The 144,179-nt window shown below is 44.3% G+C and overlaps 4 protein-coding genes and 1 pseudogene across 9 annotated transcripts; 1 reads left to right on the top strand and 4 right to left on the bottom strand.

Moving 5' to 3' along the window:
* Positions 1-3,785: 3,785 nt before the first annotated feature.
* On the bottom strand, positions 3,786-3,959 carry LOC137604500 (U2 spliceosomal RNA; annotated as a pseudogene).
* A 56,252-nt stretch (positions 3,960-60,211) lies between these two features.
* Positions 60,212-70,988, bottom strand: cdc42ep3 (CDC42 effector protein (Rho GTPase binding) 3). Of its 4 annotated transcripts, XM_068327879.1 has the most exons (3): positions 70,736-70,988; positions 66,852-67,959; positions 60,212-61,932 (listed from the first exon to the last, which is right to left on the bottom strand). In XM_068327879.1, exon 3 carries the CDS (start codon positions 61,709-61,711, stop codon positions 60,653-60,655), a length of 1,059 nt encoding a protein of 352 aa, XP_068183980.1. In that variant the 5' UTR covers positions 61,712-61,932; positions 66,852-67,959; positions 70,736-70,988; the 3' UTR covers positions 60,212-60,652. The 4 variants fall into 4 exon arrangements, with proteins under 4 accessions (XP_068183980.1, XP_068183981.1, XP_068183984.1 ...); XM_068327880.1 differs by lacking the exon at positions 66,852-67,959; XM_068327883.1 differs by lacking the exons at positions 66,852-67,959; positions 70,736-70,988 and adding an exon at positions 63,522-64,087.
* Positions 70,989-80,201: 9,213 nt separating this feature from the next.
* LOC137603919 (regulator of microtubule dynamics protein 2) lies at positions 80,202-114,187 on the top strand. Of its 3 annotated transcripts, none has more exons than XM_068327784.1 (11): positions 80,202-80,306; positions 81,265-81,716; positions 93,611-93,788; positions 93,877-93,979; positions 98,518-98,578; positions 109,753-109,828; positions 110,182-110,259; positions 111,935-112,033; positions 112,200-112,253; positions 112,729-112,809; positions 113,050-114,187. In XM_068327784.1, exons 2-11 carry the CDS (start codon positions 81,274-81,276, stop codon positions 113,113-113,115), a joined length of 1,239 nt encoding a protein of 412 aa, XP_068183885.1. In that variant the 5' UTR covers positions 80,202-80,306; positions 81,265-81,273; the 3' UTR covers positions 113,116-114,187. The 3 variants fall into 3 exon arrangements, with proteins under 3 accessions (XP_068183885.1, XP_068183886.1, XP_068183883.1); XM_068327785.1 differs by having other exon boundaries at positions 80,212-80,312; XM_068327782.1 differs by having other exon boundaries at positions 80,212-80,342.
* On the bottom strand, positions 103,234-106,806 carry LOC137603918 (piggyBac transposable element-derived protein 4-like). The gene is made up of 2 exons (XM_068327781.1): positions 105,358-106,806; positions 103,234-104,989 (listed from the first exon to the last, which is right to left on the bottom strand). Exon 2 carries the CDS (start codon positions 104,847-104,849, stop codon positions 103,371-103,373), a length of 1,479 nt encoding a protein of 492 aa, XP_068183882.1. The 5' UTR covers positions 104,850-104,989; positions 105,358-106,806; the 3' UTR covers positions 103,234-103,370.
* Positions 114,188-124,749: 10,562 nt separating the features above from the next.
* Positions 124,750-128,845, bottom strand: cyp1b1 (cytochrome P450, family 1, subfamily B, polypeptide 1). The gene is made up of 2 exons (XM_068328192.1): positions 127,625-128,845; positions 124,750-126,347 (listed from the first exon to the last, which is right to left on the bottom strand). Exons 1-2 carry the CDS (start codon positions 128,617-128,619, stop codon positions 125,720-125,722), a joined length of 1,623 nt encoding a protein of 540 aa, XP_068184293.1. The 5' UTR covers positions 128,620-128,845; the 3' UTR covers positions 124,750-125,719.
* Between the last annotated feature and the right edge of the window lie 15,334 nt (positions 128,846-144,179).

Here is a 144,179-nt window from a genome sequence, read left to right as displayed (position 1 = left end):
CCGCCAAAACCAAATTTCTCTAAAATTCTGACAAGAAAATCATGAGAAACCCTGTCAAAGGCCTTTTCTTGGTCTAACCCCAGCAAAATCAGAGGAACATTACATTCCTCAGCATAAGTCAGTACATCCCTATGCAGGCTCAGATTCCACTGAATGTGTCGTCCCGGTACTGCACACGTTTGCTCCTGCGCTATAATTTAGGATAAAACCTTGGTTAAACGGTTTGACACGATCTTACCAAAAATCTTGTAGTCCGTGCACAATAAAGTTATAGGTCTGTAATTTGTTATGTTTCTGGGGTCACACTTTTTATAAATAAGGGAAACCACCCCCTCTCGCATTGTTTTCTCCATAATTCCCGACGAACACATGCAATTCAATATGTCTAGTAGCTGAGGCCCAATGACATCCCAGAAAGCCACATAAAACTCTGTGGTGAGACCATCCGTACCTGGGACCCTACCCCTTTGCAACGAAAAGAGGACCCCCCGAATCTCAACTAGGGTCATATCTGTTTCCAACTCCACCCTTAAGTCCTCTGGAACAAATCTATCAATGTTACCCAAAAGATTTGTACCCTCGTGATAATCAACACTTTCTGACATAAAAAAGCGAGAGAAGTGTCAAGTGGCTACATCAACCAGCTCGCTTTGGTTATCAGTCTCTATCTGCCCATCAAAAAGGGAAAGAATGCTCCTCCTCTTCACCCTTAATTGTGTTTTCTTAAAAAAATAGGCAGAGCACTTTTCATCCCTCTCCCACTTCTCCCTAAGGCACCTAAATTTGTATGCCTTGGCCCTGTTGTGAAAAAAAACCTTGTGTTTATTTTGCCAGAATTTCAGTTGCTCTTCATCGATGTCCAGTCCGTCATTTTTCTTCATCATTTCCCCAATCAATTTTTGTAAACGACACATACTCACGTCTTTTTGTAGTCCTTGTATAAACCTGGATGAAGTGCCCAATACGTTTTTTGGTGTGTCCCCACCGCTCATACAGATTCCCATAGAGGATTTTCATTTCGATTAAATTATTTTTAAAAATTCTAAAGGAATTTCTAAAACAAAGGTTGGACAGTATTTGGTTGTTCAGTTTCCAATACCCCTTACCATATTGAATACAATTTGGGTCAAAAGTAACCCGAAGCATGTTATGGTCTGTGTAAAAAACCGGTGAAATTTTAACTCCCTTAACCAAAAAACCTTCAGGACAAAAGATGTAATCAAGTCTACTTTTGACCCGTCTACTATTAAACCAAGTATAGCCAGGGTTATTAGGGTACACACGTTTAAAAAGAATCAATTAAATCATATGTCGCTGCCCAGCTCTTCAAATTAAATACTGACGTATCTCCGTCACTGGAGCAGTTCAAACCCCCCCCCACACCAAAACGTGCCTATTCGTCATGAAGACCGTGTCTAACAAAGGAAAAAGCTCCTTTCTCTTTTGGAGTGGTGTTTGCATAAATATTTACCATCCTGAGATGAAGACCCTTCCAGTTTATGTCCGTCACCAATACACGTCTTTGGACCACAGAAATCTCCCCACAATGGAAACATCTTTTGTTCCACATAGAGTTCCCACACCTGAGGAGTGGACCCCCCCAAAATTCCACCTTGACTCCCCCTTAATCCACTCCCGAGCGAAGTACATGGCATTGTCTTCATCTTTCAGGTGCACCTCCTGTATGAGGCACAGGGTGAAACTCAGGGAGCTTAAATGAGAAAAAACCATCGCTCTTTTGTTGACATTCCTTAAGCCTGTAACATTCAGAGTTGTAATGGTTAATGTCATTGTTCAAACGAGGGGAAACTCAAGAAATATATTTTTTTCCGTTAAACCAAAAAAGGAAATGTAACACAGTCAGGTATACACCTCTTCACCCTGCTCCTCCAAACTAAAAGGGAAACCAAACAAAAGCGCACCTTCTTCTCCGGCCAGAGGGTCTCCAAATGGGGCAGGAGAGCAATCACCGGTGACACCACTTGGGGACAACTTACTTCCCGCTGATCCATCGGCAGCACCCTGAGATGATATCTCTACATGGCCGATATCATTTTTCTGAGGTGTCTCGGAGCACATTGGAACGCTGACTCCACCAGCACTCACCTCGACATGATCTCTTTCCACCTGGATCGTGGTATCCTGCTCCTGCACCACCTCCCCGCCACGCACGGGTATCACCTGTTTGTTTACTTTTCGTGTAGAAGAGGAGGTGGAGGCCTCCGCTGGTGAAGACACTTCGGTCCATCTCCTCTTCCCCTTACTCCTCCTAGTTCCCACCTTGACCCAATCCGCATTGGCAGTGACGTCCCCGGAGCTTTCTGATACCCGCCTCTGTTTTTCCCCAGTGTCCCCACCTCCCACAGGAAGTGAGGCCACATCAGGAGAAGCAGCCACACCTGCTTCGTTCCCTATGTCCTTCATTAGTTCAGCAATCACGTCGTTAATGGGTTTCAGTGATGACACCTGCGGGACACCTGTAGCTCGTCCTCCGGCCACGGTCGCATATGTGGACACCACCGACGAACAGTTTTTATACAAATGGCTCTCGGACCCACACAGATCACATCTCTTCGGACGCTCGCAACTTCCCATGGTGTGACCCAGCCTACCAAAGTTCCTGCAGCGCACCTGTGTGCAATTTGCTGCAAGATGTCCATACGTGGCACACTTCCAACAGTAAAGAGGTTGCCCTCCATAGAACAAATATCCGTTTGTGCCAATCATTAACGTCACCGGGAGGTGACGAAAGCCATCATGTCTATCAAAGTCAGTCTTCAAACGAACACGGAACTGACGTTCCCCCGTCCAAAAGCCGAGTGAGTCCTTTACGTCCAGCATACGTGACAAAACTTCCACCTACCTGGACAGGAAACGGTGTACCGCGTCCGCAGTGACCCAGGGATTGTAGACGTGGACTGTGACCACTCTCTCACCGGTGCGGCAGAGACTTTGCACTTGAAAGTCTGTCAGTCGGCCATCTTTCATCCGAGCAGCCATCCCCTTGACTTCTTCCATCTTAATCAAACTGAAAAATGTCACATAAAAATACTTCTGAGGTGCTCCTCTGCAGACACAAAATGTCCTCCGCCTTCAAACCCATTGCATCAAACAAAATTCCTTAACCAAAATCTCTCCGGTCCACAAACTCTTCCGTACCATTCCAAATAAAACAGTATTTTTCAGCACAGTCTGGACGTGCTGTGTCGTGTTAGATGCCATCCTGAGATCGACCATCAAAACCACCCCTCCTCAGCTTATTGAAACCATGCTAAAAGGCAGAGAAGCGATACTGCAATATTGTCAGATACAGGTGACCCACGTGCAGCCCTGACCTTTACTTTGATGGTCCACAGAATCGAGTAACAACCCAGAATGCGTCTGGGTTAAGGTATTCTGTGGCTCCGGGTTGGCGGCCAGTGACTAACATTTGCTCTATCACCTGTGTCAGTCTGTCTGTCTGACTGACAGACCATTCAGCATATCCCATGGGCAACGGTTGCTGGTCGGCAAAAGGTGGACGTTACAACCAGAGCCTTCCTATCAGCCTGAGAGCAGCTGTTATACAACACCAGCATATCATTGGCGACGATATAATGCTCTTTACAGATTACATTCAAATGACTTGAATTAATAACAATTAAGGTTCAAAAAAATGCAAGAGTAACATTTCTGCTACAATGCCAACTAGCTTACCAAGTACACAAGGAAACATTTTTCAAAGAGTCAACAGAACATCGCAGGATCAGATGCTTGTGACCACACCGCATTATTTTGGAACAATAGGGAGATGCACCGTTCCTGGAGCTACTGGAATACCAGGTCGATGCGTGGAGAGGACAGATCACGCTCCTGTTCCATCTCCCTGTTCCAAAAATCAATTTAATATATAGTCCCCGGGTAGGGGACATATCAGATATTAAACTGATAAGAACAGACTTTGTTTTGAAAACATTTATTGACACTTGGTTCATTTGTCACATTTCAGTTTTCAATTCCTTTGTCATCCACATCTTTCAGAGGCATATAAATTTAGCTGTATAACACAATAGATATCACTTATAAAGGAATACAGATAAAAACGTTTCAAAAAGTTGTTTGAAAGATTAAAAATGTGCAAAAATAAAAAAGTGTCAACTGTCCATAAAAGTCATAAAAATAACATTAAAAACTCCAACCAAAGTCCCGTTTGTACAGGAGCGCAGTGAGCCCCTACCAAGGGTAACTCATCCCGCTCTTCCAAACAGTAGGTCTCTCGGGGGTCCTGTCCAGGCACTCGGCAGAGATCCCCGCCCTGGTGCTCCTTCCCGCCTGCCTCTCCCGGAGAGCCAGGCCGCTGCTGCTGTGTCCTTCTCAGCATTGTGGGTCCGGCTCCTCCCTCCGAATGAGCACAGAGGCGATTCTTCTTTGTGGCTGCGTCCTGGGGTGGTCTCGGCTGCCCTGATGGTTGCTGCAGCCATTTGGATCACAGCCACGGGGGGGATCTGCATGTGCTTTCTTACCAGCAAATTTTTGGAGGTCCAGATGGCGTTTTTTAGGGCGTTGATTGCCAGCCACTGCTTGGCAAAATCCTTTGGGGGGTATAGGCCTTCTGCTTACCCCATAGAGCACCAGTTGTGCTGTGAGGACCTCCTTTGCTGGCAAGTACGGGAATTGCGAGGAGCCGGCCATTTCCCACAGGTCCACAGCAGCACTGCACTCCCAGAGCAGGTGCCTCACCGACTCCGGCGTGCCACAACCAGGTCGGGGGCAGGTCGACAGCGCCGACATTCCCCGGGAGTGCATGACGGACCTGACTGGGAGGATCTCATGTGCCACCATCCAAGATAGATCCCGGAGTCTGTTTGGGAGAGCGGAATGGTTCACGTTGCGCCAAACCGTGGAAGGCTCGCCGAGTGCACTGGACTCACTGGTTCCCGCTCCTGTACAACCCATAAGAGAGAACGATGGTTGGTTAAAACCTCCAATCCTTCCTGCTCTTGCAAAAATGCTTAAAAAATTCTGAATAAAAGCATAGGCCGGTGGCAGGTTAAAAGACACTGGGAATTTAAGACTAATCGTTAACATTTTGATCCGTCTGAGGTAGGACCCCATCCAAAAACGTGACATAGCTGCCGTTTTTGGGTTTCTGGATGGGGTTGTCACTATTTTGATGTGTGTGGATGTGTACATTGTCATTAACAGGAGGAAAAGGACTGGAGCTCCTTTGCCTCCTTTCTTTTGGCCTCTTCATCACGTCTCTTCTCAGGCTCTCCCACTTGGAACCCCATAAGTTAAAAATGGCTCGTTCCAGGTCTAAAGTAATTCTCCTGGGAGGGGTAAAAACAGAACTGATTAATAAAAACAAAGGTAAAATCACTGCTTTAATGATTAAAACCTTCCCCTCCATCGTCAGTTCCCTCAGTCCCCAGTACCCTAGCCTTTGTCCAACTTTCCCTAAGATGTCTGGCCAATTCATTCTCCCTCCCCCTTCCTTGTCAAATCTAAACCCCAGAATTTTTTGGTCAGTCTGGGTCCCAGTCAGGGGCAGTCCTGTCATTTCTGTCGCTGTCCATGGTCCATAAAATTGGGCTTGGGTCTTGTTCCGGTTTAGTTTGGACCCAGAGGCCCGTCCAAACCAAATCATTTGTGGGAAGTGCAAAGAAATTGGGCAGGAAATGCAATCTCTGGGGCTTCCACTCACCTCTTCAGAGACTGCCCACTTTCATTTGCCAACAAAGGCCAAAAAGACACAGGAAAATGAAGCCAATGAAACAGAAAATGGCTGCCCAGGTGTAGCAACTGTGCCAAAAATCATGGTTGGAGGACAACAGCCCAGTGAGGCGGGAAAAGGGGAAGGGCCTGAGCTCCGCCCTGCAGAAGCAACTGAAGAAGCAGGTGGGCGGAGCCAGGATTTGGGTGCAACTGGACTCGATTCCCCTGATGAGGACTCCACAGGGAGTCATCACAGTGGGGGAAGACGAGTCCAGCGACAACCCCCTCCCCGATACCAAGCAATAAGGACTGCATCAGAACTGAACAGAGTCTGACTCACAGTTCACCTGTGGAGCCGGACAAAGCCCCCCACCCCCCACTTCACCCAATCAGTGCTCTTTTTTAAACATAGCACTTCAATCAACTCCGTTAGAGAGACGTGCAAATATTGGCTTCCGGAGGTCAGAATCTCAGGAATCACCTCCAGACTATGGAGATAGTGAAATGAGATTCTTTCACATCACCAGAAATGAACCTGTGTTAAATGTAATCCTTTAAATATTTGTCTCTTAAAACATTGTACCTGTTGATTTTAAAACATACTCATGACTCTCACCTTTTCAACCATCAATGTGAGAAGTGTGAAGTCGCGAGTTAGGGCCCAGAGTGTTTTATCGTTTCTTAACACTTTTAAGTCAGATGTGTTTTTACTTCAAGAATGTGGCTAACCATTTGTAACCGGGTGGAAACACGAAACCTAACTGTTGCTAAAATATGTGGGAAAAAAATGTTAAAATACGATAAACATGTTAAACTTATGCTTTCATTTAGAACACTTTTTATTTTAATGCATACATTTATCATTCAATCAAAACAACCTTTCTCATTTTAATCTTTTTTCATTTATAATTTCATTTTATCCCAGAGGTCTTTTGCTTCAGTAGGTCGTCCTGTGAAGAAAAACTTTTAAAAGTGATTCCATTGGTTACTTTCACTTGGTTACTTGGCTAGGGCAACGTATGTCCCGCCCCCTTCACGCAAGGAACGCGGTAATAGTGTGTGAAAACGAAACAACACAGCAGCAAGACGGTAACAGACACGGAGAATTTATGTGATAAAACTTTAAAAAATAGTCTTTATGTTGGTGTGAGAGACTGCGAGCAGATACAAGTTTGTGAATCACTGAAGCGACCCTGGGAACATCAAGTGTTTGATTTATTACTTTTTTGTTCCGGCTGGGTTTTTTTTATACCCTGAGATTCTGGACCCTGGATTTGGAATGATTCTCTCCCTGACGAGGAGATGGCGAGCTACCCGAGTGAGCATCTGGACTAAGGAGGGACCTTCCCATTCTTCATGTGCTGTCCTGCTAGAGTGGTAGGGCTGAGGAAAGGGACTTCCTAGGACAGTTGAACTGAACTATTTTTGGGAAAAATATGTCATTTCATTAAGGGTGCACCCAGTAAAAAACCGGAGACAATTTCAAACAACAACTCAAGTGACTGCTAGCAGTGGTTATAAATTGTTTATTTCTTAAAAGTGTTAATACAGTGTTGCTGAAACTGACCCGTGTGTTCTCTTTTAACTCATTGTGTGTCCAACCTTTTTCCAACTTAGCCCTACGAACCTAGTGTGTACTTTACCCTTTAAAGAGGGTTACACATTCTTTAAAAAGTACACAGTGGGAGGAGACCTGGCCACAGAGGTCACTCTGGACCAGATCCAACCAAAACAAGAATGACGGAGTGGCCATTTTAATAAAAAACCCTCAGGTTCTGGTGAAGGGCAGCACTGTGGTGAAAGATGGTAGGGCACTTTTAGCACAGCTGACTTTTATGGGGCACGATTTTAACCTTTTAAATATATATGGTTTTTAACGATAAAAACGGGTATGACCTTTTCGAAGACCTGCAGTCCTACATGCTAGGTAGGGCACCATTAGTTGTAGGGGGTGGTTTTAACCGTTTTAAATAAAGACGACAGGGGAAGATTTTAAACTAGATAAAACATCGGTTTTATTACAGGGCTTATGCAGAGATTTTAGACTTACTGACTGTTTTAAAGCCATGCATCCCAGAGAGGAGGGCTTCACCTGGTTCAGTGGTGACGGCACCAAAGCCTCTCGAATAGATTGTTTTTACACAAAGTTGGGTACCGACCAATGCTAGATTAACCCCCGTCTTTTTCTCAGATCACCTCATGCTGTCCTGCACACTGTCACTTCCTTCAGGTGTGACGGTAGGGAGAGGTCTGTGGAAACTCAACTGCTCCCTTTAAGAAGATAGGGAGTTAGTTAGTCAGTTCCGGGAGCAGTACAAAGAGTGGTAGACCCTCCAAGACTTCTACACTACACGTGCGCACTGGTGGCTGGGCAGATTTTGCACGGTTAAGGGACAGGCTACTAAGGTTAGAGATGAGGACGGTATCTGGAATTGTGCCTGGAGGGTCCCCATTCAACAATGGCAGGACCCTCTGGGCTTCCAGGGCCTGAAATCTCTGCCCTCTATGATAGTCCTGGGAAATAACCGGGGCTACATACACTACCAGGGCTAGCCCAAGCTGTGTCACAAGTGTGGCAAGCATGGGCACCTGGCTGAAGCGTGTGACCAAGTCATTTGTGGCAAGTGCAGAGAAATTGGTCATTCTTTTGAAGAATGCACCAATGGCAGGAAGTGCAATCTCTGTGGAGCAAACACCCATCTCTTCAGAGATTGCCCACACTCCTTTGCCAACAAATTAAAAGCGAAGAAACCACAGGAAAAAGAAGCCAATCAAGCAGAAAATGGCTGCCCAGGTGCAGCAAATCTTCTAATTGAAGAGGCGGGGCTGGGAGTTCCAAACCTCCCGCCAACAACCATGGTTGGAGGAGAACAGCCCGGTGAGGCGGGAAAAGGGGAGGGTCCTGAGCTCCGCCCTGCAGAAGGAGCTGAAGAAGCAGGTGGGCGGAGCCAGGACTTGGGTGCAGCTGGACTTGATTCCCCTGATGAAGACTCCACAGGGAGTCTCATTACAGTGGGGGGAGACGAGTCCAGCAACAACCCCCTCCCCGACACCCAGCCCAGTAACAAGAGGACTGCGTCTGAACTGTCCAGCTCGGAGGCTGAAGAAGCCTCAGAGAAGAGGGGGAGAGCTGAGTCTGACTCTCAGAGCCCTCCTGTGGAGCAGTACAAAGCCTCCCCCCCCAGTTCACCCAATCAGTGCTCTTTTCTAAATATAGCACTACAATCAACTTTGTTAGAGAGACGTGCAAATATTGGCTTCCGGAGGTCAGAATCTCAGGAATCACCTCCAGACTGTGTGGAGATAGTGAAAAGAGATTCTTTCACATCACGAGAAGGTACCCTGTGTTAAATGTAGTCTTTTAATTATTTATAGTCTTTTAAACTGTCGTACCTGGTTTTAAAACATACTCATGACTCTCACCTTTTCAACCATCAATGTGAGAAGTGTGAAGTCAAGAGTTAGAGCCCAGAGTGTTTTATCATTTCTTAACACTTTTAAGTCAGATGTGTTTTTACTCCAAGAATGTGGCCTACCTTTTTAAAAAAATACACACAGTGGGAGGAGACCTGGCCACAAACGTCCATCTGGAGTGGATCCAATCAAAACCGGAATGATGGAGTGGCCATTTTAATTAAAAACCCTCAGGTTCTGGTGAAGGGCAGCACCGTGGTGAAAGAGGGTAGGGCACTTTTAGCACACCTGACTTTTATGGGGCACGATGAACCTTTTAAATGTATATGGTTTTAATGACAAAAATGACAGGTATGACCTTTTAGAAGACCTGCAGTCCCACATGCTAGGTAGGGCACCATTAGTTGTAGGAGGTGATTTTAACCGTTTTAAACAAAGACAGGAAGAGGACAGGGGAAGATTTTAAGCTAGATAAAACATCGGTTTTATTACAGGGCTTATGCAGGGATTTTAGACTCACTGACTGCTTTAAAGCCATGCATCCCAGAGAGGAGGGCTTCACCTGGTTCAGTGGTGACGGCACCAAAGCCTCTCGCATAGATTATGTTTTTATACGGAATTGGGCGCCGACCGATGCTAGATTAACCCCTGTCTTTTTCTCAGATCACCTCATGCTGTCCTGCACACTGTCACTTCCTTCAGGAGTGACGGTAGGGAGAGGTCTGTGGAAACTTAACTGCTCCCTTTTAGAAGATAGGGAGTTAGTCAGTTCCGGAAGCAGTACAAAGAGTGGCAGACCCTCCAAGACTTTTACACTACACGTGCGCACTGGTGGGAAATGGTGAAGGAGAGGACCCAGACTTTCTTTAGGCAGGCAGGTAAGAAAAAGAAAGATAGGGAAAACAGACGCATGATGGGACTGCAAAAGAGACTACAGCGCTACTTTCTTTTAATACTGCAAGGAATGGATTTTAATAATGAAGTTAAAAGTGTCAAAGGAGAAATGTCGTTACTAGCTGAAACAAAAAGTAAAGGGGTTATTTTACGAAGCAGGGAAAAGGAAACAGAAGGAGAAAAGTGCACACGTTATTTTTTTAGAAAGATTTTAAATAAAGGGGGGACTATTTTAAAACTAAAAAATGACAACGGACGCACTTCACAAACAACAGAGGAGTTAAAAGATGACATAGAATGTTTTTACTCTGAATTGTATAAAGAGAAACCTGTTTTTAAGGACACCCTAAAAGAAGTTTTAAATTCCATTGAATGTCAGGTGACCGAAAATGTGTTTTTATCCCCAAATTTTAGTGTCAAGGAACTCGACAAGTGTTTAAAAACTTTTAACAGAGGGAAGTCCCCAGGACAGGATGGACTTCCCTTTGAGTTTTATTTGACCTTTTGGGACATTTTAGCACCTGACTTACTGACTTTTTATGGAATTTGAGAAGCTAGACCGACTGCCAGACAGTTTTAGGATAGGGATAGTGACTCTACTCTACAAGAGTAAAGACAAGACTGACTTGAAAAACTGGAGACCTATCACGCTTTTAAATTTTGACTGCAAACTTTTTAGTAAAATTTTAGCGAATCGCCTGACTATGGTTTTAGAGGACTTGATTCACCCGGATCAAGCCTGTGCCATCCCGGGGAGGAAGATCACCGACAGCCTCGTACTGATCAGAGACACCATTTGTCTGGCGAGAGACGAAAACACTCGGCTAATAGTCCTAAATTTAGACTTTGAAAAGGCCTTTGATCGAGTCTCGCACCAGTACCTGTTCCAGGTACTGCAAAAAATGGGGCTTCCAGAGAGGTTCATAGCTTGGGTGGGATTGCTGTATAGAGGGATCATCAGCAAAATCCTGGTTAACGGGCATCTGACAAAAGCAGTAGGAATCAACTGCGGTGTCCGTCAGGGTTGCCCGTTATCTCCTCTCCTGTACGCGATTTGCATCAAGCCGCTGGCACAGATCTTGAGAAGGGACCAACGAATCCACGGGGTCTTTGTACCAGGGTCCGGGGGACTGACGAACAAATGCGTTTTGTACATGGACGACATAAACATTTTATGCACTGACCTTTTATCAGTCAACCGGACCCTGGACTTGACACTGGTTTGGACGGGCCTCTCGGTCCAAACTAAACCGGGACAAGACCCAAGCCCAATTTTATGGACCATGGACAGCGACGGAAATCACAGGACTGCCCCTGACTGTGACCCAGACTGACCAAAAAATTATGGGGGTTAGATTTGACAAGGAAGGGGGAGGGAGAATGAATTCGCCAGACATCTTAGGGAAAGTTAGGCAAAGGCTAGGGTACTGGGGACTGAGGGAACCGACAATGGAGGGGAAGGTTTTAATCAGTGATTTTACCTTTGCTTTTATTGATCAGTTCTGTTTTTATCCCTCCCAGGAGAATTATTTTAGCCCTGGAACGAGCCATTTTTAACTTTCTATGGGGTTCCAAATGGGAGCGCCTGAGGAGAGAAGTTCTGAGGCTGCCAAAAGAGAAAGGAGGCAAAGGCATCCCAGACCTCTTCGTCTTTATAATGTCACTGTACACATCTAACTCAGAATGGTGACAACCCCATCCAGAAACCCAAAAATGGCAGCCATGTCACGTTTCTGGATGGGGTCCTACCTCAGACGGATCAAAATTTTAACATGCATTAGTCTTAAATTCCCAGTGTCTTTTAACCTGCCACCGACCTATGCTTTTATTATTATTTTTTAAAGCATTTTAGCCTGGAGCAGGAGGACATACAGGTTTTAACCAACTATCGTTCTCTCTTATGTGTTGTACAGGAGCGGGAACCAGTGAGTCCAGTGCGCGGGCTTGCACTCGGCGAGCCCTCCACGGTTTGGCGCAATGTGAACCACCCCGCTCTCCCAAACAGACTCCGGGACCTGTCATGGATGGTGGCACACGAGATCCTCCCAGTCAGTTCCGTCATGCACTCCCGGGGAATGTCGACGCTGTCGACCTGCCCCTGACCTGGCTGTGGCGCGCCGGAGTCTGTGAGGCACCTGCTCTGGGAGTGCAGTGCTGCTGTGGACCTGTGGGAAATGGCCGGCTCCTCAAAATTCCCGTACTTGTCAGCAAAGAAGGTCCTCACAGCACAACTGGTGCTCTACGGGGCCAGCCAAAGGCCCGTGTCCAAAAAAGACTGGATGAAACAGTGGCTGGCCATCAACACCCTGAAGGACGCCTTGTGGACCTCCAGAAATTTGCTGGTAGGGAAGCACAAGCAGATCCCCCCTGTGGCTGTGATCCAAATGGCTGCCGTAACACTCAGTGCAGCCGAGGCCAGAGACCGCCCAAGGACGCAGCCACAAAGAATAATCGCCTCTGTGCCCATTCGGAGGGAGGAGCCGGACCCACAAAGCTGAAAAGGACACAGCAGCAGCGGCCTGGCTCTCCGGGAAAGGCAGGTGGGAAGGAGCACCAGGGCGGGGATCTCTGCCAAGTGCCTGGACAGGCCCCCCCGAGAGACCTACTGTTTGGAAGAGCGGGATGAGTTACCCTTGGTAGGGACTCACTGCGCTCCTGTACAAACGGGACTTTGGTTGGAGTTTTTTAATGTTATTTCTATGACTTTTCTGGACAATTGACACTTTATTTTTTTTGCACATTTTTAATCTTCAACTTTTTGAAATGTTTTTACCCATGACTATTTTTATCTGTATTCCTATATAACTGATATTTATTGTCTTGTAGAGATAAACTTGTATGCCCCCAAAAGTTGTGGATGACAAAGTAATTGAAAACAAATGTGACGAAATATGTGTCAATAAACGTTTTCAAATCAAAAAATATGTTCATCAGTTTGATATGATGTCATAACTCAGCCTTTTGGCCAAGACTGCGGTCGCTCCCGGTTGGCAGGACTTTTTCTTACCCATTGAATTAGTTCCTGGCTATTTGGGAGTAAACTGTCTTGTTCTTTGATATTGTTTGATATAAAACTACTGTGTTTGCACTTTTTTGCATTTGCACTTTACGTCCACTTACTTCGAAGGTAAGTTGTTCTTTTATTCTAATTTATTGTTTAAGGTTTTAAAAGTAACTTATTGGCATTTAGGGTTTTTTTTGTGCCTCTAAGCCATGTCGGCTGCACGGGCCGGCATGAGGAGGCACCACAGTGTGCGTTTTAAATTCAAAGAGAAGGATGGCAAGCTAATGGGGATGTCCAGGTTGGACTTCTCACGCAAGCTTATCCAAAAGACTAGGCTTTAGACCCGAGGATTTGAATTGTATTTTAGGACTGCCTTTTAACAAAGGATTTGACGTTAGTTTTCGCACGGCCCCTCTTAAATGAATTTTGGACACACTTATTGAACGCCAAGACCCAGTTTTCTGTTTTTGAAGTTGAGAAACTGACTGACGATGCGGCTAAAATGGTCATTGTCAGAATGTTCAATGAGACCGTCAATGCAGAGGACATTCGTTTATGGCTGGGTAGATACTGCACGGTTAAGGGACAGGCTACCAAGGTCAGAGATGAGGGTGGCATTTGGAATTGTGCCTGGAGGGTCCCCATCCAACAATGGCAGGACCCTCTGGGCTTCCAGGGCCTGAAATCTCTGCCCTCTGATAGTCCTGGGAACTAACCGGGGCTACATCCATTACCAGGGCCACCCCAAGCTGTGCCACAAGCGTGGTAAGCATGGGCACCTGGCTGAAGCGTGTGACCAAATTATTTGTGGGAAGTGTTGAGAAATTGGTCATTCTTTTGAAGAATGTACCAATCAATGGCAGGAAGAGCAATCTCTGGAGCTTCTACACATTTCAGAGATTGCCCTCTTTCTTTTGCCAACAATTTGAAAGTACAAAAAAGACAAGGTGAAGCTAATGTGCTGATTGAAGAGGCGGGGCGGGGAGATTCAAACTTCCCACCAAAAACAATTGTTGGAGGAGGACAACCCGGTAAGGCGGGAAAAGGGGAGGGTCCTGAGGTCCGCCCTGCAGAGGGAGCAGAGGAAGCAGGTGGGCGGAGCCAGGAATCTGGTGCAGCTGAACTCGATTCCCCTGATGGACTCCACAGGGAGTCTCATCACAGTGGGGGAAGACGAGTCCAGCGACAACCCCCTCCCCGACACCCAGCCCAGCAATAAGAGGACTGCATCAGAACTGTCCAGCTCTGAGGCTGAAGAAGCCTCAGAGAAGAGGGGGAGAGCTGAGTCTGACTCTCAGAGCCCTCCTGTGGAGCGGTACAAAGCCCCCCCCCCCCCGGTTCACCCAATCAGTGCTCTTTCATAAACATAGCACTACAATCAACTCCGTTAGAGAGACGAGCGAATCTCAGGACTCACCTCCAGATTGTGTGGAGATAGTAAAGTGAGATTTTCACATCACCAGAAATGAACCCGTGTTGAATGTAGTCTTTTAAAACGTTGTACCTGTCCATTTTAAAACATACTCACGACACTCACCTTCTCTACGATCAATGAGAGAAGTGTGAAGTCGCGAGTTAGAGCCCGGAGTGTTTTATCGTTTCCTATGCCGCTGAGATGGGCTCCAGCTCCCCGTGACCCACTACAGCGGATAAAACGGCGGAAAATGAATGAATTAACACTTTTATGTCAGATGTGTTTTTAATACAAGAATATCACCTACCGTTTTTTTGAATGTACACACACTGGCCAAAAACGTCCATATGGAGTGGATCAAACGAAAACAAAAATGATGGAGTGGCCATTTTAATTAAAAAACCCCAGATCCTGGTGAAGGGCAGCACTGTGGTGAAAGATGGTAGGGCACTTTTAGCATACCTGACTTTTATGGGACATGATTTTAACCTTTTAGATATATATGGTTTTAACAATAAAAACGACAGGTATGACTTTTTAGAAGACCTGCAGTCCCACATGCTAGGTAGGGCACCATTAGTTGTAGGGGGTGATTTTAACTGTTTCAAGCAAAGAAGATAGACAGGGGAAGACTTTAAACGAGACAAAACATCGGTTTTACTTCAGGGCTTATGTAGGGATTTTAGGCTGACTGTTTTAAAGCCATGCATCCCAGAGAGGAGGGCTTCACCTGGGTCAGTGGTGACGGCACCAAAGCCTCTCGAATAGATTGTTTTTACACGAAGTTGGGTGCTGACCGACGCTAGATTAACCCCTGTCTTCTTCTCAGATCACCTCATGCTGTCCTGCAAAGTGTCACTTCCTTCAGGAGTGACAGTAGGGAGAGGTCTGTGGAAACTCAACTGCTCCCTTTTAGAAGATAGGGAGTTAGTTCAGGGAGCAGTACAAAGTAGGGTTGGGCGGATTGATCCAAATATCAGTATTAGATACTAAGCAAGCACTTGGATCGGATCGATAGCATTGTCCTGAGATCTATATTTCGCTCCACCAATTTCCTTAAAGCGCCGCTTCTCTGTGCGAATAGAGCGCCCCCTGCTACTCTGAGGCCCCGTCCACACGATGCCGGAACTTTTTGAAATGCAATTTTGTTGCATTTACGCCTTCCTTCCACACGACAACGCAGATATCCGGAATGATAACGCAACTTTTTGAAAACAATGGCCTAGGTGGATTTTTTTTTAAACCCAGGGTCTGTGTTGTCGTGTGGACGGTGTATCCGCAACTTTTTAAAAACGCTGACTTCTTGCCTGCGACAAAAACCTTTGTGACGTCATATTTATGAGACAACAAAACCACGGACGATTCCTATTGGATAAGATTTGACTCAATACTGCCACCACATGGTTTGGCATGCTTATAGCAGTCTTCGAAAACACACTGCTGCGTTTACATGTGGACGGACATTTTTTTGAAAACGCTGTCGTGCGGACGCGAATCGTATGACGAGTTTTTTTAAAAAATTCAGGGCCTTTGTTTCTGCCTGAGTGACTCAGACACACCTTTAGCCCCTCCCCCTACCTGCCTGCCAGGCAGAGGGCGACGGGAGAGAGAGAGAGAGCGGCCGGAACCTAAAACAATGGAAGAGCCAAACAAGAAGTGGAGCGCAGTGTGGACTTTTTACAACAACACAAAAGGGCAGTGCCAAGTGTGGTTTGTGTCATAAAGTGGTCCGCTACTGTGGAAAATGAATGAGCTAACATTTCCCTGTCTGAGCACGATTGCAAAGAAACAGATGGGACTAATGGCAACATCAGTACCTGCAGAAAGGATTCTCAAAAGCAGGACAGTTAGTGACTCAGAAGTTCACATGTTTCCCTTTTATTGCACATGTTACTGTTCCTGAACAAAAACCTCTAGAGTATTTTCCACACTATAAGGTGCACCTAAAAGCCTATAATTTTCTCATAATCCTGTAGTGCGCCTTATAATCTGATGTGCCTTGTATATGGCTTAATATTACTATTGGTTAAAAACAAAAAGAAAAAGAGCCAGCAGTCTGTCCGGCAGTCATGCCGCACCAGAAGGCACCCTCAGAACGCACTACGCCCCCTAACAACAGTAGTCAAGGGGCGTCGCTGAAGTGCCACTCACTGAGCTGACGGCAGAGCAGCCTGAGCCTGGGGAGAGCCCCGGTGACCGGCTACGACAGTTTTTCAACCACTGTGCCGCGGCACACTACTGTGCCGCACGATATTGTCAGGTGTGCCGTGGAAAATGATCCAATTTGTGTGCCTGTGCGGTCCAGCGCCGGGCAGAGTCACCATGTAGTACTCCTCCATACCATTAGGTGGCAGCAGCAGCGGGTAGCCAATTACCTTGTGCTTGGAGACAAGCAAATTAGTGAAGCATGGATGCAGTGATAGGTGGACAGCAGGACGACAGTGAAAGTGATGGATAAGTTTTTGAAGAGGAAAAATTCTGACTCTGACTCTCATTCTGACAAATGAGGGGTCCGATTACACAAAGCTGCTTGCAAGTGATGAGTGATGTGCAAGGCTGGCGTACCTGGAAGATATTTTTCATCATCTGAATGAACTGAACACACGAATGCAAGGCCGAAATGAAAACCTGCTTACAAGTACAGATAAAACCAATGGATTCCATCAAAGGTGCACCTCTGGCAGCAACATGTGGGAAGTGGCAATCTTGAAATGTTCCCACTCACCAATAAATGGCAAGATGTTAACGCTGCTCCACTGTGTAAGACAATTGTTAAACATTTGAAAACTCTTGAGGAGAAGATGTCATTTTCTCTTCAGCCTCCACCGAGTGCCTTGACTGGGTTAGGGACCCGTTCAGCTCAGCATCAGCTGTTGGAAAGGACATGACTTTACAGGAGCAGGAGGAACCAACGGAACTCAAACAAGATCGTGGTTCCAAGCCAAGCTTTGCTGGTCTACCTTTGGACAGTTTTTGGTTGGCAGCTGCCAAGGAGTTCCCCATGCAGGCCAACAAAGCGATTCTGACATTGCTCCCATTTTCCATGACATACCTGTGAGGTGAGCTTTTCAAGCCTGACTGCTATAAAAACTAAAAACAGACAGAGCTGTGGAGGAAAAGCTTTGTGTGTGTCTTTCATCGATTCCAGTCAGGATATCAGCCCAGGTTTCACACCGAGTATAAATATGAAAGATTATAAAATACTTTTTTTCTTTGTGTTTCAAGACATTATAGTATAAGTTTTTCACATTTTCAGCTGGTGGTGTGCCGCAGGATTTTTCAATGAAAGAAATGTACCTTGGCTCAAAAAACGTTGAAAAACACTGGGCTACGATCCTGTAGCAAAACAGGAACTTTCAACATTTCTGTTAATACTGACTGATCTCAGCATTTCACAACTACTGTGGCGTCAGAAATAACCCACTTTAAACTGAACTGGTCTAAAAACCCCATTGTGCTGTCATCTGGAATCTAGTGACGGTCCATTCTATCGGTCTGTGGAAACACACGGAGAAACTGGCATAAAGGTGAATAAAGACCCTCAAAGCTAAACTTCCAGCCTTTTCTGAAATTCCAAGAGCAGTCACTGCTAGACAAAGGTGTCAGGTGTGCTGCATTGATTTACAAATGTAGTTGATAGCTCTGGGGGAGCGGAGGGGCGCATTCAGGCTTGTGTATTCTGTCTGCAGCGACGTGCGGTGAGATTCACGGCGGTGAGACACCGACGTTAACGTCAGTTCTAGGAGTAAAACAGCGTCACGTTTGACAGTAAATTATCAGCCTGACATTAAAAACTAGTTAAAAATTGTTGAGGACACACAGCAGCAAATAGCTGCACCTCACCTCCGACTGGACTACCGATTGATCGAAACAATATTTAATCAATAAACGAAGACGAACGTCGGAGCTTAAATATCTACTTCGAACTTGCTCCAACTTCAACACAGCAGAGAACAACCATCTCTGCAGTCTGAAGAAATGAAAGATCTGATACAGAGAACCGCTGATCAAGATAATCTGGAATCGAAAACTGACCATTTTGTGGATTATACCGTCTGACCCAAATGGAATTATTGACCCGGATAACAATTTCTACAAGGACACGATGAGAAAGAATGGATATCACACCCAGGATCAATACAACAAAAAGTTTAAACCTGATGGTCAGCTTTCACTGATTCACTTCAACAGTAGAGTCTATACACATATTTAGGACGCAGTCAGGATTACCTAAACCAGTTTAATAATCCATTTAAAATCATCACTGTGAGAAACTTGGATGAATGAAAACAAAGGCATGGATTTCTATTCGGAGGGATACAACATGACTTGTGTGAACAGGAGGAACAAAGGAGGGGGGGTTGACCTGTTTATCGAGAAAAACATCAAGTTTGAGACTGTAAAATATGTCGATAACTGTTGATAACAATGGAATGTGTAACTGGAAGTGTTTGTGGAAAAAGGTAAAAATACTGTTGTAAGTTGTGTCTACAGAACACCTGATTCTAAAATAGAATTTACTGAATGTGTGGGAAATTTACTCTAAAATCAATCAAACATGTTTTTATGCGGTGATACCAACATTGATCTGTTAAACCCCAACAAAAACACACAAACTGAAAGCTTCACTAATACCATGTACACATTTAGTTTACAGCCTTTAATTACTAAACCAAGTAGAATCCCTACTCATAGTGCCACTTTGATAATATTTTCACCACTGTTATGCTTAATGAGACTGAGCGGTCTGCTGATCAATGACAGAAGTGATCACCTCCCAATATTGACCAACTATGACTGGAAACAAACCGTGTGTCGAGAACAGGTCCAAACATTGTACAAGAGTCAAGACTGAAGAATGAATGCATTAAGAAACGATCTGTTAGCTCTGAACTGGTCTGATGTTTACGCTGCTGAGGATGTTAACACTGCATGTGACTATATCACTGATAGAATAGAAGAATTGTACAATTTCCTTTGTCCAGTGAAGAAAATGAAAAATAAAATAAAAAGTTAAGAAACCATGGATGATGTCATCATTGATCAATGCCTGCCGGATTATATAAAAAGTTTATCAAGCAAAGAATAGAAAAAGCAGAAGCTAAATACAAAAAAAATATAGAAATTAAATGTTATGATATGAACCTGTAAGAAATAATTTTATAGTAATCTGCTTGCAGAATATAAGAACTACACCAGAAAATTATGGGACATAATCAATAATGCTATAAAACAAAGTATTTTAATATTAAAAATACAAAATTAGAGGATATGGATGAAGTAGCTAATAAATGTCATGAATTCTTTGTGTTGGTCCTGAGCTGGCAGAAACATTCCTGTCTCACACCGGGATTATTTAGACGACACTGGAGGAACCAGAAGTCAATGTTTGTGGTGCCAGTGAAGGACAGAGATGAGACAACAACTTCTACTGATGTGAATGGATTTGATATGAAGCTAATCAAGGACACACTGGAGGGAATTCCTTCAACCACTTACACACACATGTAATCTGTCATCTCAAACATTTTCCTGACAAAATGAAGATTGCTGAAGTGGTTATGATGTATAAAAATTGGGAATGCTTGTGAATTTACAAACTACAGACCTGTTTCAATACTACCACAGTTATCAATAATCCTAGAGAAGCTGTTCAATAACAGACTGGATAAATTCATGACAGAACACAATCTCCTTGACTGTAGTCAGTACGGCTTCAGGAAGGATCATTCCACTGCGTTAGCGCTGACAGAAATAATAGAACTCATCACTGATGCCATAAATCAAAAGATGTACTCCTTAGGAATCTTTATTGACCTCAAAAAAGCATTTGACACAATTGATCATAAAATATTAATTGAAAAATTGGAACGATTGGGATTTAGGGGTACAGTACTAAATTGGATAAAGAGTTATTTACATGAGAGGTCTCAATACGTCACTCTGGGGGGAGGACATCAACAACATTAGACATTGTGTGTGGGGTGCCACAGGGGTCAGTGTTGGGTCCAACATTATTTATACTTTAATGATTCATGTGAGGTTTCAAAGGTACTCAAAATGATACTCTTTGCGGATGATACAACCATCCTTTGCAAAGGAAATAATAAATAAATTAGCCCAGTCAATGAGGAATTAGCCAAGATGTAATTATGGTTTGATGTAAACAAATTATCCTTGAACCCAACAAAAACTAAATATATGTTATTTGGGAAGAAAAGCTGAAAAGACAAAATATAAGGTGAATGAAGTAGATATTGAACGGGTTAATGAATTTAAAATGCTAGGAGTGATTATTGATGAGATGCTAAATTGGAAACCTCATTTAAGACAACTGCAAATTAAGTTCTCCGGAAGTGTATCCATACTCTGGAGAACTCAACTATTAAATCAGGTGGTGGTCCATGTAATCTATTCCACACTAATCCTGCTCTATCTGAACTACTACGGGGAAACGCACATAAAAGTGGTTTACAACCTTTAATCCTGACCCAGAAAAGAGCCTTGATAATTGTTCACAATGAACATTATAGAGCTCACACAAACCAATTATTAAATCTAAACTACTGAAAATACATGACATCAGCTATAAAACTGTACAACTTGTGTATAAAGCAGCCAATAACAATTTACCTCGAAACATACAATCACAAATACAGATTAATGAATCCAATTACCAGCTAAGAAAACACATTTTTACAGAAGAAATCAAGAACACTAAAAATATTTTCACTATCGTTCACTGGTGTCAAACTCTGGAACAAACTGGATAATGAAATTAGGAGTATGGGGACTCTATCTGCCTTTAAAAAAGCTTTTAAAAACATGATTTTACAAGGTTATATTTGTGACGTGAATGATGGTTAAAGGACTGCACTGTTAGGGCTGATCAAACCTCATGTTGTCATGCCTGTGTTGCTGAGTAAATTTGACGATGTGCTGCAATGAGAGATGATTTAGGGGACGGGAACCTCACCAGCTAATGGCTTCTACCCACCAACCCTTTTTTCTTTGGGATGTTGATGTTCCAACACTGATGAAAGTGAAGTCTGTTGTAATGACATGTCTGGAAAGAAAAAACAAAGGTTTCACCGTTTCTCCTGAACTTTTCTGGAGTGGAGGACAAGGTTCTGACACTTCAAGCCGACATTCAGCTGAAGGTCAGAGCTCATGTCCTCCGAGTTCCAGAATGGTCCAAGTACCCCAACATCAGAAAATGTGCTACCTTCTTGACTGCATTATTTGGCTCCACTTATTAATGCGACTCAGCCTTTTCCCCACATGAAGATTGTTAAGTCCAAGTACCGCTCCACCATGACTGATGAGCATCTGGAAGTCCGTTTGATGCTGCTATCAGCAGCTACTGTCTGGACTATACATCCCTGGCTGATTCCATTCAGTGGAAGTCATCAGAGTAAGATAATGACAAAATCATGTACAGAGTTGTATTGTGCAAAATAGGTTGATGCAGTAACGCAACGTACACCAGCATATACTGTACATATAAAAATAATTCAATATATTTGTAAATGATGTGTTTTGCATTTTTAGTAGGTGGTAGATCATTTTGACTCTGTCATAAGTAGCTCTCAGGCTGAAAAAGTGCGTGCACCCCTGGTCTAAAAGTGCGTGCACCCCTGGTCTAAAAGTGCGTGCACCCCTGGTCTAAAAGTGCGTGCACCCCTGGTCTAAAAGTGCGTGCACCCCTGGTCTAAAAGTGCGTGCACCCCTGGTCTAAAAGTGCGTGCACCCCTGGTCTAAAAGTGCGTGCACCCCTGGTCTAAAAGTGCGTGCACCCCTGGTCTAAAAGTGCGTGCACCCCTGGTCTAAAAGTGCGTGCACCCCTGGTCTAAAAGTGCGTGCACCCCTGGTCTAAAAGTGCGTGCACCCCTGGTCTACAGAACCCAGTAACAACCCAGAAGCCATCCAGGAGACGTGAACGACGTTAAACACAGGACAGCAAAAAGGTGACACAATCGCTACTTTGCAAAAGTTGGACGTTACAAACGGTGTGGTTCAACTCTGTTCAACGCTTCCATGCTAAACCAGTGGCAATTTAGATTGGAACTAAAAGTGGGACATTAAGTTTCTCATGCTTTAAACGACTCGTACAAATGTGTTCACTACTTAGTGATCAGCACTTGATTCATTTCCAAATTGATCACATGACACCCCAGAACAGCCAGCCCTCTGAATATCTGGAGCATCTGTCCCTCAAACTGTCCACACGACACAGGCTCTAAAACCCGAGTGTGTGAATGATGCCTACACTGTAAAAAGTACGGTACACATTCGCTTTGAAAGGACAGCCAAAAACCCAACGAACCGCCTCATTACTTCACAGGTGTGTTCAAACATGAGCAAAAAGATCTCAATGGAAAATTCAGCACATTCACATAATTCACACTTAAACGTCACTGAGAAGAAAGCTTTCTGGAAATTGGGGGGGGGCACGTCCACAACATGTCTGGAATGTCAGACAGCAGTGAGTTTAGTCAATTCTTTAGAGTCTTGTTTTTCTTTAAAGTTACGTTCTTTAACAATGTTTCACATATGACCTTTGGGCAGCAGTGTCTCAGCGGTAGAGCACTCGTCTTGAAGACAGGATCGGCCAGCCATCGGGGGTTCGAATCCCGCTCCCGCCAGAACATCCCGGAGCGTGAGCTGACGGTGGGAGGTGTCGGCTCACCTCCCAACCACTGCCGAGGCGCCCTTGAGCAAGGCGCCATCCCTCCTACAAGATGTTCATTGGGTGCGCGACCCATCACTCCACCTCCCTTGTACCTCTGTACTTACTAATTGCATGCCTACAGGCCCCTAGTATGTGCTGTGTTCAGGGACCTGTAACCCATGTGTGAGTGTAAAAAGAATTTCCCCAAGAGGGATAAATATAGATAATTATTATTTTTATTATTATATATCTATTATTTTATTTTTAATTATTATTACCATGTCATGTAGAGGAGCAAACAAACCTTCAGAGGACGGGGGGGGGGCACTTATTTTTGAGATACATTTCTGTAGAGAAAAAAGACATTTTTGAAAAATGTGTCCCTACATTGTTTTTAAAAGAACAGAACAATTCACTGACAACAAGTACTTTGGTGCTGGGGAGTCCACTAGCATGTGTTCTAAGAATCACAGTCATCTTTAACAAGACGTACTTTGTCAGCTTTCAAAACCGAAACACGGACCAACTAAAAATCACTAAATGCAAAACAAGTTGTGTTTGTTTAGCTGGTCAGCTTCAGCTCAGAGTGAAACCAAAGAAAGTTTCAAATTCATTACATTTGAACATTGAAGCAGAGTAGTCCATTTATATTTATACAAGTTTAAATCTCTTCGACATTAAACCTAAATCAGAAGTATGCACACAATGTTCAATATAACAGTGTAGTGGTTCTGACTGCATTGTGTTCAGTTTGGTTTCAGAAATCAGGACACATTATGGGCAGACTCTAGTGCTTCCTTTGAACAACTCGTTCAGGTTCTCCACCAGGCTCGTCAAAAACAATGAAGCAGCGTAAACTCACCGAATTCATGTCCACCGACCCAATACCTGAACCACAAACCCTCCAGCCGGTTTGAGTCTGAACCAGTTCTGTGATGGTGGGGGTCAGTTCCTCCTGATATTTAACAGGGCTCGTTAGTGAACACGACACACCTGGACCAGAGCAGCACACCTGGACCAGAGCAGCACACCTGGGCCAGTAACGAGGCTATGAAGCTCCTGCCGAGTAGGGGAGGGGGCGTGTCCGTGAAGAGCGAATGAGGCTTGCTTCATTTAGCGGAGGGGCTGACAATGATGACATCAGAAGCCTTTCTGCCAATCAGGCTCCACCCACAATGTGATTGTTTGGTAGAGAGGTTTGAGAGAGAGAGAGTTTGGAGACATTCTGGAGTTTTGGATAGAGTTAAAGAGTATGTGTGTGTGTGTGTGTGTGTGTGTGTGTGTGTGTGTGTGTGTGTGTGTGTGTGTGTGTGTGTGTGTGTGTGTGTGTAACTATATATATAGTACTGTATATCTAGTACTATATAGTATATAAAATGTGACCCCCCTGCTCTGCTGGATGGTATAATGGCTCAGGAGTGGAGGTGGATGATGTAATGTTTTTATTCCTGTGTGAAACAAACACAAACACACACACACACACACACACACACACACACACACACACACACACACACACACACACACACACAGGTGCTGGAGACACAATGAGACTCCACATGTCAGCTTCTTTCTGCTCTAGAGTTCAGTGATCGTTTACTCTCTGCTGCCACCCTGTGGCGGTTTGAATTTATAGCAAACATCCTGGAACAAATAATGATTTAAGAACAATGAACTAAAGTTGTGAGACATTAACATTAAAGGGGCACTGAAACATCGTTCCTGTGTGTAAAAACAATGGACACCAACAGCCACGTTTTGGCGGAGTTACTTTTGGACAAAGAAATGAATGTAACAATCTACTACACACATCACAGCACTACACCATCACACACACACGTCACAACCAATGGAAAACACTGAAACAATACTTTAAGACATTGGGTCCGTTTCACAAAGCCGGTTTAGTGGAAAACCAGGGTAAATTAATCCTGAAATCAGGGAAAACCAGGGTTTTCGGTTTCACAGAGGGAGGTAACTTAACCCAGAGTTAGAGCAGTAACCCTGGCCTATTTCACATAGCGAGGTAAAGTGAACCTCTGGGTTTGTTACTGCAGTAACAGACTCTCTGAACATAACCTAAGGCCTGTACCATAAAGCTGGATTACTGCTTGGCGAGATAACTTCTGGCTTAACCCTGGCTTTTCGGTACCATAAAGGTGGCTGACTTTCTGTCGGGCTATGTTGTCGCGGTAACCTATGCTGAACACCTAACCTGCTCTGGAGTAGGATAAGTTCAGGATAAGAGCTCAGCAGGTATAACAGCCCCACCTACTGACCAATCAGAGGTCAGCAGGTATAACAGCCCCACCTACTGACCAATCAGAGCTCAGCAGGTATAACAGCCCCACCTACTGACCAATCAGTTCTCTTGAAAACGGGCCGTCCGTTCCCTGAGAACCCGGTGGATCTCGGGTCACAGCTTGTGTGCAGAGCGCTCAGGCAGAGAGAATATTTAGGGATGGCTGTAATCCGGTGGGATTGGCTGAACAATGACTGTAGAAAGGTAGAGGTTTTGGGGAGAGGGGTTACATTACATCTGTCAGCTGCTGGAGCCTCACATCAGGAATGGAACGCACCCCAACCACGCGCTGACAGCCCCACACAGTGTGCATTGACCTGAGGGTCTTTGCCACAGTTCATATATTTCTGAGTGATGTTGGTCATTATTATGATGTCCTGAAATCCCTCGTTGGACGGGTTACAAGCAACACACAGATAGAATGTCATTAATCAATGATTTGTTTCAGTAAATCATGGATTGATTGATTGATCGGTACTTTTATGTATTCTGTTGGCGATGCTGAAAACCTGTGAAGAACACAGTACGTAGAGCTGTTCATAAAGTCACGGGGCTACGATCACATGTCATAACCAAACATGTGGTTCACACACACATTTATGAACACACACATGTTACTGTAGTCAGATACACAAGTGCAGTCATAGTGGGGCAGTAATATTATAATGGCACTAACTTCCTCATTGACGCAGTCGGCCATGTTTTCCCAGAGATCCTTGCTCCGTTTGGCAGCTGCAACTGTGTTGCTTTTTGCCTGGATTATTGATTTGTATTGATCGTATTTATTAATTATTATTGTTTGCTCCTCCGTTGTGAAATATGCGTCTCGGGCCGGTTTGTTGCATGTTTGTGATTGGTCGCATGCAGCAAACTCCGCCCTTTTTATGTGAGCGCGCACAGATCTAGAGTGGACAAGCCTGGATTGAATTAGTGAGTTGATAGCCGGCTTTATGGGACCGAAAATCCGGAGGGCGGATGTCTGGGTAAGTGAAGCCAGATAAGGAAGAGGAAGCCCGGCTAGGTTAATCCAGCTTTATGGTACAGGCATCTGGTCGGGAGCAGGTTTTATTCCACAAACCCAGGGTTTCTTTTGACTCCGCCCCCTTTCACCGCCGCTCGCGCGGCTTCATTTCCTGGTTCTGTCAGACAGAGAGTTTTACCGACGTAAGGTTTAATAAATAATTCTTTATTTTAGAGGTATTTTAGAGGCAAACATAGCATGTTCGTTTGACATGGAGCCCCTTGATGGAGTTTCCGCATTAATTCACAGAGAATTAAATGTTTTTTATCGCGTTCAGATGTCCAGTCATACCCAGACAGTTCTCTTTATGATCGGTACCAATCATACTAATCGGTACACACACACACACCTGATCCATCGTCACATCTGCAGCAGCGCAGCGTGTAGTGCTCCGTTCAGTTTTTCATTTTTTATTAGTAAATGGTAATTTTCCTATATAATGTGGGAGATGCTCAGTGCGCCTCACCTTCAAACTTTCACCCCAGTTGTTCTATTTCCCTGGAGAGAAAACCGTCAGAATCATCAAGGAGGAGTTCCACAGGACTGCAGGTGAATGATGTAGAAATCTGATCAATTAATTTGAAAGTCTGTTCTCTTAATGATTATTGTGCTGCAACCCCAGACATTAATTTCTTTCGGATGTCCCAATGTAATTTGTTGCCATAGATGGTACCCACATTCCCATCAAGGCTCCCTCACATAATGAAGGTGATGATGTGAAGAGGATGTCCATTCACAGCAAATATATGCAGGTACAAGTACATTGACTACTGTTTCTATACGTTAAAGACTGCATCATAAATCTGGATCATCATCTGGATTTCCGGCGGGCACCTCCCTCTCCACAGCCGGTGATCATCAAAGGCAGTGAGGTGGGGGTGGTAGGAAACTATCAGTACCTGGGACTGCAGCTAGACAGCAGACTGGACTGGTCACTCTACTCGGACTGTGTGTACAAGAAGGGGCAGAGCAGGATGTACTTCCTGAGGAGGCTGGCCTCCTTCAACATCTGTCCTAAGCTCCTTTTCATGTTCTATCAGTCCGTAGTCTCCAGTGTGCTGTCATACGCCATTGTGTGCTGGGGTGGGGGGGCCAGGAAAAGAGATATGGACCGTCTGAACAGACTCATCCGCAGAGCGGGCTCAGTGGTCGGGCTGAGCCTGGACTCTGTGGAGACAGTTCTGGAGAGCAGGACCATGTCTAAAATTAAGGCTATCATGAACAACACCCCCCCCCCCTACACACCACCTTCTCCCAGCAGAGGAGCACCTTCAGCGACAGACTGCTGTCACACAGCGCCTCCACAGAGAGGCTGAGGTCCTCCTTCGTGCCCCGTGCCATCAGGGGGTACAATGACTCTCTCAGGAGGAGCGGGGGGGAGGTGGCGAGGTCAGCACGGGGTTGAAAATGGATTTAATTTAATTTAAATTTAATTTTATAGTGTTTATATATATATATATATATATATATATATATATATGTACATCCATCCATCCATTCTCTTCCGCTTATCCGGGGTCGGGTCGCGGGGGCAGCAGCTTAAGCAGGGAAGCCCAGACTTCCCTCCCCCTAGCCACTTCATCCAGCTCCTCCGGGAGAATCCCAAGGCGTTCCCAGGCCAGCCGGGAGACATAGTCTCTCCAGCGTGTTTTATATTTTAATTCAATTTTATACTGTTTAGATTTTATTTTATACTGTTTATATTTTAATACTGTAATATTTTTACATTTTATACTGTTTATATTTTAGTTATAGTTTAGTATATAAGTCCTGTTAGTGCTGCATGTGCCTGTCTGTTAGTGTAATGTATGTCTTGTGGTATGTCCTGTGATGTCAGTGTTTCTTTTTCTCCTGGTGTTTATCCAGTATTATTTGTTATGTAATGCCTGAGCAGTGGATATATGCAATTTCCTCCGAGATTATTAAAGTATCTATCTAAATAAACTAACATCTGTCCAGATCCCATGTGATGCTGCAAACTACATTTTCCACCTTTATTTATATAGCGCCTAAACACTTCAGCAGACATTTCAAAGAGCTTTAACAGACACCCAACAGAACCCTCCAGAGCAAGCATAACCAGCAGCGGCGGGGAGGAACTCCCCTCAGTACTGATGTGGAGACGGAGCGGTCCTGATCGGTTCCTGACTCACAGGTGTATGATGAGTCTCACCTGAGCAACAGACTAATGCAGTAACTAAAGATTATCACAATAATTCACTTGTCTCCATCGTTTAATCCACTCTAATGAATCTACTTTCCATCACAGGAGAGTCAGATGGTTGTTTTCTGGGGGACAGGGGTTACCATGCCAACCGAGGCTGCTGACCCCTTACCCTTGCTAACCCAGGCCTCCAACAGAACTTCAAATGGGTTCACTGCAGGACGAGAGCCCGGGTGGAGATGACCATAGTTCTGCTGAAAGGCCGTTTCCAGTGTCCATGACACCTCAGGATGATTCCTGAGAGGACCTGTGATGCAGTCCTGTTCTTCATAGTAGTATTGCCACTATCAGAGGAGAACAGCACCCTACCCCACAAACTGAACACCCCGATGATGACCCCGTCCACCTGCCAGCTATCCAGGGTGGTAGAGCAGTGACTCCATCTGCCAGAATCATTTCAGAGTCTGTGTAACTCACCATCACCACAGCGGGCAATAAAAACATACAATATACATTTCATTTGGTCATCTTTATTACTTACAAATACCAAGTTATTTCTTAGATCATTTTAGTGGTGAACATTCTAATATTCAACATGATTCACTTGTGAACAACACCCACCTCTAACTTTGTATTTGTATGTTCAAATCTGCCCTCCTAATCTGGAGGTCCAAAGAAACCATTTTTATCTGTTGTCTGTATTTCATAGAAAGCGAATTCGATAAACTTCTGTAACAAACAGCTGGAAATACATGAGGAGGACATCAAAACATACAGTTGCATATGAATGCCACAGAAAGAACCGCTGGTGTTCACTGAGCGTCTATCTGTACATTGGATGTGATGGACTGTCCTGCTTGATCTGTTAAAAAAAGATGAGAACGTGTTGATCCTTCAGTGGAGGCTAAATGTCACTCTGTATCGCACCAGAATGTTAAGGAATAGGAACAATCGGTAACAGAAAATATTTGACCGCCTTTCTTTTCTTCAATTTCCTGGTAATTTCTTTTTCTTTTTATCAATTATGTATAATTTGACTAAAGGACACAGAGAATAAAACATGGAATGCCAATAGATGAGAGCACATGTATGTGTGTGACAGGAGCATTCTGTTGACGATAAAACAACTGAAAAGCCAAACGTCCACTAATTATTTACTGTACAATGTCATTATGTTATAATGAGGAAGAGGAGGATCCCTAACGAGATGATGCAGAAGTCTGACCTGTGTGAACGATGTTTTTAAACTTCGTTCTCAGCTGTTGACATGTGCGCTTCTCCTCCGCTGGATTGCATCTAATAAAATAATTTAATAAACTATTATTCAAGCTGTTTACCTCCGTAATTGTACCGTGAGTCCAACGGACTACGTTTAGACGTACGCATCGACTTGAGCAGCAGTTTCAAGTCATCTCTCTCTTCTTTACAGCTGCAACGCTGTTCCTCTTTTCATAACATGTCCTCAAAGTCTTCATACACGTAGATTACAATCTGTACTTCAACTGCGTAAAGTCACGCGGAGCGCGTCTCGTCCGTCGTCATGGTGACTCGTCGAATCTGGGCTCCATTGATGATGGCTTTTTAAAGTGGTGTCGCGCCTGTTAAACTGTGGGTCAACTTACCCTGGGTTACAAAAACTAACCCCAAGAAGCGCTTTTGAAACCGAAAACCCTGGGTTTCCAAGTTCAGGGTAAAGCAACCCAGAACCCCAGGTTGTACTCGGGGGTCGTTAGCCCTGCTTCGTGACGTGGGGCTGTTCAAAAAGCAGGTTTAGTGGACAACCAGGGTGAGTTAACACTGAAATCAGGGAAAACCAGGACTTTCATTTTCACAAAGGGAGGTAAGTTAACCCAGAGTTAGAGCAGTAACCCTGACCTGTTTCATGACGCGAGGTGAACTGAACCTCTGGGTTTGTTACCGCAGTAACAGACTCTCTGATTATAACCTGGTCAGTAGCAGGTTTTATTCCACAATCCCAGGGTTTCCTCTGACTCCGCCCCTTTCACTGCCGCTCGTGCGGCTTCATTTCCTGGTTCTGTCAGACGGAGAGTCTGACCGAAGTAAGGTTTAATAAATAACTCCGTATTTCAGAGGTGAACATAGCATGTCCGTTTGACGAGGAACCCCTTGATGGAGTTTCCGCATTAATTCACAGAGATTTAATTTTTTTTTGTATCGCGTTCATATGTCCTGTCATATCCTGTCGGACAGTTCTCTTTATGATCGGTCAGTACCGATCATACTGATCGGTACCGATCCATCTTCACATCTGCAGCAGTGCTGTGTGTAGGTAGTGGTCTGGTCAGTTCTTTATTTTTTATATGCAAACGGTACTTTTTCTATACAATTCGAGAGATGCTCAGTGCAGCTCGCCTTGAAACTTGTTCTCCAGTTTTTCTATTTCCCTGGAGATAAACCCATCAGAATCATCAAGGAGGAGTTCCACAGGATTGCAGTTGAATAATGTAGAAATCTCATAAATGAATTTCAAATGATATTCTGTTAATGACATTGTGCTACAACCTCAGAATTGGATGATTAACTTTAATTTCCTTTAGGATTTCCCAATGTAATTGGCTGCACAGATGGTACCCACATTCCCATTTAGGTACATGTAGACTGAACATTGTTTCAACACGTTCAAGACTGCATCATAGACAAACAAACATCTGTCCAGATCATGTGATGCTGCAACTACATTTCTGACGTGGAGGTCTGGGTCTGTTCCTGACTCTTGGATATACTGTATGTTCTTACCCTAGCAGCAGACTGTAATGTGGTCAGTAATCTACAGATTTGCACAATAATTCACTTGTCTTCATTGTGTAATCCACTCTAATGAATACACTATACATTACAGGAGAGAGCCTACGACACCCCAGGATGATTCCTGCTATCCAGGACGGCAGAGCAGTGACTCCATCTGCCAGAATCATTTCAGAGTCACCATCACCACCATCATAGCGGGCAAAAAATCATGCAATACGCATTTCCTGTGGTAATTTTTATTTCTGACAAATACAAAGTTGGTTTTTGTATCGTTACAATACTTTACATTCTAATAGTTAACATGATTCACCTGTGACCATCACCCACCTCTAACTTGTGCTCCAGCATTTCTATTTCCAGATCTGTCCTCCTAATATGGAGGTCCTAGTAAAGCATTTTTTTTTCAGTATTTCTGTAGAAAGTGAATCTATAAACCTTTTTAGCAGATAGATGGGAATACAGTACATGAGGAGGACAATAAAACATAGTTACATATGAATTCCACAGAATGAACCGCTGGTGGTATCTGTATCCCACTAGAATGTGAAGCAATGGGAAGAGAACAATCAGTAACATAAAATATTATCCCACCTTTGTTTTCTTCAATTTCTTTTTAATTTCTTTCTTCTTTTTATTTAATCATTATTAACTCCTGTGTGTATCATGTGACTAAAACAGACAGAAAATAAAACCTGGAATACCTTAAAGCGGTTATAAGCAGTACAATGTCACAGCCACTGATGTAAGAACTCAGGCAGTTTTGGCTATGACTATGAAATGAGCTAATGTCAGGTCTTGAATTCAGTTCTTAGATAATATCGGTGTACGCAATGGTGTGAATATCCTTCTCAACTGTTTTTGTAACGTTCATATGCCGATTGACTGTTTTATTTAGGCAACAATAAAAGTTTTAATGTATTTCATTATTTAACAGAACCTGATATAGATGAGAGCGCATTTATGTGCGTGAAAAGAGCGTTATGTTGGGGATAAAACAACTGAACAGTCAAACGTCCACTTAATATTTACTGTACAATATCAAACATAATGAGGATGAGAGGATCCCTAATGAGATGATGAAGTCTGACCTGTGTGAACGATGTTTTTATACTTTATTCTCAGCTGCTGACGTGCCCTTCTCCCCCCACTGGATCACACCTAAATAAAATGAATTAATAAACTATTCTTGAAGCCGTTTACTTCCGTATTTTTACCGTGACTTTAACGGACTGAGAACTTACGCATCGACTTGAGCAGCAATTCACTCCCACGACATGTCGCTCTTCTTTGCAGCTGAACGCTGTTCTGTTTCTTCTGGAAATGTCCTCAAAGTCTTTCTATTCATAAATTAAAATCTCTACTTCCACTTCCGTAAAGCGTTGCGGTGCGCATCTCGTCTGTCATCATGGTGAATCAATGGGCTCCATTGATGATGGCTTTTTTTCAAGTTTTCTTTTCTGTTAAACTGCAGGTCAATTTACTCTGGGTTAGAAAAACTAACCCTGAACCGCGTTTGTGAAACCGAAATCCCTGGTTTTTCCAAGTTGTGAAATAGGCCCAAAGTCGCTTACATTGGATCCATTATTCATTCACTCCTCATTCATACTTGGTGATGGTAAACTATGTGTGTAGCCACAGCTGCCCTGAGGCAGACTGACAGAGGCGTGGCTGCCAATCTTCTGCCCCCCCCCCCCCCCCCCCGGACTGGGACTGTGGGGGGATGTCCTGCAGCTCCATCAGCCAGCTTTACGCACACCTGCTGGCTTACGCCGGGTCGCTGCTGCTCCAGGTGCTGTGCGTTAAAGACAATCAACCAATCAGAGACTCAGGCTGGAGCAGCAAGAGGCTTGAATTGTTAAGCGTCCTGAAGCGAAGCTTCCAGAATTGCGTGGAGGAGAAAACCTATTAGGCCATGTGAGCCCCATTATACTAGTGTTACCTCTACTTACGAAATTAATTGGTTCCAGAAGAAATTAAGTAGAAAATTACATAAGTAGAGACACGTTTTCCATGCAAATGCCCTAATCCGTTCCAAGCCCCCAAAATTCAGACAAATAATGCATCAAAACATGTAACAAATACATGTTACAATTAGATTATTACACAATAAATGAGAGTTGTGTATAATGTAAAAAACAAAGAATAGAGTAAAGAATAATAATGATGGTCATTTTCCTTTTAACTGCTGTCCTCATTGTTATTTGCCCTCTTTGGTTCATGCCCTCTTGCCCCCCCCTGAACAACAGAGTGAATTCCAGTCCTCCTTCTGAACTTCTCCAACCACCCACGCGACGCCTTAAACTCCTTAAACTTCCTTTTGTTTTAATAACGTGGTGATTGTAGATGCATTACGGCCATATTCTTTGGTGAGATCAACCAAACGCATCCCTTTTTGAGGCTTTTCTATCATCTCTTGCTTTGTTTATACGGACAAAAAACTCTTTTCTTCATCTTTTCTTTTCCTCTTTTCTCCGTGACTTTCTTGGGGTCCATAGTGAATCTTCTTCTTTTCCTTTCGGCTTTTCCCTTCAGGGGTCGCCACAGCGAATCAATTTCCTCCATCTAGCCCTGTCCTTTGAATCCTCTTCTCTCACACCAACTACCTTCATGTCTTCCCTCATTACATCCATAAACCTCCTCTTTGGTCTTCCTCTAGGCCTCCTGCCTGGCAGTTCAAAACTCAGCATCCTTCTACCAATATATTCACTATCTCTCCTCTGGACATGTCCAAACCATCTCAGTCTGGCCTCTCTGACTTTATCTCCAAAACCTCTAACATGTGCTGTCCCTCTGATGTACTCATTCCTGATCCTATCCATCCTGGTCACTCCCAGAGAGAACCTCAGCATCTTCATCTCTGCTACCTCTAGCTCTGTCTCCTGTCTTTTCTTCAGTGACACTGTCTCTAGACCAAACAACATCGCTGGTCTCACCACAGTTTTGTACACCTTTCCCTTCATTTTAGCTGAAACTCTTCTATCACACATCACACCTGACACTTTCCTCCACCCGTTCCATCCTGCCTGGACACGCTTCTTCACCTCTTTTCCACACTCTCCATTGCTCTGGACTGTTGAGCCTAAGTACTTAAAATCCTCCACCTTCTTGATCTCTTCTCCCTGTAGCCTCACTCTTCCACTTGGGTCCCTCTCATTCACACACATGTACTCTGTCTGACTGCGGCTAACCTTCATTCCTCTCCTTTCCAGGACAAACCTCCACCTCTCTAGCTTCTCCTCCACCTGTTCCCTGCTCTCACTACAGATCACAATGTCATCTGCAAACATCATAGTCCATGGAGATTCCTGTCTAACCTCGTCTGTCAGCCTGTCCATCACCATAGCAACAAGAAGGGGCTCAGAGCTGATCCCTGATGCAGTCCCACCTCCACCTTGAACTCCTCTGTCACACCTACACACACCTCACCACTGTCTTACAGTCCTCATGCATGTCCTGCACCGCTCTAACATACTTCTCTGCCACTCCAGACTTCCTCATACAATACCACAGTTCCTCTCTGGGCACCCTGTCATCAGCTTTCTCCAGATCTACAAAAACACAACGCAGCTCCCTCTGGCCTTCTCTGTACTTCTCTATCAACATCCTCAAAGCAAATACTGCATCTGTAGTACTCTGTTTTGGCATGAAACCATACTGCTGCTCACAAATGTTCACTTCTGCCCTTAGTCTAGCTTCCACTACTCTCTCCCATAACTTCATTGTATGGCTCATCAGCTTTATTCCTCTGTAGTTGCCACAACTCTGCACATCTCCCTTGTTCTTAAAAATGGGCACCAGCACACTTCTCCTCCATTCCTCAGGCATCTTCTCACTATCTAAGATCCTGTTGAACAACCCAGTCAGAAACTCTACCGCCACCTCTCCTAGACACTTCCATACCTCTACAGGTATATCATCAGGACCGACTGCCTTTCCACTCTTCATCCTCTTCAATGCCCTCCTCACTTCATCCTGACTAATCTTTGCTACATCCTGGTCCACAACAGTCATCTCTTCTAGTCTTTGTTCCCTCTCATTTTCCACGTTCATCAACTCTTCAAAGTACTCTTTCCATCTTCCCATCACACTACTGGCACCTGTCAATAGACTTCCATCCCTATCCTTAATCACCCTAACCTGCTGCACGTCCTTCCCATCTCTATCTCTCTGTCTTGCCAACCGGTATAGATCAGTCTCTCCCTCCTTACTGTCCAACCTAGCATACAAGTCATCATAAGCTTCTTGTTTGGCCTTTGCTACCTCTATCTTCACTTTACGCTGCATCTCCCTGTACTCCTGTCTACTCTCCTCAGTCCTCTCAGTGTCCCACTTCCTCTTGGCTAACCTCTTTCTCTGTATACACTCCTGTACCTCCTCATTCCACCACCAAGTCTCCTTATCTACTTTCCTTCCAGATGACACACCAAGTACTCTCCTACCTGTCTCCCTGATCACATTAGCTGTAGTTGTCCAGTCATCTGGAAGCACCTCCTGACCACCCAGAGCCTGTCTTAACTCCTTCCTAAAAGTCATGCAACACTCTTCCTTTTTCAGCTTCCACCATTTCGTCTTCTGCTCTGCCTTTGCCCTCTTCATCTTCCTCACCACCAGAGTCATCCTACACACCACCATCCTATGCTGTTTGGCTACACTCTCACCTACCACTACTTTGCAGTCACTGATCTCTTTCAGGTTACACCGTCTACACAAGATGTAGTCTACCTGTGTGCTCCTACCGCCACTCTTATAGGTCACTCTATGTTCCTGCCTCTTCTGGAAGAAAGTATTCACTACAGCCATTTCCATCCTTTTTGCAAAGTCAACTACCATCTGTCCTTCTGCGTTCCTCTCCTGGATACCAAACCTGCCCATCACCTCCTCATCACCTCTGTTTCCTGCACCAACATGTCCATTGAAGTCTGCTCCAATGACAACTCTCTCACTTCTAGGCATGCTCTGCATCACTTCATCAAGGTCCGACCAGAATTTCTCCTTCTCCTCCAGCTCACATCCTACCTGTGGAGCATACCCGCTAACAACATTGATCATCACACCTTCTATTTCTAGCTTCAGACTCATCACTCTATCTGACACTCTTTTTACCTCCAGGACATTCCTAACAAACTCCTCCTTCAAGATAACTCCTACTCCATTTCTCTTCCCATCTACACCATGATAGAACAACTTGAACCCTGCTCCTAAACTTCTAGCCTTGCTACCTTTCCACCTGGTCTCCTGTACACACAGTATGTCTACCTTCCTCCTCTGCATCATGTCAACCAACTCTCTACCTTTTCCTGTCATAGTTCCAACATTCAACGTCCCTACTCTCAGTCCTATACTCTTGGTGTTCCTCTTCTCTTTCTTCTTGCGAACGCACTTTCCTCCTCTCCTTCTTCGACCAACAGTAATCCAATTTCCACCGGCGCCCTGTAGGTCAACAGCGCCGATGGCGGTCGTTGTTAACCCGGGCCTCGACCGATCCAGTATGGAAGTCATAGGTTTGATTCGCATCTTTGATTTGGCAAAAGTTTTACGCCGGATGCCCTTCCTGACGCAACCCTCTGTATTTATCCGGGCTTGGGACCGGCACCATAGTGGTCCATAGTGAATACGTACTGAAAAAGTTATTATATTTGCGCAAAACTATCAGAACACCTCATGGGTCGAGGGCCGAATGCCGACACACTCCATAAGCACCTTTCTAGCTCCACACAGAGGTGGAGTGGCATCCCTCTTAGCCAATGGGATGCCAGGAAGATACGTAATAGGTAATAGCCAATAGCAGAGCAGCTATGAGAATGTTGTTCAGGAACCTGTGGGAGATTCGATTATCAGCCGATACTGTGTTTTTATTTGAGTATCAGCCGATACTGTGTTTTTATTTGAGTATCAGCCGATACTGTGTTTTTATTCGAGTATCAGACGATACTGTTTTTACATTGCGTAAATCAAAATTTCTTTCGTAAATAGAGGTAATATTGTCCTGCTGAGAAATTTTGTAAGTAGAAAATTTTCGTAAGTAGAGACATTCGTAAGTATAGGTATCACTGTAATTGCCTCCTCAAATGTAGAGCCACACCACAACTTTATTATAAACTGAGTTTACATAAATATGAAGTGATGGGTGGGTGGTAAGTCGAGTTTGAGTGACTCTCCTGGGTTTCCAGCTTTACTGGATCTACGGTATATTGTTTGTTTTGATCTGTTCCAGTTTGTTATTTTTTGGGACAATTTGTGTTGTGTGCCATAACATGGCTTCTTTTGTTTATGAGTTCTATTTACTGCAACGTTGGCTCATCCTCACAGCAATATTTTACACACAGAGAACAGACAGGTTTTTATAATTCCTTGGCGATAAAATGACCACTGCGGTTGAAATAAAATTAGCCAGTTGGAACCTGAAGGAGCTTAATCATGTCATTAAAAATAAGAAAATTTTGCAATATCTGAAGACATCTAAAGCTGATATAGCCTTTGTCCAAGAGATACATTTAAATACAAATGAATCTCTAAAACTCAAATGCTCATGGGTGAGACAGGTGTTCTCCAGCCCAGGAACTGGAAATAGAGGAGGGGTTTCAATTCTAAACTGATCCTGATGGTTGCTACAGTATGTGATCCCATGGACAGCTACTGGATACACCAGTCACGCTCTGCAACATATATGCGGCCAGTTTGGACAAGCCAGACCTCTTTCATAATTTGTCCCAAACATAAATCTGGACAAAGACAAAAAAATAAAGGCAGTTAACAAATATCACCGTTCTTGCAGAGGACAAGAACAGTGAGTCATTTCTCATTTTCTTCTCTTTTCTTTAATATAATTGAAGGGTTCCCATTGAATAACCTCCAGCATATAGTCTAGTCCAGTGGACCCCAACCCCTGGGGCGCAGACTGGTCCGTGGGTCATTTGGTACCAGGCCGCACAAAAAGAAAAATAATTTCCATTACTTCCGTTTTATTTATTTCAGAGTCTGAAAGACCCCCTCCTTGAGTCTTCACCTTATCGTGGTGGAGGGGTTTGTGTGTCCCAATGATCCTGGGAGCTAAGTTGTCTGGGGTTTTGTGCCCCTGGTAGGGTCACCCATGGCAAACAGGTCCTAGGTGAGGGACCGGACAAAGGATAGCTCATAGACCCCTAATGATGAATAAAAACAATGGACCACGTTTTCCCTTGTCCGGACGCAGGTCACCGGGGCCCCCCTCTGGAGCCAGACCTGGAGGTGGGGCTCGAAGGCGAACGCCTGGTGGCCGGGCCTGCACCCATGGGGCCCAGTCGGGCGCAGCCTGAAAGGACAATGTGGGTCCCCCTTCCCATGGGCTCACCACCTGTGGGAGGGGCCATAGGGGTCGGGTGCATTGTGAGCTGGGCGATGGCCGAAGGCGGTGGCCGAAGGCGGGGACCTTGGCGATCCGATCCCCGGCTACAGAAGCTGGCTCTTGGGACGTGGAATGTAACCTCTCTGGCAGGGAAGGAGCCTGAGCTGGTGTGTGAGGTCGAGAAGTTCCGACTAGATATAGTCGGGCTCACCTCCACACACAGTTTGGGCTGTGGTACCAGTCCTCTCCAGAGGGGTTGGACTCTCTTCCACTCTGGACTTGCCCATTGTGAGAGACGCCGAGCAGGTGTGGGTATACTTATAGCCCCCCGGCTTGGTGCCTGTACATTGGGGTTCACCCAGGTGGACGAGAGTGTAGCCTCCCTCCGCCTTTGGGTGGGGGGATGGGTCCTGATGGTTGTTTGTGCTTATGCACCAAACAGCAGTTCAGAGTACCCACCCTTTGTGGAGTCCTTGGAAGGGGTGCTGGAGAGCGCTCCCACTGGGGACTCCATCGTTCTGCTGGGGGACTTCAACGCTCACGTGGGCAATGACAGTGAGACCTGGAAGGGCGTGATTGGGAGGAACGCCCCCCCCCCCCCCGATCAGAATTCGAGTGGTGTTCAGTTATTGGACTTCTGTGCTCGTCACAAACTGTCCATAACGAACACCATGTTCAGACATAAGGGTGTCCATATGTGCACTTGGCACCAGGACATCCTAGGCCGCAGTTCGATGATCGACTTTGTGGTCGTGTCATCGGACTTGCGCCCGCATGTCTTGGACACTTGGGTGAAGAGAGGGGCGGAGCTGTCAACTGATCATCACCTGGTGGTGTGTTGGCTCCGATGGTGGGGGAATATACCGGTCTGACCTGGCAGACCCAAACGTATTGTGAGGGTCTGCTGGGAACGCCTGGCGGAATCCCCTGTCAGAAGGAGTTTCAACTCCCACATCCGGCAGAACTTCACCCATGTTCCAGGGGAGGCGGGGGACATTGAGGCTGAGTGGACCATGTTCTGCACCTCCATTGTCGAGGCGGCCGACCGCAGCTGTGGCCGTAAGGTGGTCAGTGCCTGTCTTGGCGGCAACCCCAGAATCCGTTGGTGGACATCAGCGGTAAGGGATGCCGTCAAGCTGAAGGAGGAGTCCTATCGGGCCTTTTTGGTCTGTGGGACTCCTGAAGCAGCTGATGGGTACCGGCTGGCCAAGCGGAATGCAGCTCTGGTGGTTGCTGAGGCAAAAACTCAGGCGTGGGAGGAGTTGGGTGAGGCCTTGGAGAACGACTTCCAGACGGCTTCGAGGAAATTCTGGTCCACCATCAGACGTCTGAGGAGGGGGAAGCAGTGCAGCATCAATACTGTGTATAGGGGGGATGGGGCGCTGCTGACTTCAACTCGGGACGTTGTGACTCGGTGGGGAGAATACTGTGGTGGAAAGTTTTGAATACAATAAAAATAATACAAATAAAACAATAAAATCATATAATAAAATAATATCATTTCTTGACCCAAAAATCTAGAGTGTGTGTGTCAAATCTTCAGCACTTGGGAGAAACGGCCCCAGGAAGTCTCGAGGTCATGAAAGATTCTGCAAGGATCTAATCTGTTTTTAGAAGTGTTTGCGTAAATGTCAGTATCTTTTAATAATTTTGTCTGCACTAAATGTCCGTGTGACTGATTAGGTTATGTCATCAGCCATGTGAAACTGTCGACTAGATGTCTCTGCTAACTTCTTGAGGTCATGATGTACCTACTGAAAATGGGGGAAAGGTTAGTGGAGAGCAGAGGGAACGAAGTTAAACAACTGATTCGCACCTCCCATAGTTACGCCTTTAGAGTATAAAAAGATATGTGATCCATTTCCTAGTTGGTATTTCAAGTTTTCCTGTACCCAGAATATTCTGCAACAACAACACCTCAAATGGACCATTCATCGTCTCCAGAGCTCTCATCATGCTTAGATAAGTATTTGTTGAAATTGTCTGTTTGTTGAACCTGTCTGTCTGTCAATGTCATCGATGATGTTATCGGACTCATACTCAACATACTGATGATATTTTACATGATTTGAATTGGCAAATAAATATCTTGTTTTTTACACACTGTCTCCTGTCCTTAAGAGAAACGAAACCCCCAGCACAATACTTCGAAGACCTCCTCAATTCCACCGACACGCCTTCCCATGAGGAAGCAGAGTCTGGGTTCTCTGAGACGGGCTCTCCTATCTCTGGGGTTGAGGTCACTGAGGTGATTAAAAAGCTCCTCAGTGGCAGGGCCCCAGGGGTGGATGAGATCCACCCAGAGTTCCTAAAGGCTCTTGATGTTGTGGGGCTGTCCTGATTGACAGGCCTCTACAACATCGCGTGGACATCGGGGACAGTGCCTCTGGATTGGCAGACTGGGGTGGTGTTCCCACTTTTAAGAAGGGGGACAGGAGGGTGTGTTCCAACTATAGGGGGATCACACTCCTCAGCCTCCCTGGCAAGGTCTATTCAGGGGTTCTGGAGAGGAGGGTCCGTCGGGAAGTCGAATCTCGGATTCAGGAGGAGCAGTGTGGTTTTCGTCCTGGCCGTGGAACAGTGGACCAGCTCTACACCCTCCGCAGGGTCCTTGAGGGGGCATGGGAGTTTGCCCAACCAGTCTACATGTGTTTTGTGGACTTGGAGAAGGCGTTCGACCGTGTTCCTCGGGGGGTTCTGTGGGGGGTGCTTTCGGGAGTATGGGGTACCGAACCCCTTGATAAGGGCTGTTTGGTCCCTCTACAACCAATGTCAAAGTTTGGTCCGCATTGCCGGCAGTAAATTGGATTTGTTTCCAGTAAGGGTTGGACTCTGCCAAGGCTGCCCTTTGTCACCGATTCTGTGACATAGGGGAAGGCCTAGAAATTTATGGACAGAATTTCTAGGCGCAGCCAGGGCGTTGAGGGTTTCCGGTTTGGTGGCCTCAGTATTGCGTCTCTGCTTTTTGCAGATGAGGTGGTACTGTTGGCTTCATCAAGCCATGATCTCCAACTCTCAATGGAACGGTTCGCAGCCGAGTGTGAAGCGGTTGGGATGAGAATCAGCACCTCCAAATCTGAGACCATGGTCCTCAGTCGGAAAAGGGTGGAGTGCCCTATCCGGGTTGGGGATGAGATCCTGTGTGGAGGAGTTCAAGTATCTCGGGGTCTCATTCACGAGTGAGGGTATGATGGAACGGGAGATCGACAGGCGGATCGGTGCAGCGTCTGCAGTGATGCGGACTCGGTATAGTCCATCGTGGTGAAGAAGGAGCTGAGCCAAAAAGCAAAGCTGTCCAGTTACCTGTCGATATACGTTCCTGCCCTCACCTATGGTCACGAGCTGTGGGTCGTGACCCAAAGAACGAGATCCCGTATACAAGCGGCTGAAATGAGTTTCCTCCGCAGGGTGTCCGGGCTCTCCCTTAGAGATGGGGTGAAAAGTTCGGTCATCCGGGAGGGACTCAGAGTTGAGCCGCTGCTCCTTCGCATCAAGAGGAGCCAGATGAGGTGGCTCGGGCATCTGGTCAGGATGCCTCCTGGAGGTGTTCCGGGCACGTCCTTCCGGGAGGAGGCCCCGGGGACGACCCAGGACACGCTGTAGAGACTATGTCTCCCGGCTGGCCTGGGAACGCCTTGGGATTCTCCCGGAGGAGCTGGACGAAGTGGCTAGGGAGAGGGAAGTCTGGGCTGCCCTGCTTAAGATGCTGCCCCGTGATCCGACCCCGGATAAGAGGAGGAAGATGGATGGATGGATGGATGAATGGAGTCTGAAAGATGTTTTATTTTGAAAAGTGACGTCTGTGTGGAATGACACACAGACGTATGTGTCTGTCCCACTTGGCAGGTCTCGGTCATGTGATAGGTTACCAGCCGTTTCCCCTAAATTAAGTGCCCACAACTGCACCAGTGCTCTGGATTAAATTCAAGTCAAGGCAGATTATCCTGAGATAATCTGCTTTGCCATTTGTTTCCTGGACTTCTCTTTGACTCTGTCTGTCTCTCTCTTTCCCTTGCCCTATCTCTGTCCCCTGTTTATTTCTTTTTCCACCCAACCGGTCAAGGCAGATGACCACCCTCCAGAGTCTGGGTCATGGCCGGAGTTTCTTCCTCAATGAGGGTGTTTTTTCCCCTCTGCTGTCTCTTATGTTTGCTCTGGGGGGGTTCTTTTCAGTTTCTCTCTCTCTTAAAGTGCTTTGAAATGTCTGCTGGTGTGATTAAGTGCTATATACATAAATGTTGATTGATTACAATATACTTTTGTGGCTAGTTTTTTTTCTGTTTGTGCTTTGGTTCATGAAAAAAGACCATTGTGTCTAAGAATTCTATCGATTTTGGATGGATTTTGTGTTTTACTGTTTTTTTTTTCAGGTGGTGGGAATTAAAGATGTGAATAAACTGTAAAAACATTGCCTCTGAGTAGTCCCACAACCCAAAAATGTCATCCAGGTTAGGGTTAGGGGTTATAGTTAGGAGTTTGGGTTAGGGTAGGGTTATGGTTAGTGTAAGGTTAGGGGGTTAGGGGTTCAGGGTAGGGATAAGGGTTACATGGTTAGGTTAGCGTTAGTGTTAAGGGATAGGGTTAAGATTATATAATTTGTGGTTCCGGCCGGAAGCAGGATCCACACGTGCCGTCCCCTTGCCCAGGTCATGACTCTCCTCCCAACTCTCCTTCACACACCCCCACCCACCTATCTGTACCACCATAGTGGATTGCTTTGCACCCATTCCATTTGGCCAACGTTTCGAGGTCAAATGAAAACGTTGGCCAAATGGAAGAAGGAAGTGTTGTAGCTTTAGGTGGCTGCTCGTTGAATACATTTTTTTGTGGTAAATGGACTATTGATATAAGTTTTGTTTGTTTATACATACAGTCCTGACTGTGCCTGACTGTTTTTGCCGGGTGTTTAGCTGTGGACTTTTTGTTTTTCTCGGTCGGTGCTGCAAGCTAGCGCACCTGAGCTAGGGAACGCCCTGACAAACAGACTGGAGTATCCTCTGCCACTGGATGCTTTAGTTCACAAACAACCGGAATGCCCCAAACAAGGACAAGCCCAACACCAGAGGAGTTTGAGGAGATAAAACTCTCTCTCAATACTCTGTGCGGCGATGTGACTGCGGTCAGAACGCAGCAGGAGCAGCTTCTGGGGCTGCTGGAGGAGGTGAAACTACTACGCCTCCAGAACGCGGAGAAGGAGAAGCGCATTGTGGATCTGGAGCGGCGAGTGGACGAGCTGGAGCAATACTCCCCCATCAATGATGTGGTCTTCACCGGCATCAACATCAGCCCCCGCTCATATACGTGTGCGGTGGACACGGACAGCGGGGAGCCCAGCGAGCAGGAGACACCATCAGTGGAGCAACAGGTGGCCTCCTATCTCCAGAGCAGGGGGATTGACCGGGGGCACATCGAGGCGTGTCACCCACTACCAGGGAAGAACGAGAGACCACCAGAACTCATCATAAGGTTTCCTAATCGGAAAAAGAAAATGGCACTACTGAAACAGGGGTGCAAAGCTAAAAGGAACAAATGTATTCATAAACGAGCACATGACAAAGAAAAAGGCTGACATCGCCAGGATCGACAACTGAGAAAACAAGGCAAGATTCAACAAACCTGGGTAACAAACGTAAGATCTTCATCCAACTAAATGGGTCACCGGAGGCAGCAGAAGTATTGGTGGTGAAGAACATAGAAGACTTTGAACAGTATCGACATTGATAGTTTGTGACTCCTCATCATCATAATGCCAAACACACCAAGAACACAAACTACACCAAGCACCAACATGGACATGGACATGTTACAGAAGATCCTTCAGCATCAACAAATAGAACTGGAAACGTGTGAGTATCAAGAGCACACCACCAGACACTGACATAGACCCTGATAATCATTTCCTCTCTGCCATTGTTAAAAACTGTAATTATTTCACCCAAGAACTTTATGAAAACAGTGTAGATTCAGCAGATAGCCTGTCAATAATCCATTTTAATAGTCGAAGCATGTCCACGAACTTTGAGCCTATCAAAGACTACCTGCAACATTTCACTCGTCCATTTAGCATCATTATAATAACTGAAACCTGGTTCAATGATGATAAAGGTATTGATTTTCATCTTGATGGCTATGAATTAAGATATATAAACAGAGTAGGTAAAACAGGAGGGGGGGTCGCCTTATACATTCACAAATCTGTTAAATTCAAAGTTTTAACTAATATGACAACAGCTGTGGAGGGACTATTTGAATGTTTAACAGCGGAAATTATAAATGACAAAAAAACAAATATCATCATGAGTTGTGTATACAGGGCACCTGGTTCAGATATAGAAACTTTCGCAGACTGGATTGGTGAACTGTTTTCAACTGTCAAGCAAAAAAACATATTTATCTGTGGTGATTTTAACATTGATCTGTTAAATCCAACCAAGCACAAAGCTGTTGATGACTTCACTGACACAATGAACAGCTTGTCTCTGTATCCAACTATAACAAAACCCAGCAGAATAACGTCACATAGTGCCACAATCATTGATAACATCTTTACTAATATAATGGGAAATCAAATCACTAGTGGCCTATTTATATGTGACATAACTGACCACTTACCTGTTTTACTTTGTATAATGGTAATTTCAAGAAAACTAAAGACATTCTGGCAAAAATATCCAAAATATTAACTGATGAAACGATCCAAGCCCTAAACAATAGTTTGGCGCTCCAGGATTGGACTTCAGTGTGCAGTGACCCTAATGTGGACAGTGCTTACTGTACTTTTTTAGACACCTTCACTTCGATGTATAATAATCACTGCCCTGTAAAAGATCATGTTATGAAGGAAAAACATCACAAAAGCCCTTGGATTACCAAAGGAATAATGAATGTCTGTAAAAAGAAAAACAATCTCTACAAATATTTTATCAAAGTAAAAACAAAAGAAGTGGAACAAAGATATAAGAAGTACAAAAATAAATTAACTGATATCATAAGAACAAGCAAACAATTATACTATCAAAAAAAGTTGCATGAAAATAAAAACAACATAAAAGGAACTTGGAATGCTTTGAATAGCCTAATCAAACAAAAATCCTCAAAGTTGACATACCCTGATTACTTTGATGAAACTGGTGAAGATTATAATATGAATAATGTAGTAAATAAGTTCAATAATTTTTTTGTGAATGTTGGCCCTAAGCTGGCTGCTGATATTTTTTTGATAGTGGAATTGCAAAGTCAACTATTGGAAATAATGCCTTTTCATTCTTCCTCTCAGCTACTAATGAGCAGGAAGTGACAAAGATCGTGCAGAAGTGTAAAAGTAAGTCCTCCACCGACTGTCATGACATTAGCATGTCATTGGTTAAAAAAAATTTTGAAATATTGTCAAACCTTTAACTTATATCTGTAACTTGTCATTCCAGACTGGCTGTTGTCTGAGCAAAATGAAAATTGCTAAAGTAATTCTACTCTTCAAAAATGAAAACAAACATACATGTACAGACCAATCTTACTTTTGCCTCAATTTTCAAAAATTTTAGAGAAACTTTTCAACTCTCAACTTGTAAAGTTTCTTGAGAAACATCAGATAATTAATGAAGGTCAGTATGGTTTTCGAACCAAAAGAACTACATCAATGGCAATAACTGAAGCTATTGAAGAAATAACTAACACACTGGAGCAGACAAAGTATGCAGTTGGTCTATTAACCACTCAATATTACTAAATAAAATGGAAAGTTATGGATTTAGGGGGTTGGCTGGGGACTGGTTAAAAAGTTATTTAACGGGGCGGGTACAGTTGGTAAAAATGGGTCAACATTCATCAGATGTACTTGGCATTGCTTGTGGTGTCCCCGAGGGGTCAGTGTTGGGGCCCAAACTGTTTAATCTGTACATAAATGATATATTTAACACAACCAAAGTCCTGAAACTCATACTGTTTGCAGATGACACAAATATATTTTACAGTAGTGATGATTATTCTGAGCTTGTAAACACAGTAAACAGGGAACTAAACACAATAAAAGAATGGATGGACACAAATAAATTATCTTTGAATATAAATAAAACCAAGGTAATGATGTTTGGAAATCGCAACATAATGTCTGAACAGAAAATAAGTATTGATGGCACTCAAATTGAATTTGTAAGTGAAAATAATTTTTTAGGAGTTATTATTGATAGTAAATTGTCATGGAAACCCCATGTCAGACACATAAAAACAAAAATCTACAAAACCCTCTCAATTATAAATAAAGCAAAACTATACCTTGATGGAAATGCACTCCGTACTTTATACTGCACCTTGGTCCTCCCATACCTGACATATTGTGTTGAAGTTTGGGGAAATACCAGAACACAATAAATCCTCTGATCATACTACAGAAAAGAGCAGTGTGGATCATTCACAAGGTTGGTTTTCTTGAACATACTCATAACCTGTTTACGCAGTCAAAGTTGCTAAAATTTCCTGATCTTGTACAATATAATACATCAATAGTTTTATATAAAGCATTCAACAAATTATTACCACCAAACCTCCAATGATTTTTTATAAATCCAGTCAGGGCTCATAACTTGAGAGGTTTTGGATATTTTTCATTGCCGAGAGCTCAAACCACACATAAACGTTTTTGTGTGTCTGTGTGCGAAGTGAAACTCTTGAACAATCTGGACTCACAACACAAGCAATGCAAAAGTACTCAACAATTCAAACTGTTATATAAAGATCGTCTCTGGTCAAAATATAGAGATGAGGGTCTTTAAGTCAAACTGCTGTTCTGTTTGTTAACATGTGCTCAGTGATTACCATCGTTGGTATTTGTCAATTACTGTTGTTGGCATTTTTCCATTACCTTTGTTGGTATATTGTACATTACCATTGTTGGTATATAGTGCCTTCCTTACATTGTTGTGTGGAATCGCTATTGCAATGTGATAATTATTGTTGCCCATGGTGACGCCATCATGATGCAATTATTGTTTGGTTATCCTGAGAAGAAGTAGCAGTGAAGCTCAGTGGGTCTGTTTCACGAAGGCGGGGTTAACCTACCCTGAGGTAAACCTGTGGTTCTGGGTTGCTTTACCCTGAACTTGGAAAAACCAGGGATTTCGGTTTCACAAACGCAGTTCAGGGTTAGTTTTCCTAACCCAGAGTAAATTGTCCTGCAGTTTAACAGAAACGGCAACTTGAAAAAAAGCCATCATCAATGGAGCCCCGATTCATCGATTCACCATGACGACGGACGAGACGTGCACCACAACGCTTTACGAAAGTGGGAGTAGAGATTTTAATTTATGAATAGAAAGACTTTGAGGACATTTCCAGAAGAAACAGAACAGCGTTCAGCTGCAAAGAAGAGCGACATGTCGGGGGGGGGGGGGACCGCTGCTCAAGTCGATGTGTAAGTTCTCAGTCCGTTAAAGTCACGGTAAAAATACGGAAGTAAACGGCTTCAATAATAGTTTATTAATTCATTTTATTTAGGTGTGATCCAGTGGGGGGGGGGGCACGTCAGCAGCTGAGAATAAAGTATAAAAACATCGTTCACACAGGTCAGACTTCATCATCTCGTTAGGGATCCTCTCATCCTCATTATGTTTGATATTGTACAGTAAATATTAAGTTGACGTTTGACTGTTCAGTTGTTTAATCCCCAACATAACGCTCTTTTCACGCACATAAATGAGCTCTCATCTATATCAGGTTCTGTTAAATAATGAAATACATTAAAACGTTTTATTGTTGCGTAGATAAAACAGTAAATCGGCATATGAACGTTACAAAAACAGTTAAGAAGGATATTCACACCATTGCGTACACCGATATTATATAAGAACTGAATTCAAGACCTGACATGTAGCTCATTTCATGCAGTCATAGCCAAAACTGCTCTAGTTCTTACATCAGTGGCTGTGACATTGTACTGCTTATAACCGCTTTAAGGTATTCCAGGTTTTATTTTCTGTCTGTTTTAGTCACATGATACACACAGGAGTTAATAATGATTAAATAAAAAGAAGAAAGAAATTAAAAAGAAATTGAAGAAAACAAAGGTGGGATAATATTTTATGTTACTGATTGTTCTCTTCCCATTGCTTCACATTCTAGTGGGATACAGATACCACCAGCGGTTCATTCTGTGGAATTCATATGTAACTATGTTTTATTGTCCTCCTCATGTATTGTATTCCCATCTATCTGCTAAAGAGGTTTATAGATTCACTTTCTACAGAAATACTGAAAAAAAAATGCTTTACTAGGACCTCCATATTAGGAGGACAGATCTGGAAATAGAAATGCTGGAGCACAAGTTAGAGGTGGGTGATGGTCACAGGTGAATCATGTTAACTATTAGAATGTAAAGTATTGTAACGATACAAAAACCAACTTTGTATTTGTCAGAAATAAAAATTACCACAGGAAATGCGTATTGTATGATTTTATTGCCCGCTGTAATGGTGGTGATGGTGACTCTGAAATGATTCTGGCAGATGGAGTCACTGCTCTGCAGTCCTGGATAGCAGGAATCATCCTGGGGTGTCGTAGGCTCTCTCCTGTAATGTATAGTGTATTCATTAGAGTGGATTACACAATGAAGACAAGTGAATTATTGTGCAAATCTGTAGATTACTGACCACATTACAGTCTGCTGCTAGGGTAAGAACATACAGTATATCCAAGAGTCAGGAACAGACCCAGACCTCCACGTCAGAAATGTAGTTGCAGCATCACATGATCTGGACAGATGTTTGTTTGTCTATGATGCAGTCTTGAACGTGTTGAAACAATGTTCAGTCTACATGTACCTAAATGGGAATGTGGGTACCATCTGTGCAGCCAATTACATTGGGAAATCCTAAAGGAAATTAAAGTTAATCATCCAATTCTGAGGTTGTAGCACAATGTCATTAACAGAATATCATTTGAAATTCATTTATGAGATTTCTACATTATTCAACTGCAATCCTGTGGAACTCCTCCTTGATGATTCTGATGGGTTTATCTCCAGGGAAATAGAAAAACTGGAGAACAAGTTTCAAGGCGAGCTGCACTGAGCATCTCTCGAATTGTATAGAAAAAGTACCGTTTGCATATAAAAAATAAAGAACTGACCAGACCACTACCTACACACAGCACTGCTGCAGATGTGAAGATGGATCGGTACCGATCAGTATGATCGGTACTGACCGATCATAAAGAGAACTGTCCGACAGGATATGACAGGACATCTGAACGCGATACAAAAACTTTTTTAAATCTCTGTGAATTAATGCGGAAACTCCATCAAGGGGTTCCTCGTCAAACGGACATGCTATGTTCACCTCTGAAATACGGAGTTATTTATTAACCCTTGCTTCGGTCAGACTCTCCGTCTGACAGAACCAGGAAATGAAGCCGCACGAGCGGCAGTGAAAGGGGCGGAGTCAAAGGAAACCCCGGGTTTGTGGAATAGATAGATAGATAGATAGATAGATAGATAGATAGATAGATAGATAGATAGATAGATAGATAGATAGATAGATAGATAGATAGATAGATAGATAGATAGATAGATAGATAGATAGATAGATAGATAGATAGATAGATAGATAGATAGATAGATACTTTATTAATCCCGGAGGAAATTGCATAAAACCTGCTCCCGACCAGGTTATGTTCACAGAGTCTGTTACTGCGGTAAAAACCCAGAGGTTCACTTTACCTCGTGTCATGAAACAGGTCAGGGTTACTTCTCTAACTCTGGGTTAAGTTACCCCCCTTTGTGAAACCGAAAACCCTGGTTTTGTCTGATTTCAGGGTTAACATACTCTGGGTTTCCACTGCACCTGCTTTGTGATATGGCCCCTCCTCCAGACCAGGCTAGCTTCAGAGTCTGTTACTGTGGTAACAAACCTACAGGTTTACCTCGTGACACAGGCTAGGTTTACTCCTCTAACTCTGGGTTAAGTTACCTCCCTCTGTGAAACGTGAAACCCTGGTTTTCCCTGATTTCAGGATTAATTTACCCTGGTTTTCCACTAAACCGGCTTTGTGAAACGGACCCAATGTCTTAAAGTATTGTTTCAGTGTTTTCCATTGGTTGTGACGTGTGTGTGTGATGGTGTAGTGCTGTGATGTGTGTAGTAGATTGTTACATTCATTTCTTTGTCCAACAGTAACTCCGCCAAAACGTGGCTGTTGGTGTCCATTGTTTTTACACACAGGAACGATGTTTCAGTGCCCCTTTAATGTTAATGTCTCACAACTTTAGTTCATTGTTCTTAAATCATTATTTGTTCCAGGATGTTTGCTATAAATTCAAACCGCCACAGGGTGGCAGCAGAGAGTAAACGATCACTGAACTCTAGAGCAGAAAGAAGCTGACATGTGGAGTCTCATTGTGTCTCCAGCACCTGTGTGTGTGTGTGTGTGTGTGTGTGTGTGTGTGTGTGTGTGTGTGTGTGTGTGTGTGTGTGTGTGTGTGTGTGTGTGTGTGTGTGTGTGTGTGTGTGTGTGTGTGTGTGTGTGTGTGTGTGAGAGTGTGTGTGTGTGTGTTTGTTTGTTTGTTTGTGTTTTTTCACACAGGAATAAAAACATTACATCATCCACCTTCTGCATTGCGTGGAGGAACTGACCCCCACCATCACAGAACTGGTTCAGACTCAAACCGGCTGGAGGGTTTGTGGTTCAGGTATTGGGTCGGTGGACATGAATTCGGTGAGTTTACGCTGCTTCATTGTTTTTGACGAGCCTGGTGGAGAACCTGAACGAGTTGTTCAAAGGAAGCACTAGAGTCTGCCCATAATGTGTCCTGATTTCTGAAACCAAACTGAACACAATGCAGTCAGAACCACTACACTGTTATATTGAACATTGTGTGCATACTTCTGATTTAGGTCTAATGTCGAAGAGATTTAAACTTGTATAAATATAAATGGACTACTCTGCTTCAATGTTCAAATGTAATGAATTTGAAACTTTCTTTGGTTTCACTCTGAGCTGAAGCTGACCAGCTAAACAAACACAACTTGTTTTGCATTTAGTGATTTTTAGTTGGTCAGTGTTTCGGTTTTGAAAGCTGACAAAGTACGTCTTGTTAAAGATGACTGTGATTCTTAGAACACATGCTAGTGGACTCCCCAGCACCAAAGTACTTGTTGTCACAGTGAATTGTTCCGTTCTTTTAAAAACAATGTAGGGACACATTTTACAAAAACGTCTTTTTTCTCTACAGAAATGTATCTCAAAAATACTTTGTGAAATGGACCCAGTGTGTTGATCTCTGAATCAGGAACTGTGGTGGGATCACATAAGTTTCTTCTTCCCACTCCCTTTCAGGCAGAATTGTATTGTTGGGTTATGATCTTTGTTTATTTATTTGCTTATTTAATTATATTCTTTGGTTGTTGTTTTTTTGTTTTTTTGTTTTTTCCTTGCCTGGCTGAAATAAATGAATAACTAATACATACCTACCAACCAACCTACCTACAGTACATACCTACCAACAAACCCACCTACCCGCCTATAAACGTACATACCTACCCACCTACCCATTTACCCTAACCCCTAACCCTGTCTGTCTCCCTCCCTATACACCCACCAACCTCCCTATACACCCACCAACCTTCCTATACACCCACCTAGCATCTTACCTACCTAGCTAACTACCCACCTACCTACATGGCATCTTGCCTAGCTAGCCAGCTACCCACCTCCCTCCCTTCCTGAGTGCAGTAAAGGGGTGAGGAACTGGATATTGTCTCGCGTACCAAAGCTCCCGCCAGCAGGAGTCGCTGCTTTCTAAGACTCCAACCTATCTTTACCGTTAACCTCCTGGATTTTTTGCTGGTGCTTCTTGCCCCTTCATGTGTCGTCTGTTTGCTCCTTAGACACTGATCGATGGCTGGTTTGACTTTAACACTTGAACAATGGAACACATCGCCCACTTCAGTATTGCGTTAAAGGAAATCATTTTTGCAGTTTTAAAGTTTTCATTGACTTTTTCTGCTCGGGAGAACCCCCGTGACCCGCAGAGAAGAAGATGGTAAGTGGTATATAAAACCCAAAAAGGAATTCAAATGATCACTTTGAACAATTAAAGTTTTTCTTTGTGTTATCTTCAATTAACAATTCATGTTTTGCAAACCTTCACACTCTGTTTCAATTGGGATTTTTGCACATTTTTGTAATTTTTTTTTTTTTAAAGTTTCCTCACTAAATATGCTTCCGCAGACAGCAGCCATTTCTGTATGTGCTTCTGTGTGAGGACTCATTTGATTACCAATCAAACATTCAGCTTTTCCCAAGGACAGTGAGGACACAGGGTCAGAGGACACAGGTGCAGCCGTTTAGTTCCAGTGGTGGACGCACCTCAAAAATGTCATGTCCATAACATCCAAAAGATTAGCTCTGCTCCCGGGAGACTTCATGGTCAGTCTTTCAAGTCCTGCAGGAACAAGACCTGTAACCTATGAACCCTGGAGAGGCTGGTTATGTAAGAGGTCATGTGGACCAGTGAGGTTGTAAGAAGGCACATCATCAGCAAAGCAAACCTACATTTATGAGAAGCTGTTACACCCACTGGTTGTTGTGTTGTGTCAGTGGGGAGTCACTAACTTGGTCTGAGCTTAAAGGCCACTGATTCAGCCTGAACTAAACGCCTAAAGAAGTGAACTATATTCACCCAGATCCACCCATCTCTAACCAAAAACATCATCCACTGCAAGATCTATCAGAACCTGTCACTGTGCTGATGGATGACGATAGGGAGACAGTCACTGACACCGTTCCTGTAGAAACAGGATGTGTTCTGACCAGCTGTGAGGCAGAGATCACGTCATCCCTACATGTGTGTCCCTAAGTTTATGGATACACATGTAGGGATGTTGGGTTTCTTTTCTGTTCGTGAAGAACTGAAGCATCACTCAGACGCCTGTGAGAAGACGTTTTTCCTGAGTACTACTTTGATAAAAGATGGCATTCTGGTCTGGGTTACTGCTGTGGTGTTGTATAACTTGTGGTGCTCAGTTCAGGCTGAACCCTATGCATTCTGGGAGATTGTCCAGGACATTCTTGGTGCATTATGAACAGAGTCGGAGCTCCTTGTCCACAGTGATGATTGACAATCGAGTGCAAGCGGCTGACCCCTGAACCGTTCTATTGCTTTACTCCCCGTAGAGTGGAGATGGGATGGATTCAGCAGCCTCTGGTTGGTGTGGAGTTCCTGAGAGCAGAACACAGGCCACAGACCTGCAGATGATCTTCTACACTCATTCATGATGAATGAGTGATTTACTGCTGGTTTGTAATTACCCAGAAGTGTAAAAGTGTAAAAGTCCCCCCAAACAAAGTGCAACACAAGTGGTCAGCAGCTGCTGGCTCTCTTCACGCTCCCTGAAGAGGCTCTAACATGGAAATCTCCTGCAGATGTGATCGCATGACTGGCTGGTGAGAGCTTATAAAAGGAGCCTGTGGGGCACCCTGAGGGCCCCCGGGAGCCGGGGGGATCAGGCTTCCGTGGGGAGAGGAAGAAACAGAGAGGGATCTTACCTTAAAAGGCAGAATCCTGAATGCTGTGGGCCACGAGGACCTGAACGTCTCCTCTGAGGGGATCTGTCTCACCATACAGGTAGAGCCTAGCTTTCAGACAGATTTAAATCAAATGACAGATGAGCAGGTAGCTGGATTTTACTGACTCAGCTCAGCGCTGAGTCAACAATCCTGCTGTACAGTACACATGTGTGTGTTTTCATGGTATTTATAGGATGGACTGGATGTTAACCCCAGTTTAGACAACTCAACTCAACTCCAGGAGACGAAGAAAGATTCTGCCTCCTCTCGTCTTCCTCACCCTCTGACTCGTTGCTATGCTGTGAAGTCCATCCTTGTGTTGTGAGTCAGTTGGACTGACCCTGAAACAAATATTTGTGAAAAATTCATCTAAAATATAAGACAAAATAAAACAAAGTACAATTTTATTGTACTATGTATTGCAGCAATGAATTCTATATTGTACTATATTGTGCTTTTCACCAAAGTTGAAAGTCATCATCATATGTTTGGGCCTCTGGCTTCCTGAAAATCTTGCTTTTTGTTTCATGATTATATCTCACCAGGTTTCAGAGGTGTGTACCTTAAAAGGTATAAAAGTGGAAATTTGACCTTGACCTAGTTTTCTCAAGGTCAAGGTCATCATCTAATTTTTATCCTCTTTGCTGTCTGAGTCATGCGCTTTTTGTTTCATCTTCCTATCTGCAACGGTTGTGAAGATATTTGGTGGACGGACAGACGAACACACGAACACTGACATTACAACACATCACTGTTTCACGGGATGTAATAATTTTCCATTTGTGTTGTAATTAAAGTGAGTAGTGCAATGTGAAAATTTGTGAAAATTAGGGGAAGAAAAAACATCACTGTTGTTTGTCTGTGCGTGTAGCAGATGATTCATGTACACGTGAAAATGACGAGCTTAAAACGTGTTGGAATCCTCTGAGCGGTCTAAACTTAGAGTCCTCCTCACTGATGAACGACTCCATTCTGTTGATGGCCTGCAGAGGAGAAGATGGTGAATGATGTCACCCTCGTCTATTGGGGGCGACCCCCCAAAAGACCCCCACACCCTTCTGTCTGCATGGCGCCGTCTGGAGGAAGTGGAGCAGAGACAGGCATAAATACCTCCTGGGATGGTGATACAGATCGCCGGCCAGGTTGGTGGTTGCTGCCCCGGTTGGGGGCAAAGGAGACAAAATATAGACAAGGCTGATCTTGGGTGGAGTCACATGGTGGCTGCTCTGGGTTCCATTCTCATGTGCTGCCTTAGAAGGAGAGCTGCGATCCAGAGGACCCCCCCATCCACCTACTGCCCCCCAGACCAGAATAAGTTTGAGTAATGACCTCAGGCAGGAGCTCGTGTTTCTGCCTTTAGCAGCTTGTTGGTTTGTCAGCAGGATGATGAGGTTCAGTGAGGTTCACATCATCATCTGGATCCAGAGGGTCCTGACAGTTAAAGGGTTTGACCTTCTGACGGCGTGGACAGTGTCTGTGCGGTAACAGATAATCATGATCCAGATCCTGATTATGGGAGCTGAACTAATCGTGCTACAGATGGGATCTCGGGTTTCTTGGTCCAGGGGTCGCATGATGAGGGTCACCCAATGAGGGGGCTAATGCTTTTAGATGGATAATATTGGAGGAGCTCCTTGGTGGAGGTTTGTGTTCTGAGTATTTGCGTTTTAAGAACATGAATGATAGACAGGGATTACAGTGTGCCCTCGTTCTTTGCTGTTAATGCGTTCCAGGAACCACATGTGATTAAGGAATCCACGATTGAGCAAATCTTATTATTAAATTTAAACGTTTCTGAACCCTCCCCATACTGATCTGTATTACCTTTTCCCACACTCTGATAGACTGTTTAAAGCACTTTTGTATCTCACGGAAGTCTGAAACTGACGAAACGGAGTGCACTTCCGAATGCTGTCAGCCAACAGAATGCGAGTACGGTATCATGTGACTGCCTATTAAAAATCCAGGATGAGGTGAAGTCACAAGCGTTGATGCATGAATGAGCGAGGACGCACTGTATCTTGCAAATCAATAATATTAATAAATTCTCAATCATTTGGTACCAAAGTGAACAGCAGGAGAAGGAGGATTGTCACCAGACTGAACCAACTAAACCTATTTCTACAGAGTCACCAAGTTAAAATAAAGAACCTGTACTAACAGGTTCTACTGTTCACTAAGTTAGCTGGTCAATCTGAGCTAGAAGCAATGCTGGGAATACTACTGGAATTATTATTCTGTAACTTCAGTTTGGCCCATAACAGGATTGTTGCTCTAGTTACCAGACTGGAGTCAGTTCCAGAAAAATCTTTTGTTGGCAGCAGTCCCATCGAAGTGGACCAGTTCTCACCAATCAGACCCTGGAGGTGGAAGTGAAGTGATTTCAGAGTGTGAGTGAATGCTGGATGGTTTGTAATTATTAATAATCATTAAATTGATAGATTATGGCTGAAAACCCAAACCAGTCGATCATACCACCTGTGACCTGAACAGTCGTCCACAGTGGGACGTTCTGCTCACCAGTGTCCAGAGCTCAGCTCAGTCCCGCTGGAGACACCAGCTCACATTGCCATGGTTGCCGTCAGTTCGACTGAGACTACAGAACAGCGGAGCTGAGGCGTCTGCTGCTAAATCAGCACAACTGCTCTTGATTCCAGGCTCAAAACTCAGCATCCAAAATCTTCCTGTGAAACTTCCAGCGGTGAGGCCCCGATTATATAACAGTCATGCATTGAATTTGTTACAGGTGCAGAATGTGCCAACAGAGGAAGCTAACTCTGCAGCAGGCAAGAGAGATATTGAACAATAACATTTCCAAGAAAAGCTGCTCTCATACCGCAGACACTCCCTCAGGTCAGCAGTGGCTCAGTGGTAAAGCGGGCGGTAGAGCGGGTCGTCCTGTGATTCAAGATCGCAGGTTCGATTTCCGCTCCCGCCCCCCCAAAAAATACTCAGAGGTGAGCTGACAGTGGGAGGTGTCAGCTCACCTCCGGAGCACTGCCGAGGCGGCTGTTGGCTCATTCTGTGCTGTTGGACATTTAAATCAGGAGGAGACAGAAGGTCTTTGTCCAGGGCGGACAGAGGAGCCGGGACTGAGCTCTGTCCATCCTCATCCCAACAACCTGTCCACTTGTGCAGGACAAGTTGTTGGGATGGAGGGTAATGGTAATCTATCCTTTCCAAATTAACTGTAAAATGAAATCCCAGAATGCATTGCAAAAACAGACAGCATGATTAAAATATGGCTCCAGTTCTAATAAAAGAAGACTACTCATATCTTTGCAAATAATGATAGAAAATTGTTTAAAATGAATAGGAATATGTGATTAAATGTAAATCAATATGTGATTAGATGACCGTAATGCGTTATCTGAATTGTTTGATCGTCTAAAACTCGAATAATGGAAGAAAACAATGTGTGTTTTTGCATACTGCTGGTGTTTCTGTAGCTTCTGTCATTCTCTTTTGTGAAGTAGAACCTTCAGGTTTTCTGGAGGCGCCTGAACAAACCAGACATCAAATATCATTTATGTACCAACGATGTGACAAATGGCGCCCCTCTTCCTCCAGAAACATTTCAACCAGCAACCCTCATAGCTCAAAAAACAAAGTGCACCACCAGCTAACCTGCACACTGTTTTCATTGAATTCATTGTCATAGGCTCAAACAGACTGACAGACATGGAGTTGGTCTGAGCTCCCTGACAACACAGTGGGGTATTGTTGTGTTTGTGAGTGTGTGGGTGACACAGGGGGTCGTCTGACTGCTGCTGTCCAAGCATGAGACAGTGGAGGCAGTGAGATTCCTGGTCTGTCCTGACCCTACGTCTGTCTGCTGCACGTGTCAAACTCAAGGCCCGGGGGCCACATGTGGCCCTCCACATTATTTTATGTGGCCCACGAGAGAATAAAGGGTCAGAGTGTCTAAAAATACATAGGTCAAAAGTTTGCTTTGCCCAAAACTACATTTCCCACAATGCAGTAGTTCAGCCCATTTTAACTCTGACTAAACGCTGTGAACAAAGTTAACGTCCTAACTTGTGTCTGATGTTATTTTTCTTTATTGATTGATGGTTTGATCCTTGATTGATGGAGTTCTGTGGGTTTAATAACCTGACAAATGAAAAGGATTTATGTTAGAACAGAGAAACAAACAAACATGTTTTTTCTGTCTAACTGTAATGTTTGGAACTAGAATCAGTCAGAAATTCAGTTATTTAACATTAAGGAGTAGTTACATTTAGTTACATTACACTGAGTTACATTTAGTTACATTTATTAGTTACATTAAGGAGTAGTTACATTTAGTTACATTACACTGAGTTACATTTAGTTACATTTATTAGTTACATTAAGGAGTAGTTACATTTAGTTACATTACACTGAGTTACATTTAGTTACATTTATTAGTTACATCTGGCCCTTTGATTACAGTCATTATGCTGATAGGGTCAAACTCACCCTTGTGAAAATGAGTTTGACCCGCTGGTCTACAGTGTGTATGTTCGGAGCTGCTGGCTCGTCTCCATCTAGAGCGCTGCCGGGAACACGGGAGGCAGCGCTCCAAGCGTAACATATGTTGAGTATTGGATTTTAGAAAACACTGGTATTTCCTGGTATTTCCTGGTATTTCGTGTCCAAGAGCTCTGGCATGACTACAGAGACTCGAACATGTTACACAACATGCTTCACTGCCGTGTGTGCACATTCCCTGGTGAAGCGGCGGTTTGCTGGGGTCTGTCGTGGGCTCTGATGGAGCGCTGCAGGTAGGAGGACCGTCGCTCTGCTGACTGTGTGGCCTCCACTCAGCGTCGACACACTCCAGCACTACTGTGGAGATGACACAGGAGATGTGGAGTCTGTCGTGACATGGGCTTACCAGGGTCAGGAATGTTGTAGTCTCCTCTAACATCTGGTTCTACGGCACCTTGAGATGTTGGTTTGTAGACGTTCTGAGGAATTCAGAGGATTTTTCCACTCTGCTCACTAAGAGAAGTGAAATCAGACAAGTAAAGCATTTGAAGTGATTGTGGGTGTTAGTACTGAAGTCACATGACTCCTTCATGTGACTTCACAAGAGGCCTGGGGTCAGAGGTCAGGGCTGCCACTGTGACAAAATGTATTTACCTGAGAAAAACAGGAAAACGCTGACCTGTCACTGAAAAACAGTTTTATAACCTCACCTCTATATGTCTTGACTGGCAGAGACCCCCCCCCCCCCTGTGAAGCAGATGATTTACATCCTGGACACTTGTGCACTGGGACTAGAATGCAGGGAATTCCAGGGACCGTCCTCTGCCTGTCCTCATGCAAACACAAGGAGCTGGCGCCTGATTGGTGGATGACGGCTGCTGGTTGGTGGATGAACACTGCTGGTTGGTGGATGAACACTGCTGGTTGGTGGATGATGGCTGCTGGTTGGTGGATGATGGCTGCTGGTTGGTGGATGATGGCTGCTGGTTGGTGGATGATGGCTGCTGGTTGGTGGATGATGGCTGCTGGTTGGTGGATGAACACTGCTGGTTGGTGGATGATGGCTGCTGGTTGGTGGATGATGGCTGCTGGTTGGTGCTCCTTCCTTTATCCTTCCTTCTTTATACTCGTAGGATTGTGTGATTAGCAGTGACTTGTGTCCCTGTGTGCTGTTTGGTGTTGCTATTGGTGTTTTATATGTAACACATAATTGCTTTGGAAAATATTATCTTATTGTCATTTTGATGTTGTTATTAGTAGTATTTCATTTTTCACTGATGAAGCTGCTTATCAGAGGCAACTTTGTCATCATTTATTCTACATTTATGGAGTATTTAATTTAATTAAAATGTAATTTTTTGAAAGTTATTGAAAGAATGTCTGATGTCTTGGATCAACTCTTGATATCGTCTCTCTGGGGCTGATGGGAGACTGTGCTGTGAGTTTCCACGGCAACACAAGGTAAACTAATTCTCAGCTGTGGTGTGTGCTCATATCACCCACAGTAAGCTGTACAACAAAACCCATTTATTTGTGCTTCAAATGTAAAAAAGCAAGTACGTAGTGTTGTGTTGTTTGAAACAGTCATGTGACAAAAATCATAATGCCTTGTTAAACACTCTTATAGTCACAACAATGCAATCATTTCCAGACTGTGTGAGAAACAAAGGACCTGTCATGTTCAGTGGAACGACATCCATCTATCATGAATGAGGCATCTTAAGGCACCACGTGTTAGAGCTTTAACTCGTAGGACATGCAGCTAGCGTGGCAAGCAACTGAAGACCAATCAACACTCCATAGAAGCTAGAATAGAAACATGTTTTGACAATAAAAACTGTTTGTAGCTTGTCTCCATCTCAGTGATACACCCCAACACCATGTCGACCTTCTGTCTTTCTCCTCCTGGCTGTAGTTTCATATCCCTTTCTCCTCCTAGGGCCTCCACGCAGGTCAAGGCCTGCTCTTCACTGCGGGGCTGTCCATTATGTTGAGGACCTCATCCAGGATGGATGGGCCCAGATCGAGTTCCAGCGACAGGAATGACCCTGTAATCTGGGCAAGGGAATCCTGGGATCTGGTCTTCTCCTTGGGAAGCTCAAACTCCAAATCACAGATGCGGCTGTCCTCCACCCCGCTGTCCCGGTCCACCCACAGTCCACTGCACCTGGAGAGCTGTTGTTTGAATCCGGCTCCGGCCAGCTCGCCATTGAAGAGTCCACAGCCAGTGAGAGCCCTGCTGCTGCAGACACGGTGGTGGAAGAGCCCTTTACCATCAAAACTGCTGCAGCTATCACTGCTGGTGGTGCTGGTCAGGCTCCCACTGGCTTTAAAGGCGCTGCTGTTGTGACCGCTGATGAAGTTGGATGATGGCTCGTCAAACCTGACTCCACTCCTGTTCATTTTATTAGTTTTTTCAACTGCTTTCAAAGTGGATATATCTCTGCTCTCCAGCAAATCCAGGAGGACATCTGGCCTGGACTGAATGCCTGCTGAGGATGAAGGCTCACTGCCGAAGATGTCCATGGAGTGCAACAGCACGTCCATCTGCAGGATGTCCACCTCCTCTGGGCCATCAGGTTTCATGGGAGCTTTGGTCCCGCTTATGTCCCCAATGGGTTCCGGGGGTATGGAGAAGACAGTGGATGGGACAAGTGGGAGCGTAAGCGCCTGGCAGCCACCAATGGTTGGGAGGGAAATAGCATTTTTGAGCACTGGGGACGGGGTCTCAGCAAGGGAAGCATCACCAGTGCTGTTCGCTCTCAGGAACTCACCCTGGATGCCGAAATGAGGGAGGATGTCTCTCTTTCCAGGAAGGAGTTCATACCTCCCTTGAAGGAAAGACATGTCGCCAAAGGCATCTCTCTCTCCGCCCTTGCCAATGTGGATGGTATGGCGAAAGTCGCCCAGCGGTGGACTTATCATGTCTGGGGACAAGATATCTCTGAGGCGACATTTCTTTCCCTTTTTACTGTTGCTGGGTTTCAGGTATATCGGGGCTTTTGCTGGCATGACTGTAATTGTAGAAGAAATCTATTGGTACTAGATAGAAAAGTCAGAAATCTTCTTTAAGCTCTGGACGTTATGGGCAGGGGAGAAGTTCTCTTACATCCTCAGAAACAAACTGGACATTCAAGACAGCAGAAGTATTCCCAGTTATTGCGGCATCGATCAAGAAAGGATTCCAATGAGGACCAGAGATGTTGGAGAAGGAAGATCAAACACTGGCTCACCTGAAATCAGAGACAGAAACATGTCAGCATTGTTCTGGAGGATACTTCAATGATCTCTGCTACCAACACCAACCTCCTGTCCTAACCTCTACAAAAAGCCTGACTGCCTCTGAGTCCTGCAAGGGAAAAATACCCTCATCTTCAAAATGCACCTGGTGGGCTTGGAGGTCAGAGCTAAGGAGGGTCAGGTCTGAGGTTCTGCTGCTCTGTCCACACTTCTACATGCAAGCCTTCTTTGGCATCCACAGCTCTGGATGTGCTAATATGGAACAGCTGGACTGCAGATTAGAAGAAAGAAGCAAAGAGAGACTGTAGGTTCAGCAGGGTTAGCCTTTTTAAGGAACAGATAGAAAGCAATGGAATGGGGGAGGAATGGGGAGGATGGAGGAGGAGCGGGTTCAGGGGATAGTGTGATGGATTCAACGCCTACAGAAGATGCTAAGAAAGGAGATGAAGCACATTTTGAATTTGTTTGGGCGGTTGTAGGTTTAATAGAACTTCAGATACATGAGGATGGGGTGAATGTTAAAAAGATGCTGATTGGTCGCTGCCCAATAAAAACTTCTCCATTTCAAACCCATCTGCGTATGGGACTGGTGGAAGCCACTGACCAATGAGAGAAGACGAAGGGTGGTGGAAATGACTTGGTAGTAGGGAGAGAGAGAGAGAGAGAGAGAGAGAGAGAGAGAGAGAGAGAGAGAGAGAGAGAGAGAGAGAGAGAGAGAGAGAGTTTGTGATGGGGGGTTGAAGGTAGCACCAGTGAGGAGACAGTTTGCCCATTTATAGCCATATTTACTTCTGAGGTCTGTGAGCAGCGACCATCTGACAGAGCTCTGCTGCTCCAAGCGTTCCTGGGCGGTCAAGTCCAGACTGAGAAAACATCCACATTCCAGCTGCAGCCCCCACCTCCCCGATAGCAGCCACTGCATCAGCCTTATCTGACACACACTAAGTAGACACTGTTTATCCAGCGGGAGCATTAGTGTGGAGCCACAGAGACACAAGAGAAGCCAGTGCACATCCGTTCTACACGCTCCACAAGGAGCAGAGCTGTATCTACCTCATGCAGCCTCATGCAGCCTCGTGCTGCATCATAAGGCCTCATAAGGCCTCATATAGCTTCATGAAGCCTTATGCAGCCTCAGTGTAAACTGCATTGGACGTCAGTAAGAGAAAGGGAAACTCTTCTCACACTAAAACATGTCCTGGTGACCCACATATGGTCCACGCTGTAGGGCTATGTATAACCAACACAGACGTTGAAGGATGCAGAACACGTGCGACAGTGTTGAATGCTAACACGTCTCTGCAGCAGTCCTTGTGTATTCTAGTGCTGCTGTCTGTGTGAATGAACACTGCGCTCATGGCAGATAACAGTTGTGATTACACACCATGTGTAAAGGTGTTTGCTAACAGTGAAGGGAGAAAAGGGAGGGCGTACTGCAGTATCTTCCTCCTCCACTTTCGTTGTTGCTCCTCACTGCTGTGTGACCTTGACTGCTGGTACTTGAAAAGAGCTCATTTCTATACCTGTCTCTCTCAGAATGGAAATAGAGAGACATATCACACATACACAAACACAAACGTACTGTATATAGTCCTGTTGGCACGGTGTCGCAGTGGGTGTTGCTGTCGCTGCATAACAAGATGGTTCCGGGTTCGAGTCCCGCTCTGTGTGGAGTTCTCATGTTCACCCCATGTCTGCGTGGGTTCTCTCTGGGTTCTCCGGCTTCCTCCCACCTCCAGAAACATGCGCTTCAGGCAAATTGGCCAGTTTCAAATTGCCAGTAGGTGTGAGTGTGTGCGTGAGTGGTTGTCAGTCTACATGTGGTTCCACGGTGCACTGGCTTCGCGCCCGGAATGTCCCCTGCCTCACGCGCCTAGTAAGCTTGGATAGGCTCCAGCACCCCGTGACCCGCGATGGCGGAAGAAGCCGTTATAGAAAGTGAATGGATGGATGGATACTTACGAACATTCGTAGATACGAACAAATGTGCGACATTATATCAGACTGACATCCCGCAGTTCCCCTTTTTGCCACAAACCCCATGGGGGCAGCACAGCTACATTCATGCATCTTTAACATTCATCTCCCCTCTTGTTGTTGTTTGTTGTTGTCTTCGTTAGCATCTCAGGGCGTCAGGCTTCATATCTTTGATACCTTACTGTTAATCATACATGACAAACCAAAAGCTAGTGAAGATAGTGTTCATGGTGACCATCTGTCTGATGACAACTCTGACTCTGACTCACAATAACTCCTCCCTTCTATTCCTCTTCCTTGACTCTATATATACATGCTATATGCTACAATCAGGTGAAATGATGTACCCTTTATTATTCCATCCATTTCCTGTTACCTCTTCATCTGCTGTGGTGGGTCGCAGGGAGCTGGAGCCCATCCCAGCTGGTTTAGGGCATGAGGCGGGGGAAACTTCAGGCGCGACATACAACGTTCTTGAGCAGCAGAGCAACCCAATTCCTCAACCTACACAGAGATACATCAGCTGTGTGTCCTACCCAAGGTCAGCACCTGTGGCCTACGAGGAGTCAGCTGGGACGGTGAAAACCTGGAGGTCTGACCTTCGTGTCAGCCGTCCCGCTGGAGGCTCAGTTTGACTTATATGACAAACATGACTGGAATTCCAGAGGCCAGCAGAGAAGTATGAAGGAAACAATATCCCTCTGCCGGTCTGCTTCAAAACCTTATGATGCTTGTTCAGTTAGAGCTAGGGGAAGTTAGTATTGATTTGAGTTTATTTGGAGAAATATCTATGTTAACTAGAATGGAACCGCTGAGAGCACATACCTACATAAAGACCAAAAAAAAACCTTCCAGTGACAGGCTAGTTTGCTCGGCCCATGTCCCACTCCTCAACCAGGGCTTGTGGTTGCCGGTAACTTTGTGCAGTGATGTCAAATGTTCCCTTTACTGGTTATTCTTTCTTATTTCACCCCACCGCCATGAAGTTTGTGAAAATTTGAACAGTCATAGTTTGATTTAACCAACCAACCAACCAATCAACCAACCAACCAACCAACCAACCGATCCAGTGTATGGTGGACACAGGTCAGCTTAGGTAGGTTCTAATATATGAATCAATTCAAATATGAAATTAATTAATTAGCAGAGTTCAGGCAGTCTCAAGATGGACCTCTACGCTGATGTATTCACCTGCTTGTGTCTCTGCAGATTGGTAATATTCTGATAATATTCAGTAACATTCTGATAATATTCTGATAATATTCAGTAACATTCTGGTAACATTCTGGTAACATTCTGGTAATATTCAGTAACATTCTGGTAACATTCTGGTAATATTCTGGTAATATTCTGGAAACATTCTGATATTATTCAGTAACATTCTGGTAATATTCTGGTAATATTCTGGTAACATTCTGATATTATTCAGTAACATTCTGGTAATATTCTGGTAATATTCAGTAACATTCTGTTAACATTCTGGTAATATTCTGTTCTTCAGGTCAGATTTAAACCCTCCTTTTGGGAGAGAGTCCAGCATGAGACACGCTGACTGTTCAGAGTGGCCGCCTTTGCAGGATGTGGTTGCAGGTTTCATTTACACCTCTGGGGCAGATCAGTCTTGACGGCACCTTTCTTCCAAAACTACTTGCCTGGGCAGCTGTCCAATCACAACAAGAGTCCCAGGATAAAGTCACTGTGTCATTGGGTCAGAGCTATCTGTCACAGCATGAAGTGATCTGGAGCCACTCCAGTCTTAAAAATGGATCTTTGCATCACTGGTTGGATGGTGGTGAAGGGGGGGCAGCGGAGGGAGTGAGGTGATGAAAGTTGGAGTGTGGGGGGTAGATAAATGTGGGGTTGGTATCTGGTAATTAAACTAAGAGCACCTGATCTGTCTGGGTATTTTCTGAACACATACAAGTCACGTGTAATGCAAGTGGGTCAGTATATTCTGAGGAGCGTCTCTTTAGCCTGAACACATGCTCAGCCTCCATCAAACCGGCCTGCGACGAGAGCAGCTGTTCAGAATACCACCTCCACATGACTTTCCCAATCTCTAAAATAGAAATTGTGCATCCCCTGCATATTCCTCCTGATGGGATCACTGTGCTGACATTTCACATCAGTGCTGGTGAAAAATAGCACAATTTCTGAAGCGCCGCTGAAACAGTTGTGGTAAGTATAACATCATCAGCATGTGGAGACAGACTTGCATTCCTCCCCCCTGCCTCTTCAAACATACTCTGAGGATGTTTTTCCACATTCTAAATTGTACTTCTAACGTCTAACCACGGCCCTTACTTCTGTCACGCCTCTGACTAGCAGAGAGACCCTCTCTTTGGGACGGTTATAGAACACAAATACCACAGAGGGTAATAGTAGCCTCCAAGAAGCCAGGGAGCTGTTTGTTGCATGAAAACTCAAGTATGGGCAAAGGCCTCACTTTGGGGTCTGTTACCAGGGTGGAGTATTCTTTCTTATTCCCCTTGAGATACCCAAAATCAGAAACGGCACTTGCCAGAGTTATCCTTGGCAAAGATGAGCAGGAAACTGAGTCAACTTGTACCAAGGGAATGTCAACGTATATAGACAGAGACAAAACCTTGTCCCTCCCAGGAAACGGGTAGAAACTCCTCCAGAACTCCAAGGGGGGGTTTAGAACAGCATGCCGTCAGTGTGTACCGCCACACTAAGTATGTCTCATTGGTTAGAGTAGAGGAGATCATGTTGCTCCTAACAGTCCAGCTCTTGTGTTCCATACATGTGAGCATCTGCTGGATTCATGCACACGCCTGACGGACCCTGACACATTTCACTGCTTCTAGCAAGTCAGACCTTCAGGGAGCCCTGAGGCGTGTCATCCGCTGCAGCACCACTAACCTGCCTATCAGTAGCTCAGTGTGAACTCACACATGCTACTGCTGCCACCCACCTCAGGTATTGTGATGAAGAGGTGCTGATCTTGTGTTGTCCTCCTGAGCGCTGCGGCGGCAGCAGGACGGTCATTCGGCCGGCGGCTGCTGTGTTACTCCTGAGGCATGTTGACCCGGCTCTGCCTCCAGCGTCTGCCTCCGGCTGCACGTCTTAGGGCTGGGGCGTCTGCTGGACAGCTGTTCTAGAATCGCCTTCCAGCTCTGAGTCAATGCTGAAGCCAGTCTCCTCCTACACCTCCCGTCACTCCACCCCTTCTTCCTCTCTCGCTCTCTGCTCACATTCCTCTCTCTCTCTCTCTGGCATCACCTGTGCATGCCTGTCCTCTGTCCTACTGAGAACTGGTATTTCAAACAGCTTTTCAAATAAAAAATGTCCTCATTGTTTTCCTCAGGTCTGTTCATTTTATGTTCATTTTCACAGCTGCTGCAGAATGAATGGATTTTAGTTGCTGTAAAAATCCTGCAGCACTGCAGAGCTGTTTGTTTCTGACTGGACCTCCACTCCAGCGTTACATTAGGAAGCCTTTACTCATGCTAAATAAACATGTAAAGTCTTTTATTTGCTTTGCTTTCATTTGTGAAGTCTGATCTTCATGATTAGAAACTGAAGCAGAAATTGTATAAATAATTCCAAATGGAGCAGTCAGTAAAGACATTGAACCTCTGTCGAAGCACCTCAGTTCCCCAATCGCATCATTACAGTCCCTTGATAGGCTAGCCCTGATCATGTGACTCCTGCACCGCGAGAGCTTGTCTGTAGGACCTGGATCACATTGGCATCATTATTTGTCTGATAATTACTCTAGATAAACTGCATTTCACCTGATGATAGCTTTCATCAGGATCAGAAGAACTTTAGAACAAAGTTCCTGAGGGTCCAGGTCAGACTATGAAGTGTACTAGATCTATTGATGATGCCATTGTGTCGTTATGATCTAATCAGATTTCCACTGAACTTAGGAGATCAAACCTAGAAAAGGTAAAGAATTTCCACAATCCAGAATCATCTGAAATGGGGGTCTAGATGACGCAGGGGTTAGACAGTCCCTTTTGCATCCTGTCATGAGTCACTCCTTCTCCTGCCTGCTGTCATTCTCCAACTGCTATCTGAAATAAAGTAGCCCAAAACAATATTCCAATCAATAACTACTGGATGGTCTACTGATGCAGGTCACCGAGTCTTTCACCTCCTCTTCATTACATGGAACAAACTACTCTACACACATATAGTTTCTGCGGTTTGATGCCACATGTTGACAGTTCCCTCTATAACAAGCAGGATGACACATTGATCTTGTGCACACAGATTTCAGTGTGACAGTAAAACCCGCGTCTGTAGACGTCAGACAGAGAGGAAGCCAGGCCAGGAGCAGCTGGACGAAACGGAGAAAGGGATTTCATGTAGTCTAAACACCGTCTTGCTCAGTGGCAGCATCCCAAAAAGATTGTTTCTGTGTGAGTGTGTGTCAACGCTCAATCCTGAATGGCAGCAGACCACACACACTAGATGGAACACCTTGGCTTTGTGCCTGTTTCAGCAACTGAGTAAACTTGGCATGAGGTGAAAGGTAGAGTGCAAAGCAAAGACTCCGCTGGTTTCAAACGCTGGTGTGAGTTGGGGTGCAGTCCTGAGGATATCAACTGAATTAGCATGCAAACAAAAAGACAAGATAGTAACAAGCTCCTGAAAAGACATTGTGGCCGAGACCAGCGAACATATTCTGATACACAGTTTGAATTTGAAAGAAAAGTTTGGTTAAAATAAATGGCAGCCAGTGAAACAAGATGAGTGTGGCAGAAGAGACGTCCCTGAAACGATCTCTAGTCCGGTCAGTAAAGGGATTCTAGAAACAAAGAAACACTGCCTGCTCATCTGTTTAGAAAAGAGAAACTCGACTTCAGGTGGAAAAACTTGCGCTGTGGCTGTCCCCTCAGACTACTGTCCTACTGTCCTACTGTCATACTGTACTAAGTGCACAAATCAGGATGTGATTATTAAGAACAGGAGTGTGTGTCATTACTGTCAGATGAGTGCTTTAATAAGACAGAGGATAACATTTAGATCAGGGGAGTCAAATTCATTTTCACTGAGGGCCACATCAGCATAACAGCTGTTCTCAAAGGGTGGGATGTAACTAATAAATGTAACTAAATGTAACTCAGTGTAATGTAACTAAATTTAACTACTCCTTAATGTAACTAATAAATGTAACTAAATGTAACTCAGTGTAATGTAACTAAATATAACTACTCCTTAATGTAACTAATAAATGTAACTAACTGTAACTCAGTGTAATGTAACTAAATGTAACTACTCCTTAATGTAACTAATAAATGTAACTAAATGTAACTTAGTGTAATGTAACTAAATGTAACTACTCCTTAATGTAACTAATAAATGTAACTAACTGTAACTCAGTGTAATATAACTAAATGTAACTACTCCTTAATGTAACTAATAAATGTAACTAAATGTAACTCAGTGTAATGTAACTAAATGTAACTACTCCTTAATGTAACTAATAAATGTAACTAAATGTAACTCAGTGTAATGTAACTAAATGTAACTACTCCTTAATGTAACTAATAAATGTAACTAAATGTAACTCAGTGTAATATAACTAAATGTAACTACTCCTTAATGTAACTAATAAATGTAACTAAATGTAACTCAGTGTAATGTAACTAAATGTAACTACTCCTTAATGTAACTAATAAATGTAACTAAATGTAACTCAGTGTCATGTAACTAAATGTAACTACTCCTTAATGTAACTAATAAATGTAACTAAATGTAACTCAGTGTAATGTAACTAAATGTAACTACTCCTTAATGTAACTAATAAATGTAACTAAATGTAACTCAGTGTAATGTAACTAAATGTAACTACTCCTTAATGTAACTAATAAATGTAACTAAATGTAACTCAGTGTAATGTAACTAAATGTAACTACTCCTTAATGTAACTAATAAATGTAACTAAATGTAACTCAGTGTAATGTAACTAAATGTAACTCAGTCTAATGTAACTAAATGTAACTCAGTGTAATGTAACTAAATGTAACTACTCCTTCATGTTAAATAACTGAATTTCTGACTGATTCTAGTTCCAAACATTACAGTTAGACAGAAAAAACATGTTTGTTTGTTTCTCTGTTCTAACATAAATCCTTTTCATTTGTCAGGTTATTAAACCCACAGAACTCCATCAATCAAGGATCAAACTATCAATCAATGAAGAAAAATAACATCAGACACAAGTTAGGACATTAACTTTGTTCCTGTTTTTATTCATGTTAAAATGGGCTGAATTACTGCATTGTGGGAAATGTAGTTTTTGGACAAAGCACACTTTTGACCTGCTGTATTTATTATTAGAAACTCTTGCGGGCCACGTAAAATGATGTGGCCTTGAGTTTGACACATGTGATTTACACTGATCCAAGCAGAAACTTTTTTCACTGTTTCTGCTATTTCGGAGATAAGATTTGCTTTTATTGTCAACTGTCAATTCTATCAGTTACAATCACTCAAGCTGAAAGCAAGTGAGAGGCAATCCAGCACCACTGTTACTGCTATCCATCAATACTGCATAGAATTACACAATATCACGTATGTCAGCCCCTTAAAAATGCCTGACTTTGGTATTTAGATTCATCCATTATTTCCTGATCCATCCCAAAAAGAAATGCTTTGACCTCCCAGTTGACTTGTTTGAAATGGATGGATTCATATTTTTGTCGTATCATGCAAGCTAACCAACAGATAAACAAACTATTTGTGAGGAAAACTTGACCTCTGAGGTCATTATGGTCTCAGCTCAGGTCTGAGGTCATGCTCATTAGGGAAAACTCAACAACACACTCCAAATGATTTACTCACTAGCATCCCTGCATGAAGTACAGCTACCAGGAGATCATCACCTCTGGGAGATGGAAGGAGGACCAGCTGTGACGAAGGATGATGTCATAACGAAACATCTCCGATGGCTGATGGTGGTACGGTGTCAACAGCTTCTCTTCCTCAGCTGCGAAGTGACAGAAGCTATTTTCTACACAGACAATCTGACCACCAGTGTTTCATGTCTGCCATGCACTGCTGGACAAACAGGAAGTGGGATGAGTCCTCCCACTGGAATTCCAGTAGCCGTTCCTCCTTCTGTGCAATCAGCTTGTGGTTGTATCTACCCTAACCATCCACAGCCAGATGAGAGGTGATGAGCTGCCCTTGCCTATATCCTGGGGGGTGGGGGTTGGTGGACAGGATGGGGTAGGATGGCAGTTGGAGGCCTGAAGCCACATCATAGGCTGGAACAATCAATGATGATGGCTTCAGTCCTGGACTGTGTCGTTTTAGGGACCTAATGGTCTTTATAATGTTCTTTCTGGAGCCCTGGCCCCTGGAGAAGACCATTCAAAATCGGGAATGTATGTTAGGCTCTAAGAACATCTAAGAACACACAGCACCTTGTTAGAACACAAAGAACACACAAAGCAGTGCCCATAAAACGCTTTGTGCCATGACACAACGTGAGTAAAGGGATGTTTTTTTGGTAACGTTCTCGCCAGCTGCTGGTGAGGAGGAAATTATTCACTGTGACGAGTCAAGAGCCTCTCGTTTCAAAGCTAAAGAAGATGGCATGACTTGACAGGAACTCATTGTTTTCTTCTGTTATTACTTCCTGTTTGCCTTCATGAAAGCTTTAAAGTCCCTTGGGGGACACTAGTGTCACTCTTTGGATTGGTTTATCTCTTCGGTCTGTAAATAACATTCCAGGGTGGGAGGAAGTCGGTGCGTGTTTGGAGAACTCACTGAAGAAGACTGGACCGACCGCCACTCTGAGACTGTTGAGAGTCCTGTCTGTGACCTCATGGATCTGAACTGATAACGTCCATCAGGTTAATGAGATTTCATGATGACAGAGAGTTTGCAAAAAGCCACTTTATTACAGTGATTTTCTCCAGCTTTAAATATGAGTAAGCATGGTGTGTATCATCTGAGTCATACTTCAAGTTTCTCCTTTGCAGAGGTTAATTGTGTAATTTGAACGAAACATTCTTTGGCAGTGTTGTCATGTCATTATGACACACCCTGGCACAGCGGAGTGGGAGGATCTGAACTGGGGTCATCAGACGCCACCTTTCTCAGAATCCTTTTAAATGTATCTAATGTCTTCTCTCTGAAATGGATATTTTTCTCTTCTGCTTTTCTCATGATGACATGATAAACCCACACTCTGCAGGGAGTCTGTACTAAAACCACATCTTACTCTAGTTTTATACATTTTAGCAGTTTATTCTTAAAAAAGTCATTTTTGTAAAGTCTTGACTTCTGAATAAGTTTGCATTGAGCCTCTATCTTAGTTTTTGGATTAATTAGGTAACTGCCGATGCGTCTGAGGTGTAACCCTCATCACCTGTAGCCAACGAGGATAGGTTCCAGCAGACCCACAACCCGCGAGGTGGAAAAGAAACTCAAGACGAGACAATTACGATGAGAAGATGGATGGATGGCAACCCTTCATCTCACAAGCTGCCATCTTATTAGCAATGCAACAAAATTGTGTCAACTTTACTCTAACAATTTAGACAACAGTGGACCTGACAGCGATGACCGGTCCAAACCTGCCCAGAGAGGAGGAGTAGGTAGTTGGTGGTACAGTCCAACACCTCCGGTTCATCAGACTAAACCATGTCCATGGACCCCTACGTTTGTCTCATCACTGTTAAACTTCACAAGCTGCTTGTCCTGGATGTCTCTACATGCCACACATAGCACCTCACATTTCTCCTGTCAAACATAGATATTAGCTCAGAGGCTGGTGTTGAGGTCTGTAATAATGGCCCGTTCCCCAGAAAGTCCAGCGTGTGTCATCCACAGCTACTGCAGGCACAGACAGATACCAGAGATACCTCAGCTGTGTTGTGTTGAGTCTGTCGGTGTGTACACAAGTATGGAGACACAAAGCCTGTGCAGATACACTGAGCATCTGCTCAAGGCAGAAGCACAGGCAGGCTACAAAAGATGTGATCATGTGAAAGAATGCTTTGATAGGCTGGACGCAACCCAAGTGTGGTGCACACACCCCAACCGAGACGCCCGACTGAGGGCAAACGGATTATTAACTTCCCCAGATCTTTGGAGTGGACAAATTAGCGGCTCCAGAGTCATTGGACTGAGTCTAATTCTGATGTCCATAATTCTGATTCTGGACATCAGAATTATGATTTCCTTCCTTTACATTGAAGGATGAATGTGTCCCTACAGTATCACACGGATACTCCGTGTTTGAGCCTACACCAGGTGTGACTGGACGCCTGTCTCTAGACAGTTGGACTTAATACCCAGCAGACCACATAACAATTGACTGGTTCCCTGACTTATAGTATCAATATATCTCATCATCATGTCAAATATTTTAATTTGGCCAAAATATGAACAAATCTATGCAAAATGGATAATCTTCACATTAGCCTCAGCTGAACTGTATTTTAGTGCTAACCTCCTAAGCCTGCTAGCATCAGCCCTTTTAGCAGACACTGACTGTACCGGTTTATACCACAATTAAGACATTAACACGTTAATGTCTCACCTAAATGCTGACGCCAAATGGTTTCTCCTCTGCTTGTGTAAAGCTGTACGTTACGTTTTGTGATGAGCGATGTGGCAGCTCAGAGGAAATACACTGCATGGATTATAAAGATTAGACTGATGACATGCTGCTTTTCTCTAAGATCTTAGTAAGCACTGAATTTAATTGTGTGCAGTAACGATCCCACTTCTTGGGATGATGTAGTAAAAGCTCTTGTTGTGTGCCTTCAGCATGACGTCCAGTCCAGACTTGTTTTCTTTCTGCTGAGTGATGCTGACAATGACTTCACTGCAAAATAATAATTATGATGCAACTAATCATCCGTTTGTCCAGGGAAGACAGAAATACTAATTCTGACATGTTCCCATCAGGTTCTGTGTCCCGGTCCTGGGGGGCAGGAGCCTATCCCATTGATAAGGAATGGGAGGCGGGGTTCACCGGGTTGTTGCCAGCCACTCAAGAGAAAACTCATGACATTTTACACTCTCATTCAAATCTATGGCTGCTTAATGCTTCTGGTGGGGGGAGGAAGCTGGAAAATCCAGAGAGCACTCACACACAGGGGAACACCGCAAAGAAAGGCCCCGGGTCGTCCCTCATTTGCACATACAGTATATACAGTAGTTTACAGTATGTAGGATACCCTACATCCCCTACAAATGTAGGATATGTCTGCTTTCATTTTGTAAACACTGAAAACATGTCACACACACCTGAACACCACAGGAGGAACTCCTCATGTTTCTTGCATACACAGAAAACAATGAGAGCAGTGATGTGTAGTCAGGGGGGGCAGATGAGGCACAACCCCACCTGCTATTGTGAAAGAAAAAATGGAAAATGAAAGAAATAAATTAAATTATGTTTATTCAGTGATGTGTATTATAAAGTTATTTTCCATTTAATGTCAACAATTTTAGATTATTTTTATCCAAAATTGCTGAATTTTCACATTTTTGCTGAAATACTGATCAGAGACCTGTGGTGAGACACCAGCCAGTCGACCCTCACCATGGATTGATCAATGACTCGACTAGCTGTGATGGCAGTTAAACAGTGGGACCGTAATGCTATCTCTCTATATGTCGCTATTAAAATCAATCAACGATCAATCAGCATTTATTTGTATAGCACGTAATCACATCAGCAGAGATTTCAAAGCACTTTACAGACAGAAAAACCCAACAGAACCCTCCAGAGCAAGCATAATCCATAATCCATAATTCTATCCATATGCTGCGGACCTGCTCCTCCCATCCCACCAGTACCACCCCTCACCTAACCATCGTCTGGGGTCCTGCTTCCTTTCCTCCTCCTTCCACCATACAGTCATCCATGCAGCTGTAAGTGTTCCTTGAATTAACCAACTACATGATGGGGAACATGTATGAAGACAACAACCCAGGAGTCGGTGAACACAGCCTGACTTTCTGGTCCCCAGTTCAGCTCCTACATCAAATGTTCTACATATAACCATAAAGACACTGACTCTATCTGGTCTATCTGACTCTCTCTGTCTCTCTCTCTCTGACCCTGTCCTTATCTTCAATGTATTTCTTTTCCACCCAACCGGTCGAGGTGGATGGCCGCCCAAAAGAGTCTGGGTCCTGCCTGGAGTTTCTTCCTCAATGAGGGAATTTTTCCCCGCCACTGTCGCTTATGCTCTTGAGGGTTCAGTTGGGGTTTTTTTGTCTGTTAAAGCGCTTTGAAATGTCTGTTGCCATGATTAAGCACTATATAAATAAAAGTTGATTAATTGATTGAAATGTATTTCCATAGTTTAGCTAGTGTATACCATGTACAAAGTTTTTTTGCTAACAACTGTATGTGTATAACGTCTTTCTTGAGTTGAGCGGTCCTAAAAGAGCTAGGAAGAGGCACCAAATGAGGCACGCAATTCTCCTGCCTCATGGTAGGGGGCGCTGGTGATCCCAGTAATTCTTCTCAGGACTCCTCGGCTGCAGAAGAAGTGACAGCAAGCTACAATCAAGTTATCAATGCTTTTGGACAGCAGGAGCTGTGCATGGACTTCATTTATAAGTAAACAACATATAAACAAACACGTAGTAACAACATAAATAAATAATTCTGCTGTGAGACTTTAAAAATGACCCACTCACTGTTGCTAATTAAATGGTGAATACGTACACTGTAGGTTCATATGTCTGTAAATCTGATTATGATGAAATCAGTGCCTCACCAGTATGAACCTCACTGCATGTCACTGGAGAGTAATGTCACTTGAAATATATGAAATAAACTAAGAATAAATATGTTCATAGCTCTTGAAGCATCACGTGTAAAACAATGAGCTCGAACATATTTCAGTAAAGATAGAAAAAGGTACTAAACAGGAAATCAGACAAGATGAGTGGACATTAGTGGACTTTGTCAAACTTTCTTTCCCGTCCACCTTTATGCAGCTCAATTTCCCAGTAACTCCAGCAGCCAGCTGCATGAGAACAGAGAGCAGAGGCATTAGAGGACTGGAATAGTGAAGGGTGTGTAGGCCCGGCTCGACCACTGGCATGCATAAGGAAGCAGCCTCCATCCCACTGGCCAGCGGACGGCTCACAGACTCCACAGAGAGCTCTGTCAGCAGCCCACATGCAAGGCCTGCTCGCCTTCCCCACCCTGGGCTATTCTGGGCCTCTCCGCCACTGTGGTGGCTTTCACTCAGCAACCACACACATCAAGCCTGAGAGAAAAACAGGAGCGAAGAGGCTTCAGGCTACGAGATGTGTTGTTTAATTACAACCTACGGGCTAATCGTTTCTGGGTTGATTTATAGGACTGAGTAATCAAGCTGCAGTGTACAGCATGGTGGCCATGGTTCCACCAGCTCTATGTGTACCAGATACATCTATGACCTATTGCCTGTTACTGCTTCTTTTTGCGATGTTATGACGTTATACTGAACAAAGGTACGAGACAAACCAGGAGGACTGGACAGTTCAGAGATAAGGTAGGCTCAGCAGGTCATGGACACACTGGAACTATAAAAAGGGCCTGGGCGGTTTTAGCCAGACCAGCCCACCACAAGTTCCAGCGCCTCCACCCCATCAGTGCAGTCATAATCAACTCTTGTGTGAGAATGAGCTGCTCATCCAACCTAACAAGAGTCCTCCCTGTGTTCCCAGGATCCAACTCAGCAAAGCAGAAGGTCAATCATCAAACTGCTGTTTGGCTGTTTGTATAATATTTCTACTTCCCTGTTTGTGTCATCTTGAAATCCCAAAGTGTTCTCAGGCTATTTCAGTTATGTAATTCTTCCGGAGTTCTGGGCCTACCCTGGGTTCTCCTCCAAACTGAGATGCCCGCAAAACTCTACAGTGAAGTATCCACCCTAAACAGAGACTCAGACTGCCTCAACTGGGTCCCTTCATGTAGAAGTTTCCTCCTGGAGGGACATCCATCCCCTTGGCAAAGAGGTCTTCTAGTGTCCCAAAGTCTCTCTGCCTGTAACCTGTCTGTTGTCAGTCAGTCTGATGTCTGAGGAGTAGCTGGAGCATCTCCCAGGGCCGTGACGCTCTACCGCGGCTCTTCTGTGAAGACTCACTGTGTCAACAGGCCCCGCAGAGACTAGAGTCCCAGAGTGTACCAGTCACCATGTAGTCAACAGTTCAGAGCTAGTTGGCTAAGGCTAGTGCACTTGCACACCAAAATAGAATGGTGACCATGGTGAATCTGCTAAAAGACATAGTTTTTACAGAACAGCTTACAAGTTGAAGCTCAGCCAAAGAAGTTGTGTTTTTAGTTTCTGTCAGTCAGTTAAGAAGAGCTTCTAGAAGTTTCTGGTTTTGGTCACATTTCAGGGGGAAAGAGGTGTTCAGGAACAAATCCAGATCATCTTCACTTCCTTCAACACTGGGAGATGGAGCGTGTCCTGGTACATCAGCTTCTAACCAATGATAATGTTGATAATAAATGCTATTTTGCTGCTATCCTTCCTGATCGTGTCCTTACGTTTGATGCTCTTATTAGTTTTCCTCACTTGTTCCTGTGTATATTGATGTATAGGAAATCCTTGGTTATAGTCTCATTCTAGATTTCGGAAAAGATTCCAGGTCATGTGCAATGAAATGAACAAACCCTTCCACATGGATGTATTTCCAGCCATTGTCTGACTCTGAATGGATTTTACTACATGATTTATTTTAAAGATTTTGAAAACACCATTGTCCTTTCCAGTCACATGATGCATTCATCTCAGGTAAACCATCTGACAATTATGTATGTTAAAGCTCTCTCCAGTAGCATTAACACCATCCATGCTGCTGGACGTGATGACTTTTTATGTGAAGTCAAGTGAAATCTAATGCGATTCTAGAACAAATATATAGAGGAGGAACTGTGACGGGAACAAGCTAAGAAACTCGGACAGAGACTGGATGAGATGCCTACAGGCTCAGGTATGGCTACAAATGAGTGGACATCCAATCAGTTTCTACCGTGCATTCAATTTCAACCAGACATTTCATGATTTTATTCGATATTTTTTAAATCAGCTGTGTGAAACAATCTATGAGGATGTTAGAACCACAATTATTACCTCCTGCTGTTCAATCTAAGGATATCTATATTAACCTCCGATGTCTTCAACTTATTAAAAAATATTGCATGTTTTCTTTCTAACACAAACATATTTAATAAAGTTTAATAGAACAACTGATGTCTTTTCTCAGTCATCTGGTAACAGAACAGTGATCTCAGCCTTAGAGCAGACATCGCGTACTGACCCAGATAGACATGACTCACACACACACACACAGATGCAGGCTGTGTAATGTGTTTGTTAGCGTCAGCATGAAGAAGAGGCCCTGATTCAGAGGGCTTTGCGTTGATCTGTGGTTTATTCCAGCCAGAAGCTGCTGATCAAACTTGTTCTCAGAGGATGTAACCTGGTGAAGGTCCGACGTGCTCCTCACCTCCAGCTCAGCCTCTTGTTGAGCTCTTCAAGCGCCCCCTGCTGGCCATTCAACACCGCATGTTGAGTTCTTGCTATCTTAGAGGAGATAACGTGTTTACTTTGAAGGGAGGACAGGAAGGGTGGGTCACAGATCAAGGAATGTGTTTATAGTCATGTTTTCGTTTCTTGTCAGGAAAAATTATAATTAAGGGAACAGAAACTGTTTTTAACATGAGGGAGCAAGTTCTTGATGAAATGTGTGATGTGTATCTGCTCCACGAGGAAAGCATGATGTCTGAAGCCAGTGGCTGATGGTGTCCCTGAGTCCCTATAGAGACAGTCCACAGTTTACCTTAGTTTTGTCTCCTTGCAGGCCTCACAATGATGGCTCATTTGCTCCAGTTTTTCTCCAGTGTAATGTAATGTAATGTAATGTAAATATTTTCAACTTTACTAATCTTGTTAGGGAAATTATTTGTCCATTATTATTTATTCTCATTACTATATTGTATCCATTATTATTCTATGCATTATTATAATTTTTTAGTGTGTGACAGCTGAAGCCTAGTTATATCCAACAGGGAAATGTGTGCCTGCTTTTGTTTCTGCCCCTGTGGCATGAGAATGTGTGTTAATGTGTGAGGGCTGGATGAAACCAGTGGAACATATCTGCTTATTTACTGGTCTGGACCTGACTGGAGTATGGCCTTGGGGGGGGGGGGGATTTTTTGCAGGTATGATGCAGGCTGCTGACTGGAAAAAACATAGTGTTCAGGAAACAAGGGAGAAAGTTCACATAACAACCTTCACATCATGTGTGGAAACACCTCCTCATTAGAAGGTTGGCTGACAGAAAACACCAGTACACTGGAGTGACCATGTACAGCTGTCAAATGAAACAAACCAAACCGTCAAAGTGTTAATCATTAAAAAAACAACAACACGTGTGCTGCAGGTTCAAGGTTGATGTGATAACACTGGAACTTATCGTGAGTGAGGGAGGCCGCTGATAGACAAACACATAAAGTGTTAATTTAATTTAATTTAATTTAATTTAATTTAATTTAATTTAATTTAATTTAATTTAATTTAATTTAATTTTTTAATTTTTTAATTACATTTTAATTTTTTTTAAATATATCGGTTTAATAATAAGATACAATTAATATACTTCAATACAAAAGCCCATGTTACGTTAATATACTGAATTTACTCCGGGATTATTGAAGTGTCTGTCTGTCTGTCTGTCTGTCTGTCTGTCTGTCTGTCTGTCTCTCTCTCTCTCTCTCTCTCTCTCTCTCTCTCTCTCTCTCTCTCTCTCTATCTCTCTATCTATCTATCTATCTATCTATCTATCTATCTATCTATCTATCTATCTATCTATCTATCTATCTATCTATCTATCTATCTATCTATCTATCTATCTATCTATCTATCTATCTATCTATCTATCTATCTATCTATCTATCTATCTATCTATCTATCTATCTATCTATCTATCTATCTATCTATCTATCTATCTATCTATCTATCTATCTATCTATCTATCTATCTATCTATCTATCTATCTATCTATCTATCTATCTATCTATCTATCTATCTATCTATCTATCTATCTATCTATCTATCTATCTATCTATCTATCTATCTATCTATCTATCTATCTATCTATCTATCTATCTATCTATCTATCTATCTATCTATCTATCTATCTATCTATCTATCTATCTATCTATCTATCTATCTATCTATCTATCTATTCAGACACGAGGAACAATTAAACTTACCGTTTCAAACGCACACTTCCGGAACCTTTGTTCCGGCTCCGTGGTCACACGGCGTGTTTAGAGCGTTGCACCAGTGTCGATGGGAGGCAGAAGGCTCAGCGCGTCTCACCTGTCCCACAGGACACCGTGGACCACAGAGTCGTCCTAGCGTGGAACTAGTTCTTGGTAAATGTAAGACTGGTTAAGATAGGACTGGTTAAGGTAAGACTAGTTAAGGTGGGACTGGTTAAGGTAACCCTTAACAAGGGTTTAACATTTTGATAAATTTGATTCGTTGACAAGAAACTTTATCACAGCGGTTAGCTCTTAGCTAGCAGCAGGCTGAGACCCAGTCAGGTTTGATCGTCACATGACTGTCATCAATTGTTATTAATTCTTTTATTTTCACCCGATTATCCGTTTTTTAATTTTCTGTCTGTTTTCAAATTGTAATCGCAGTCATATGATATCTATGACAATACTGTTCTGTATATTAACATAAAACTAAAGGCATAAACTGATTATAATTGATTAGTAATTTAAGGTATAATGTCAGTCGTGTTTACATCATACTGTACATGTTACTATCTGTTTAAATTCATAGTCATTTGGATTTTCTCCCAGAAAAACAAGTCATTTGGGCTATGCTGTGTGTTCACATTTTATATTAGGGTTAATATATTGAAAACAAATCTGTGCTGTGTGTAGTTGCTAGTGGTGGTGCTACATTCATCATGTTTCTGTCGTTCACACTTCTTCCCATTTTTCTTCTGCATACGTTTTTTCTGTGTATCTAGTCTTGATGCATCTAATGGTATATAAATCAACCCACTGGACTTGAAGAAAGTTCTTTGAAGACGTTTCACCTTTCATCCAGGAGTCTTTATCACTTCTGGTGGTTGGTTGGTGGTCAGTCTTCTTCAGTTCAACCACCAACCAACCAGAACTGAAGAAGATTGTTGGATGAGAGGTAAAATGTCTTTCTACAAGTCCAGTGGGTCGATTTAAACACCTTTGGATAACCAGGACCTGGAAGAATGAGAACCTAAACAGACATCAGGCAGCAAAAATCATGAAACTTCTCAAGAAAACTTCTATTTCTATGATTCAGAAATCATTAAAAGGAATTTTTCCTCTCCTCCAGGCCTGAAGGATGTCCCAGCCAGAGAGCAAGGTGCTGGTTCTGGGAGCGCTGGCTGGAGTAGCTGGTGTCAGTTTGGCTGTGGTGCTCTATCAGGGCTTCAGGTCCAGACGTAGAGTCTCAGGCCCACCCGGGATCTTACTCAGCCAGGCTAATGAACAGAGCACCGGTGTTGTGATGGTTGACGGCCCCTGCCTGCAGCCGGGTCAGGCTGAGGTGCTTGAGCACCTGGAGGCCCTCATCAGATGTGTGTCTGAGCTGAAGGAGGAGATGAAGGCCCTGAAGAACGCTCTGCCAGCGCTGCAGGACCATGTCAGGGAGGAGCTGAGTGGACACAGAGAGGGGCGTCGGGTCAGTCCACTCCACCGGACCACGCCCACACGAAGGAAGAGGGCTGCAGGCGCCGCTGCCAGAGTCCACAGCCGGAGCTCAGAGGAAGCTGAGAGCGAAGGAGGGTGAGTCCGTGTCAGCCGGGAAAATATTCAAGGTTACGTTTCTCTAAACGAGACGTCTGAACGGGGTTACTGTACCAAGCAGTGACAGGAGCCAAACGGCTACACACACACACACACACACACACACACACACACACACACACACACACACACACACACACACACACACACACACCAGAGTTCATTTAACCTCCAGAAAGTAGTGCATCCCTGGGATGCACGTCAAGAAAATTTGTACATCCCAACATGACGTTTATGCATCCCAAAAGTAATAACAGAATATACGGTAGAAGCGTACGCAAGGATTAAGTTTCACCAATAGTACAATATAAAAACTAAAACTGTTAATGTAATGTTTTTATTAATAACATAACTGTTTAAGTGAAAAGAAAAAAAGTGTAAAATTATATATTTTATCAAAATGTTCAAGCCTGGTAGTCATTAAAAAAAAAAGTTTTAGAAATAAAGATATAATACTGTTTTGGTTTTTTCACTTTTCACTCAATAGTTTTCTTTGCCTTTAATTCATATATTCTCCTGGGGACACTCAACCAAGCTGACAAAACCTTCTCCACATACATTTCAGTAATATCTGTAGTAGAGACGCACGTCGTCTGACTATCGTTTGTCCCTGTCAAAACATGTGTGTGACAGACGCAAGGACGCACGCAAACGAGAACACTGACACATCACATAAGATATTTAGAACTCATCCTGTGTCAAAGATTCACACACACACACACACACACACACACACACACACTCACACACTGAATAGGCAGTGGTTTCACACTCTTCCTGGTTCACCAGCATTGACCTCTGAGCAGAATCAACTTCCACTTACATTCATCTCACGTCTGTAACTTGTGGCTGTCAGGTTAAACAGTAACTTCTGTGGTTTATCCACCAGAACCTTATTTCCTATGTTTGTGACTCTGATGAGGTGAACTGGTCCAGTGTGGAGGTGGACCGTGGCGTCCAGTGGTGCCACTCAGCCGCAACATTCAACCAGTGACCAGCGAAGTAACGTGGCACCTGTTTGTGGGTGGTATCGGTTAACAGTTTGTCCTCAGAGCTGATGTGTGAAGATTGAGTTCGGCTTGGGGATTAGAGCGAGGTTGACAAGGACGGGACCCCTGGATCAGAACTTCTCCAAAATTACAGCTTCTGTTGGTGTTCCCAGTTTACAGTGGGCAGTATCTGTGGAAGTAACCCAAAGACATGAAGGTTTTGTTCTTATTTCCCCAAATCTCAGTCTGTCAGATGTGGGAGGATAAAGAAAAGAGGCGTGCAGAACATTAGGCCGGTGGTCATGATGTTATGGCTGGTTAGTGCGTACTCCAGTCACCATCCTCTAAAGGTCTTTCTTTTAGTTGGTGGTGACTGATTAGTCAGTGGATTTTCGACTGACAGGTCAGGTTGTTGCTCAAAGTGTAAACATTAAGGACAAAACCGAACATTTTCTGTCCTCACATTCACAACTTTATCCGTCCGGTCCAATCAGCTTGCGTTGTGTGGAGTTGGTTTCATGTCTAGCAATGTTCTCATTTGGGTCTTTGATGTCAGACAGCGTGCGTCCCCGGGACGCAAGCTTTAAATGATCCTCCATTCAAAAAAATACTCACAATATTTCCATTTCTCCACTTAAATTTCACACCCAGAAATCGCCATTAAGTTTTTATCTCACGCGAGTTTCTCGTCACGAGACTCACCTGTTTGATTCTGCCTTATTAAAATCGACCAAACATCAACACGAGGTCTGATTGTTGCAGTGAGAGAGGAGTTAGACCTTCCAAAGCAAGAATAACAGTTCTGTTCGGTTTGTCTGTCTGTTAAAGCGCTTTTTGAAATGTCTGCTGATGTGCTTAAGCACTATACAATTAAAGGTTGATTGACTGATTAACACCATGCCGCCGAAAAGATGCAAAAGTTTGTGAAAAACCAAGTGACAATGAGTGTTTTCTTGCATAAAATTCAATCCAAAGTTAATGAAGAAAAAGACAGATACTGCTACAGATAATACTACAGATAATACTACAGATAATACTACAGATAATACTACAGATATTACTGAAATGTGTGGTGAGAAGGTTCGGTCAGCTTGGTTCAGTGTCCACAGGAGAATAAATGAATTAAAGGCAAAGAAAACTATTGAGTGAAAAGCAAAAGTGAAAAAACCCCCAAAACTATTACATCTTTATTTCTAAAACAGTTTTTTAAATGACTATCAGGCTTTAACATTTTAATAAAACTAATATATCATTTGTATTTTTTCGTTTTACTTAAACAGTTATGATGTTATTAATAAACTGGTCTTGCACTAGGAGCTAATATGACTAACCACTGTGGCTCAGTGTAAAAGAATTTAGTAAGCCACAGTAGCGGAGCTAGCGCCGCTCGCTAGCAGAAATAGCCTAGCGGAAATAGCGAGCGCCGCTAACGAGCGAAAAAGTTGTAAGTTTTAGCTTTTTTTCCGGAAAAATAAGAATGCCACTGTGGCTACACAGTCTAAAACCCTTGTAGCCAATCTGGAATTTGCTTTGCCTATGGCGAAGTGGCGAATAGCTAGCGCAAGCCCAGATAAAAACAGTAAAATTAACTGTTTCAGTTTTTATATTGTACTATTGACATAACTCAATCCTTGCGTACACTTCTACCGTATAATCTGTTATTTCTTTTAGGATGCATGAACGTCATGTTGGGATGTGCAAATTTTTCTGGAAGCACATCCCAGGGATGCACTACTTTCTGGAGGTGAAATTAACTGTGGTCTCGTGTGTGAGCTCAAACAGCTGTAGGAGTGGAGAGCTAGCAGTGTGCAGCTGCAGCCACAGGGTAGCGCACACGACTATTCTGTTCCACCTGTGTGCAGAGGATAGAGCCGTGTGTTGATCAGCTCCTCTTGTGTGTTGTGTAACCCTTCATTTCTCATAAAGCTTCTGTTCTGAAACAGTTGCAGGAACATCTCATGGAGAACAGATTGACTTGTCGAGTCCCCATGTAGTCACTGTCGTTTTGGGGTTTTTTTTGTCTTTAATAATTTGGTTGTAAAATTAGAAGTGAAAATTAACTGTTTGTTGTTGGGGGTAAATACAAAATGTGACACAGCCCTCATAGATTGCGGTGCAGCTACACTCCCATTTATGGGCTTACTGTTGACTCGGTTGCCACACCTCATTAGGTTGAGTGTTCCAGTCCCGTCTGGTGTTTGTCTCGTCTTCATACTGGTTTGAAAATAGAAGCAGCAGCCCAGCGCTCCACCGGGATCCTGTTCACATGATATGTTTGATGTTTGAAGGACGAACGTGACCGAACCACCGGACCAATGAATGAAGGGTTTAGCAGCGTGTAGCGGGTGACATGTTGGGTTTTCTTACATGACACCTACATGACATCATCAGAAGACTCGTGTAGATTAGAGCTCACGACGAGTCGATCCACACGTCCATGTGATCACATCTCTAAATAAACTGCTACTTTCACTGACAGATATCAAGTATAAACTTTAAATACCAGCCTCAGACGGCAAATTGATTTAGCTGTTATTTGTTAATGTAATTATTTGATATAGATAAATGAACAATATGTCAGAAGGTGTGAAACTGATGATTCAAGGCTGGTTTTAGACATCAGTGATCCTGTTTGACAGTCCGTGTCAGGCAGAAATCCCCTCCCTCGTTCATGCGTGTTGTCCGTGCCTTGGATGCTGCACAGAAATTATGGCTGCTATTGGCGTAAAGTATTTTATAGCATGGAGAATTCGTGGGGATGTGTGCATCTCCAGACCTGCTGTTCTCAGCCTCATGTTGTCCTAACAACAATTAATCCGTTACCTTGGAGCAGCATTTTATGACCACAGCAATATAACCTATGCTAGCTTATTACCCAGTGCATCCTGGGTAATTACTGGCCTCTAAAGGTTCCATTTCCTTTCAAGGTTATTTGTTTCTTTAACAAAATGATTTGTAGGTTCAGTGGCGTAACGTTCTGTTCAGAGCGATCCGGTGACAGCTACTGTTTATTTCAGGGATATTTCCTTTACAGCTCTGATTGGCTCAGATAATCTCCAGCCGTGTTTGTTGGTGTTTTGACTTTGGCAGCTCATGAACAGGTAATGACACTGTGTCATAGACCCAGTCCTAGCCAGATTGGATCAGTCTCCTTACATGCTGGACAACTATTCCGGATCAGATGCCCTTCCTTATGTTCCATCACGCCGTCGCTCGTTTGATGGAAGCGTGAGACCACCCTGTAGCAGGTGTCGTCAAGGGTCTTGACTGACAGTTTGTCGGCTGCATTCAAACGTTCTTTAATTACAGCCTGAGTTAGTATGCATTAAAAAAATCACACACCTTAAATACCCCCCTGCTGCCGCTGTGTTTTTCTGATAGAGCGGAGGGTGTGAGGAGAAGTTCACCCCCTCAGGGGACGTGTGGTGTTCCCCTGAGGAACCCTCACACCCTAAGAGAACACTCCTTGTGTCTGTGTGTCGGCTTCGATCCCTGTGGACCGCATTTTCTCCACACAATATCCCACTAGGGGCTGAGAGGCTCACAGTTGGGTAACAGTTGTTGCATGTTTCTTGAAATCTAAAGCTGTAAGAATGCCGTAAAGATTAGCAAGATTAGTGCTTTCATTGCTTAGAGCTAAACACAGATTGTAGTTCAACATGTTTGGTTATAAAATATGCTTATTAATCAACTGAAGACCTGATAAGGTGCATCACTGCTCCTGTGACCTCATGTCAAAGCAGTGCGCGAGTGGAGCAGCCACTGAAAGGTTAAAAGTTCCAGCTGTTTATTCACTCCTCATGTGTCACAACAGCTTCCTCTAAACTACCTGTGCAGGTAAGGAGACCCATCAATCACCCTGTCGCTCTGCCAAGCTGTCAGAAGCCTCATTTCCAAGTGTCTTGTAGGAACTTGTAATTCCCTGAACAGTTCCCACTGAGTGTCTTCACATCATGTCGTTGTAGCTCAAGGACATTACCGCTGCTGCTTTTCATTTCCCCAAAAAAACAGCATTTAGGATATTGGATAGTGGTTTATTTAAGACGATATAAGGAGGAGTTTTGTTTAGTGAAGGGCGAACCTGATCAGCACACACACACACACACACACACACACACACACACACACACACACACACACACACACACACACACATACTTACACACACATGTTCAGGAGGAAATGCAGCTCATTGTGTGCTTTATGATTAAAGGTTTTATACTAACCTGCTGTGACGTCATACAACGTGTTGCTCAACAGTTCATGTCCAAGACTTTGACCTCACTACAGTCAGGTCTGTTCTGCACTGAAGGGCTGCTGCTGGTGTGAACTGTGTGTGTTCATGTGTGTCCACACCAGGTTACTCTGACCAAACACACAGTTCTGCTGCAGGAATGGCCAGTGGTGTTTGAACCCACTACCTCCACTAGACCCCACTACCTCCACTAGACCCCACTACCTCCACTAGAACCCACTACCTCCTCTAGACCCCACTACGTCCACTAGACCCCACTACCTCCACTAGACCCCACTACCTCCACCAGACCCCACTACCTCCACTAGAGGTAGTGGGGTCTATAGTATAGAGCAAGTGTAGGGAAATAAATATGGAATCACTCAATTCTGAGGAAAAAAATATGGAATCATGAAAAACAGACAAAGAAATAACAATCAAAACACACCACTAGTATTTATTTGCACCACCTCTGGCTTTTATGACAGCTTGCAGTCTCTGAGGCATGGACTTGATGAGTGACAAACAGTATTCTTCATCAGTCTGGTGCCAACTTTCTTTGATTGCAGTTGCCAGATCATCCTTGCAGGTCGGAGCCTTGCTGTGGACCATTTTTCCACCACAAGTTTTCAATTGGGTTGAGATCTGGGCTATTTGCAGGACATGACATCGACTGAATGTGTCTTTCTCCAAAGAATGCTTTCACAGTTTTTGCTCTGTGGCATGATGTATTGTCATCTTGGAAAATTATTTCATCATCCCCAAACATTTTTTGAATTGAAGCGATAAGAAAGCTGTCCAAAGTGTCAATGTAAACTTGGCAGGGCTTTGAACCAGAATTTTTTGCCAATCGGTTCGTTCCGAACAGAAACGGAATTATAACGTTTCCGGTTTTGCGTTCCACCCATAAACTGACGTTCCTGAACCAGTTAGAACAAAAAAATAAAGTTCTTGAACCGGTTAATAACGTTCCTTGTAAATATAAATATGTAGGTGCCGTATTTTGCGCACCATTAGACGTGATTAAAAGCCTTAAAATTTCTCAACAATCAACGCTTTTAACATGAAGCTTCTTCTGTGTTCACTGAGTTCAGACATCTCTTGAAATGTTTTTGTGTGACGTCAGTCAGAGATCCTCCAGACCGACCATTGTCCACCGACAGACGTATTACGTCACTACGTACGCCGGCAGCGATGGACCGATCAGAGAACATGACGCGAGGCTCCGTCCGGCACACCCCAGATACCGGGACTGTACCGCAAGTATGCTGGTAACCACATCTGATTGGCTGAAGACCCCCGACGATTGCGTCAGCGAAGAGACACGCTTACGACACAACACGTAAACTCAGGGCTATCAGTTCCGGTTATTCCGGTTCACGTAAAGAGACCGGGGGGCTTTTTTCACGCTTCGCCATCTTTCTTGATCTGTGACTCCATGCCCCCCCCCCCACACACACACCACCGCTTCTGTCAGAAACACGTCAAGCGGCTGAACTCGGAGCTTGTCTTCATCCTGGAGGATTAACGAAAGACCTCCACCCGCTGGACATCGGTGTGGACAGAGCCCTTAAAGTTAAACTGGGGGGTCGTGGAGCGATGGATGAGAGACGTGAACACACGTTTACCAGAACTGGGAGCAGTGCAGAGGAGTTACACCCCCACAACATGTGGTGGATTGTGGATCCTGGACTAACGTGTCTGCTCAGACTTTTGTCCGATGTTTCTCTAAAGCATCATTACCGGACAGACCCCCGGAAACCAGCCGGTCAGCGATAGAGAAACTACTGAGAGATTCAATGCAGACTGGAGATGAGGACTTCAGGGATTTAGAACACATTTATCAAAAAAGAAAGAAAGAAAAACATATTTAAAAAATAATGTCGTGTATTTTTTTAAATTTAAATACGTAGTACAACACAGTCCAACCACAGTCACTTTTTTGCTTCCGTTACCAATCATGCACCCAACAATGTGAGCCGTGTGTCCGGTTAAAGTACAGAAATAAACTCCGTTATTTAGACTGCACCTCTTTATACAATGAGCTGAATGGTGCGCAAAATACAGTAACTTAAGGACTTTTAAATTGGCAACTAAAGCAATCAGTTTATATACTATAGACTATAATTATAGATATATCCCTACCCTACAGTAAATAGTACCACAGCACTACACCTCTGCTTTATGACTGTTATATCACTGTAGTTAAGGCTTACGCCTCCTACTTAGACACTACATGACATAAGACAAGAATAACTTCCACCATGTCATTTATTGCTGAACAACAGATCTTCATAGTTCTTCTCCCATAGCTCAGTATTTCTACAAAGCGCTGGCAGTACGGGAACACACTGCTCTGAAAATGACTGCAGCCAATGAGTTCATGTCTAGAACCCGCTACCTCCACTAGAACCCTCTACTTCCAGCAGGACCCACTACCTCCACTTGACCCACCTAACTCCACTAGAACATGCTACCTGCAGTGTGTCATTTTCAGACTGACACACTGCAGTGTTTACCTGTAATGATGACATGGTGACTGGGAGACCTCCCTTTTCCTAACTGCTGCTGATAGCCGCTACTTCTCTCTGCTCTCGTCCCTCCAGTGAATGACAGGGAGTGAAACATAAGGTCAAATATTTTTTTCAAGAACGAAAAAAACCCCGGTATTAACCTGTTTACAATTATTTTCTGTTCCGATTCTGTTCCGGAACATTAAAAAATAAAAAGTTTTCGGTTTCGTTTTCATTCCAGCCAAAATAACAAAAGTTTCCGGCCCTGAAACTTGTGCATTTATTGAAAATTTAACCACAGTCATCTCCCTATTGCCTTTGCCTGACATGCAGCCCCATATCATCAAGGACTGTGGGGATTTTGATGTTTTCTTTAGGCAGCCCTCTTTGTAAATCTCACTGGAACGGCACCAAACAAAAGTTCTGGCATCATCACCTTGTCCAGTGCAGATTGGTGACTCATCACTGAAGATAACCTTCATCCAGTCATCCACAGTCCATGATTTCCTCTCCTTAGCCCATTGCAGTCTCTTTCTTTTCTGTTTAAGCACCAGTGATGGTTTCCTTTTTGCCTTCCTGTATGAAAATCCCATTTCCTTTTGGCGATTTTGCACAGTTGTCACATTGACTCCAGCTTCCTCCCATTTCTTCTTCATTTGTCTTGTGCATTTTCTGTTTTCAAGACATATGGCCTTTAGTTGTTTGTCTTGACCCTTAGATGTCTTCCTTGGTTTACCAGTATGCTTGACTTTAACAACCTTCCCATGCTGTTTGTACTAGGCCCAGATCATCGATACAGCTGACTGTGAACAGCCCACATCTTTGGCGACCATACGTGTAGTTACCTTATTCAAAAAGTTTGATAGTCCTGTCTTTGGTCTCAAGAGACATCTCTCTTGTTGGAGCCATCATTCTTGCCTATCCACTTGGTCCAGCAGCCCTCCAAGGTGTGATAACGGCACTGTTTTTAACTGCTGACTAACGAGCAGATTTAATCTGAGGTAGGTGCCCAATTAAGGAATGGACACTGACTGGGTGTGTCCTTATTTTCTACTCAAAATGGAGTGATTTCAAATTTTTTTCCTCAGAATTGAGTGAATCCATATTTATTTCCCTGCACTTGCTGTATAAAAGTAACATTTACTGACCACCAAAATGTTTTTCTTCATTTCTTTTAGTGTTTCTGAATGCCAAGGAGTTGGACTTTTGAAAAAATGCATTACTTTTTCATGCTTTTTAACTGAGAACCCACTATCTCCACTAGAACCAATACCTCCACCAGGACCCACTACCTCCACTTGAAACACCTAACTCCACTAGAACATGGTACCTCGATTAGAACCCACTACCTCCATGAGAAACCGCTACATCCACTAGAACCCTCTACTTCCACTAGGACCCTCTACCTCCACTAGAACCCTCTACCTCCACCAGGACCCACTACCTCCACTTGACCCACCTAACTTCACTAGAACATGCTACCTCGACTAGAACCCGATACCTCCACTAGGACCTGCTGCCTCCTCTAGGACCCTCTACCTCCACTAGAACCCACTATCTCCGCTAGAACCAATACCTCCAATAGAACCCGCTACCTTCACTAGAACCCGCTATGTCTGCTAGAACCCTCTACCTCCACTAGGACCCTCTACCTCCACTAGAATCCACCACTTCCACTAGGACCCACTACCTTTACTAGAACCAACTACCTCCACTAGGACCCACTACCTCCACTAGAACCAGGGGTTCCGTCCTTGTCAACCTCGCTCTAATCCCTGACCCGAACTCAATCGTCCCACATCAGCTCTGAGGACAAACTGTTCACGGACACCACCCATTCCTCCATTTCTATCTCAGTAGCTCAGTGCAGAGTCACATGGCAGGATGAGCAGAAATGTCTTTTCTTCTTGGCTAACTGTTGAAACGTCTTCCATGCCCTGTTTGAAGCGTAAATCTCACCACTAGGGATTCCAGATGAGGGGAAAGGAGCCCCACACCACTTCATTGATAATGAAGAAAGACGATATTAATCAGACCAGAACAAGCAGCAGCGCTATCAACGACTTTGATTTGATTTTTTAGAACTGTGTGCTGCCAGTAAATTTATAATGATAATAAAGGCTGTTGCACAAATGTTCAGTTTACTAAATACACATGAACAGTTATACAAATAGATTGTTGGATCTTTCTTTCAACTCAAGTGATTCATCATGGAATGGCGTGACAGGAATGTGCTGATCACTCAACACCCTGCTGCCTATCTAGACCTGACTGAGTAAATACCTGCAGGGAGGGACGTGGGACTGCTGAATGAATGAATGAAAGGCCAAAGCATGAATGAAACGGGACTGGATGCATCCAACAGTTGACTGTCTTGTCTTAGAAACGTAAAACACAGCACTGACACACACTGATCACTGACACACATACAGAAGGGCTGTCTGCCCGTAGATCCACTGCCTTCACTCCAGACTTGGTGCAGAGAGGTTGATTGTCGGTGGACATTAAACTGAGGATTCTCTTACATCATGGCCATTCTCCTTTTTCTGACACAAAATTCTGACTTAACAGGAGCATTTAAAAAAATACAATGAAAAGTACTTCTTTGAAAACCTAAAAAAGAAACCCATAAAACCTAATAAATAATTTTAAATAAATTGAATTCGCTACTTCTGTCGGTGCTTTTCACTTTGTCCTCTTACACTTAAGAGTTTGAGCCACTGTTTTAATAAAGACTATGCAGTATAAAACACTCTGTATTTAAAGTGGGACGTTCTAGTTCAGCTCAGCCCAGTTACGGTCTCGTCTTTTGTTTTCTGACAGTTGACCGACGCTCACATGCTCCATATCACCGCTGTGATCCCTCGGGTTTGAAACTCTGGGCTTGCGCTAGCCATTCGCCACTTCGCCAGAGGCGAAGTAAATTCCAGATTGGCTACAAGGTCTTTAGACTGTGTAGCGAGCGGCGCTAGCGGAAATAGCGCCGCTATTTTTATTTTATGTTCGATTTTTACAAGCTGAACCCGTGGATTGGTGTACGACAAGGCAAGGACAATCGGTCAAAAGAATCCAGTGTTTTCTAGTAGAGTTTGTGTTAAAGTCCTCATTAATAAACAAATGGTGAATGCTGAGAGGGGGGGGGGTGGAGACAGACCGATCAGAAGGTCAATGAAAGATATTATCAATACTTGTCTTAGACTTTTGGTCCCTCTGACCTGCAGGAATAACCAGCGATGATGTAAATGTGTTTTCACCTCGCTTGCTATTTTTCATGCCTTTTTAAATTGAAATGAAAAATCATGTTATTGGATTAAAAAAAATAAACTAAACTAAACTATGGTATACCAATGGTGTTGGTGGTGGTCAAAGTTAAAATGTCTTCTAGTCTCAGTAAAACTAACAGTAAACATTGAGTAATATTTTGTATGACTATCTTCACAGAGTGAATGGAAGTTTTCAATGGTTGAATCTCACATTCATTCCTGCATAAAGTAGGACAGAAATAAAGAGAGTTCAGCTTCAACTGTTGACTTTAGTGGGTTTTTGGAGGTAAACTGAACACAAGATTTTGCCCTCAGAATGCACCAGAATGCAGGAAAACGACCCCATTTTCTAAAAAATTTCCCGGGGGAGACCCCCCCAACACCCACTGCGACGAGCATTGGTCGTCCGTGCGATGCGCCGCTGTCTTGGACACAGTGTGGCTTTTTGTGGCTTGCTCAATTCTTTTACACTGAGCCACAGTGGCTAAGTCATATTAGCTCCTAGTGCAAGCCCAGAAACTGTAGATTGTGGGGCGGAGTCGAGGAGGTTGCCGTAGGCGTGAGGCACCTCTCGGGTCTACAGTGTGGGTCCGTGGCTCCATGCCTGAACTGTTCCCTGAATCACCAATGACGTACGTGCTGCTACTGACAACTCACAATTTTGGCTTTTCATGTTCTCCGCTTCTCCTTGTCTTTCATTCTTACGTCAGACATTAGTCCAGTCAGTTCAAGGGCAACACGACACATGTAATGGTAGTGTGCTTCTCCATCAAACACATTTTGACTAACATGTTGACTGTGTGTGTGTGTGTGTGTGTGTGTGTGTGTGTGTGTGTGTGTGTGTGTGTGTGTGTGTGTGTGTGTGTGGTCTCAGGTATATGACTGCATTGACAGACTCTGATGATGAAGAGCTGAGTGATGCAGAACAGACCAGTGGAGAAGCGTCTGTGGACCGGCTGGCTCTCCTCCTGGAGAGGACCGACGGTTGGCATAAAGGCACAGAATCAGACAAAAGGGAAAGTCTCAACATCCTGTTGGAACATAGAGAGGAGGTGTGTGACTCTGCAAAGATGTACAGATGATAGTACTTCTGGAACTCAGTGCTAAACGTTGTTTTAACACTGTGATGTCATTCTGTAGTTTGGACAGATCTCAGCATTTCTGTGGCGACTGACCCGAGCTTACTGTGACGTTCATGACTGTAGCTCAACTTTGGAGGAGAAGAAGACCTACGCAGAAGCTGGTAATGTACCCAAACCCCATTAGCCAGGCATCCCAGGGTTGAGTGTAGCTGTATCTACACGCACGCACACACACACACACACACAAACTGCACGATCTGGTGTCGATCTCCATTGTTAATTGGCAAGATGTTTTGAGCATGCAGAATGAATTGCATATGTTCGTGTTTATATACAGCGTGTGTATATATATATATATATATATATATATATATACACACACATACATATACACACATATATATACACACACACACATATATAGAGAGCTAAAGGGGCGTGGTCTGGAATGCAGGAGGGCGTGGTTTCGAACCCCAGACATGGCGGACACTATCCAGTGAGGATCCTTAGGCAAGACCCGTAATGCTATACCAGCTTACCTCAAACATGAGTGAACACAATAGAGACAGAGTCATACCGGCTCGGACGTCGCCCGGGTTAACAAGGTCCGCGTCAGATGCTAGGGAACCAGGGCAATCTGATGACAAATGGGCTACTGGAACAAGACACACATGGACAAGGGTGGAGAATACGAAGTTGTTGGAATGCTACTACACAAGTAATCCCAGAGAGAGGGGATATATGGGGTGGATGTGGGACCAATGGATGCTTCGAAACCCACAATTGAGGCTAACAAAGAAAAAGCTGTTAGCCCAGTGTTCCAACATCCGTAACCGAAAACTGCTGTCACAACTAGAGATCGATGGAATACAACAACAATGCTACGGCAAGGGGGAGCCAGGACGCCAGATCAGCGGGGGGATTTCACCCCCTCCCCCCACAATCCGAGATTGGGTACCAAGCCCCAAGAGACATACACAGCTGCTGACCTGAGAAGGAAGATCGTTACCCAAAGTCCGACAAATACCGAAGCTAAGTTGTCGAGTACCTTCAGAAGATCTGCTAAAAGATGTGAATGCTGCAATAAGAACCATCCCCACAGGGAACATAACTGAGACCAACAAGCTGATCCACAGTACAGCAACAGTAATCCTCGAGATGCTGGGATATAAGATCAACACAGGGCATAACAAACAATACCCTCCATGGAAGAGACGGTTAGAGGCCAAGATAAAGGCGACACGGAGAGAAGTCATCCAGCTAGCTGAGCTACAGAAGGGGAACATGGTGAATAAAGGGGTACCCAGGAAATACAGCAAGCTCTCCATACCTGAAGCACTCGAAACTGCCAAACAGAGACTAACGGCTCTGGCTACCCGACTGAAGAGATACACCAAGGAGATTGAGGCCAGGAGAATAAACAAGACCTTCTTCACTCAACCAGCAAAGGTGTACTCTCAGTGGCAGGGAAATAGCATCCGGCCAGACCCACCAAGAGCTGAGGTGGAGAAATACTGGAAGGGCATATGGGAAAGAGAAGCATCACACAACACCAATGCAAAGTGGCTAGTGGACCTGAGGACTGACCACAGCTGCCTCCCAGAACAAGAACCAGTAACCATCTCAATGGCAGACATCCAAGAAAGAGTGTCAAGGATGAAAAGTTGGTCAGCACCGGGCCCCGATATGATCCATACTTACTGGCTAAAGAAGCTGACAGCACTCCACGAGCGTCTAGCAGCACAGATGAACCAGCTGCTAAGGGATGGGACGCACCCAGAATGGTTGACTGAAGGCAGGACAGTCCTGATCATGAAAGACCCACAGAAGGAATCTACCCCATCCAACTACCGGCCAATAACCTGTCTCAGTACAACATGGAAGCTCCTGTCAGGCATCATGGCGGCTAAGATGAGTAGGCACATGGATCAATATATGAGCGGGGCACAGAAAGGAGTTTGTAGTAACACCAGGGGAGCCAAGCACCAGCTACTGGTGGACAGAGCAGTACACAGAGACTGTAAGAATAGGCAGACCAACTTGTGCACCGCCTGGATTGACTACCAGAAAGCCTACGACTCAATGCCACACACGTGGATACTGGAATGTCTGGAACTGTACAAGATCAACAGGACACTAAGAGCCTTCATCAAGAACTCAATGGGGAAGTGGAAGACAACCCTGGAGACTAACTCCAAGCCAATTGCCCAAGTTAACATCAAGTGCGGCATATACCAAGGGGATGCACTATCACCACTGCTGTTCTGCATAGGCCTGAACCCCCTCAGTCACATCATCACAAAGAGTGGCTACTGATATCGATTCCGAAGCGGGACAACAATCAGCCATCTCCTCTACATGGATGACATCAAGCTGTATGCCAGGAATGAGCGAGAAATTGACTCACTGATCCACACCACCAGGATCTACAGCGACGACATAGGGATGTCATTCGGATTAGACAAATGTGGCCGGATGGTATCAGGAAGAGGCAAGATGATCAGAACTGAAGGGGTCAACATACCAGGGGGCAGGATAGGAGACCTACAGGACAGCTACAAATACCATGGAATCCCGCAGGCTAATGGCAACCATGAGGAGGCCGCAAGGAAGTCATCCACAGCCAAATACCTCCAGAGAGTAAGGCAAGTCCTGAGAAGTCAGCTGAATGGCAAGAGTAAGGTCCGAGCCATCAACATGTATGCACTGCCGGTCATCAGATACGCCGCTGGGATCATAAGCTGGCCAAAGGAGGAGATAGAAGCCACAGACATCAAGACGAGAAAGCTCCTCACCATGCATGGAGGGTTTCACCCCAAGTCCAGCATCCTGAGGCTGTACACTAAGCGGAAAGACGGAGGCCGAGGACTAGTGAGCATCAGGGCCACTGTCCAGGATGAGACATCAAAAATCCAAGAGTACATCAGGAAGATGGCCACAACAGATGAACTGCTCAGTGAATGCCTTAGACAGCAGAAACCTGAGGAGGAAGAGGAGGAGGAGACAACATGGAGGGACAAGCCCCTACACAGCATGTACCACCGTTAGATAGAGGAAGTGGCTGATATCAAGAAGACCTACCAATGGCTGAATAAAGCTGGACTGACAGGCAGCACAGAGGCACTGATCATGGCAGCACAAGAACAGGCCCTAAGTACAAGGGCAATAGAGGCCAATATCTACCACAGTAGATCTGACCCAAGGTGCAGGCTATGTAAAGAAGCCCCAGAGTCAGTCCAGCATGTGGTAGCGGGGTGTAAGATGCTCGCCAGCTCAGCATACATGGAAAGGCACAACCAAGTAGCTGTGATACTGTACAGGAACATCTGTACCCGGTATGGACTAGAAGTACCAAAATCCCAATGGGACATACCACCGAAGGTGGTTGAGAACGACAAGGCTAAGATCCTGTGGGACTTCAGCTTCCAGACTGACAAACAGCTGCTGGCTAACAAACCGGACATTGTGGTGATGGACAAAGAGCAGAAGAGAGCAGTGGTGATAGATGAGGAGATTCCAGCTGACGCCAACATCAGGAAGAAGGAACACGAAAAGATTGAGAAGTACCAAGGGTTGAAAGAACAGCTGGAACAGATGTGGAAGGTAAAGGTTAATGTGGTCCCCGTGGTAGTAGGAGCACTTGGGGCAGTGACCCCCAAACTGGAAGAGTGGCTCCAGCAGATTCCTGGAACAACATCTGAAGCCTCAGTCCAGAAGAGCACAGTCCTAGGAACAGCTAAGATACTGACAGAACCCTCCGACTCCCAGGCCTCTGGTAGAGGACCCGAGCTTGAGGATGACACACAGATACCACCCCACAAGGGTGAGAGGGACATTATATATATATATATATATATATATATATGTCCCTTATAGAATTAGACACACACACACACACAAAGGTGTATTAGAAAAAGATAACAGATGCATTAGGCTCTCATCACTTGCAGCCACCTGACTTTGAATGGCAGGTTACAAACTTTATATTTTCACATTCTCTTGCCATGTCGCTGCGGACAATCTGATCCTTTGCAACTTCCTTTGTGGAACAAATGCCTCATATTTCATCTTTGTGCCACAAGAATTTAATGAAAAGAACTTAAGCTTCCCCAGAACACCCCCAAAATGAACTTAACCCTGCTTGTGTTCAAGTGTGAAGTCATCTTCATCATGGCAGTGCATGGTTGTGGCTTTGACCTGCTGAAAGCTCTTTTGCATGGCGTGGCTTAATCTTTTTCCTCAAACAGAGGTTGTTTTATGATCCTATTGTAGTTCAGACTTGATTGACCTGTTTGTCTGTAACCTTTCCCTCATCGGCGGGCCTTCAGTCAGAACTGGCCAAGTGCCTTCTGCAAAGACGTCAATGTCAAAACAGTTGGCAGTGACAGAGATATTTAAAGCAACAGAACATCATATTTAAAATTCATTCAGATATTATTGGAAACAAATGGAATGAGACACTTTACGCTGAGTGATGGAGGATTTGAAACTGAGCTCTCCTCTGGGGTTGTATTTCATGTCATTTCTGTTTTTACTGCTTTAATCCAGTGCTAGGCGATGTTATTTGATTTACATGCATCCGATTGTGTTGACTTAATAACACATCGTCTCGCCGTCTTTGAAATGTGAACAAGAGCATGCAGGATGAATTGCATATGTTGAGTTTGTGTTTAAGTTACACTTTATTATTTCTTTGTAGGGAAGACTGTTGGAGAGGAGGCGGTGAGACTGAACCCTTCGTGTGCTGAGAGTCATCAGTGGTAGGTGTCTTCACAACCGTCACCCTCTAAAGCCATTTCGACACCTCGTCTGAAGAGCTGCAACAACCAGCTGTGTCACACAATTGACCTAATTTTATAGAAATTCAGATTTGTGGAGGACTAAAAATGAAGTCACCCAGCTTGTCTGGATAAAATACAACAATGCTGACTGTCCATTTGGGCTTCACACGCCTCTGAACAAATTTACAGACAACCTCCTATGCCGCAGGCGTTTCTTCTTAATACAAATTTGATTTAAAGTTATATATATTTTGTGCTGGTGGCCGGGGGCTCGTAGCATTCTTCTGCTGTATTCTTGGAGCTCTGAGCTGCCTCACAAAAAAAGAAAAAAAACTGTCTTAAAATATGTGCTGTTGCATTTTGCACCATCTAAAGACAGTGGATTGTTCCCAGTGTTCTAGTCTTCTCTTTATCTGTCTGGGGGGGTGTGACTCAATGAGAAATACACCTGCTTCTCAATCACTCAATCAATCAATCTTTATATAAAGAGCTTAATCACATCAGCAGACATTTCAAAGCGCTTTAACAGACAGAAACCCAAAAGAACCCTCCAGAGCATAAGAGACAGAGGCAGGGAAAAAACTCCCTCATTGAGGAAGAAACTCCGGGCAGGACCCAGACTCTGGAGGGCGGTCATCCACCTTGACCTGTTGGGTGGGAAAGGAAATATACTGGGGATAGAGACAGGGCAAGGAAAAGAGAGAGTGGCAGATAGGGCAGATAGAATTTTCAGTCCAAACTGTGCTTTAGTTGCTGAAGTGGGGGCGGGATTTCCAGGCCTTCGGATTTTCTGTCTTCCATACTTCTTCCCCACTTGTCGAGCAGAAGCACAAACACAGCGGAAGTATCTTGCAAGCATTCCATTCATTTATTCATTCATTCATTCATTCATCTTCCAACTGCTTCATCCGCTGTCGTGGGTCAGGGGGTGCTGGAGCCTATCCCAGCTGGCTTGGGGCATGAGGTTGGTGAAACTCTGGCCGCAACGCCAGTGAGATACACACAGACTGACAACCACGCACACACACTCCTACGGACAATTTGGAACAGCCAATTAACCTGAAGTGCACGTTTCTGGAGGTGGAAGGGAGCCGGACAACCCGGAGAGAACTCCACACAGAGTGGGATGCGAACCCGGAACCACCTTGCTGTGCGGCGACAGCGCTGCCCGCTGTCAAAACTTATCTGCTGATTATCCGTGGAATCCATGGCTGGAATAGTGATGAAGTGATGAACAGCTCTGATGTTAGCGTACTGCTTTGACAGCAACTTGGAATGCAGCTATAACAAAATGATGCAGCATCACTTCCACTCAGCTTCACACAACACATATTCACTATTCAGCATGTGAGTCATCGTTGTATCATGATCATTTTTTAAAACTAATGTTAATAAATTAGTTTCCCACAGGTACCTTTTCATTATCATGAATTACATTTTCACTATTCATGTGTTACTGGTGGGATTCTCATGCAGGAAGTCTGATGAAAAACAAACTGCCTCCATGATGTAGCTGCCCTGGTTTCTCTGTTCTTGAAGAATGATTAGCATTAGCTCATGCACATACCACATCACCAGAGACATTATGCAAAGAGAAGGCAGTGTTTGTTTAGTTAATTAAGACTAACAGCTTTAAAAATGATTCAAGCTTAGTCCAATATCCACTTAAGGAATTTGTGAGATTATTCAGCTGAGCTGTAATGCTGTGTGCTAAATGAAGTGGATGTGGAAAAGTAGGTAAAGCTGCCCTTTGTGAAGGAAGAAGGCAGGGACTGAGGATGGTACCAGGAAGTGTGATCTCTGTGGAAGCTAGTTACTCAGGTTACTGATGTCGTGAGAAAACTTGTCACCTGGTTTCCTGATCACAGTTCAGCAAGTTGACACGCTGCCAGTAATTATTTGCTCTATCACTGAAACGAGTGACAGAGTTCTTTAAATAACCAAAACTTTTGTCATGCTCCAGGTACACCTACAATTTAACTCTAGATAGTTTGAATGGATTCAGATGAATGGTGCATATTTTTGGTCAAAAAGTAGCCAGTAGATTATGACTTGCATTATTTGTAAATACATTAAATATAAATTTATTTACAGTTTAGCTCATTTCAAAGCAAGAAAATAGGAAAAAGATTAAATCTTATAGTATTTCATAGAAAGTCAAGAAGTGTAATGTTCAAAAAAATTGCATAAATTTATTTAGCCTTTTACAACAGCCCAAGGGGTGACCAAAGCCCTTTCTGATAAAAATGGAAGAAACAGTAAATTAAGATAGAAACAGTAATCGAAATATAAAAGTAGACTTCTATCTATACACTAAATTGGGATAAAATAACTGCTAGGTGTTAAAGACCATTTTAAAAAGAAAGGTTTTCATCTTTGATTTAAAAAGTGTAAGTGTTCAATCTGGGTGTGGCTATAGAGAACATTTTGCCATCCCAATGGCCATATTTCGAATTTTGAGACATCTAATAGGTGCTTTAATGATGTCAGAGATCTGCTTTTGGTCAACTAAAGACAACAAGTCAAAAAAATATGGTGAAGCAAGACCATGAAGAGCTTTAGAAACAATCACTGAAGTGTAAAAATCAATTCTGTAAATGACTAGAAGCTAGTCGAGCAAGTAGAGGGCTGGGCTGCAGTAGAGGAACAGGCGACTGTTGGAGGACCAGGAATCTCCAGCATGACATTCATTTCAATAGTCCAGTCATGAACTAATGAACCATTAGTTCCCCAAAATATTTGACAATGGGTCCGGACCTGCTCCTGCTGAAACCAGGAGATTCTATGTGTCCAAACCCGCTATCTTCAGTCTCCATTCAGGTGCAAACGCTTAGATGAAAACGACAGCAATTGAATCAGTGACAGTACTCTCTGCCTCATTTCCTTTTCACACCTACTAGTAGGTAAATTTAAGCACCCAGCCTGCAAGAGTTGAATGATGAGTAGAACTGAGGAACCCAACTGGAGCAAACAATATAGCATAAGAAGACCACTTCTTAGTACCGATTTGTCAATGGAAACCAGCTTTCCACCTGAGGATGGTCTCATCTTGGTCTTTAAACTCAAGCAGAGCAGATTAAACTGTTTGGCATCAGTCCATTTATGTAGATCTACACCTTTAGTGTTGTTTCACAAAAACACTGGCTGAATGTGGAAAAAAAAAAAATCTAAAGAGGGCAGAAGCTCTCATCACTGCTGACTTTACCACTGATGAATAGAAAGATGCTTGGGTTAATAAAACATGGAGACTAATTTCTGATAGCTATGGTTGTACTGATGATGGTATTTGTGGTTTATGCTCTCTGGGAACATGACAGAAATGATGTGTAGCCATCATTTCTGCCATTAAGCCCTAAAAAAAATGTCTCATGCTCCCTTTAGGGAATCCTGACATTGTCATCTTGGAATATGCCCGTGCCTTTGGAGAAGAAATAATCCATTGATGGACCTGGTCATTCAGTATAATCAGGTAATCACCTGATCTCATTCTTTGAACATAAACTGTTGCTGAACCTAGACCTGACCTGAACGGGCATATTCCAAGATGACAATGTCAGGATTCATTGGGCTAAAATTGTGAGGGAGGGGTTCAGGGAGCATGAGACATCATTTCTTACATGGATTGGCCACCACAGAGTCCAGACCTTAAACTTGTTGAGATTCATGAAAGAAGAATCTCAATGAGTGCTGGAGATGGCTTTACATAGTGGTCAGACCCCATCATCATAAATGCAAGATCTTGATGAAAAATATGGAAAAATATTGCATCACTGGATGGAAATAACTCTTGTGATATTGTATGAACTCATCAAAACAATATCCCAGTTAATGCATGCTGTAATCAAAGCTAAACGCAGTCCAACAACATATGAGAGGGTGTGACTTTTTGTGATGGCGACTTTTTTTTTGGCCAGGCAGTGTATGATTGTGCTCTTTTATTGGTGGCATTGCTAGGTGTATTTTCATTGATCCCACCTTGTGAACTGAGCTCATGTACAGTAAGTCCCTGACTACAGATCCTCTTTGATGATACAAAGGCCTGTGGATTCATCTGGGAGCATGTGGTCGTGCCGTTGAGTCAAGGGGCTCTGACTGGCTCTGTTTGACCTCAGTACTGACAATCTAGATTTCAGAACAATTTCCTGCCTTTGCTATGACCATCCTTGTCGTCACCATTCCAGCATTGGCCCTGGTTTCCAGTTGTCATGGATTTCTGACATTGCAAGCGGCAACTTGAAACTTTGAGACAAACTCCATAACTATGCTGAGAAAACACTTAACTCATTGACTGCCAGACACTTTCAGAGCGGACAGCTCCCCAGTGCCAGAGATTTTGAGCATTTTCACTGAATTTTGAAGGCCCACCAAATATTCATTTTTTAGGCTACATAAACATTCCACATATCACCCGAAACTTTAGACTGTCTTCTTTCATCAGAAAAAAATTTTTTGTTTCTAGCATCTATGTGTGTTTAGTTATTGCCCGTAGAACACAGGGTGGTTTCAGCAAAAACGGCTGATTTTGACCAGAAAACTGAGATAATGACGTTTTACTGCAGAGAAGCAAATTCAAGCAAAACTCTAACGTCAAACTTCTGAAAATACTTTTACTTATTGAAACAATGCAAACAACATTAGAAAAAACATTTTTGATGAACAAATGATTTTATAACAATTTTGAAAATTAGACAAAACATAACAAAGTACATTCATCTCACTGTCAACTGTCAGAACCATTTACAGGTGAGTGTGTGTGGGTGTGTGGGTGTAATCAATGATATTTTTTTTGAGTGTGATACACAGTGAAGCATTCTCCTGCATGCAGGGGAATACGACAGGCCTTGCACCACATCCTGGTCTCACTCCTCCCACCCCTTCTAACACACACCCGACATTTCCTTGAGGGATGTGCCTTCTTTGTGGTGGCCCTCAAACGTTCCAGCTTGTGCCTGGACATCAGGCCATCGAGTCTGCCTTCTGGGTCTCTGTTTCTGAGTGACCTGGTTTGCAGCACGTCTTCGACCTCCATCTCCTCGCCTTCCTCATGTGACACGTACCCCTTTTCAGTCCAGGACCTTGCAATATCCTTCATGAAATCAAGGTGCGATTTCTTGATCCCTGGGTTCCTGGACCTGAACAACACATAGGCATTGTACACACAAATCTGGAACAAATAGGCGACAAACTTTTTTGTCCAGTTTTGAGTTTTCCTGATGAAGGGGTAGTACGCAATGTTCTGGTCTAGTTTGTCCACCCCATTCATGCAGGAATTGTACTGAACCACACACTCCGGTTTGAGCTGTGCCACTTTGTCCCGCTGACCCTTCTGCCACACCTCCACCCTCTGCATCCTGTCGTTGTGACAGGTTGTTATCATCCTCACCAGGCGCTTGTCCTGCCTGGCCAAGACCAGTACCCGGCCGTTGTGTCGCACCACCTTCCCCTCCTCACCCAAGTCTGTCTTTGACGGCTCCCTGATGATCTGTGGTTCGCCACGGTTTTTCCTGAGGGTTCCACAAACATTAGTCTTTTTTTTACACAACTGCTCACACAGTTTTACAGAATTATAAAAATTGTCCATGAATATTGTGTACACCTGCTCGGTCAGGCGGTCAAGGAGGGAGAACACAATGTCTGGGAGTGTGCTCGACTGGCCAACATAAGGCAACATATTATAACAATAGACAGTCCGCGAGTCACACAAAATATAAGATTTGATGCCATATTTGACTGGCTTCTGAGGGTTGTAAACCCTGAAGTTCAGGCGTCCACGCCACTGCAACATCCCCTCATCAATGCAAATGTTTTCATGAGGCTGATACAGCTCTTTGACTTTGGAAATAATTGAATCAAGGACAGGACGCACTTTATAAAGTTTATCTCCAGCATCCTGTGAGGCATTGTCATTGAAGTGGAGAAACTTCCCAATTAGCTGGAACCTGTTGCGTGGCATGGTGTTGTTGAAGTACGGAATGGCTTCCATTGGATCCTCACTCCAGTACATGCTGACGCTGGGCTTCTTTATGTAGCCGGTGAGGAACATAAGACCCAAGTATTTTTTGAGCTCTGGAACTGTCACCGGTTTCCACACCCTCTCTCTGGAGTGTGGCAGAGCTTCAGGATGTGCCTGTATAAACTGCCGTGCATACAGGTTGGTCTGAGACGCAATGTGACCCAGCAGCTCGTCAGTCAGAAACAGCTCCATGAAGTCAACCGGCTGGTCTGAATCCAGGTCTGCAGCCGCATTCATGGGACCAGGGGTTGCCACGAATGGGAACTTAGTGGGTTCCCAGCCATCATGACTCCAAACACCTGCATCCACCTCCAGTGATTGGCGTCTCCTCGCACCTCTCCCTCTTGCAGGTGCACGTCCTCTACTCGTTTTAGGGACTGTAAAATATAGAAATATACAATTTTACACTATATATATATATATGCATGCTTGAAATAAGTAGGATATCATTTTACACAACGTATATATATATTATATACACACATGCCTGAAATATGTACCATTCTACAAAACATACACACACACACACACATATTATACATATATACACACACATGCCTGAAATAAGTACCATTCTACAAAACATACACACACACACATATTATACATATATACACACACTTGCCTGAAATAAGTACCATTCTACACAAAAGAGTAATACATTCATAGATGGGGAACAACTTATGCGGGATGGAGGGCCGACACGTGTTTTTTACATCATGTAACAAAGTAGCAAAATAGTTACCTTTGCTCCTCAGATCCTCCGTGGGCTCCCCCAGGTCTGGGGAGGACTCCCTGCTGCTTTCTGACGGAATCCACTCAGATGACGAGTCCGGGTCCGGTTCAGAGTCAGAACTGTCGCCGGACAGACGCAGCGGAGAACTCTCCGCAGCGGCGCTCCCACGTGGGACGCCGCCGAACTGCGGGGGGCCCCGCTACAACCCGCCACGTTTTCCTCGCCTCCGATCCGGTCTTCAATCTCCTTGGGTGCATCTCCTGCACCCCGATCCTTACCGCTTGCTCATTTCCACAGCAGCTACACCGCCAGACAAGCTCTGTGCCAGTGTTAGCTGCTTGAATCTGCCTCCTCCACACGCTTTCGCCTTGCGCTTCGCCATTTTGCTCTCCACTACTGCCCCAACACCGACGCTTCTTCGTCGTTTTATCTGGTGATCTGGGGTGTGAAACACTGCCCCCGACCGGAATAAATGGAATACAAGGCTGAAAATCACACAGAATGTGCGAAACGCTTTGATCTAACATTCCCTATAAAAAACGCCTAAGACGAAATATGACGTCTTTGGCACTCAACGTTTGGATTCTATAAGACGAAATATTTCATCTTTGGCACTCTGTGAGTTAACTGTGCTGTAGGTTGTGTGTTTCATCAATCTGCACACATTCCCCTACACTGGCCTATAAAGGTTGTCCATGAACCGTTCGAGTTCCTCCTCCTGTATCTTTAGATGTTAGAATCCGTGTCCTGCCAGGCCCACGGTGTCTTCAATGAGCTTCCTATGTTAGGTGTTGAAGGCTGAACTCAATCTGTCGTTTCCGCCGGGCAGCTGCCTTTGGGCTGTTTTGCCTTTGCTCAGTACGGTGGGGGCTGGCCTCAGCCACCATAAAAACATGGAGTAATCCTGCACAATTAAATGTTCTGTCCTTCAGTCATCTTCAATCTGTCATGTTTGCCACCACCCACATTTCCTCCTCCTCTTGAAATTTTCCGTGTCTGAGGTTAGACAGTTGAAGAGAGATAGTATTTCAACTCAAGGAAGAAAGGAAACTATAAACACCACCACACTGGCCCCTGAGGCTAGACACACCTCTACATCTTCACATCCCAACTTTCTTACTTCTAAAGACCTCCCCTTACGTGTCTCTGTTCGCCGTTGAAAGCTCAGCCTGGCTCACACGTTGAAAAGACATATGTTGCATAACACCAAAACAACATGCTCAAACATTGTAATGATGATGTGATACGTAACAAGTAGATGAGAGATGAACCCGTACACCAGGAACACAAAGTCAGTCCAACAGGGGGAAGTCCAAGCACAGAGACGAGCCAAAGCCATTAAAAGCTGGTCCAATCACAATTTTCAGTCAACACACTTCTTAGTCAACATTGCTGCACAGTAATTGTTGTTCGAGTTGGCCAATCAGAGGGAAGTAAATATATGTGTTGTGGTAGGCTGGATGTTGAGCAACCTCTTGTAGACCTCACATAATCATGCTGATTATTTCACCACTAGTAAGATTTATTGAATCCCATCAACTTTTTTGAGAGTGGATGACATAACTTTTGAAGGAAGACTGTATGTAAGGGAGATCATTCTCAGAATATTCTTGTTCACATAATGGTTTGTCTACCTTGAAGAACTAAAGATAAGCTGCTTTGTGCTTTTAAACAGGATACAAGTTACATATAGAAGTCAAGGGGACTGCATTGAAAGACTGTTGTCTATTGTATACCTGCCAAATGGCCTCAGCTCCACTCAAATATCTTGAATAAAAGTTTAGTCCACAAACCAAAAACTGTCTTCCCTATAGTTAACATTTGGGTGGTTTACTTTTAGAATGCTGACACAATTGTGTATGGCAAGTTTAACATGTAAGTTAGTTTCAGTTAGCGATCATATGGTCCAGCTGATGCTGATTTTCAGTAGATGTGCCCAAAAATTCAACCTACTGATGAAGGAGATGAGATGATTCATCTGAGACAGGTCACTGCAGATTGCAAATGTACACCTAGTGGTGTTGCTATGGAATTTTCAGAGTATTCTCCAGCCTATGAATATCAAGTCATAATTCTGCAGCAATATTTCCTGTAGGTTTTGACAAAATTCACATTTCTAGTAAACAGAAATTACTGTTACTTGTTCAAAATCAGAATAAAAGTTTTTGGTCAAGGCCAGACCAATAACGTCCTGGCTCACTTTCCTCACAGCAAATACTTTGTCTCCGGTGATGGATTTGCTAATTGCTTGTACATCTACCAGCCTGTTTTCATTGGAAGCTCAGCAGAAAAACTGCAGACAGGTAATGTCTCTGATTTTCTGGAGCTCTCCACTCATCAAGTGCCAACCAGTAGGAGTGTGGCCACACCCTGCATTAACTTAAGAAAACAAACATGGTTCCTTTATGTGTTATGGCTTCATGTACAGCTCTGTGTGCAGAATACTCACGCCGCTGATATAGTCAACAATAGCTTTTTCCTTTTAAATTTCCTACATTGCCCTTTGATGACTGTCATTACTCCTTACCACACATAAATAGTTATGATAATAGTTACTTATATCTATGATCAGGGTGCAATTTCTCAAAAAAACCCCAAAAAAACCAAACAAGGGGAGACGGGTTTTTTTTATTGTTGATGTTTTAATCATGAAAAAAATGAAGATGTCTTAATTGGGCTTCAGGACCATGGATAAGAGCCAATCACGTGAACCTGGCCAGAGGATTTAGCCGAATGCTGTCTGTAAAATGTAACATCAACACCCCATAGATTCAGATTTCACTCGTCATGTTAACATGACTCTGCAAATCTCAGACTGAGTGAACAGTTTGCTCTGATGTCACTTCCTGTGGTTTTTTTGGTCTTTCCTGTTGCCGTCATCTGCAGCGTTTCTCCTTCTTTTCTCAACATCTCTGTGAACTTTTGATTAGGAGACTAACCCACAATGCATTTCTGTTCATGGAGACGTTCCCCAACATGGAGACTGAAGACAATTCAGGTCAGGTTGAAAGTTAGAGCAGCAAAGTAGACGAAAGACTACCTGTGAGAAAACTCTGTCACTACCTGCTGCTAGTTCATATTTTATTAATTATTGACGGGTTGGTCCCCCGAGGATAAAATCCACCCCTGGTTAAAATGATTAACACAAAGACCAATGTATGCATTATTTTTCACTTCAATTATTAAATATTTTTCAATTAGTGATGGAAAATTTGTCAAAAAAATATTTTTTTCCAGTATATAATCCTCTTTCTGTTGCAGTAAAAATGTCATTTCAATTGTAAAGAAAAAAGTCACCAATTAACTGTTGTTGCTTCAAAGACGGAGGCTGTTCTGAGACCTGGGAGCTACTAGAAAGACTGATTTTACTCAGTTTTTCTAGTAGCCTGTGGTTATCAGGTTCCTTCACCTGATAACTACAGTGAAGAAACCAGTGCATATGGACTATCAGTAGACAACTGTCAGGGATCTGTCAGTTACTACAGACCTGTCAAACTGTACTTGTTCAGTTATGCTTCTGTTTTCATTTTCGTCTTTCCCCACAAACTACACAGTTTCCATACTATTTGTTCCATATTCATCAAATCTCATTGACTGATCTATTACAGTAAAGTAATAGAATACTAGAAAATGTAAATGGACCTCATTGGCTGAGAGTTCAGTGGTAAAATTCAATTCAAAAAATGTATTTGTCCCCAAGGGGCAGCTGCAGACAAGCTGTCAGGTGTAGACGGGCTGTTAGCTTCAGAAGGCTGTTGGCCTGGTTGGTTAGAATTGGCTACCACCGTTTTCATACCTTGTGTAATCTGTCACCAAGTTGTCACCCGTTTTGGGCGGTTCCGGGTGGAAACATCAGTGCGGCAGTGGCTCAGTGGTAAAGCGGGCGGTAGAGCGGGTCGTCCAACGTTCTAAGATTGCCCAAAAACACCCGGAGTGTGAGCTGAGGTGTCAGCTTGCCTCCGGAACACTTCAGAGGCGCTCTTGAGGAACGCTCTCTCCTCTCCAGAGGAGATTAACGCACTGGTCTATTAACGCACTAGTCCCTGTCAGTCCGTCCAATAGTAGCTGATCTTGCCTCTACAGATGTTTTCTAATGAAGAATTTAGCTGTTTTCTTTCTTCCTGTTCGATGAACAGTCTTGAGCTGCTCTTCTTGGAAATGCCTTGATAGAACTCACATTGTGATTTGCTGCTATATACATAAGATTGACTTGTTAGGGTTATCATTTGGTGAATCAATGTGCCAAACTTCAATACGTAACTTCTGTATAGTTGTTACTACCGTGTGATTCTTAAAGCTCATATTGAACAAACTACAAAGCAGACAGTGATTGCGGTCTTCTTGATCACAGTGAAAACACAAAAAATCTAAACACAACTTTACAACAAAATGTTTTATCTGCAGGTTTGCTATCATGTGTGGCATTATGGCTGAATATGACACAATCCAGAACAAGATCAAGAACGGATATATCTTTAAGGTAAGTTGTTGTATCAAATCCGCATCTGGAGCGGCAGCATGTAACGTGTTGTCTTCTGTCAGCAGCTTCAGAGCTCCTGACTGGTGGAAGGAAGGGAGGTCGAGTGTTGTTTGGGAGGGAAGACAGGAGAAAGCCTTTGAATCAGAGACAGGTAGAATGGAAAAGAGCGAGGGAGGGTGTGTGACAGCCAGGAGCATGTGGTCGCTCTGCAGGATCGCGTGTGGGAGAGGTGTTTGTGAAATACTTGTGGGTTGGTGAAGCAGGACGGATCAGGTCAGAACATAAAGCGGTGGAAAGAGCAGCCATGCCGTGAATCAACAGTGAATATTTTCTCTGTCTGCCTCCCCTCCCAGGATCATTTGGATAAAGCCATTGAGCTGAAGCCACAAGACCCCATGTCCTACTACTTGTTGGGCCGCTGGTGCTACGCTGTATGTGTCCCTACCAACACACACTTATCTCACCCATCTATTCTCACAGAGACAAGCAGTACATTGATTCTGTGGGGGCCTCCTGCCTCTCTTCAACCCACCCACAGCTTTCCTTCGTTCATTTCCACTGTTGTTCTTCTGAGGTTTGTTTCTCAGTGTTCGTAGAAGGTGATACGGGCTGTTAACACCAGCCACTGTTCACTTTAAATCACACTCAACTGAAGGGATACTTGTTCATGTTCTTTAAATGCATGCAGTTAGTGTTGATGGAACTTAGGAGTTTTATGATGAAGTCGTTTTTGGTAAAAACTAATGATAAACTTTAAACCACTGCCATCATGGTAACTGGTATGCTGTCTACCCAGTGGTGCCATTTTACAGTATTTACACACTCTGTAGTAACGCTGTAAAAAACTTCCAAAATGATTATCTCAGACAAACTGTAGAGGGCAGGATTAGTCCATTGTGGCTCGTAGTCGACCGTAACTAAAGAAGAAGATGCACCAACAAACTGGATTTCCATCGTGCATTTCTACTCTACCAAAAGTGCTTTACAACATACAGTATGTGTGGGTGGGTGTGCTAAGTGCCAATCCTAGGTTTGATTAATTATTGTCCTGTAAAAATAAATGCATTCAGTTGTGCTCAAGAAGAGCCAGAAAAAAATCAGCTGGACCTGCTTCCAGTTGGTTGAAGGGGTTTCTCCTCTGACTGGTAAAGTCCATAACCCGAACCTCCTGTTGGACCAGGAAACATCTTCCCTGCTGACAAAGGGAAGTGCACAGTGGTACCAAACACAACCGACTACAGCACTAAGAAGACTGGTTTGCTCAGGGACTCCGGTGCACAGGGGACACAAATGCAGGACCCCAAAAGCGGTTGCAAAGAAAACTATCAGTCTCCTACATCTGGCATCTACCAACCCTTTACCACCTTTTACCAACAGGAGGATCAGGATCTAGACTCTACCAGTCAGTCAGGACCTTCAACAGAAGGATCAGGATCTAGACTCTACCAGTCAGTCAGAACCTCCAACAGGAGAATCAGGATCTGGACTCTACCAGTCAGTCAGGACCTTCAACAGAAGGATCAGGATCTAGACTCTACCAGTCAGTCAGAACCTCCAACAGGAGGATCAGGATCTGGACTCTACCAGTCAGTCTGAACCTCCAACAGGAGGATCAGGATCTGGACTCTACCAGTCAGTCTGAACCTCCAACAGGAGGATCAGGATCTAGACTCTACCAGTCAGTCAGGACCTTCAACAGGAGGATCAGGATCTGGACTCTACCAGTCAGTCAGAACTGAAGACTCTTAGAATAGAGGTATAATATCTTCAATCAACCTGAAGCAGGTCCATCAGAATCTTGTTATTGCTCTTGATTTCCCTTGACTTGTGGATTGAGAACCTACATAGACCTTCAGTTGTGTTGTACAGTCAGCTGTTCATGACTTAACCAGATACCAGTTGTACACATACCTCCAATGCTAAGACGAGGCTAATCCCAGAACTGACGATGACCATTTCCGTTCCTAAGGGGTGTTGCCGACCCTTGCATTAAACGGTGGTGGTGACCTCCGGTGGTTCCACCTCCTCTGACTTAACCTCACCAGGTGAGAGGGACAAGGAGACGCTGCTAACCTGCTAACCTGGAGGTGTTTGAACACTTTGCAGGTGGCTCAGTTGTCGTGGCTGGAGAGGAAAGTCGCTGCTACTCTGTTTGGAGAACCTCCCAGTGCTACAGTTGATGATGCGTTAAAGAACTTCCTGAAGGTACTGTGTTTAGAGCACTTTGAGTCAATTTTATGAACTGAATTTGAACAGGTAGGAAAAATGAGTATACTGTATGCTAATGGAATTACTATTCAAATGTGTTAAAGGTAAAATGAACAGAAATACTAAATGTCTTCCAATGCGTATTGGTTTTATCTTTGCACAGGTAGAGGAGATCCATCCTGGATATTCCAAACTCAACTACGTGTTTCTAGCAAAGGTCAGTGAGTGTGATTAACATCTGGATGTGAGTCAGTGAGTGTGGTTAACATCTGGATGTGAGTCAGTGCGTGTGGTTAACATCTGGATGTGAGTCAGTGAGTGTGGTTAACATCTGGATGGGGGTCAGTGAGTGTGGTTAACATCTGGATGTGGGTCAGTGAGTGTGGTTAACATCTGGATGTGGGTCAGTGAGTGTGGTTAACATCTGGATGGGGGTCAGTGAGTGTGGTTAACATCTGGATGTGGGTCAGTGAGTGTGGTTAACATCTGGATGTGGGTCAGTGAGTGTGGTTAACATCTGGATGTGGGTCAGTGAGTGTGGTTAACATCTGGATGTGGGTCAGTGAGTGTGGTTAACATCTGGATGTGGGTCAGTGAGTGTGGTTAACATCTGGATGTGGGTCAGTGAGTGTGGTTAACATCTGGATGTGGGTCGTCCTGCTCAGTTCACTGATGGTTTGCTCTCCTTGCAGTGCTATAGAGACCTGGGTCAGAGCTGCCAGGCCAGGAAGATGTGTGAAGCTGCTTGTTCAATGGAGTCTGCATCCAAGGAGGTACAATTACAGCAGCATCACTCTGTTTCAGCAGAAGTTTTGTCTCTCAAAAATCCAAGAGGTGCAGCGTTTTCCGCACTATAAGGCACACCTTCAATGAATGGCCTGTTGTGAAACGATTTTTCATATTTAAGGCGCGCTGGATTATAAGGCGCACTGTCGGTTGTTGAGAAAATTAAGGCTGTTAGGTGTGCCTGCGGAAATACTGTATTATATTTAAAATAATCATCTTTTTGTCAGGATGGAGAGGCCCAAAAGGAGCTGGACTTACTCTGCCCGGTGCTGGGAGTGGGACGAGAGCAGTAGCCTCTCCCTCTGTGTTTGTGTGTGTGTGTGTGTGTGTGTGTGTGTGTGTGTGTGTGTGTGTGTGTGTGTGTGTGTGTGTGTGTGTGTGTGTGTGTGTGTGTGTGTGTGTGTGTGTGTGTGTGTGTGTTTGGTTATTGTGTGTATTTAGAGGTCAACCATCCTTCCATTTTCTGGATCTGCCCTGCGGGTCATGGGTGTTTGCCAGAGCCCATCCCAACGAGCTACAGACAAAAGGCAGGGAACACCTCGGACGAGACACCAGCACATCATGAGGCCAAATGAAAGACAAACAACGATTCACGCTCACTTTCACACCTACGGACAATTTAGTGTGACCAGTTGACCACTGTGTCACCGATGTATAATTGAATAGTATTTAAAATCATGTTTATGTGGCAGACACTTGTATTTTATCTCCTGCTCGGCGTTTAATGGTGGTTGGCCTAGCATCAAACAGCATATGTGACCAGGTGACCCCCGTTTACACCAAGAAATTAAATTAAATTTTCTTTCAGTTTTTAGCAGAACCTGCTTTTAACATCTGTTTTTTGTTGGTCTTTGGTTGTTTTAAATGTAATATTTCTAGCGGATCATATGTGCAGTGACAAGTATGCACAAAGCCACGTAGTATTTTCCATGCGGTATGGAAGGTGCATCATTTTTCTGTGTACTGCTGTGCTTGTACATGAGTTAATGAGCCGTCCAGCACAATCATGATGAATGTATCTCGTGAGACTCGTGTCTAAATGACGTGCGCTCCTCACATCAACCCTGACGGCTCCGTCGGCTTGTCTGCATTCCTACGTGTTTCATGTTTGTTAGTGTTTCTACTCAAACTTGTCAAGCATTTAATCTGTCAGTAAATTCTGAATCAGAATTTAGTTTTGGAAAAGTCCATTAGATTAAAATTAATTTGTACATCTATGTGAATATTACAAGTTTTTGTCAGATTTTTGTTTGTTTGTTTTGTTTCTGAGACCAAAGTGAGAATAATGTAGCCTGATTACAGTCATGTAGTGTACATTGAGTTATTAATGCTTCTGAATCTGTCATTAAATTTGCCCTGATGGAATCCTGTTTGATTTGTTCGTGTTCTTTTAATTGCCGTTCATGACTGCTAAATTTTGTGATTTGCATCTCAAAGTCAAACTTTAATGTCATTATACACACACACAGATGGTACAACAAAATTTCAAAAGCCAGATGGAGTGTTGGTCCAGAGCCACTACGGTCCGACATGACCTAATATTACCTAGATGCATGTTTTTTTTCCTGATAATGGGGGGAAACCCATTCAGACATGCAAACTCTTCACAGAAAGGCCATGCTGGAAATGATGGGGTTTGAACCCCTGACCTTCTTGCTGTGAGGCAGCAGTGCTAACCACGACGCCACCCTGCCGCCTGGTCATCAAACCTCCGTGTCTTTTAATCGTGACCTGCTTTCAGTCCAACGCTTCAGGAACAAGCTGGCTCCTGCAGGATGAGCAGTGATTATGGACATTTTCTCCAGGCTGCAGATTTTGTGCCAGGATGTTTAGGAATTTGTTATTGGATCAGATTCAGTCGAACATCCTACCAGTCCCGTCATGTTCTAGTTTTTTTTTTTTTCCCATGGTACAGCAGCTCTAAATGGTGCCTCCAGAATGATTACAGGTGTTTGTTTATACAGTCGTGAAAACTTCACCTTTCTTTGACTGATTAAATTGCCCTCCTGTTGCACCCCGGGTCAAAGTCACAGCCGAGGCAGCTGCAGGATCCGCTGTTCTCTCCACAAATGTCGCGAAAACAGTTTCTATTTGTTTGCAGGCACATGTAGTGTGATTACATCTGATCTTGATGTCTGTGCATGCTGACCTAAAAGATAGGACTCATCAAGAACTTTCTGTCTCCTTTTCTCGTGTTACTTTGCTTCTCAGCATTTCGGAGAAGCTTTAACGGATCGCTGTGGCATTTAGGGGAACTTCTAACAGATCTTTGAAATTATGGACTCTGCACCTTTCAGACAAACATAGAAAAAGGGCCACAGAAACACCCTCACATCTGTGGATTCATGAAGAAATGTCCAGAATGGACACTCAGTACAAGATCTCGCCCTCATGTCCAGGTTCTTCTGTAGAGTCAGGATATGAATCCATGACGAGCTGTTCTTGCTGCAGTGGTGACTGCCTGAAAAAGGGACAGTACCAAAGGGGAAAATAAAAATAAAAAATTCTTTATACGTAATTATTTTTATGGCCCACTTAAAGAAAAATGTCAAAAATGAACAAATAGTGTCTAAAAGTAACCATTTGAACTGTTATCAGTTGTGTTTTCAATCTTCCAGCTCAGAGTTTTCTCTTAATGAAGTGCGGAGTCCAGTCCGACACATAACGCGTGTGTGTGTGTGTGTGTGTGTGTGTGTGTGTGTGTGTGTGTGTGTGTGTGTGTGTGTGCGTGTGTTAGGCACATCAGATAGATTCTTGTCAGCCATCACACGTCTTGTGATTTGTTCCCATTCTCTGATAAGTATTGTTCTCGTCAGTCTTTCTTCAGCCGTCTGGTGTGGCAGCAGTGAGCCAACCTACCCCTACTGTTTCCAGCCTCGATGCTCAGGGACTGAATGAGTGTTACCTCGGAATGCTATCAAACTGGTCCCAATCTTTCAACTCTCCACTAGGATGCTAGGAAACTTAGTTCCCAACAAAACATGTTCCTTCTTGTTCATTTTATTCAATATTGATTTGGTTTCAAATTAATGATGAGCCTACAGATGTGTTCCAGGTAAACAACAGGAAGTGAAAACATCCCTGCTTTAAGATGATGTAAGGTTGGTGTAAAGAACTAACACTGGTGTCATCTTTAGGATGAAGGATCACTTTCTGTGTGACCTCTGGAGTCTCAAATGGGAGCCAGATATAATAATAATAATAATAATAATAATAGTGGGGGGTGCAGTGGGGGGTGCAGTGGGTGGTGCAGTGGGTATCGCTGCGACACCCCAGGAAAACCATAACAAGAGGCAGTAAAGGGCCTGAAGACAAGACGGCAACGAGCGTCTGGACTACAAGAAAATGGATGGATGAAAATAACATAATGAATAGATACATAGATAAATACTATAGATAAAGCTAAAATCAGAAATACTCAGCATTAAGATTTATCCAGAACCAGACGTGTTAGATTAACTGTCCATCCATGTGGAGGGACCAGTGTATTGGGTCAGATTAGCACAGGGATTGAATTTGAACGCTGCCCTCTACAGATTCCTAAGATGCAGCTTCAGAGTAATTTGCCTCAGGTGTAACAGGAGGGAAGTTCTATCCAGATCCAGATCCAGAGCTCATTACAGACAAGCAGAATCCTGGTGATGACTCATAACCTGCTGATGATCACAGCCTGGTCTCATTCATTCCTCAGGAGTTCTGTTTGGGTTGGCTTTTGTAACTTGTCACAGTAAAAAGTGAGAGGAGAGCAGGGAGACAGGCGTATCTGTGATCGTCTAGTGCAGCCTTATCTGGGTTTGTCACATGCAGAGGAGTTGGCTGACTGGCTGCTAGAGAACAGGATGTTCTGTCGGGCCAGATAAAGACTGAGTAGTAATCCCTCCACAGCAATCCCTCACGCGTTCGCGCATCAACGCTCGCGACTTCACCTCATCGCGGATTTTTGGTAGGCAGTCACGTGAAACCTACGGGCATTCTATTGGCTGACAGCATCTGTGAGACACAAAAGTGCTTCAAACAGTCTATCAGAGTGTTTTAAAGGTAATGCAGATAGAAGGTGGTTTAATGTCAGTATGGGGGGGTTGAGAAACATTTAAATTACCCTAAATAATAAGATAAATAGTTGGTCGCTCTATCGCAGAATTCGTTAATCGTGTGTGGTTCCTGGAACGCATTAACCGCGAGGAACGAGGGATCACTGAGTTGTCATTTTTGTCATTCATTCTTTTCTTCTATCCATCTTGGTGTTTCTGCGATGAACATCTCCCGTCTTTCCTCGATCTCCTCCACCTCCAGTGCTGCTGCAGCCACCTGCTCCTCACCCGTCGGTCAGCCTCCACGCTCCATCCCCTCTGCTCAGTTCTCTGTCAAAGCGTCAAAGCGGTAATCCTAATTCCTCTTCCTGTTCCTGTTTTGCCTACTGTGTGCTGATTCCGCCTGATTTCTGGATTCTGCCTGTCTGGATGTTTACCTGCTTTAGAGGATTAAATATCGATTTGGATTTCAGTCCACTGTCTTACTTTTGGGTTCCATCCATCAGTTCTGTGACAAATATTACTGTGACTCATATCAGTCAAATTACAGAAGCAACAGCACAATGATCAGCTAATGATATCAGTACTGTCTGCGTTGTTTCCCTGTGAAAATGACGGAATCACTGGTCAATCAGGAACAACTAGTCCTTCAATACATGCGGAAGAATGGGACCAGTCATCTAGGCCTGAGAAATAAAAGGTGTAACAATACAGCAGTGAAATTAAGAATCAGTCAAGGAGTGTTGCGTTGATAAAGATGGGTAAAACTGAGTTAGACCAGTACCCATCAGTCGGTCTACAACTGAAGTACAGGGTCATCACCAGGTCACCAGGGGTCACATCCTGTGCTTCCAACACCAGCTGACTCATGGTGAGTGACATCAAGAAGAGTATGCTTCCACTGGGTGAACTGAGGTGAACTGGTCATTGTCCATAGGTATGACTGTGAGTGGTTGTGTTTCTGTGTGGCCCTGTGATTAACCGGCGTCTTATCCAGGGTGTACCCTGCCTCTGACCCATCATCTGCTGGGCTAGGCTCCATTGTTAACCCATAATCCAGATTCAGATAAGTGGCTGAGGATGAGATGATTATAATTGTGTTTGAGAGGATGAATGAATAAATGAATGAATGAATGAATGAATGAGCGAACGAATGAACGAACGAACGAACGAACGAACGAACGAATGAATGAATGAATGAATGAATGAATGAATGAATGATAACCCATTAATAACCTCCAAAAACACACAGCTTAGGTTAGATTTGTTCGTTCCAACTTGTTCTTTGTGGAATCTTCTGATCAATTCGTCAAACATTACATAAATGTGTATGTATCAAATGTACCAAATGCTTCAAATATGATATGCTTGGCTTTCAAGGGTGGGATAATGCAAGGAAGCTTATTTGGTTTTGATTAAAAAATGTTTTCATGTGATTGTCCCAACAAATGCAAAGAAGGACCTAGGAGGTCCTACACTCAAAGCTAACTCAACATCATCGTCTAAGGGTAAGAGCTTTGGAGATAAAGCTGTCAGCTATTGAAGCTGTCAGAGCATCAACAACCTATCACTTACCCGATCCTACAATCCAGAGAACGGCTTTGACCCCAGTAAGCGACTGTTCAGAGAGTCTGAATCTAGAATAAAATTCAAGATCCTTATGATCCCCAAAATCTTCACTGTGAGGTTCCGTCTTCCATTGAAGATCTCGTTGAACTACATCACCTTCCCAGGGCTCTTCGATCTGAGCATGCAGGATTTTTGGTAACCCCTCAGGTCTGTAAGAGTAGGACAGGAGGCAGAAGCTTCAGCTATCTGGCTTCTTTACTACGGAACGATCTCCCAGCCTCGGTCTGGGGGGCAGACACCCTTAGCTTTTTTAAGAGTAGACTAAAAACCCTTTTGTTTGATAAAGCCCTACTATTAGGACATCGATTCCTTTGCATAAACTGCTAAAGGTTTAAACATCTGGGGGTGTTTTCTATGTCTCTCCTGTTAAAAGGAGTTACATTAACAACTTCTGTTATATCTCTTACTTTGCTTTTCTTGCTCATACTACACTGAGCCTTCACAGGCTTGCAAGATACTGCAAGATGTGCTACTACTGGACAGTTGGGGAACAAATATAGAAGAAACCAGGGGTCAATGAAATCAGCCTGAAAATCTCGTCCCAACATTAGCTGCTGGATCTAGTCAACAACTCTATCTGGCCATTCTACCACTCTGAGTTTCTCGCTCTTTCTCTTGCTCTGTCCCCATCTCCGATCTCCACTGTCTGGCTCTGCCCTCCAGAATCTGGCCCCATTTTCCAGAGTCTGGCTCCGCCCTCCAAAGTCTCGGTCCTGCCCTCCAAAGTCTCGGTCCTGCCCTCCAAAGTCTCGGTCCTGCCCTCCAAAGTCTGGGTCCTGTCCTCCAAAGTCTGTGTTCTGCCCTCCAGAGTTTGGGTTCACACTCCAAAGTCTGGGTCCTGCCCTCCAGAGTCTGGCCTCACCCTTTATAGTCTGGGTCGTGCCCTCCAGAGTCTGGCTGCACTTTCCAGAGTCTAGGTCCTGCCCTCCAAAGTCTGGGTCCTGCCCTCCAGAGTCTGGCCTCACCCTTTATAGTCTGGGTCGTGCCCTCCAGAGTCTGGCTGCACTTTCCAGAGTCTAGGTCCTGCCCTCCAAAGTCTGGGTCTTGTCCTCCAGAGTCTGGCTCCGCCCTACAAAGGCTGGGACATGCCCTCCAGAGTCTGGCTCCGCCCTCCAGAGTCTGGGTCCTGCCCTCCAGAGTCGGGCTCCACCCGCAATAATCTAGGTCGTGCCTTCCAGAGTCTGGCTCCACTTTCCAGAGTATGGCTCCACCCTCCAAAGTCTGGGTCCTGCCCTCCAAAGTCTGGCCCCGCCCTCGATAGTCTGGGTTGTGCCCTCAAGAGTCTGGCTGCACTTTCCAGAGTCTAGGTCCTGCCCTCCAAAGTCTGTCTCCGCGCTACAAAGTCTGGCTGCGTCCTCCAGAGTCTGGCTCAACCTTCGATAGTCTAGGTCCTGCCCTCCAAAGTCGGGCTCCACCCTCCAGAGTCTGGCTCCGCACTCCAGTCTGGCCCCACCCTCGATAGTCTGGGTTGTGCCCTCAAGAGTCTGGCTCCACCTTCCAGAGTCTGGCTCCACCCTACGAAGTCTGGCTCCATCAGGCTGAAAATCTCGTCCCAACCTTAGCAGCTGGATCTAAACAGCAACTCTATCTGGCCATTCTACCACTCTGTCTCTTTCTCTTGCCCTGTCCCCATCTCCAATCTCCACTGTCTGGCCCCGCCCTCCAGAGTCTGGGTCCTGCCCTCCAGAGTCGGGCTCCGCCCTCCATAATCTCGGTCGTGCCTTCCAGAGTCTGGCTCCACTTTCCAGAGTATGGCTCCACCCTCCAAAGTCTGGGTCCTGCCCTCCAAAGTCTGGCTCCGCCCTCCAGAGTCTAGGTCCTGCCCTCCAAAGTCTGGGTCCTGTCCTCCAGAGTCTGGCTCCACCCTCCAGATTCAGGCTCCGCCCTCCAAAATCTGGGTCCTGCCCTCCAGAGTCTGGCTCCGCCCTCCAAAGTCTAGGTCCTGCCCTCCAAAGTCTGGCTCCGCCCTCCAGAGTCTGGGTCCTGCCCTCCAAAGTCTGGGTCCTGTCCTCCAGAGTCTGGCTCCACCCTCCAGATTCAGGCTCCGCCCATAAAAATCTGGGTCCTGCCCTCCAGAGTCTGGCTCCACTTTCCAGAGTCTGGCTCCGCCCTCCAAAGTCTAGTTCCTGCCCTCCAAAGTCTGCGTCCTGTCCTCCAGAGTCTGGCTCCACCCTCCAGATTCAGGCTTCGCCCTCCAAAATCTGGGTCCTGCTTTCCAAAGTCTGGCTCCGCCCTCCAGAGTCTGGCTCCACCCTCCAAAATCTGGGTCCTACCCTCCAAAGTCTGGCTCTGCCCTCCAGAGTCTGGCTCCACCCTCGATAGTCTCTCGTCCTGTCCTCCAGAGTCTGGCTCCGCCCTCCAGAGTCTGGCCCCACCCTCGATAGTCTCTCGTCTTGTCCTCCAGAGTCTGGCTCCTCCCTCCAGAGTCTGGCTCCGCCCTCCAGAGTCTGGCTCCGCCCTCCAGAGTCTGGCTCCACCCTCCAGAGTTTGCGTCCTGCCCAGAGTTCCTTCCTCATGAAGTTTCTCCCTGCCACCGATGCTTATGCTAATGGCCTCTGGGTAGAGCCCATGAGGTGTGTACCTCTTTCCAGTTGAATAAAGATGCCTGTGGAGATTTTCAATCAGGTCTTGGGAAACTCAGCGCTGAAAAAAGTCAACTGGACTGCAAGAAAAGATTGAAAATGTTTAATTTCTCATCCAAGAGGCTTCTTTAGTTCTAAATGGCTGGTGACGAGATCCAGATATTTGACCAATAAGCTATCAGTTATTAAGTCATAACAAGGAATCCTGAAACCTAGCTCTATAGATTTCACCAATCTCAATTGATTGTTCGAAAAATACCACAAAAAGTTTTTGTCATAATCCCACTGCTACTGCAGAAACCTGTTTTTGATACCATGAGCACGGACGAACAAAGTTGACAATGATTTCAGACCATTTATTGTAAAAGAGTCTGTTTCTTTTCTGTGAATGAGGAAAAACAGGTGATTACCCCCCTTATTTGTGCCAGGGTTTTACCGCTGTCACAGTGGTTCAGATGTTTCATTGTGGGACGTTTGTTAAGGTTGGACCCCAAGAAGCAGAAGCTGACAGGGAAGCAGGGAAGTAGAGGAAAGACCAACCTAATGTAGGGAGTATAATTAGGGAATGTAACAAAGGTGTGTCTCAGCCCCCAGCCAGGGAAGTGTCACGCCCCCTAGTTACATAAACCCACCACACCTGTAGGAAAGAACCAGACAAGTGAGGGGAGAACAGAAAAAGCACAAAATAAAACGGATCCTAAAAGAGTTGGACTGTGTGTCATACGTGTGCCTTTACATTCCGTTCAGCTGATGTCCACATCCGTGTCAGGTCAATTCCAAATTGTTATGCATCCCAAACTGACAAAAACGCCACTTTTTGAAAACGCCGGGTATAAATTGTCGTGTGGACGCTGTATCTGGGGGGGGGTTCTATCCGGGGGTGATAGTTCTAGGTGTGATGTCACTGATGATGGTCTCCTGGACGTGGATTTACACAAATCAGTGTGCCAAACTGCAGTACCACAGCCATACAGTACACATGACCATATCATGTCCAGTCATTTAGGAATGTGAAAAACACGATTTGCCCATGATTTGCGTGGCCACTCAATGTCCAGAGGCATTCCCACTGCACTCTTTAAAAGAGTGCATTTGTTTTATGCTTTTTCTCCATCTTTGGTTTTCAAAAGCATTTCCAAAGTAATCAGTGATCAAACTTCACATCCAAAATCTTTGCTCAAGTCAGACCTGAGCTAAATGTTCATCAGCACACCCCTAGCGCTGACGCATCAGAATGATTCCATCAAACTCTCAAACCCATGCTTGACCCACCCTGCAGAGAGCCACATGGTGTGTGGTTGCCTGTGTTGTCTGCTGTCAGGGAAACTTTGCAGGAATCAGTGATTTGTGAGAAATGCCTGTCAAGAACACATTTTGGACTTCATAGTTCATTCAGAGAGAGACTGCATCATGACCATGGGATTTTGCCTGTGACTCACCCACAACCACCCAACACAGCCCCGGTAAAGATGGGCTTGATGACAGACACAACTCGATGCACGTCTTCAACATTCAGACGTGTTGAGGAATCTGAATGAGTATTTGGCTCATCTGTTCAGTTTGGCTCAGGCTGACATCCATAACCTCATCAAAAACTTTCCGTGTCTGTTTACTGACAAACCCGCTCGAACAATTGTGTTGTTCCTTGATGAGGGAGATCACAAACTAATAAAGCAGCATTTATACAAGGTCAATCCAACAAAGTATGTTGTAACAAGAGGGAAAGTACCACCTTGAAAATCACTGTTCTAACAGTAGCTTTCCCTCCTTGTCCCTAAAACGGACTAAACGTCTCATTTTTGCAGTGAATACTGCAAAGTTAAGCCATGACCAGATTCTTTACCAATCCCATGTATAGACAACTGGATTGATTGTGTAGGCTCTGCAATGTACTTTATAAAACCAGATCTCCTATTGGCAGATCCCACTCACACTGCACACCTCTGAAAACAGAGCTTTTGTCAGCCCAAACTATTTTTTACAATGCAGTGTTATGCCATTCAGTTTGAGAAAGAGCCACAGTTTCATCAAGTGAAAGTAACTATGAGGTTTATTTTAGCGTTATTGTAGCCCCGGGGTGTCAAACTTACTTTAACAGGGGCCACATCAGCATCACGGCTGTCATCAAAGGGCCAGATGTAATTATTAAATGTAACTAAATGTAACTCAATTAAATGTAACATAAATGTAACTCAATGTTAAATAACTCTGAATTTAGTTATTTAAATTACAAACATTACAGTTACATTGAAAAAAAGGTGTTTGTTTGTTTCTCTGTTCTAACATAAATCCTTTTCATTTGTCAGGTTATTAAACCCACAGAACTCCATCAATCAAGGATCAAACTATCAATCAATAAAGAAAAATAATAATAACACAAGCTAGGACATTAACTGTTCAAAATGGGATTAATTACTGCATTGTGGGAAATGTAGTTTTTAGTCAAAGTACACTTTTGACCTATTTATTATTACACACTGACCTTTTATGCTCTTGCAGGCCACATAAAACGATGTGGTGGGCCACATGTGGCCCCTGGGCCTTGAGTATGACACATGTGTTTTAGCTTCTTCATCAACCTGAGGGTTCTGACTGACCCTCAGTAAATTCTTTGCCCGTTTGATTCCTGCCTTCCTTATCTAAAATACATTGTCAAACTCAAGGCCCTGGGGCCAAATGTGGCCCTCCACATCATTTTATGCGGCCCGCGAGAACATAAAAGGTCAGGATGTTTAAAAAATAGGTCAAAAGTGTGCTTTGACCAAAAACCACATTTCCCACAATGCAGCAATTAAGGCTGTTTTAACATCAACAAAATATGAAGTTAATGTCTTAACATTAACATCTTATTTAACATTAAGGAGTAGTTTATTTTACATTACATCGAGTTAAATTTAGGTACATTTATTAGTTACTTCTGGCCCCTTGAGGACAGTGGTTATGCTGATGTGGCCCTCAGTGAAGATGAGTTTGACCCCCCTGCCCCCTAAATGTTTGATCTTCAGTCATTGTGTGTTGGGCATGAACTTAGGATCTTTGTGTGTCAGGACTTACCTGTGAGTGTGTGTTGGTGAGTGTCTGATGAACATTTGTTGGAAAATGGACCTCTTCAAGAAGACTGATGTCTCCTGACTGGTGATCTGGGTTGCAGTGTTATTTTTTTACAGTCCAGTAACCGACACTCGCCCCTGTCCACCTCTGTTGTTTGTGTTCTCGTAGTCTCCTGAGTTGTTAAAGAGGAAAGGATGTGGATTAAGTGAGTTGTTGATTCAGAGCTCCTAGCAGCTAGTGGGAGGAAGAAGTCCTTTTCTTTTGTTGGTGGTTTCTCTTGTTTAATAGCTAGCAGCTCTGGTAAAGAGATTATCTTTCATTTATTTATTTTTTTCCTTTGGACTTAGGGAGTTGTAAAGTGATAGCTTTGTGTGTTGCGTTGGGAACTCCTCTACTTTGAAGTAGAAATAAACTGTGAACTCCTGTGTAGCTGACATCACTAGTGGGTGGGAAAGCTGGGGCTCAAATCACATGATGTCTACCTTCCTCTTGACTGAGACAATAATTGTTATTATTGAGCTTCTCTGCATTACAGAAATTGAGCAAAACTCAACTCATTATTTTATAATTTACAGTTTCATGAACATTATCTCTAAAATCGATTATTTGGGGTATTAGTGAACCACACTGACAGAGCAATGAAATGAGTTTATAAATTAAAAACCACACCCAGTTTCTGAGTTTAGCAGCATGAATATTTCTGTTAATTAAACAAAATACAGAAGAAATACATTTTGTTCCTGACATTTAGAGCCTGTGAATTAAAAGACAGGTTGAAAAGCTTTCCAGACAGCAGCATTCTATAAAACTCTCACAAAACCTTGTGAACGAAGAAGAATCGATGGTTGAGTAACAAACACTGACCGTATCTCCCTGTTTTCACACACAAACTGGACAGCAGTCGACATGCAGAAACCCCCTGATGCTGTTTCTGGACACTCCTTTCAAACAGCGTCCGTCATTGGCTTCAGAACACGTGTTTCTGCCCTGAAAACATTCTGTGTACAATAGTATTTGGCATACAGGCCTTTTTCCTGAGTAACTAGACTATACATGTTTTAGCTGACATCAACTTCAAGGCTGACGTGAGATTATTCACCTCTTCATGCAGAATCTCTGCATCTGGTCATGAGACTCTTGGGTCTCGATGTGCTTCCATTCTGATATTACATTAGCATACTTTATGAGCTTTCATATGACTACAATGAACAAACAGCAGAGGTAAAATTACATTTGGGAACAGCAGATATTTTGGAGATATTTTTTAAGATAAGAAAATGTGATTTGAAAGCATGACAGCACTAGTACATTCCTGTATGCTTAACAATTTCTACTTTCCAATAACTCTCAGTAATGGTATTCACACTAAAGTTACAAGGATGCATTCTAGCATCTCTTCCAAACTCCTGGTCTCGTTACAGCCGATCACCATAACGTCCTGCTGACTCTGTTCCTGTGATGTGAAACCTTCACACACCACGACTGTCTGTAGTTCAGCATCAGATGTTTCCAGTAACACTGAAAATATATGTCAGTAATCGATAAGTGATTAAAAATGTATCCTGAGATCTCAAACTGTTGTGTTCCAGCCTTCATTTGTGAGCTTATTTCCGCTCTCGTGTGGCTTCTGCCTCTGAGTCTGACACCTGCTGACTCTTCGTGGCCTGGTCTTGGCGGGTAGCTGCTTCCAACAGTGTCATATCTTCACGCAGAGACACTGCTATGTAATAGGCCCAAGGTTTCAGAGTCAGACCGTAGTTGTAGTCCAGTTTGGGTGGCCTGGCTGGGTCCACGGTGATGTGGCACTGGTGGCTGATCAGGGACGTGAAGAGGAAGAGGTACAGCTTGGACAGGTCTTCACCGATACACCGCCGCTTCCCCAGAGAAAAGATGACCACGTTATTGGTGGCGTCCTTGTTCAGCGCTCCATCCTGATCCAGAAAACGATCTGGGTCAAAGAGCTCCGGATTGGACCACATGGCAGGGTCGTGGTTGATGGACCACTGGTTGATGAAGATGACTGTGTTCTTTGGAATGGTGTAGCCCATGATGGACGTGTCTTTGGTGGTGAAGTGGGGGATGGTGAGGGGGATGAAGCAGGTGTATCGCATCACCTCGTAGATGAACGCCATGACGTACGGCAGCTCCATCTGGTCCTCAATGGACGGGAGACGGGTGCGGTCTACCACCCTGTCCACCTCCTGCTGGAGGCGCTGCTGCGTCTCAGGGTACCTGCAGGCACAGGGGTGGTGGATTAGATTAGATTAGACTAGACTAGACTAGATCAGACTAGACTAGATCAGACTAGACTGGACTGGACTAGATTAGGCTAGACTAGATTAGATTGAACTAGACTGGACTAGACTAGACTAGGTTAGGTTAGTTTAGATTAGATTAGATCAGATTGAGTTAGACTAGATCAGATTACATTACATAAAAAGGATGGACAGACAGACGGATAGATGGACGGATGGATGGATGGATGATGGATGGACGGATGGATGGATGGATGGATGGATGGATGGATGGATGGATGGATGGATGATGGATGGACGGATGGATGGATGGATGGATGGATGGATGGATGGATGGATGGATGGATGATGGATGGATGGATGGATGGGTGCGTGGGTGGGTGGGTAGATTAGACAGACAGACAGACAGACAGACAGACAGACAGACAGACAGAAAGAGAGACAGACAGACAGACAGACAGACAGACAGACAGACAGACAGACAGACAGACAGACAGACAGACAGACAGACAGAGAGACAGACAGACAGACAGACAGACAGACAGACAGACAGACAGACAGACAGACAGACAGACAGACAGACAGTCAGAGTCAGACAGACAGACAGACAGACAGACAGACAGACAGACAGACAGACAGACAGACAGACAGAAAGAGAGACAGACAGACAGACAGACAGACAGACAGACAGACAGACAGACAGACAGACAGACAGACAGACAGACAGACAGACAGACAGACAGACAGACATTATGAGACATCAGCTTTAACAAGATGTGATTTCCGTGTTGACACCACCCTAAAAAATTTTGATTTGATTTCCTTCAGAGAAAAATTGAGTGAGTTTCTTCAGCAGGATGAGATTTAAACAAATAGACACCAGATCTGATCTGAGGACAGGTTATGGTGTAAATGCAGCTTCAGTGTGGATCAGTGTGAGCTGTCATTGCCTCCCCCTTCAGGGAAGGAGCCTCTGAAACACCGCTTTCAGCTGAAGTGTCATTTAAAATGCTTTCCAAACATTGGTTCTAGAACAAATGTGAGTGTTTGGTCAAACATCCAGTATCAAACATTTCTGATCTGTCTACTGTCAAAGCAGTAAATGCCCCAGGGCAGATTCTTTCTGTCTTTCTGAGTGTCTTTGGGGCATATTATGTAATCATGAGCTCATCGGCGTACACAGTCAACTCCAGGGGCTGTGGCCGGGGTTCTGCTGCTGATGCCCCTTTGATCAACAGGCGTGAAGCTGCTTACTTGACCATGATGAGGATGATCCACTGCAGGGCGGTGGACAGGGTGTCCTGGCTGGCTCCGAACACGTCCCCAACAGAAGGCGTCACGTAGTCCTTGTGGAACACCAGCCCGGTTTTCTTGCTCAGCTGGTCCAGCGCCGCGATGAAGGCGTCTGTCATGTCCCTGATGGTGTTGGACTGGAACGACTTTTTGTGTTCGGTCACTTTGTCCTGAATGAAGAGGCCAAACTCCAGGTTGAGCTTCCTGAAGTTGTCAAACATGGTTTTGATGGGGTTTGGGAAGTACTGGAGCCAGGGCATCACGTCCACGATGCTCCCGGCCCCTACAGTCTGGGTGAACTGGTCGTTCCTGCCCACCACCTGTCGAAACTCCTCATCATCATACTGGTACCGTCTCCCGAAGCACACTGCACTCATGATGTTGGCCGTGGACACCACCAGATAGGTCAGGGGCTGGAAATACTGGTGCATCTTGGTTTCCTCCACGAACAGCTCCAGCAGCTCCTTGATCTCACACAGGACGTGGTGCTCGAAGGTCTTCTTGGTCTGCAGGTTCCCCGTGGAAAACATGCGCACAGTGGACTGGGCCACCCTCCGGTGCAGCTTCCACCAGTCCGTGCTGGTGTTGAACACCATGCTGTCCCCGTTACCGACGAACTTGAAAGAGGTGAAGTCCGGTCTACCGGAGAACTCCTGCCCCTGTTTGACCAGCGCCTGTCTGATGGAGCCCCCGTTCAGGACCACCACGGGCCGGTCGCCCAGTTTGATCTGGAACACGCTGCCGTATTTCCTCCCCAGCCGCTCGAAGTACAGGTGCGGTGCGTTCCCCATTTGCGCTGCGTTCCCGATGAGCGGCCAGGCGATCGGTCCCGGTGGGGAGCGGGTCGACCTCCGCTGGAACCACCGCCACAGTTGGAAGGAGAACATCACAATCAGGCACGACAGTAGCAGAGGTCTGAGGGCCCCCGCGGGAAGTCCCGCAAATGTCACATCCATGCTGGTGATCCCGGAGAGGGGCGCAGCATTAATGGAACATGGTCTGGACGGTCCAGAACGCACAGAACACACCGGTGGAGGGCGGGTACCTGCTCAGGTCCTCACTTCATCTCAGACTTCACGGTTTCACAAAACTTTTAGTCCAAACAGTCCAGACCCGACAGCCGGGGACCAGCAGCCGCTCCGACGGGAACAGGAACGTGTGTGTGGCGCATCCACAGCCTCCCTGTGCGGGTGTGTGCGGGGACGTGTGTGGAGGGGGGGGGGGAGGGAGGGAGAGGGGGGGGGGGAGGAGAGAGGGGGGAGGAGAGAGGGGGAGGAGAGAGAGAGGGGGTGGAGTAGAGAGGGGGAGAGGGAGAGGGAGGGAGGGAGGGAGGGGGAGGGAGGGGGGGGAGAGGGAGAGGGAGGGAGGGAGGGAGGGAGGGGGAGGGAGGGGGGGGAGAGGGGAGGGAGGGGGAGGGAGAGAGGGGGGAGGAGAGAGGGGGGAGGAGAGAGGGGGGAGAGGGAGGGAGGGAGGGAGGGGGGGGGAGGGAGGGAGGGAGAGGGAGGGAGGGGGAGAGGGGGAGGGAGGGAGGGAGGGAGGGGGAGGGAGGGAGGGAGGGGGGGAGGGGGAGGGAGGGAGGGAGAGGGAGGGAGCGCACCAGCATGAAGTCATTCATCTCCAACAGCATCACCGCGGCGCGTCACCGTCTGTACGCTCTCGACGTGTGACCGGTTTGTTAGAGGGGGTGGTGCCCCCCACACCCCCACCCCCTCACTGTGAACACACCTCAAGGCAACATGCGTCACAGACCGACCTCCAACGGGGGCGTTCCAACTGATCGCAGCTGCACCGCAGAGGGAAACGCAGAGGTCTCAGTCCTGCGTGACGTGAACAGGTCGGGTGTCCCTGGTCGCTCCCTGGTCGAGCTTCTCCCAGATCTTGCATGAGGCTGGGGGGACAGTGAGTCAGAGTGGACCATGTTCTCTAACCTCCATTGTTGAAGCAGCTGCTCGGAGCTGTGGTCTTCAGTGTCTGTTGTTGGGGCAACCCACAGAAACCCGGTGGTGGATGCTGGGACTTAGGGATGCTGTCAGCTGCAGGAAGAGTCTCATCAAGCCGTGTTGACTCCTGGGCAGCCAAAAAAGTATACTAGCAGGCCAAATAGAGTGCGGTCCAAGCAGTTGAGAAGGCAAAAACTTGGCTCCGCAAAGAGTTTGGTGAGGTCATGCAGTGGGAATATCAGTTGGTCTCAAAGAAATTCTGACAAACCATTTTGTGCCTCAGGAAGGGAACCAGAAACACTGTTTACAGTGGAGGCAGGGAGCTGCTGACCTCAACTGGGGGTACTGTCGATGGAGGAAAGAACACTTTGAGGATCTCCTCAGTCCTGTTACCAAGTCTACAACAGAGGAAGCAGAGGCTGAGGTCTCAGAGGTGGACTCGTCCATCACCTGGCTGAACTCAATGGGGTGGTTGCTAAACTCCTTGGTGACAAAGCACCAGGGGTGGATGAGATTTATGCTGAGTACCTGAAGTCTCTGGATGTGCAGGGAGTGTGTTGGTTGACATGTCTCTGTAACATCACGTGGCAGTTGGGACAGGATCTCTGGATTGGCAGACCGGGGCGGTGGTCCCTCTTTTCAAAAAGAGGGACCGGAGGATGTGTTCCAACTATAGGGGGATCCCACTCCTCAGCCTCCAGGGGAAAGTCTACTCCAGGATACTGGAGAGGAGGATTAGACCGATAGTCGAACCTCTGATTCAGGAGGTCTGACAGTATGCGGTTTTGGTTATGGTTGTGGAACACTGGACCAGTTCTACACTCTATCAAATGTTCAAGGGGACCAGATGATGTTGTCCTGTTAGCATCATCAAGCCTAGACATTCAGTGTTCACTAGAGTGGTTTGCAGTCCAGTCCCAACGTAAGTGGGATGAGGATCAGCACCTCCAAATCTGAGGCCATGGCTCTCAATCAGAAAAAGGTGGTCTGCCCTCTCCAGGTTAGTGGGAAGTCTTTGCCCCAAGTGGAGGGGTTGAAGTACCTTGGGTTCTTGTTCACGAGTGAAGGAAGGACAGAACGTGAGACTGACAGGTCTGTCATGGTGAAGAAGTAGCTGAGTCAAAAGACATTCCTACTCTCACCTATGGTCATGAGCTTTGGGTCGCAACCAAAAGGTCAAAATCCCAAATACAAGTGGATGAAGTAAGTCTCCTCCGTAGTTTGGCTGAGGGCCCCTCTGAGATAGGGTGAGGCTCTGGTCTGGTGGAGTTCGGGGACCCAGCTTCAGCACCGCGGACAGCGGCGCACACCAAGTCACTGTGACCCTCACTGCTGCTCTGAGCCCCAACCTCGTCTCTTGTTAAAAGCAGTTTGATGTCATTTATTTAACGTTTGTAAGAATTGGTAAAGTAAGGTATTGTATCGTATAACACTTACTTTATTTAGTCCATGACAGAACTAACGTGTTTATATATTATTTCATTTATTATTTTTATTATCATTTATTTATCGTATATTCATCATTCCATATTTACTCTACCGTTCTTCTCTTTCTATGTTTCCTGTTCAACGTCTGAATTCTATGCACTTGAACCTTTCATTGTTCTTTACTTGTGAATCTGTGATGAATGGTCTGCACTGAGCAAACAGCCTCTTTCCTTCTTTAAAGATTCCCTGAATCTATGTAGCATCATCCGTTTGGTCAAAAAAGCTTAAAATCTGCGCTGCAGCAGCTTCAGCACTCAGTGGTCACGTGGGCGTCATACGTCACTGGGGCCACACACAGCTTAGCAGCCAAAAGAAACAATGCAATTCTAGACGCGATTAACACCAACAGTATCATGGTTACCTGTGATTAACACCAACAGTATCATGGTTACCTGTGATTAACACCAACAGTATCATCGTTACCTGTGATTAACACCAACAGTATCATCATTACCTGTGATTAACACCAACAGTATCATGGTTACCTGTGATTAACACCAACAGTATCATCGTTACCTGTGATTAACACCAACAGTATCATCATTACCTGTGATTAACACCAACAGTATCATGGTTACCTGTGATTAACACCAACAGTATCATGGTTACCTGTGATTAACACCAACAGTATCATGGTTACCTGTGATTAACACCAAAGGTATCATGGTTACCTGTGATTAACACCAAAGGTATCATGGTTACCTGTGATTAACACCAACAGTATCATGGTTACCTGTGATTAACACCAACAGTATCATGGTTACCTGTGATTAACACCAACAGTATCATGGTTACCTGTGATTAACACCAACAGTATCATGGTTACCTGTGATTAACACCAAAGGTATCATGGTTACCTGTGATTAACACCAACAGTATCAATTTATGACAAAAAGTTTGTTTATTGTCTGTTGATGTCTACATTTTACATAAAACCAAAAATATCTTAATGGGCCTAATGTGAATAACTGAAACACAATTAAAACAAACATTCTAAAGTCAAGGTGTCAATATTAGAACCAAAAGATCGATTTGATAAGCTTAATAAAGAGGCACACAATTCATGTAGTTTTATTTAATATAATTCAATTTTAGAAAGGAGGGTCCGGCCGATTGTCGAACCTCAGATTGAGGAGGAACAATTTGGATTCTGTCCTGGTTGTAGAACAATGGACCAGCTCTTTAACTTTTCAGGGATCCTGAAGGGGGCTTAGGAGTATGGCCATCCAGTCTATATGTGTTTTGTGGACTTGGAGAAGGGGTACAATTGGGTCCCCAGGAGTATGGGGTGAGGGGGCCTCTCCTCAGGGCCATCCAATCCCTGTACGCCCAAAGTGAGAGCTGCGTTTGGGTTCTCGGCAGTAAGTCGGACTTGTTCCGAGCAGCTGTTGGCCTTCACCAGGGCTGCGCTTTATCACCAATTCTGTTTGGGATTTCCGTGGACAGGATATCGAGGCGTAGTCGTGGTGAGGAGGACTACGCCTCACCACGACGTAGTCGTGAGAACGACGTAGTCGTGAGGATGGCTACGGTTGGCCTGAGGATTGCATTTTTGCAGATGATGTGGTCCTGTTTGCGTCATCAGCCTGTGACCTGCAGCGCTCACTGGTCCGGTTTGCAGCCGAGTGTGAAGCGGCGGGGATGAGGATCAGCACCTCCAAATCTGAGGCCATGGTCCTCATCAGGAAACCGGTGGAATGCCTTCTCCAAGTGGGGAATGAGGTCCTTCCACAAGTGAAGGAGTTTAAGTATCTCGGGGTCCTGTTCACGAGTGAGGGAACAATGGAGCGTGAGATTGGACGGAGAATTGGGGCAGCAGGAGCGGTATTGCAGTCGCTTTACCGCACTGTTGTCACAAAGAGGGAGCTAAGCCGAGAGGCAAAGCTCTCCATCTACCGTTCAATCTTCGTTCCTACCCTCACCTGTGGTCATGAGCGATGGGTCATGACCCAAAGAACGAATCCCAAAACTCTTCCCTCCAGAGGTGCACTGAGGTGAGCCTTCGTGGGGAACGACCTGTAGGTTAGACGACCGACACGCTGGCCAACAATTTCCTTTCCTGCATGACCTACAGCTCAGTTCTGTTTGCGTGTGAGCGACCATGGGTGTCAGGGAGGAGTCAGGAAGCTGAGCACCGTTGATGATTTGCATAGACAATAAACTGTGATGTTGCAGACTAGCAGGCAGTGGCTGTGTTCTGATTGTGACATTTCTCACATTCAAATCATAGTTTTGCACAAGGGAAGTCGGCGTTAGCCATAGGAAGAGGAAGTCATGTCCTCTGTACGTGATAAATAGAATGAGCCATTTATCTGATTCTTTGTGTAATCAGTGGAAGCAGGCGTAGGACCTCTGGTGAGCTGCTCATGGTTTGCCTTGTTCACACAGCTTATCTCACTTTCTGAATCAATGCTCCGAACTTGAGGGGAAAACAGAGGAAGTGAGGGGAGTGCCCAAGGCTGTTCTTAAGGTGCTGAGCAGTCACGCACATGTACTTCATCATGGGATGACAACTGAAGGGAAAGCTACTGACAACTTCACTGAACAGAGCTCCTACTACGTGTCTGTCAGGGTTCAGCATGAAATACTGCCGTCGACCAAAAGCCGTATCGTCAAGATTTGAACACAAATGCACAAATCCCGTAGAACTGTGTGCAGACTGAACACACACTGGAGTTGACCTACAGTCTAACCCTGACAGTCAACCTAATAATTTCTATATTTATCATTGGTTTATCTCTTTATGCTCCTATACATTCATTCTCAGCCGTCCGTCAGTGTTCTGTTCTTCCAGGCTTCATCTGTCTGTTTGTCAGCACGTTTAGTGAAAGTGCTCATAAAGATTCTGATCAGTGTTTTATTGAGGTAGTTTATGGTCTTGTGAGCAAAACAGCAGATTCTAGTGAGCTACGATCATCATCTGGATCCAGAGTGTCTTTACGTTCTTTACCATTGTGAGGTATTGTGAGACTTCATGGGCAATATCTATAAGGATTGGACCGCAAATATCTAGAACGTACAGTGCGCCCTCCCGCATTCGCTCATCAACGTTCACAACTTCACCTCATTGCGGAGTTTTTGGTAGGCAGTCACCGTGATACCGTACCCACATTCTATGGTTGACGGCATCCGGAAGTGCGCTACGTTCTGTGAGTCTCGGACTTCCATGAGACACAAAAGTGCTTCAAACAGTCTATCAGAGTGTGGGAGAAGGTAACACAGACAGAAGGTGGTTTCAAATCAGTATGGGGGGGTTCATAAACGTTTAAATTACTGTAAATAATAAGATAGTTTGTCGCTCTATTGTGGAATTCGTTAATTGCCTGTGGTTCCTCGAACGCATTAACCTCCAGGAACGAGGGATCACTGTGTTAAACTCTGACCTGGATCCATCTCATGTTCTGGGTCTGCTATTAGTGTCTACCACTTAGACTATATGCTAGTGTACTGTATGCCATTAGTGTATCTACTCTTAATGTATCTACTATTAGCGGTCCCCAACCTTTTTGCTCCACGGACCGGTTTCATCTCAGACAGTATTTTCACAGACCGGTCTTCATTTGCTCGATAATCGTTAATGACTCCAGGACAGCTGAAGTCTAATAATAAATCATCCGCAGTGGTTTAATGTAGAATGTAGACATCAACAGACAGTAAACAACCTTTTTTGTCATAAATTGACAATCAACATTTCTGTAAACTAAATAATCTTAAGAAATAATTATATTAAAAACTCAATAGAAGTGACAGCACTGATGAGGTTTATTTTGAAATATAGCGACTTACAATCAGTGCATTCAACGCAGGAGAAATATTGATCATTTCAATCAAAGGGTGGACAAGTCAATCAAATAATAATAATTAAAATAATGAGAATTAGTGGTTGGGGACCGCTGATCTAGGGGTAACGGGAGACAATGACACCTGAAGTGTGTTCCGGACGTTCGGTCTACTCCGCGATTTGGTACCGGGTCGCGACCCGGTGGTTTGGGACCATTGACGAGGACGGACGTAACAGAGAATTGGGAAATTTTTCAAAGTAAAACATCTTTCAGACTGAAATAAATAAAACAGAAGTAATGTAGATTATTTTCTCTTTCTGTGCGGCCCGGTACCAAATGGCCCACGGACCGGTACCGGTCCGCGGCCCGGGGGTTGGGGACCACTGCGCTAGTGTATACCATTAGTGTATCTACTCTTGATGTATCTACTATTAGTCTATACGCTAGTGTATACCATTAGTGTATCTACTCTTGATGTATCTACTATTAGTCTATACGCTAGTGTATACCATTAGTGTATCTACTCTTGATGTATCTACTATTAGTCTATACGCTAGTGTATACCATTAGTGTATCTACTCTTAGTGTGTCTACTATTAGTCTATACGCTAGTGTATACCATTAGTGTATCTACTCTTAGTGTGTCTACTATTAGTCTATATGCTAGTGTATACCATTAGTGAATACCATTAGTTTCTGCTCTTAGTCTGTAAACTAGCGTATACCGTTAGTGTCTGCTGTTAGTGTATACTGTTATAGTTTATGGAATCACGGAAAATAGCCCAATATACTTTGTAAAGTTACTGATCTAGATCCAGAAGAAAACCACCATCATCAATATCTTCTAATTTTTCCAGAATAATAATCACGCAGCACAGAGTTACACACAGGCTGCTAAACGATAATTATTGACCAGAAGTGAATGAATGTGCATCTGATTCGATCTGTGTGGTCACTGAGCCTGCCAGTCTAAACTGAGGGATAAACTGAGAGACCGATATGTGAGTTAGCAAAAGTTAACAGACCTTGCTAAAGTCTCGTCCTCCTCGCTGGATAAAGTCTCAGCACATCTTTGTAGTCCTACCCCTGGTAGTAACATTTACTAGGTGTAGGAGTCCTACATGACCCCAGAGCTGCAGCTTGGTCTTCACCGACATGAGACAGTCTGCAGCAGCAGCGACTTAAAAATGTGTTTCATCAAGTATTATTTTTCAGTTGTGCTATTTTTATTTTTTTATTGACAAGAAAATCAACACATTGACATTTGTATACCCAGTCATGTAAACACGCGAGACATGCACAGACACACACGTGTGACGACTGTCCACATGACCCTGCCTGTTAATTACTTTCCATCAGAGACGCGTCCGCCCACCCCCATGTGATCGGTGTACCACTAAACCCAACTGTCACCCGGCTTGGCTGCGAATCAGGGAGAGTTGAGCGCTGGGGCAAACTCTTTCACTTCGGCCCGACAGAGAATTCTTCGTTACGAATGAATGACCTCGGTGATTCCAAATGTCAACGCTTTCCACAACAAGTACCCCGCCTCCTTCTTGTGTCTCACCCAATATTTCCCAGAAGTCCACAAGTCCTGTATTTTTCTTTTCTTTAGCAGTGCTGAAAAAACCCCAGCCCTCCATCTAAGTCGATGGGAAGGATGCTAATGAGCGTTTCAAGTATCCTAATGACCTTTCAGATTAACTGAGCGCCCATTCAGATAGGTCTACCCGTATGGTCTTTTTTTGTCCGGCCAAGTGCCACAGAGGCCCTTGTGAAAGCGTAGTCAGTAGCCCGTGAAGGCGTCTCCCCTCAGTTCTCACACTAAAAGGGCATTTCACCCCTGAATTCTGAATCGGTAAGCCTCATGGTTTTTCTTGTTTTTGTCTTATTGAAGGAAAATGTTTTTGGGGGGGTTGTCAAGTTCTGCTGAACTGTTGGACCTTCTGTGGAAAGAATAGAAGCCTTGTGATATGTTTAGCCGCATGGCTGCGCTTCTCGAATCCACGCCAAATAAAGAAGTATAGAGTCTGCTTCATCCTTGTAACCGTTGTCACCACTCATTGTTTCTATGGGCCTAATTGAAGAGACTGACTAGAAACCATGGAAACTCATCAGTGAGTAGAGTGTGAGATTAATGATGTCTGACCTTTTTTGTTTTTGCGAATTACTGTGTGAAGGTATTGAGATGATAATGATGTGACAATCAATGCTGCTGATGAGACCGCAGATTCAGAGGAAGCAGGAGAAGACTGACGGACTTCCACATCAACAAGCAGAGAGATGGTCAGAAACCATCTGCAACTCAAGTTAGTTCATATGCTAATGCATTCCATTAGTGTGTATAATTAGCGTATACCAATAGTGTCTACTGTTAGTGTATCTACCTCTTAGTCTAGTGTCTACTAGTGTCTACTATTAGTGTCTACCACTTGGTGTATATGCTAGTGTACTGTATACCATTAGTGTATCTACTCTTAATGTATCTACTATTAGTCTATATGCTAGTGTATACCATTAGTGTATCTACTCTTAATGTATCTGTTATTATTCTATATGCTAGTGTATACCATTAGTGAATGCCATTCGTTTCTACTGTTAGTCTATAAACTAGCGTATACCATTAGTGTGTAGCATTAATGTTTCCAGTTAGTGTATTTACTGCTAGTCAATATTCTAGCGTATACCATTAGCGTCTGCTATTAGTGTATACTGTTAGTGTATACTGTTAGTGCGTACTATTAACATATTCTCTTGGCATTTGCTGTTGGTGTCTAGTATTAGTGTATACCATTAGTGTATACTGTTAGTGTGTATACTGTCAGTCTTAATGCTGGTGTATACTATTAGTGAATGCCATCAGTGTCTACCGTTAGTGTAAACTGTCAGTATGTTGGTCTGTACCGTTAGTGAACAGCATAGTAGTGCATTGGTGTATACTGTGTATACTGTCTGTAAAGCGCGTTGAAATGTCTGCTGATACGATTCAGAGCTGCATAAATAAAAATCGATTGATCAATGTTGTTCATAAATACATCTTGTTTGTGCCTACCATTAGCGCATTCCAGTGTGTACCATTGGTGTATACTATAAGTGTATGTTATTAAGTATTTTTAATGCGCACCGTTACTGGATTTATATAATCCTTAATGCATAAAATTGTCGTATACTTTTCGTGTACACCGTTACTGTGTATGTTAGTGAGTTAGTGGATACTGTTCATGTATATTGTTGGTGTCTACTGTTAATGTAAACTTCTAGTGTTAGTGCAAACATTATTATATACTTTATTGTGTATACTGTTAATACTGTTAGCGTATTCTGTGTCAATTACTATTCAATTCCAACCACACAAAACACACAGCAGTGCTTGTGTGGAGCTTTAATCTGGGGCTGCCAGCTCCCCTCGCCTTGCTTGATGACGCTAAGCCTTATTGGGTCTCCGCGTGACGACACCTTTGCTCTTCTAACCCAAAGCGAGTCTGCCATTAAAAGTCAGTGAGGCTTAGTGGTCCCCCCCTTCTGGTTGTTTCTTTCCTCCTGTGAGAGGTCAAAGGTGAAGCAGCTCTCAAATGGAAGCTAGGCCTCTTCTCTGCAAGTCACCCCCCCGACCCCCAGGTCTCCTCAAGAGAAGAAGTTGCACAACTGATGTCACAGTCTGAGAAAAATATAGAGTATTATAAACCTTGAATGAATGAAAGAAGAAGAAATGTACTTTAATTATCCCCTTGGGGAAATTATTTGTGTGTACAGGCCCTGACAAACACACACACACCTCCCACTGCCAGTTGACACTCCAAAATAATTTTTTTTTAGTGGGCTGAACTACTGCCACCCCAAATGAATGAATGAAGCAGCTGATGAACACAAAGCCACTGCAGTAGAAGTCTCATTGCGTCGCATTACAAACTGCTGTCGTGCTTGTGCTCTCATGGCTGGAGTCACCAAGACAAACCCAGCATCAGTCCTCTGAAGCATAAACTGGGACTTGTTTTCCAGTCATGTGAAAACAAAGGGTGTATAAAACGCCCCAGCAAAAACTCTGTGGCGATCTGCTGGTCGTGCCCCAGAAGGTCAATGCCGCAGCAGTAGACTCGTTTACATGGAGATGCTGATTTTTAATGTGTGATTTCACCTCTAGTGTGACAGAGACCAGACCAGGTTCCTGAGGAGCGCCAGCAGAGTGTGGACACATGGACACAGACCCAGTGTTGGCTCCACTCCAACCTCCAGAGACGCTCTTCTGTGGTTCTGGGGTCTCATTGGTTCATCGCTCTTCTCAATGAAAAAACAAGGCATCAGTGCAGACAAAATAACACAGCTGCTACATGCTGGTATTTCATCTTTGCTGTTCCTCTGATGTTCTTCTGGGATTTTGCACTGAGGTCAGATCAGACTGAACACCACATTTCCTCATGCTTTCTTAAGTGTATTGGTTTAATGTCTGTGATTTCTATGACTGAAATACTTGCTAACCACCATCATTTGGGTTTTTGGATGATGTTTTGTTACATGAATACATTTTTCATATCATGCATTCAAACGATTTCAATGAGGAAGAACATAAGTTGTGGAACACATCACCTTAGATCTCATTTTGAGCAGTTTTATTCCTATTTTCTGTTTTTAGTGTGTAAAACCCATGACCACACATGTTGTTCCATGGTGCTACATGTTATAAATGTAATATTCCCTGTTTAAAACTGTCATAATAAAACTATGCTAACTTTCATTGGATGACATAAGCGAGCAGGTGACATGCAGCAGCTCTGAGTCTGACTGCTTTTAGCTTGTGATTGTGTCGGGTCACTGTGGACATCATGTGTGAGCCTTTCAGGAGGAAGCAACAAGAGATCCTGCCCTACCGTCCCACAGAGGAGTCTATTCAGGCTTTGGACTGTATGTTCTCAGCTTATTGTTTCACATGGGGATTGGCATTTCCTCTGGGCCAGTGCTTGTTGCTGAAGCAGCACAGTCCATCCGAGGCTCATGCTGAGGCAGATTCATCCATGGAGTAACCCACTTTTGTCTTTTTCCAAAGCAAAACTCTAATCTGCTCCATTTAATCGTGAATGGTTCAGAACAGGAGGACAAACTTAAATATTGTATCCCAGTAAAAAATACAAATGAGGATTGAAGATGATTTGCCAATATGTTCTCAATACGGAATTACAGTATTTTCCGTACTCGAAGGCGCACCCAAAACAGCGTGATTCCGAGACAGACTGACTGTCGTCCAAGAACAGAAGACACAAACCTCCCTGTTCAATATGGTTCCCGTACTCATGGTAGAAACAAACTACTTCCTCTCCACCCATATCCCCCCTTTGCCCCCGAAGACTGAAAACCCCTCACAAAAATAAAAATGGTCCCACAGGATCCAAGTCTATTGAGAGAAGGAAGGGTGGAGGGATATATACAGAGCAGAACCACCTTATCTGAACACACACACACACACACACACACACACACACACGCACACACGCACACACACACACACACACACACACACACACACACACACACACAGACACACGCACACACACACGCACACACACACACACACACACACACACACACACACACGCACACACGCACACACACACACACACACACACGCACACACACACACACACACACACAATCAGTAATGCTTACCTGTGTGAGTAAATGTTGAAGGTTCAACCCCGAGCCTGTTTACTAGTAAATAAATCTTTGTCTTGAACTAGTAATACTTGTGAGGTTAGAAATGGTTTTGTGGTGAGTTCAAAGGACCAACCTGAAAGAAATAACCCCTAATAAGCGGCGGCCCCCTGCTGTGATAGGAGGAAACTGTGTCACGCAACCACAAAGGGTCCAAATGAGGTGTGAGACGGACCCCTGGAGCATGACGTCCTCACCGTGTTGCCACAACAGAATGTCAAAATGTCACAGCTCCTCAGGAAGTCCAGAAAAAAGACAATCTCGTTCCGCCTGTGGTCACCGGACAAAGTCTATAATCACAAATGTGGAAAACAAAATCCATGAATGAACACACAGAACAAACAACTAGAAGAAAAGGGAAAGACGCAAACCTGCAAGAAACAGTTTGGAGCCACTGAAGCCAGCTGGACCCTATTGTGATCAGATCCCTGAAAAATCCAGGACCCGTCCCAAACTGTACCAATGATTCCAGGGTCACAGATCTAGTCTATCTGGTCCAAACCACAGAACTAACTAGCTTGATGAGTTTTGATCCGTATCAGAGCCTTGTCCCTGAGACAGAGAACAGAGGATCTAGATTTGGATCAGACCTGAAGTCAGAATCTACAGACTGGATGAATGGAGACCAAGAAGCTGTGAAATAGCACAAACAAACTGGTACGATACAGAGCCAACATTGGTGATGCTAATAATCAGGTCAGGTTTACATTATTGAGGAAAGATACCAAAAATAAGTCAAAAGGTCAAGTTAAATATTTGCATAATGTTTAATCTGTTAAACCAAAGACTAAATACACCAGAGAGGGAAGAGAGTCGGACAGATAAAACAAATCAGCAATCAGAAGAAGCAGGAAGGAAACATGGACAGGAAAAGAAAGCAGAAACACAACATAATGGGAAATTAACTACTGAAATAAAACAGGAAATCGTGTCCTAAACCTAGAAACATGATGGCAGGACGGCGTTGTCACAGGATTACTTTGATTTATTATGAAGCAGATTACCATAGTATTGACGTACTCAATTAAATCTATTTGATTCCACAATGCTTATATATATGTTGATATATACTGTATATATTGCTTATTCTAAGCAAGACGGAACATAAATATTTAGCAGCCATGACTGCTAAATATAATGTCAGTCAATGAGTCACAGCGTTCCGCTCACATTCGGTGTGTGTGCACCAGAGGAACATAGTACTCTACAGGGGGTTGGCAGTTCACACACATGATGTTACATGATGTCAGCAGATTGTCTGGTGCAGCAGTAGAGTAGAAGAGTAGAGTACAGCAGAGTAGAACTTTATTGATCCCTTAAGGAGGTTCTGTCAGGGAAATTTACTGAATGAGAATGTCCTCAGCAGAAATAGTCCAGGTGGAGGCAATGTGGAACTACTTCAACTCAATGCACCTGCAGGGAATCCTGGTGCTTGTACAGCACTACAAATGTAGCTGGAACTGCAGAGAGGACAGGAGGCAACACGTCCAACTCAGTCCGCAGAATCCTCAGTCCACTCCCCCACTGCTGCAGGGCACTGCATCTGTGAAGAGTAGGAATAAAGACCACATGAAGACCACATGAAGACTACATTAAGACCACAGACACTGCATGTAAAGACTAAAGAGACTATTTTTAAAGACCATAGTGACTGCATTTAAAAACCAAAGAGGCTGCATGTAAAGACTGCATGTAAAAGTTATACGAACTGCTGCCCAGACTGCTTGCAAAACCCTCATGTAAAAACATAAAAGCCGCATGTATGGAAAGAAGAGGCTGCAGACGCAGGAGACGACAACCAATTCAGTATGTAGAGATCTAAACGGGAGAAGCAGTATTTTTACAACTTTATTTATTTTTCAAATGAACAGGCTACTTGTTGATTACTGAGGGTTGATAGAGGACATGACTTTGTGTTCTTGCCATATGAACATGCATTCTTTTGTGTGCAGATATTTACACATATATTTGTTAATGTAATAGCATTTATCTAGACAACATGTACAATTTCAATTCCAGTGTATTAAGTACAATTTTAGGGTATGGAAGACACTTTTGATGATCCATTGGATTCCCGTGGATTAGATTACATTGTTTCAGAAGAAGAATTATCTTTAGCTTGATGATTTGATTAAGATCAGGAATGAAACAGTATTTGTTTCTGACACTGACGATCATGTCTTATTGTATTTTTTTATTTTTGCAGTGTGTTATATTTCCACTCAGGCCTTCAAACAGGATTGCTGGCCTGTCACTGCGGATTACTTCTGTCTTAGTAGACTCTGACGAGCACTGACAGCCTCAGATAACTTTTACAAGCTGGAGGAACATGCGCTTCCTCTTTGTGTTTGAATTGGCTCCCACAGACAGACCACACAGTCAACTGGTATGTACACCTCCATTGAACAAGTGTTGCAACTTTTCCGGGGGAAAAACGCTGTTATTCAGGTTGACATCTCATTTCAGACAAGACATCAACATTAAAACATATGAATCGCAGTTTGCTATGCAACTCCCTTTGTTCTGGCATGTGCAGGATCATGTGATGTATGTACATTCAGATAAATTTATGAATGGTATGGGAAGTGTTTTGCCATTCATAAAAGTGTCTTGTGCTCCATGTCTGAGTCTGCTTTTTGTCAACATTCCTTGTAGTTTACATTCCTGTTTGTAACCAGGTAATGGAGTGTGTGTGTGTGTGTGTGTGTGTGTGTGTGTGTGTGTGTGTGTGTGTGTGTGTGTGTGTGTGTGTGTGTGTGTGTGTGTGTGTGTGTGTGTGTGTGTGTGTGTGTGTCAGGCTGAATAGAGCACACCAAACTGGATGGACTAGATTGTAGCAGCAGAAGCACGCAACCCACTGTATATTCTGGCTCTTGCATGCAAACGTGTTTGCACGCAAACACACTTTTGGTTTGCTGTGCAGCCTTAAATCAACACGCTTCCAATAAAAATGTGCTTTAAGAGGAGAGAAATGATATAGTTTAAGGCCATTAAAATGCATTTAGATTGCATTGACTTGTGTAAATCTTATTCACAGCCTGATTACTGCAGAGCAGGACTTGGCCTGGCTGCTCAGTAAATGGGAGTAGATGAGGGTGTTCAGAGGTAAGACGAGCTGTTGACGCATTATTGTTACAGCTATCACGTGTGGCGGCTCTGCCCTGACAACTCTCTGTTGCACGAAAACTTGTCACGAAAACTTCCTGCAGGGGAGGGGAGTTTTTGCAGCTCACTGTTATATCTAATGAAGCATCTCTCAGAAGTAGCTGTTAGTGTTCCATCCCATGAATGGGGAGCAAGACAGAGAAGGCATCACGCATCAGAATGAACGCACAGTGTGAAAGAAATCGTCTCTGGGTCAAAACCTTAGAGCACATAACAAATAGCTCAAGAAATACAGACTGAATAAAGAACAGCACCAATGCAAAACAGATACGTTCACATCCCTGCAGCCTGAAGGTTGTCTAAAGGTTGTGGGGTTGTTAATTTCCTCAAGGGCACCTTGGCAGAGATAAAAACAATAAAATGTTTAAATATGAAATAAGTGAGTGTCTTTATCAGTGACTTTTGTTCTCATCAAGTTGCACACCAGGCAGTCTTCTT

Source organism: Antennarius striatus, chromosome 11 (assembly GCF_040054535.1).
Source record: "Antennarius striatus isolate MH-2024 chromosome 11, ASM4005453v1, whole genome shotgun sequence".
Lineage (NCBI taxonomy): Eukaryota > Metazoa > Chordata > Actinopteri > Lophiiformes > Antennariidae > Antennarius > Antennarius striatus.
This window is presented reverse-complemented; position numbering and strand designations above follow the sequence as displayed.

Bases quoted from the DNA above. Each gene is read 5' to 3' on its own strand.
- cdc42ep3 (XM_068327879.1), bottom strand. From the start codon at position 61,711: ATGCCAGCAAAAGCCCCGATATACCTGAAACCCAGCAACAGTAAAAAG.
- LOC137603919 (XM_068327784.1), top strand. From the start codon at position 81,274: ATGTCCCAGCCAGAGAGCAAGGTGCTGGTTCTGGGAGCGCTGGCTGGA. The intron at 98,579-109,752 runs GTAGGTGTCTTC...TTTTATCTGCAG, and splicing joins TGTGCTGAGAGTCATCAGTG to GTTTGCTATCATGTGTGGCA. The intron at 109,829-110,181 runs GTAAGTTGTTGT...CTCCCCTCCCAG, and splicing joins AGAACGGATATATCTTTAAG to GATCATTTGGATAAAGCCAT.
- LOC137603918 (XM_068327781.1), bottom strand. From the start codon at position 104,849: ATGAATGCGGCTGCAGACCTGGATTCAGACCAGCCGGTTGACTTCATG.
- cyp1b1 (XM_068328192.1), bottom strand. From the start codon at position 128,619: ATGGATGTGACATTTGCGGGACTTCCCGCGGGGGCCCTCAGACCTCTG. The intron at 126,348-127,624 runs GTAAGCAGCTTC...CTGTGCCTGCAG, and splicing joins ATCATCCTCATCATGGTCAA to GTACCCTGAGACGCAGCAGC.